Source organism: Salarias fasciatus, chromosome 15 (assembly GCF_902148845.1).
Source record: "Salarias fasciatus chromosome 15, fSalaFa1.1, whole genome shotgun sequence".
Taxonomy (NCBI): domain Eukaryota; kingdom Metazoa; phylum Chordata; class Actinopteri; order Blenniiformes; family Blenniidae; genus Salarias; species Salarias fasciatus.
Window position 1 is genome coordinate 15,131,297 of NC_043759.1, and position 142,055 is coordinate 15,273,351.

Below are 142,055 nucleotides of genomic sequence, written 5' to 3' on the forward strand. Positions count from 1 at the left end.
CAGTGCAGAAACTATGCGGAATTGAAAAAAATAAGATTAGTTGAGGGTGAACTGATTTCACTGTGTTTCTCATAGTCTCCGGCAGGCGTCAGTGTGAAACGTTTTGTTGTTTGAGCTACACTTGAACATCACACGAAGAAGAAACGTCGCTAGTGTAGCCACGGCTAGCTAGCTCATTTGTTGACCACCGGTGTTATGCTAGATTGTTTATAACTGTCAGGACGCTGAGTAAACACCTCGAGAAGACAGCATTGTTTTCGGGTGGCGGTCCACGGGGAGCCGTCAGCGGAGTGTTTGTGGTAAATGCTCGTCGGGGCTGAAACTTGTCGGATGAGTCTCCTGCGTTAGCAGCTGTCGGCCTGTGAGTCCTCGGTGCTCGGGTGATCCGCAGCCCGGCTTCTGCTCTACAAGTGCTCTTCGACCCGCGGCGGGCCCACGGATACAAGGCTTTGGTTACTGTCAGCCTTCTTCCCAAAATGTCACACACGGGACCCCCTCCACGGTGGCGTACCTGTCCCAGAAGAGGACAGCCTGTGGCAGGTGAGTTAAACCATCATTGGTTAGGTTGTGCTCCTGCTCGGAGCTTTGGTGCTAGGGTTAGGGTTAACCTGCTCTGATTGTTTATAACATTTAACTTGATGCTCCCTCTAAATACGTCCGCGGCCACTATTCTAGCTTCCAAACGTGCGGATAAAAGAAGCAGCTCGTCTCGGTTCAGAGAAAAATAAAAATAGCACGTCCGCGTCTACGTAAACATGCAGCGATTCAATACGTGTAAATGAAGCAATAGCTTCTGTGAATTCAGTCAGTGATATTAAGTAATTTAATTTTGTGTTTGAAATTGTGTTTTTCTTCTACAATTTGTAGCATAATCTGATTCACTGTATTTTGATGACTCCGATTCTAGGCGCGAGTTGTTACGATGCTGAAGTTAGCCTCCAATTCGTCACTTGAGGGAAAACTTAAGGGGATCCTAATAGATTTAAGGACACTGTCAGTGAATGTTAATGCTGTAAAATGGGAACATGTTAGATCAACGGATGGAAGAATTTGTGCTTATTGGAATTGATCACAGTATTACAGCCAGCCCTACATTTCAAAATAATTCTTTATTTATTTCGCCCTGAATTAGTCCAACGCGGGCCTAGTGATTAATCTCACGATGGAATAATACATTTAATAGACTACCTGTCATTTTAGAAATTTCATTTAGTTAAATATCCGTGTTCGATTCAATATGAACACATTTCAGTATCATCAACCCTCTTAAAAATGCAGGCTGTTTGTTTTTGTGTTGACAGGTTGACTTACAGGTTTGATTAAACATTTCTTTCAGAGTTAAGAGTCGTACATTGAGTACATTGGTGAGGAACCTCTGCGAGGACACAGCCCTACTTCAGCTTGCTATTTTGGTTGTTTAGGCTATCTTTAGCACTGTGATGTCCTTGAAGAACTTCAATCTACATGCAACTGTTGTTCATTTGTTAACTAATTTAAACCCAATTTTCAAGTAGTTTGAGCTGCACTCGAACTTGAAGAATGATATACCCTAAAAAAGATTGCACAGCTGCAAAAACTATACTTTAGTGTGTTTGAAAACACCCTCTATTCTTTAATTTCATCCTGTAGTCCTGATATAAAATGTCCAAGTGTCATGTGTTTTCACAGTAATGAAGAATAAAAGGAAAACTGCACAGCTGTCACAGAAATAGAAGCTGCTCCACAGATCGGAAGTCATGTGGTGATTAACTGAACCAGCTTTTACATTCCAACTCATAATGAAAAATGTGTGAAATGGATTCAACGTGTACATCAAGCATGTTTAACCCAATTGGCACTGATACTGTATTTGTTGACAATATTAGTGTGAATACGTCATTTAAATCATGATATAATGGATTCCATTATAAATAATGGCCTTCAGTTCCATTACTGATAATTTCTAGGATCCATTCCTTTGACCTTTCAGTGTAACTCTGAATCATCCTGATAAGAGATATTATGCAGTTTTATGCACATGAGGATAGATTATATGTACTTGTTTTCACATGAAAGACTGTCTCAAGTACAGATACATGAAAAAAGCACAAACAGTTTGACTCCACTCCTGTGTAGAGATCTTACGGAGTAGTTTTTAATAAAGTGAGGGCTTTAACTGTGAAACAGTTTGCTTTTCCCTTATTGGCCCAGTCGGAGGCTAACTTCATCAACTCGTTTGTTTGGCTAACTCTTGACCAGAAGCTAACGAGCCGCTGAAGCTCGGCTTTTCGCTTGCTTTGCGTACATGTTGTCGACGTTGGTTTGATTTTCAGTACAGTGTGACCTTGTGAGGGGTGGTTACCGCTTTAAAGGGTTATTGAGAGAAGAGTTTGAGAGGTGGCGAGCCCCTCGATCCGAGCGTCACGTGTCCAAACAAACCGCGGTTACCGCGTGCTCCGAGCCCCGCTCACTCTGCGCTCATTCTCATCATTATATCGTTTTTATTGTCGTTCTTGTCTGGTAAAGGAATGGTTAATGCCTTTGTCTTCAATCAACTTGACTGTTGTAACACTGGTCATTCTGTCAGGCAGCTGATTGAAAACACTGCTGCTCCAGTCCTGACAGAAAGTGGACCACGTCAGTCCTGTCCTCAGGCTTCTTGTCACACACAGAATATATTTCATAATCTTTCTACTGATCAGCAGATCTCTGAATGGTTTCAAGCCAAAATACATCTCAGATCTTCTGTTACCTTAATCTGGATCAATACCTGCTTTCTGTCCCAGAGTCAAAAACCAAACATGCAGAAGATGAGTATTTTTAATGCAGCAAATATTTGGAACAAACTACCAGAAAACGTCAGGATGGCTCCAATTCTTGAGTTCATTTAAAACCGTCCTGAAGATCTTTCTGATTGCTGCTGCCTGTCAGTAAGGATGGGATTTATTTTGAGTTGCACTGTATTCTCTTGCATTTGTAAACTCTCATTCTTAATTTTTGTTCTTTTAATTGTATTAGTATTTTAGATTTCATAATTAAAAAACACTCCAATGGTTTTGCCGCATTTCTTATCACAATGAAGCAGTCTGGTCTAATTGAAAGTGATAAAATTAACCATTTAATAATTAGGAATTTCATGCATTCAAAATTTTATTTAGATCAGCATGAAAACAAAACTTACCTTAAGATAAAAAGAGAATCAGCATTGAAATGGGCTAAGTCAATCCCTGCTATATCTTCTGGGTTTTCTGCATTTAAAACAACAACAAACACACTACTCACCTGGAAGCATACTGACTAAATCTGAAATCCTCTTTGCTTCTCTTTAGACTTTGATTTTGTAAAAATCCTTTTCAGGAACATGGATTTCTGCAGATTCTGCAGATTGCTGCAATCGGCGCTTTAGTTTTAATTCTGTGCTGTGTTTGGGTCCGCAGGCCATGCGTTTTGATTATGATTAATTACTTAAAGGCAAGCTGAAAGAAAGCATTTAGAGAAATAATATAACATTGGAAAGACAATGCAGAATCTAAAAATGTGTAGAGTAATGAAAATAACTAATAACAAATATGTTAAAGCCTGGTTTAACACTTACTATATCCTTACATTTACTGCTGTTGCGATCTCTTATACACATTTTTGTGTATCACACATTTTCATCTAAGTACTATTCGAATATATTTTTCCTTTTTTTTTCATCTTTAGTCTTTAGAAAAACCAAATCTTTCATCATTTTCAGAATTTCAACCCATTAAATTCCAGATTGTCCATGAATATAGTCCATTTAGTGTGTAATAGTTTTATTACTAAAGAAATCTTTCTTTGTTGCTGTTGTAGGTAAATTCCTGCCTATGAAGACAATGTTGGGTTCGCGATACGACGACCAGGTTGCAGAGGAAAACAGATTCCACCCCAGCATGCTGTCCAACTATTTAAAAAGTCTCAAGGTAAGTAACCCAGCACAGGCTGATTCCCCGAAACGTGGGAACCAGTGTCTCACTGCACCGCTTCGTCTCTTCCAAAGGTGAAAATGGGCTTGCTTGTCGATTTGACCAACACTACCCGCTTTTATGACCGCAACGACATCGAAAAAGAAGGGATCAAGTATGTGAAGCTTCAGTGCAAAGGGTATGTGTAAACTCGGGCTGAATGCCTCCGCTCCATGCTGCCAGTGTTCCGGGAAAGACATGTTTGTGATTGTTTGTTTCAGACACGGGGAATGCCCATCGAAGGAAACGACCAGCATGTTCATCAGACTCTGTGAGCATTTCATTGAGAAGAACCCCACTGAATTAATCGGTAAATATTCATTCTGTTGTTCCAGGATGGGAATGTCAAAGGCTGGTTCTGTTAGTGCTGTTTTAATTTATTGAAATTGATAATAGTAGTGTTTGGTGGTTAAAATGAGTTGGCACCGTGTATAATCCACTCTCACTGTTTCTCGCAGCTTTGCCTCTTTTTGTGTGTGTGTGTGGTTTTTTTTTTTAAACTCCCCCACTGTGTTCGCTCCACTCTCAGCCTTTCATGTATCACACTCAGTGTGAATCTTAATGACTGTGAACATCACTGCAAAAGGCACCTGGTGTGCCTCTCATTTGTTTCATAAAACGAGTAGCCTCCGACAGCCCGGGTGTGAGTAGCCTCAAACAGAGGTTCTAATCATTTATTTTTCCCGGAGACCCCGAGATTGCCTCCAAGGTGACGTTTTCCCGACCGTGTTTTTGAGTGAAAAAGCTGAACCTCTGTTGTGTTGCAGATGTTAATTTTACTCGACAGGCATTTTAAATCAATGAAAACGGCTTCAGTTGCAGTGGATAAAACAACAGTGACTGAGTGAAAGTTGCTGTTTGTGCTTCTCACTCTTCTGAATTTAGCAGAACTTCTTTAAAAATCTGTACTCCTACAGCACTGCCATGCATCTCCTGTGTCTACATGCATTGTCTAACTATGCTAACGGTCTATAAACAAATGATCTGAGACGTATAGATGCAGTTTAAACATACATGAACTTGTTTTGGCAGCACTCAGAAAAGGTGAAGCTTAGCGGGGCGAAAAAGAAAAACCTGCAGAAAATGTTTTGATATATTTGGGTAAACTGACTTGTCCAGCAGATGGCAGCATTGCACTATGCATTTTTTTAATATAATTGTAAAAATTAGATTTAGTATATATGTCCTAATGTGATACTGTTTGTGCATAGCATTTAAAAATGATTGCTGCCCTCACTGTAATTATTAAACTTATTTCTTTACAATCTGCAGAAAAGCTTAGGCCACACATAATCCATATTTTGACAACTACAAACGTAATCAAGCCTGCCTATTTTATTTTAAAACTGTTATACATTCTAAATTTCTGTGAAAATTTAAGTGAAATTATGTGAGCTACGTTCCCTCGATAATCCGTCCTCCTCAAGATCACACGGCAGCTCCACGTCAGCAGCCGGAGTTTAAACAGCCCTCCTAAGGCTTGAGTAGAGGGTGCAGTTGGAGATAAGGAGTGAATTTGCACATCTAAACTTGCTTTTTCAAGTGTAGGAGTTTGACATCAGAAACGGCTCTCGTCTCCTAGTGAGCGCTGTGTAGGTGATTTATAGGTGAAGGTACATCAAAAGGCTCCAAGAATAAATAAACTTGATCTTCAGAGGAAAAGTGCATCACTGAATGTGGGCAGAGGTTTTTTTTTTTTTCCACTGTTTTTATGAGGTTGTTCGTTTCCTCGGCTTGACATTAATAGTCAGCGCGACTTTACAAACTCAAGTGAAGTTAATTCTAGTCAGATTTCAAGCTATAAAAACTTGATTGCTCCATCTTAAAAAGCTAAATGGATCAGTAAATTAAGCCTTATGTATTGAACCTTTCTATAGTCAAGTATTGGCTCCCATTATATGCACTTTACTAGTCAGGATTTGAATTGTTTTATTGTTTCTCCTCTGATTTTATTCCTTATGACATTGGTGTCAGTGTTGGCAACTCTTCTGGGGGATTTTGCAACTTATTGACAGGCTGCTTCAGATTTGTTGGCTGCACATTCAAGATGTGAGGAAACTATTTTAGTCAAGAGAACTCATTTTAGAGAATAGTAACAACCAAGACAGTGTTGAAATAAGTTCCACACCAACACAACAATATATGTCTGAGGACTGTGTGAAGAAACCGCAGCATGCACAGAGACAACATGCAAACTCCGTACAGAAAGGCTGTCAACCCTAAAACTGGATATTTGTGAAGTCGAGCTTTGTTCTGCCTGAAGTTTGTTTGAGATGACTGTGGTGTGTGTGTGAAAGGATGGACGTGGTCGCCAACAACACACTTCTGCAGTGTGTGAATGATACTCAGTTTGGTCTGACTGTACAGGAAGGTATTGTCCTCATCACGCCATGTGGTCGTGTTGTTTCACCAAATTCTGACATTACCATTCAACCGCAGATTCAGAACTACAGACTGGGCAACAGTGTCCGTCTCTTGTATTGTCGTTTTGATCGATTTGTTTAGTCTGCATGGATTCAGTTTCCACCTTCTGCTTGAAGAAAAAAAAGCCACTTGATGTGATCTGCTGCTGCTGTAACCCAGCGGCTTCCACGTTTGCGCTGATGGTCATTTACATTTCACCAAGGCTGTGAGAAGTGGCTGGAACAAGCGGTTTTACTTTCCTGTCATCTGAAAAAAGGTCTGACCAATGCCCTCTGATCTCTGACATCAATGATTTATGCTCAGAGAGCTGCCTCTCACAGGAATTTCTCTCTCTGTTTTTTTTTTTTTTTGCAAAGCTCTGTGAACCGTGTGGTTGTGCGTGAAAGAACCTAGATGTATTTTCTGAAATCCTCAGAACTCCCAGTCCTGCACTTAAAATCATGCCCTGCTCAAATTCACCTAAACTATCCTCCTTTCCCGTCCAACACTCGGTTGAAGAGCAGCTCGTCTGAACGTATCGGATCGCCGTTGTTTGTTTGGATGATCAAATATTCATGATGCACGTTTGAACAGAAGTGAGTGGGATTAGCTTGTTGCATGTAGCTTACCAATACGCTTTTTGCACCAGTTGGATTAACATCAGTAAATCCTGATTTTTGGACTGTAATAACATCACACACATTTGTTATTTTGTCTGTGTAGCGACCAGTTGTGAGATTTTTTTTTGTCCTGAAGGCGGCTCAGTGGATTGTTTTCAAGTGGCACGGTTCCTGACGCTGCACTTTCACACTCGCGGCAGCAGGGTGCTCTCTTATACCTCCTCCTGTCGAGATCCGCTCCCAACGACTAACTGCTGCCTGGCTCGTGGGTCCAGTCGCCCGACCATCGCAGCAGAATGTGTGAATGTCATCTCAGCGATGTCCTATCCGGAGCCAGCTGGTGATTAGGCTTTGTTGTCTCCATGGTACACATGTCCAAATTAGGCAGCCGGGCCAGTAAATGTGATCCCTGTCCTCTGACGTTGGTTCATTTCATCTTTGTTAGCGTTGCCAGGCAAAACTCCCCGAGCTGGAGAGGCGTGAGAGCCAAATGCACTTTGATTTAGTGTACTTAAACCCTGCTGTGCGCCCGCAGAAGATTGTATCTCTGTGAAAATGTCAGTTTGTAACAGAATTACATTTTTCGCCACGTCCTATTATGACAAATATTTTCAAGGGCTTGTTTTCCTACAGGGACGCTCGCTTCCCAGATTTCGATTTCAGCCTCACACTTAAGTGCAATTCACGTCAAAACAAAGACGGAGGTTTTCTCTTTGGTGTTTTGTTTCTTCTGTGCCTTCTCCCGTTCGCACTTTACCTCCCCGAATGTTTCATCAATCTCCGGAGCTCCTCTTCATGGAGAAAAATCTGTGTGGTGTCCCTGTTAGTCCTTTGAGGGAACGACTGGGTGCCCCAGCTCAAACCACTCAGCATCTGTACATCTGAAAGCAGGGAGATGTTATTGATGTGAGGAGAGCCGTCTTCAGATAAATTCATTCAAGCCCATGTGGCTGCTGAAATAATGATGACCTGCTCAGAGTTTGCTACTTTAAATTCATTGATTGAGGTTTTGAGCATGGGTAGTCGGGGGTGGGAGGGGGGCATCGCCAAGTTTAATGTCATCCTGCATATTTTAGCCCTCCTGTAAATGATTATTCCTCTCCTTTCTTTTGAAGGTGTTCACTGCACGCACGGCTTCAATCGGACGGGTTTTTTGATCTGTGCGTACCTGGTGGAGAAGATGGACTGGAGGTAAAGACCGACAGGCTCGGTTCACTGGACAGCTTCACTTGCTTACACAAACCTTGCTACACAGTGTGTGGTTCCCCCCCCCCCCCCCCACACACACATACACACACACACACCTCAGCCCCCAGCCAGTCTTTATTATTTCTTAGTTGATAATCGCCTCCTGATCGCCGCTGCACATGAGACTGAGAGCGTGAGAAGCTTCAGAGAATCTTGGTGGTTTCTGGCGACTGAGCTCATCACCCCACGACACAGATGAATAATTCACAGCAGCTGAGCAGGAGGGGCGAGGATGTACGTGTAGTCAGAGGTGGAGCGGCAGTCTGTGGGAGCAGAATCCCTGGAAGCTGCAGACATGGAGGCTGGATGAAACCCTCCCACCACCCACCACTTCCTGCCAATTGAGTATTCTGACAGCGTTCACAGCTGTCTTCTAGCGTCTCATGTATTGCAAAAATAATTTAACTATAAAATTACCAACGCAAGCCTTTTTTTTTTAATGCCTGCTGCCAGAATCAAGTCTTTATGCAGTGAGTCATGATTAGAGCTGCAGCTAATGCTCATAATTGCTTGTTTTAAATCACTTTCAACACAACCAACTGACTTTCTGAAGGAAATATTGACTAAATCACATACCTATTTGCTGTAAATGGGCATCAACCACCAGCCATAACATTATGACAGCTGAGCGGAACATCAATTATTTCCTCATTATTGCCATTTGCATTTCGCTCACAAAATTGTTATGTTAGAAGAAGCAAAAAAGTGCCTTAAAGGTTAGAGTTTGATCTGGATCACATTGTAAGTGCTAGTTACTAATGAAGCATTTGTAGTTTTCAGTCTGCAGAGGGAATTATCTTTCAAAAGCTGTTTAAAGGAAGTCAAAGAGGTGATACAGTGAGAGAGTCATGAGCATCCAAGGCTCACTGATGCATTTAGGGATTGAAGTTTGATCTATTTGGTCTGGTCCCACAGACAAGTTACCGATGAAATTGTCAGAATCTACACTACACCACTGTTTGTTTGTGTATCAGGAAACAAGGTTGAGCGGCACAATATAGTATTGCAATTCAAGTCTGAACCACAAGATGGTGCATTGAGTCATTAAACAATGCATCACCCTTGTATTAATGCAAAAATGACTCATGGCTGCCACACACTGTTGGAGATGACATGATGAGCAAACTCACTGTTTTCATAAAATTGTAAATGGTTGTTAAATGCACACTGAGTGGGTTGCAGGGGCTCAAAAGTTTAAGAAGCTGTTGCGTTAACGCCTTGTTAATGAATTGGTTTTGAATTATAGATCTGAGTCGTGATGTTTCAAAAAGTTGCACAGTTATGTAACAATCTGAACAATGCAAATACCAAAACGAAAAGCAGAAGAAAAACAGTTTTTCAAGAGATTCAACATCACCCAGTTTCTGACAGTGTCGTGGCTAACATTCTACATAGTGAGTTTTTTTAAAAGTGTCACTCGTAAGTTATATCAAAAAATGTTTTATCTTTCTTGTTCTATTTGGCTAAAGTGCTCCTTTCTTTGTAAAAGGACCATTTGTTTCTAGTGCTCACCCCAAAAAGGTTAAAAGCCTCTTTCCATCACGACCGTGAGCGTGCACCCCCGAGCCTCCCATATAAATGCACATTTTAGGACGAGACAGGCCACTTTATTTCTGACCTATTTGAAGCCTGTGCACAAGCCTCTTTCTCTGCAGTGGATTATTTGGCACATTGTCAAACGAAGCTGAGTTTTTTTGCAGCCTGATAAGATGATAGCTTCTTAATAGCAGATATTGCTTTTATCATGAAGGAACACTTGGCTGATTGTATTACTTTCCGTGTTTAATTATTTGTCGAGCCTAGAAAATGGCTGCATCTGACTCACACTTGAAAACACTAAGAATCAGCAGTCACTCACATTTCAAGAACCCAAAGCCATGGAACGGGTTTTCTGCTTTCAAAATAAGTAAAATGTTGCATTTACTCTTTAGCATATTTGATCTCAAGCCGCTTGATGGATGATTGACCACATTTACATTTGAAAAAACTTTAATTTTGATGAAAATATTTTTGGTTTTTATTGCTGGTAAATTCCACTTTAGGAACTTAAAATGAAAAACGTTGTGGCCAGTGGTTGAATAAATAGGAAAACTATTGTTACTATTGGAATATTCCACATTTCCAGAGCATCTCAATAAGTGATATAATAATACGTCGGTGCCCCCCCTCCTCTTTTTTTCTTATCAGCGTGGAGGCAGCTGTGGCGGCTTTTGCCCAGGCCCGTGCCCCAGGGATCTATAAGGGAGACTACCTCAAAGAGCTTTTCCGTCGCTATGGCGACGAGGAGGACGCCCCCCCTGCCCCCGCGCTGCCCGAGTGGTGCTTTGACGACGACGCCGACGGGGAGGTGGATGACGACGGGAACGCGGTCGGCCAGGAGTCCGGCCCCAGCTCCTCCGGGTCAGCGCCCGGCAAGCGGAAGAAGGAGAAACTCAAACTGGTAAGAGTTTTCCGGGGGGGGGGGGGGAAATGGACCGTGAAGTGGAAGAAAAGCCTCGACCCCTCCGTCCTGCTCCACACGACACAGATCTCATGCCGGGCGATGTAGGGTCTCGGGGGGGCCATCCCCTTTATGTCGTGAGACACATATTCAGCTATATATATGAAATAATAATGATCCAATAAATCTGGGGCTCACATTTAAAGAAAATTACACATCATAGCTCCTGGTCTGCCGGCGCAAACGTGATGAAGGTTGCTTTTGTCTTCATTAAAGCTTTCATCAGGGCAGTTTGCTAAAATTGAAAGGTCGTCGTCGGCCGCTTGCAATTCTTCTGAACCCGATACCCTGAGTCGTTACAAGGAGGCGAAACACAAAAGTTACCAACAACATAATAAGCGGTCAGTGTGGATGCAGCGAAAAGCCACACGTTTTGTTTGATTTCCAGGACATGGATGAAAACTTATTTTCATGGGTGTGAAGCGTTTCACCAAATTACAGCAGCACAACACTTGTTTATGACTGTAATTGCACTGAGCGCTCGCTGAAAAGCTAAATCAAGGCAAATCTAATAGTGGAGAATATGATCCAGCAGACAGGTCTGGAGGGACGGTCCAGAGGAGAGGGCAGCCGCTCCTGCAGACTGCATCACTTGACTGTCATTAAGGAAAGCTGTCTCTTGGTTGAGTGGCCCGGCTCTCTCTCAGACTGGTCGGCAGCCAGACAGGTTATTTGCTCGAGTGGTGCTTTCGAATTTTGATGTGGAAAGTCGAGACGCTTTCTTTTGTTCCCTGATGAAACAAAGATCAATCCAGTGATCCTCCAACATGGAGGTCTACTTAAAAAAAAAAAAAAAAAAAAAAAGTGCTTCTCCCTGGAAATGTAAGTGGAAAAGCAACAATTATTTCTTTAGATTACTCAATTTGTTGATTAAGGATGAGATAAAACATCACTTGTGGTTACAAAGACAGTTTTCTGCTGTGCTGCTGGTTTATCTTTTAAAGGCATTGTGTTGTCCACCTTGCTTCAACAGTACACTACAAAATATTTTAACAAAACTTTTTAACAAGGCACTCTGTATTTTTAGACAACCAATTCAGTGTTCTGACTCATCGGTCGAGGCCCTGCGTCATCACACATCCTCCCTTCAAACTGTAACCAAAGAAAATCAAAAATCTGAAAATCTGAAAGCCAGATGGAAGTCAGACTTGAATTTCACTTAAAACTCCTTCGAGCTGTCAGAACTCAGGCCAGCTGAGAGATACGATCTCTTCAGCAGGTCCCGGGCTGACCCCAGGGGTCTCGTCCTGATTGGCCAATATTACAGCAGGAGACAACCACCAAGCTTCCGGAAAAGCTTGACAAAAAATTCCATAAGCATTTCAATTGAAATTTTGGTCATATAATTTTGAAGTTTTTTGTAAAATTTAATCATCAGTGGAGCTGTTTGTTCATGTCTATTAATGTCCTGGTGAATCACTAAAGAGTTAACTTTTCCAGCTGTGCCAGACATACTAAGTAGAGTATGTTTTAAAGAGTTATCTAATGTCACGGTTGCATCAACAGAACTTTTTTGGTTTTTCAAACACAAATAATAATGATTAAAATTTGCTCTGCTACATTTTTTTTTTCTCGTAGCTGTGCTCTTTCTCTTTAGTGGTTCTAAAGAAGATTGTCCCACAGTCTGAAATCACTGGAATAATAAATCTTTTTTTTTTTTTTTTTAAACACTGCTTTAATAGTGTTGTATGAAGGTGAAATCGCTGTAAAAGTTTTCATTCAGCTCTGTGTGCCCTACAGATGCCCCGCACCCCATTTCACAAGGGCTTATTACAAGATAAGTTTTTCCGAATGTGTCTTTTGTAAAGATGAATAATGGTAAAATGGTGTGTTTTTAATGATCCATTTCACAATGTAACATTACAAGGACTTGCCGATTATTCAGACACGAGGTATAAAGGTGGGGCATGTGGTAGCAGTCCAATATTTACCTCCTTTGAGAGCATCTTTTCTCAGGTCTTTCTCTTCCACTGCCTGGCATCTCCATCTCTATTCTTCGTCCGGAATATCCACTGTGTTTCCTCAGCACATGTACAAACCATGCCAACCTGGAAGCGCTCTAGTTTTATCCCTGAACTTCTCAGCCTTGGCCATCCCTCTGATCTCTTCTTGGTGTTTACTAGGTCCAGCTCAGCCTCCTGCCTCTCAGGAAAGTCTCCTGCATGCAAAACTAAACAACACAATGAATCATGCACTCTGATTACTTCATAATTTACTCTTTCTGTATATTTTTCATTAGTTAATTGCACTTTTTCTTGTGAATTTCATGGGATTTATTCTCCTTATCTTGTATATTTCAAAGCTCTTGTTTTGAATTTGCAGATTTAGTGCATACTAGAAACATTAACAGTGGTGAGTAAAGGGACATTCATATGGACAGACGACAATTAGATTGGTGACTCTTAACTATAAAATTACTGAATACCTGGAGAAGATCAACTGGGAGTCATGCCTCTCAGAAGGCCGCCATTGCAGTTATTGTGGATCTACGAGCACAAGTGCAGAGCTTTTTGCTACTGCCGTAAAAATGCCCTCACCACTCACTGTCCCTGCTCTCTGGCGCCCCCACCTGGCCCACTCCAAAGTCTGAAAGCTTCACCTACACCGTAATGTTCCTGGGGATGGCATGCATTACCGTGCCACAGTCTGTGTGCTTATTGAATATTGCATACCACTCATTAGCATGACTCATCTGTGCAGCGAAGGAGGGAAAAAGGTCACGTCAAAAGCAAAAGGCAAGTCACACAGGAAAATGTGTTTAATGAGAAAGTGGCGCTGATGTTGTCAGTGCAAGCACAGAGGTGAAAAGGTAGAGTGAGGGGTCTGTCGAGGCAACTTTCCCATGAGTTTGTGCAACGAAATCTGGATTTATGAGGTGGTTTGTCATAATAATTAGGGTGCGGATGTTTTTGAAAGGGGAACGGTGCAGAGGAAAGCCTGATTTTTAATAATTCTACCTGCCATTCCTGCAGTCCTCAGAGATCCATAAAGCAAAGCAGCAGCTGTTTGGAAAAATATGGCTGGTAGTACAAATGTTTTCTCTTCCGTGTGTAGGTGGCTATGAATCTTTCTTAAAATTCAATTCAACTTCAACCCTGTGCTTTCTCTGGTTTCTCCTCGCAGGGCGCAGTATTTCTCGAAGGCGTCACGGTGAAAGGCGTCACACAGGTCACCACACAGCCCAAGCTAGGCGAGATCCAAAGAATGTGTCAGGAAATGGCCGAGTGGGACAAGTAAGAGCCTCCTTCTGCCTCATCTCCTCATTGCCCTCTGGGAAACTGTGCGTCTGTGTACATGCCTGTAGGTGTGCTGTGCTGTGCTGTGAGTGACTCATTTGTCTTAAATCACCTTTTTTTTTTTTCCCCCCTCCCTTCTTTTTTACACTTTGAGACAGGCGGCAGAGTCAGGAATAGATTTTGCTATTCTTGAGAAACATGCTGCAGCAGTTCTTTTAATGAAAGTGCACGGAGTCAGCTCCACTGCAGTGTCTCGTCACAGCAGAAGGATCCGTTCACGCTACGACCTCCTCCTCCAGCTGTTTAAATAGTTGATTTTGTTACACCGCTGTGCGCTCATACCTGCTCATGTAATGAAATCCTAAAGTTGTTGTTGGTGTCAAACTAAACAGTTTATATATTTTATTTTATTTATTTTTTTGGTGTTGTCTCTATTTGTACCACTTATGATAACATGTTGCCTAACGCACAATTTCTTCACACCAGAGTTGACAAACTTAGTGAGTACGATCTTTTCCATTACCAGAGGTAACACAGCAGTTTCAGACACAGATACATATTGCAATGGTTGTTGGTGCATGCCTATCTTTTTGCCATTTTATTTTATCTTCAGAAGATTCTCATGATAGTTTATTGAGGCACATGATGGATAATAACAGTATAACGCTCTTCAGTTTGTTATTGACAGATGCACGCTCCGAGTTGGCTTTGCAGATGAGCTTCACAGCTTATCGGTGGCTTCACGGCTTTTTTTTTCTTTTTCCCTTCTACCCACAGCATTAAATCAGAAAAATAAAATGCCAGAAATCAGTCAAAACATTTAATGAAAATTGATTCTCCTCTCAGTCTGCAGCAAGTAAATTTCACAGATGGCAGGAACCTTTCCCGTGTTCTAAGAACCGTGACAGGAACTAAAGGTTGTCCAAAGCTGAACTCAGTTGCATGCGCTTGTCGTCACAGGTCTGGGTTCCCTGGTGCGCAGCCTGTGTCCATGGACCGACAAAACCTGCACTTCCTGGAGCAGAATCCATATAAAGTCAGCTGGAAAGCGGACGGTACACGGTGAGTCTCTCATTCGTGATGTTTCTTTACAGCACTTTGCGTCTTTAACTGTACCGATTTCTATCATTTTCCATTCGTTACGCTTCCTTTGAGTTCACCCGTATCGCGTATATTTACCCAGGTGTTAATCTGCTTTTTTTTTTTTTTTGGCTTGTTAATGAGGTCTGAGAGGAAGTACTGACATGACTTGCGTTTCTTATTAGGCTTTAATTATGGCACCTTTCTGTGGCTAATCAACCTGAGTGGTTATTGTGTCGCTGAGGAGATGTGCACTGTGGAGTTGTAAATTAATTTGATTGACAGACCAGCACAGTGTGAGCAGGATAACCAGGTCCAATCTCTGCTGCGTGTAGAATAAGGAGTGCAGCACGGAAGTTTCTTTTCACTCACATTCTGGGCCGAGTGTGTGTGTGTGTGTGTGTGTGTTGTTGTTTTTTTTTCCCTTTTATTTTCTGTTTTTGTTGGCAAAAAAACTATTGCTGAGGGGGCGAAAGGAGTTTTAGTATTCTACTAGTTTTCTGCGTAGTGCCGTCTCTCTCCGGCTGGTGCAAATGCGCAGTGTGCTGGTGAATATTTAATGAGTGCAGTCAATTTCAGAATTTTACATATCGCTGCTTTAATTTCCTGGAAGAGTGTGACTACCAGAGTAGAGATTTGGCCCCAGACCAAGATGCTGCTAATGTGTGTAATTAACTGCCATCATCTGCAAAATGCTGGGGAATGTTGTCTCAAAGTTTTGCTCTTAAATTGGACCAGAGCGTCACACTGAACTCTTCCTGTGGCGCCTCAGGCTCTTGTCCTTCACCCCATTTTCCCTCCGGCTATTCAATTTTTGAAGAGAAGTGATGCTTGATGTCTTGTGTCATGAGCAGCGGATGCAGGGAGGAAGACAGTATGCTCGGTGTGAGTCATCATTCAAGCGCAGGATTAATACTACGAGAAAACCATGTGCTACCTTCTCTCATCTGAAGAGGGAAATTGTCAAGAAGAAACCATCAGCTTTGTTTTAATCTAATGGAAAAACTGCAGCTCAAAGGTATTTCGTTCATCACAGAGTTGGACAGACTGCATGATGAAAATTTGCTTATAATCATCCAAACAAGATCCCCTGATGAAAGAAGTGCGTGATAAAGAGCCTCTCACTCAAAAAAATCTAATCAAAAATCCCCGACATGAAAAGTGTTTCAAGATTCAAACAAAAACGCATGAAAGAATCAAAATATTAATACTTTTACATCAGCTCTTCTCTGTCTATTTATTCGCTGAACAAATCTAAAAACAGGTTTAGGCATTTATCTTTTGATTGTGATTTAGATCAGGTAAGCAACTCGCCACCATACCGTGCACCAGATCTTGACAAATCCAGTTGTGTCTCTGAGAAATGAAGCGTCCCTATTTAAAAGAAAAATCCCCAACTAAAAGCCTGTATTCCATAGGGTGTAAGAGCATTCTTCTGTTAAATCCAAGATCGCATTATGGAGACTTAAGCTCCTTATTTTATTGCACACCAGGGACATGTCTGAGGTAATAACGCCTTTATTTTTACAGCGTCTTTTCAAAACTAAATTTACTAAATGCTTTCATGAAAAAGCAGCAATAACACAGCTTTTGATTTACCGTGTACAGCTGACATGGAAAAAACATATGAACTCCTCACAGGAAGTTCCCAGCCCAGATTTGAACAGAGGATGTTAAACAAATGCTCAAAAAAATGATTGTCCTCCATCTTGCCTGTCAAAACCAGCATAATTTGTTGCATCCCTGCAGCAGTTCTTCAATACACTGCAGTTAGTTTTGAAACAGCGTGGTGGAAAATTAAAGATACATCTTCTGACAAAATCAGCACAGTTTGACAGAACACTTCGTTTAGAAAATGAAAACAAGGTGGTGTGCGGGTTATCTCGGAGAAAAATAGCAGATAATCGTTCCACTGAAGCAATGCACCACCGTAATGAACTGGAGGGTTTTCTTTACTGACCTGTCCAGAATGACAGCTGGTACTCATGGCGCCACCCACACTCAGGCCCGTTTCATATCATATCCTCAGAGACTTGATAACGCAGGTCGACACTACAGTGACCTTGTAAGTTATAGTTGTGTTTAAAAAAAAAAAAAAAAAATCCAAATATCAGTCCAACATGACAAACCAGTCACTGCTTGTGGTTAGACATTGGAAATGTAATTTCCTGGTGGGTGCAGAAAGTCATTGAAAAGCAACAGAGCCAGCATGTGGACGCTTCCGAGTCTGTGTGATTGAATAATTAATTGAAAGTGGCATATTCAAGAGCAGTATGGAGTTCAATCAGTGAGTTCATTTAGTATGTTAAAAAAAAACAAAAAAAAACAGCTGGTAATCATGTGAAGGATGAAGCCGCGCATGTTGTCGTGTATTTCAGTCTGAAAACCTGAGGAAAAATGGATTGTCCGAGACACTGTTCAACGGAACAGAATGCTTTGTTCACAAAGTTGATTAGAGAGGGGGAAAGATATAAAGAGGTGCAGAAAATGTTAATGCTCTTTTAAAATGATCTCCAGTGCTTTTAAAATGAAAAGGAGATCCAGACTGCGGAAAAATCTCCACAAGATCTGTCAGTTTCCAGGATGGTTAAGACTCAGCCACTGATCATCTCCAGGTTGATCAAAAACAGTCGAAGTACCAGAATTTGGTACTTACTGTTTGTGTAAAGTGGGTATGTGCTCATTATATGGACATATAGAGAACTGAAAATAGAACCAACAGATACACTTTGGAAGAAAAGAATGGGGGGAAAAAGCTTTGGCTTTAACTTTTCTCTGAGCCTCGCCAGTTTATTTTTACTTGGTGCTTGTTGTTCTGGTGATCGACAGCTGCTTGCTATTTTTGTAAAACTGTGACATAACCAGTCCCGCCCACAGGATTCATTTACAGTTAAGTGTCACCAGAGATAATTCTAATAGCGAGACACTGATTTTATTTATTTACCTTTAGTGTGATTGAATTGGTGCCCATCATGTGTGGGTGCATGTGAGCTTCACATTCAGACATGAGGGTCTTGATTCCTCCCACTGCCTGCTACTTTTTGATGTGTCTTTTGATGCATTTGTCATATAAAAGATTATAAAAAGCAAATATCGCTTTTTATACAGTGTTCGGAGATTTTATTTGATGTGCCAGTCTGAAATAACTGTGGACTTAATAGCATACTTAATATTGCTGTGTCACTCATAGCATGAAAGCTCCCTATTCTATGTTTATATATACTTTATTGTTAGTTATTTATTATTCCCCCATGAATTTTGCATGCACTCTCTGTGTTTCTGCACGCCAGCGTCGTGTGTGTGTTTGTCTCCTACTTACCGACTTTTATATCCTCTTCAGCATTTCTTCACTTTTAAATAATATACCTGTGCTTATCTGATCATGACCTCAATTTCTGAGGTTGTGCGTCACAGTGTTGTCTTTACGACGCTTCAATCCCTGAAAATAGAAATAATTGTGCGTTTCCTGCTGTGCTAGTAACAATCAGACGCTCAGTTTTCTTACAAGGCCCAAGTTTTGCTCGGTAGGTTTAAACTTGCGAGCCTTTTTTTTTTTTTTCTTCTTCTTCTTCTTCTTGCAGCCGGTGAGGTGTCGGCCTCCTGTTTGGGATTCTGCTGCCGCTCTCTCATTGTTTGCCTCTGACACGCCGAGTGTAGAAGTGTGTCTGACAAAGGCTACAGGAATTTCCAGAGGATGAATGTGGCATTTTTGATCCTCGCACAGCTCCAGCCTCGCCGTGGTCTGCATGCAAGTAATAGCGTTGTGCTCTATTGGGAAAACCTGACAAAGAAAAAAAAAAAAAAAACCTTTATTCTCTCTGTGAGGGACAACTTGTTCTGATGCTGCTTCTCTGATACGACTTCATTGTGCAGAGCTCAAACATGTATCATGAGCATCGAGAATGTGTCACTTTATTTGTAACTTACTTGAGCTTCTGTGTTTGTAGCTTCTGTGTTACCCCGAACAGCCAAAGTTTAATACAAGTTGTGGTTGCTAATGAATTCACACAATGGATATGATAACGGGAGGTGCTTGTAAGAACTAAAGTGTGATAATTGCAGCAAATGTAGGACTTACGGAGTTTGCATGGGATTTCTTAAGGGACTTCCAGTTTCCCCCCAGTCCAAAAACAGAAATTTGACCTTATTTGTCGACTTTTGAGTTTTGTTTTGTGGTATAAAAATGTATTCTCCGGATGTTCTGTGCTTTTACGCGTCTAACATGTTGCCTGTTTTCCATCTCATAGCAGTAGATGTCTCCAGTCATGGAGGAGCTTTTCAGCTTCAAATTGATAGACAGGTGTCACTGAATTAGTCCCGATTGATCCCAATCTGGCTTCTGAATCCGAACATCTGTTGATTGCAGAACCAAATTTTTAATAATGGCACAAGGAGGACTTGCAATAGGTGAGATTTTACTGATAGTGGTGTCACATTAGTCTGTCATAAACTCTGCAAGGAATTTCTGATTAAAGTTCTGCTTTCACAGCCAGGGGCATTTTCATGACATAAAAAGGATTTTTTTCCCCCCCATGCAATTGTGTCTCCTCAAGGTGCTTGGTGAAGATCTCTCCTTGCATATTGCCAGAGGTCCTGCGGTATTATATATTCTTCCTCTCTCTTTAACCTTTCTTTGTCCCTCTGAGGAGGAGACTAGAAGAGTTTCTCATTTTCGTAAGTCATTTTTACTTTTAAATTGACTAATTTCATTTACGATTTCACACAAATGTCCTATTTGTACCGGGAAAGGTGAAGCGGGAAAATTCGCTGATTCCGGACAACTTGGAGTTCTCTGAATGATGTGCACTTCGGCCTGAATAGACGACTCTAGCTGTGCCTTGCAACCTCCGTGTGCGCAATAACAATCCCTACACACTGCCTTGCTCAGTAACACAACAATCATGATGGAGGCAAAGTGCTTATGCAAGCCGATGCGCAGACCTGTCGCCCAGTGAGGGGGGAAAAAAACCTGTCACCACCGCTGCCGCCTCCGCCCTCCCTCTGTCCGCCAGTAGGTTTCTTCTAATGGGCTTTGGAAAGGACGGCTGAGTCAGTGGGTTTGCCAAGAGCTGCGACACAGCCGGAGTTGGCTTTTTAATCATCCTGTCTTCAAACCCTCTGCTAGATTGGTTTGGGCTTCTTAAGAGGAAGAGCAAGGTTCAGTCATATCCCTGGGAATATTCAAACAAACAGCGGTGCTAAACTTGGACGTAATTAGAGAAAATGGCCTCCAGAACTTCTTTGGCTTCCTTAATTTTCTTTAAAGTCGCCTCCTTTCCCCAACTATCACTTCATTTGCTTGTGAAAACAAGTAATCAGTTATTCTGTTTTCTTTCACATGCCAAATTAGGGTGTTCAGTATACCGTTTCTTATTTATTGGTCAGTTGTTTTCACAGCATGCTTGCTTTTCCACGCTCTCCTGATTACTTCATTATATCTATCAACAGACTGCTTGTGTGTTAGCCTACACGAAGTACAGTACTTGGAGTCCATTAAAGTAAAATTATACCATTCCAGATCAATCATTTTCAGTTTGACTGCATGTGATACTGTGTAGCTTTCCCCCTCTTTGATTCCCCGAGATGTAGCACATTGTAATGCACCGTGCGTTTACACTTTTCCATCATCATTAATAACTCTGACCAGAGCTGTCTCTGCAGCCAGGTTTTGGAGCTCATCATAGCACAAAGACTCAAATGGATCAGCAAAAATTTGTCCAACCCTCCGTCAGCAATGAGCAGCGAATCTCTTAGCCTTCTTCACACAAACCTCAATGATGGAAAAAGTCTCAGCCAAACACCAGGATATGTCACATGTACTCTACGATTGATCTTTTTGGTGACTTGTACCGCGGTTATCTGAAAAGAGAAATCATTTGGCCTCTTTGGGTGAAAGAGAGCAGTCCTGCTTGTCGATGCACCGCTAATGATGTGCAAAGCTGTTGGATCTGATCTAAGCCCTCCCCTGGAAGCCGGCCGCTGTCAGTCAACCCGCCGGACGAGACTGGCAGAGCCGACACAATGGCCATCTGTGCTTCATTAGGGCTTAAGTGCTCGGGGAATATGACTCGGGGACAAGAATAAAATCCGTAGCTCACAGCACCCATCAGAGAACAGGGGCGAGCAAAGGAGGAGCGAGGAGGGCCCGACACTTGCGCGCTTGAAAGCGCACATTATATTGAATAATTTCTGAACGGTCATAAGAGCAGCCGGCGGTGTGCGCTCCCCACTGCGGCTTCAGAGAGGAGGGCCGAGATGAATAAGGTGAAGTCGTGTTGAAGAGGAGGACCAGTGGTCGACACACAGAACTAATGGTCTGTCCCAGCTTTCTTCTGAACATACTTGACAGCGTAAGCCATGGCTAACTGGCCAATTAGACAGCAGGGGAGCCACTTCTGCCTCAGCACAGACCTGTTGTCTCCTCACTGCTTGACAAATGTTCTCTGTTGTGACACCCACTCCATCTGTTTGATCTTTGCAGGAAAGTCAGTCCTTTTCTCACATAATAGACATTCTCTCTTTGCATAAAGAAGCCTTCCTGTCTGTGGGAATCATCAGTTTCCTTAAACTGAGCTTTCTGACATTTCCTGTTCACTCTGTAATCCGTTTCAGTCTGCACTGCCTCTGCTTCATTTTTTAATGCTTTCATTGTGTGTCTCACCCTAAAAAAAAAAAAAAAAAAATCTGTGCAGCCACAGCTGGCCTACTCACCCTTCTTTCCTTCCCCTCCCACATCTCTTGTTTTTGCCCCTGCGGTTACAATGAGACTGATATCTAAGGGCTGCTGTTTTTTTTTTATGTTGTTTTTTTTTCTCCATTTAATTTCATTTTTATGTTTTTCCTGTTATAGCTGGAGGGGAATGTGATCAAACCTCTTGCCGTTGAGCACTGCACTGATCCTTTTTAACTGGATCAGTGTTAGGATGGTCAATTTCTTTGTCCAGGGGACTTGAGACGCATTTGTCTATGATGGAAATAATTAGGTGATATCTCGCCTCTCGCTCCACTCCCCACAAAATGAATGGCTTTCGAAATTATTACCAGCTGAGTGTAAAGGGAGTGCCTCAACCTACGCACTCACCCCCGGACATAAACAATGGAAAGAAAGTTATTTTTTCTGCTGTTTTTTTTTTTTTTTTTTATTTTCTCCTCTTCTTATAAATGCTTACCCAGCTATAGTGTTTTACAATAACTATACTTTTTATTTTTTGAAATGATGCTGCCGTGTTTTTCACTGAAAGCCAGATTCTCTTCACATTTTGAGTTATTTTATGCTGTAATAGATCTTGAAAAAGGTGAACATACTAAAAAGGAGTGCCAGCTCATAAAAAATGACTGCTTTCATGTTCCCGAATCCTATCATTGCAAAGCACAGAGAAAATACTGAGTTATTAAAAATGTTACTATAGCAGGGTAGCAGGTTTGATGCATGAAACAGACAAAACCTTAGCACTTTCTAAAACCTTTCAGGAGGAAGCATGGCTGTATACAACATGACCAATAAAGAATTTCACGTGAACTATTGTGTTAATGAGCCTTTGCCAGGTTATTTCCTCTCATTTTGACTTTGGATTAATTTCTTTATTGAGACAATCTTCAGCACATAAAATCGGGAATGAAAACAGAAGTCGGAGTTCTTTTTTCTGCAGTGACACAACTTTGTTTACTTACAGTTGGAGCGAAAGCCGCATTTCTGCGGTGAGCGCTGACTCCTGTCAGCTGTTGTTAAACTCCGTACACACACTCTCTCTCTCTCTCTCTCTCTCTCTCTCTCTCGGCATCTCGCCAAGTTCCCCCCTCTTTGAACCATCTGGTATCGATGGCATATTTATTGCATCTAATCCTTCTGTTGTAATGGTGGAGAGCCGCAGCAGGTATGAGAAATGCACCGCGTTGTCTGCGGGGAAGTCACTAATCTCGGATCCGTCTCTGCCATCCAACACTGATTTAGTGTTGAGATCTGACTTTATACTCCATCAAAGCCTTTCACCCACTTTCTCGGGGTGTGAATTTCTCAATATGCTGAATTTAAAGGATAATTAGCCTCCGTTTTCAGTCGCATTGATTGGGATGCTTAACCTTTCGGAATACAGCAGGACTGCGGTTGCTAATTATGACATTAGTTCATCCTGCTTCGTTCTGCACTCGGCATTTTGTCTTGAAGAGCAGCAGGCAGGCTGCAAAGTGTAATTGAGTTCATGGGAGGTGTATAACGAAGCCACCGGATCGCTAAATATGTACATTTGTCATTAGCATTTTTTAATGGGAAGCGGATACTGTGTGATTCCGCACGCCCTGACAACGCAGCAGGACTTTGCAAAGACGAGCTGCCTTCAGGCTTAATGAAACGACTGGTAAACAAAATGGCTCCATGCTTTAAGTACAAAACTGAGATCTTTGTGAAGGACTCAGAAATCATCTGAGTTGGATATTTAGATAGATACACTTACATTTAGATAGATAGAGATTTACCAGTGTTGTTATTCATAGAAAATTTGTAATGTCTGCTTTGTGTTTCTCAGCACGACTACATGACTCTGGTTTTAATTCTGACATAATTTGTCATGTTTCTGAATGTGAAAGTGTGAATGGAATCACCATCTTGTGCATCAGCGGAGCGGACACTGTCTTAAAGATTAATTGTATCTTCGACTGAATTATTCACACAGTTTCACCCTTTTGTGCCAGCTACTCCTGGATTTAATGTGATTTTGGAGCTGTATATGTCAAAGCCTTTTTTTTATTCTGAGATCATTTCAGATTTCTGTATCTGCCAGTTATTCAATGCTTCTGTGTTTTTAATTATACTGGAAAGGTCATGCACCAGATGTATGGTGCACTGGTGAATCTTGTCAGTGATTGGATATTCTTACTGTGGCAGTGTTGGTCATAATGATCACGACACAAGCTGGAAGCTCAATTTATTTGCTTTCAGGTACTTTTACATTCTTTTAATAAACCATAACTGATACGCATAACAGATAAAGCGTATTTCAAACTGCCGGTGAAAATATCGCCATCGTGATTCTTCTTTATGTTCCTGAGGCTCATCCAATATTTTGAAAACATAAAAAATATGATACCCCCTAAAGTCACAAGGGCTTCGCAACCCCCCCCCCATGAGTCTTTGCCACCATCCGCGGGGATTGGGTCGACCTGGTCAACAGTCACTGCTCTGTGGCACATTTTTAAAAAAATGAATTGTGACTCCAGCCTAAAAACAGAAACTGCAAAAAGCAATCAACATAAGTTGAGAAGATTAAAAAAAAAGAGCTGAGAGAATGCTGAACCTGCCTTGATGTATTGTACACTGTATAGTTGATTCCTCTGCAGAAGATGCAGTTTTCCAAGGTTTTTATGATAAAATTTAGGATTTTGAATCAATCTATTTCAAAAACATGCCAGTACATTGCAAAACACTGAAAAATGTGTACAACACAAAAACCAAAGTGATGATAAAGCCGCTGACTTCCTGATGCTGCTGCTGTGACAATATTTCAGGGGGAAAAAAAGACAACAATGGTGTCTGTGTTGTTGGGGCGTGGCTCATATTTTCAGCTTGTCTTTGGGAATCAACAGACGGGAGGATCAAAGATTTGAGTTGGTTTGATGTCCCTCGTTTTAAAATGCTGCATTGATTGCCAACCCATGAGATCAGGCAATGAACACTATTGCTTCACTGCTTTGTAAGTTGTCAATCAGACGGATATTCTGATATTCTATGTTTTATTGTTTGGTGCATTTGATGTGTTTTCTTGAAGCATGAGAAAGATCAAACTGATGCTTTTTCCTCGCAGGATTTTTTTTTCTCTCTAATTTTGAAAGGAAATCATAAACAAAAGATATGAGCGGAGGGCAAAACACCATTTTTTTTTTCTTGAGACATGCATTTTTATTTTTTAAACTGCAAAATTAGTATTTAGTATGCTGGAAACAAATTAAAACTGTTAGAATATACTTCAATCTGAAATCAGTGCAGACGATTATTTTATTGGAAAAGCATTGCATGATTAGATTTATGCTTCGTGGATCTCAACAGTTAAGGTTTTCGGATGGTGAAAGCGGCGCGGCAGTGTGGCTTGACCAGTGCGAGACACACTTTGACGACCCCAACTAATAAACAAACTGATGTTATTCAAATAACTCATCTTGCTTTAGTTTAATGTAGTCCCAGTCAGGCTGAAACATCCCATTACATGCCTTGTGTTAGGTTAATCTTTTTAAATTGACCAGGTCACGCAGGATGATGGCTTAAAATTATGATTACCTCTCATATGACTTGGATGGCTGTTGTCCAGATGGGGACTCATGTAAGGGTAGATTACCCCGTGAGCGGCAAGAGCTCCCAGTCCATGATTTTTACTTTGTGCAGCTCAAGAAAAATGACTGTGTAAAGTATGAAATGCAACGCACCCTGGTTACTTGAAGCAGACCCCCTTCAGCTGTTGTAATTCTTCAAGCAGAGAAAGAGTAGAATGAGGGTCTGGATGCTTCACGCACCGGCAGCCCTGCGCACCTGTAAGCACGGCGTCGATGGACAGTGGAGTCAAATTAACACCAACTAAATGCTTGTTTGCGACCCATGCTGGGGGAGCTGGCCTATTTTGGCAGCTATTTTAACAGCCTAGCAGTCGCAGCTTTCCAGTGTCAGTCGGGCGTGCTCCAGGATGAAAAAGTAATTTTCCGGCAATATCCTTTCAGTTCCTTTTTTCACCTTTTTCTTTTTTGACATTGAGAACTGGGACACTTGCAGGATATGATGGACGAAACACTCGGGAATTTGTAGTTGTGTCATGTAGTCTAATGTAATAATACCTTAAGAATGTTTTTTTTTTTTTTTTTTTTTTTTTTTTTAACAGTGAAACACAAGAAGTAATATTTTGAAATGAAGAAATCGTAGTGATGACAGAGCATGTATTGTTCAAAACTTATGTGGTAATAACCGGTCTGTTCTGCAACTTTTGTGTTGGTTACACCACTTTAATCAAAGGTTATGCTTGCTGCATTATTTCACTGTTTTCTTACAAATTTTTGAGACTGAAAATGACTTTTTAGTTGTGTGTGTGCGTGTAAGCCTTTATCTCACCTGCAGAAGCTAGTCATGGATTAGTCAAGCTTGGACCAGTGCTGATATTTGCAATTTGAAGATAGTGTAATCTCCTACAAGCCAACAAATAGCATTTGTGTTTCTGCAAGGCAACAATGGACTTGTGTAATAGGAAAAAGACTTTATAATCACTTCGTGGAATAAATTATCACCAACCTGATGTGTTGCAGCGTGGCTGGTATCTGGTAAATTTTCAGTCACTGCTTTTTGAGTGCAGTGATAAGAAGAAGTGGCTGCTTTGGTAATTAGCAGCTACGTGTGCAGTGATCTTTCTCCTTTCCTCAGATACGATAAGAGTTCTTATCCCTTGACTTGTTGTTTCATTTAAATTGAGCCGGCCTCATTTGCACATTGCGGATGTACATTATGCCTTCTTGATGTTTCAGGTTAGCCGAGTACGGTACAAATCTAAAATGTTGTTTGTATCTTGTTATTCACAGATCGCTCAGTTGATTCCCCAATCGAATCCTTTAAGTCAAGTAGTGAAAGAAGTGTATAGTCATCACTGTGTGACTAACTAAACTAATACGAATCCATTCTGGAAAAAATTGGAATAAAATTGTATTTCTGTTTCTGATTAATTATTCATTTGAACAGGCATGTAATTATAAATATTAATATCATATCATATATTCCTATTTTGTCAATATATTGTACAGCAACAATGTTATAAAAATCTAATAAGAAATGTAATTGCTTATTCATCTCAGGTTTCGGCGAGCAGTTTTATATTGTGAATATATCATTTTCTAGAAACCTATTTGTCTGTTGACCTTGAGAAAATTAAAAATTACTCTGTGAAATTATATGGATGAATACAAGCTGAACCTATACACGTGCACGCACATACATACACTTCAAACGCATGTAGTACAGAAGGCTAATTTATGACTTATTCTTCTTTATAAAAATATGTACGAACTCATCTGTACATACACACCAGCAGACTCATACACATTGACAGATCGAAAATAAGTTCCATATATACCTGTTTGTAGCTTAAAGAGGCTGTTCCAGATTTCTATACTGATCTGAAAGGAACTTTTATTTCCTATTTGCCCACTGTCTATGGCACTGGTTTACGAAAATCAGCGTACAGAAGACAACACCTACAACTAAGCGGCGGTGAAAGCCAGCCACCTTATTGCCAGCAGAATTACATTAACATCCACTCTGCAGTTTACTGAATTGAATTACTGAAAACATACACACACTGCAGGTTGCAGAAGTCTTGTCTGAGAAACAGGCTAAAGTCTTTTTTCCCCAGTATATTTGCACAGAACTGAGGCAAAAAGGATGTAAAACTTCCCTTCAAAAAAAAAAAAAAAGGTACATGCATATGTTTTATAATAATATTGGGATCGATTCCATTAAATGTAAATGTTTTCAGAATGAACTTCCACTTCTGGCACTTGCCTAAAACAAAGATGTTGCAGTTAGAGGTTGTTCTGCTATCAACTAAAATTAATTTGGCACTCCTGCTTTAATGTGTGAAGAGGTTGTAATGCCTGACAGCAACCCCAGAGAAAACGCTCAGACTTTTGCAAATGGGAACATTCTTGATGTTCTGGTTGTAGCTGTAGTTCATTAGACATGTTGACTTTGGCGCACTCTATTGCAGAGTAATTATTATTGAGGAGGCGCATGTAACACAGGACTGTGAAAAATCTTCACTTTATCGTTTCTTTTTAACTTTGATGAATTTAGATTTAGACGGAGCCTACTGTGTGAAGTTCCCCCCAAAAATAGTGACATTATGCATTTTAATGGGAACACATCTAAATGTCAGCTGAGCTTTGAACATTTAAAAGCCCGAGGGCACGTTCTCTCATTACTTTGAGATATGGATCCACCCGGAATGGGCCGTTCACCGGTAGGAAGTCTATTTGGCTTGATTCAGTAACGACGGCGTGAGTCTTAAATGCCTGCTCTCTCAAACCGGTTGTTACAAGCGCCCGGCTTAAAGCAGAGGTTGTTGTGATGTCTGTCATTTTACAGAAGGAAAACCGCTAAAGAGCAAATGTAGACGCTTCAACATTTTCGCCCATGTCCTCACTACATTTTCGCTACAGTTGCTCCATTATGACTCCTGAGCACCATCAAGCCTATTGATGCCGCTGTGCTGTATTCAATCACACTGAATAATATATGTTCTTCCCTCTTTCGCAGGTACATGATGCTGATCAATGGAAAGAATGAAGTGTTCATGATCGACAGAGACAACACCATCTTCCACATAGCAAAGCTTGAGTTTCCTTTCCGGAAAGATCCACGCGTCCACTTGGCAAACACGCTACTGGACGGGGTGAGTTATTGCTTCTCCTAATACTGTTTGAATTTAAGTTTTATAACTTTTTTTTTTTTTTTTTTTTTTTTTTCCTGGAGAAGGTCTGAGAAAGTGGGGTTATCGCCGAGGTCTAATATGTGTGGATGTGTAAACATCACTGCCTTTGTACATCCATGAGCCCAATTCTTTAGAATAAGCCCTTGACATTCAATCCACCAGAGGGTGCTGCCCCGAACCAACATCCTGCTCAAATACCAAAAATAATTGAAGTTATTTTGAAAGAGAAGGATAAAGTCAAAGATCACGGTGATGCCAATAGCAAGAGGCAGCACTGAAATTGATATGGGAAAAGAGGCATAATTGGAGGCAAACCTTTTTCCAGATAAGAGGCCTTGTAAATTGGACACTTGTCTTCCAATCAATAATCTAATATTTGAGCAAATAATGGTACTTTCCTTTGAATTGTCATATATTGTGCCACTGTAGCTTTCTTTGCCTGCTTCTCTTCAAGTCGCCCTGTTCCTCCTCTTAAATGCAGTTTCATGCCCACTTCATCTCCAACTCTGTAACATTCCCATCATGCCCCTGCTGCTCAGTCTTGCAGATAATTGACATCAGTTGCCAAACCTCAGGTGAAAGACGAGCAGGTTTCAGGGAAACAGCAGAGCCCACCAAGGACGGCTGACAGAAAAAGCCCCCTGCCTGTCTTCAAGAGACATCTAATGAAATCTTACACAGATTTGAGTCCATATGTGCAGTGTTGTTTTCTTGTAATGGTCTGCGGCGCGCGGCCCGCTCCCCTGGGGTGGCGGCAGAGGTCTATGACTTATTATCAGGTTGAGATTTTCTCTGGCATGTTGGGGCAGTTTTAGGGCACACGATTCCCAGTTTCCCCTAGCAGCAGGTGCACTCGCGCGAGTCATTATCGCGTTCGCGCCCTGAGACGACGACAGGAAGAAAATTGCAGCGTGTCCATGTAGTCAGTAGTTTGATTACACATGTCTGGAAGGGCTCGTGTTTAGCGCTCCAGCTTCACAGATAACCGATGAGCTGGTGGCCGTTCTACTTGTTTTGCTCCTGGTCGCGTTTTTTTTGTCAGGAGTTTTTGCAGTTTATGCAAATCGCCTGTGCGCTTCCTCTCGGCTTAAAAGTCGCTGATTGATGCCGCAAGTTTGATTTCCTCATTCAGGCAGGACACCTAATTGCAGCGTATTAGCCTTCCTTTGAAGGCGAAGCGCGTTAAGATTGCTACCAGGTTTGTTTTGACTGGTGCGCATGTAAGTGTTGATGCTCCTGGCTCTCAGTTCAGAGGCTGTTGCTGTTTATGAATCTCCCTCTGGAAGCAAAGTTGTGTTGTCTGATATGCTTCGTCTTCGCCCCATAGCTGCTGGTCTTTGTCTTCCCGCGCTGCTTTGTACTGCCGTTTTTAATGAGCTTTACATCAACTGAGGTTCCAATTTGAGATGAATGCACAATGCAGATTGAATTTCTGGCGGTTTCCTTTGGTCACGCTAATGTATTCGTCCGCCGCTGTCTGTCCGTGCAACGGTTGAGTGCACCAGATGCATAATGATGGCAGCCTCCCGGAATTACATCAGTTCTCCTCTTCAGCCCGTCCGTCTGCGTGATGCACGCCTCCCGTTCGCATCGCCGTCTCCTCTCCGCCAGCGCGGCTTTGGCAATTTCGTTTTGACGCTTGGCCCTGTTGTCCTGTGAGATGTGAAGCAGAGTCACGTCGGCCAGCGTGGACGCACATTTTTTGGCTTAATTTCATCTACAAGTGCTTATTGTCACATACTGCCAACAGTCATTATGTGGCAAATAATCGCATGGTATTTTTTTTTTTCCTCCATCCAGACAAAGTGAAACGCACAAGTGGAGGTTCGACAAGTCGATGTGTCAGAAAGAAAAATTTCCATTGTAAATTTTTTAAGCAGTTCAAGCTTTGAAGTGTGTGCACGTCAGGATCTCATTAGTCGAATACTTGCTGAAAGAATAGTTTTTGCGTTTCAAGAAATTTACACTGCCTTTCTCACCGCGTGTTTTAAAAGAAAAGAACGCCACAGTCCAGAACAACCTTTTAAACATCAGCTTGGTTTTCTGTAGGAATTAAGCAAATATACTATTTCCTAATTAGTGAGCATTTCATTACATTTTGAAAGTCAAATCCGTCCGTGCTTTCTCCTCTTTTGTAAAATTAAGCTACCTGGGTGCGTCAAGCTATTTCTCCAGCTGAGAACAGCTGCATGCTTCAGCTGCCTCATTTAATGTTGGTGATTAATTGCTAAAGCCGCAATATTCCCATTTAAGCACCTCGAGTAGCCGACACGACTCAAATGACCCACAACACATTGTTTCGTTTTAATCAGGCAGTTCTCATATAAGTATGATTTAATGGATGGCTTGCATACATCGTTGCCTTTGCCTGTGAATAACAATTTCACAGGCAAAGGCAGTACGAAGGGAAGTTTTTGAGTAAATAGCTGGTTCCTTGAGTGACATCTTACCTGTTGTAACTTTGCCTGTCAGTTACAGCGGTAGAGCCGTCTGAGTCGGCTCAATATTTTATGGGGGAAAAAAAAAAAGGTGGGGAAGAATTTCCTAAAGTGGTGGTTCACTCCTAAAGCTTACTTCAGCACCGGGGATGTTTACGCGCTCCGCCTCCGCCCTCATATCATTGCACGTTTTGTTTCAGAGCAGTCGCATGTTGCCGAGTGTCCTGCGCCTCGCCTGCAGCTGACCTCGGCTTCAGCGCTTTGCATAATAGATAGCGGTGCTATTCCTGCTTCATGTCTTCCTTCCGCGGACCCCACCAACAAGACACACCCACCAATTCCTTGTTATCCTCTGCACTGCCTCAGTTTTCCCGCTTCTCTCAGAATATCTTTCCTCTATTACTCATACTTGAGCGTATATCTTTTCTCTAGATATTACTCATACCTTAGGGTCCGATCTGTCTTTATCCATTTCAGACAAGCACTATTCTTGCCTAAGATTGCACATGGTTTCAGTGTATTTATTCTTCGTTTTCCTCTGTTCCTATTCATCCCGTCTTTGAAAGAGTCATCTCCTGACCTCACTCTTGTCTTTATCCCTACAGGAGATGATCATCGACAAGGTGAATGGTCAACCTGTCCCTCGCTATTTGATATACGACATCATCAAATTCAATGTGAGTAGCGTTCGAGAACGTCTTGTCTTTTCTGTGACCTCCCACTCCAAAAAACGTTCCCGGTCACGATGTCAGAGTAAATGAAGAGCACATCGGAGGCAGGTCGTTAATGCGCCGCTCTATCTGCAGCTCCTTCTGCTCTCCGCTTTCCACCGACTGTTAATAAGGCTCAACAAAGGGATTTGTTATTTTTGTGCTTGTAGTCAGCAGTTAAGAGCCGAAGTAATAAGACCAAGGTGTGGATGGAGGGGCCATCAGGGAGAAGTGTGTGAATGTGGAAAGGGATTTGCTTATCCCTCAAACCCGAAAAAATCGAATTCCCCGTTGGTTTCGTACTCTGCCGTGACGTTGCGGTCAGCGGAGCGCCGTTCATCCAGCCTCGGCAGTATTTGCACAGGGGTGATGGAGTTTTGTCACTCTGCATGCTGAAGAGAGGAACACGGCTCTGCCTGACCCCGCCGCCCGTCACGCCTGACCCCAACCGCGACACCGAGGCTGAATGGCGTCTGACGCACGACTGAATATTTATAATGCAACTTTCCTTGCTGTCACTCCTGAAAACTGCTATTGCTGAGCTGCATCGATCTGTTGATGATCACTTCAAAAATAATTAAAAACTAATCCAAACCATCACACAGTCCACTGTTTACTTTAACCCTTTGGTTTCTTCATAGCAAAAAAAGCTTAATCAAAGGAAATTCTATACTGCTGGAAAAATGAGATAACTGCCATAGAAGTGACATTTATTTTCTATTTTTTAATGAGGCGATATTTTGTAGTATTGCTGATAATAGAATAAAAAATGTATTGTTTAGCCTCTTTGCTTTCACAAAGCATCTCCTGTTCCCGATTGAGCCAACTGATTGGTTGTTATGTCTCAAAAACCTGAAAAATGTAGAAACTAAAGTAAACACTCCTAAAGATGACAGTATCTGTTTTCAGATATAGACACAAGCGCAGTAAGTCGTTCTTTGTATGTTTTCTGTGGCACCTATCCTTACAACTGGTATTTGACACAGTTCCCGATAAGGTTCTTGTTATGTAGCATTAGTAACGTTTATCTCACTGCTCAGAATTTTTTTATTGTTTTAACGTGGTCATTTTTCTCGAGAGCAGCCTGATGACATTGCAAGGCTGAATATTACAGTCCTCTGAATTATAAATGAATTCAGTCCTTCAACCAATCCGCGAGCTGCTAATACCGAGCCAAGAGGCACGACGACAAACCAGCCTACAATTTGCCCGCAGCAAGACTCTGCCTTCATCCCTATGAAGAACTTGATGAATACCTTGGGACGAGGGCGAGGTGGGTGAAGGTTGGAGGGCTCCTCCAGCCATTATGCCTTTCTGTCGCCTCCTTTTCCGCATCGATTGGAGCATCACACAAGCAGGAGGCTCAATAGGAACTCCAGTGGCGAGGGGAACGTCTTTTTAAGACGGCGCAGAGGTTAGCTGCTCCACAGGACTCCCACCAAGCCATCAGCGAAGCGCTGCTGTATCGATCCTCGCTGGCCATTATTAGCCCTCCTCCATTGTGTGTGGTGAGCTGCTCCATCCTGAGACAGAGGGAGGAAGTGCAGCAGGAGGGAGAACTCACCACCTGCTTAGTCCATGGCCTAATGTGACGCCCTACTTGTTTGGAAAGTTGGTTGAAGCACAGTGCAGGGATGCTTTCGATTGGAGCGTAACGAGGAGCGTGCCCTCTCGCCAGGTTGGCTGATTTAGGCGTGTGTGTGTGTGTGTGTGTCTCTGAGTGTGAGAGATGAGCCAAGAGATTTGCTGACTTCTGTCGACCAATAACAGGAGTATTTTTGTCTCTCTTAAGACTTGCTGCCGCTTGTCAATCACTGTCAGCTCCCCCACTGTGGGGGAACTGACAAGACAACGACAATTACATGTACGTCCCCATTTTTTTTTTTTTTTTTTTTTTTTAAACATCGTGATAAAGCTGTTATTTGAAGAGAAAAAGTGGAGGTTTGGAACTGACATAGCTGCCTGTGTGCACTGACAGTTTGATTGACCTCATCATCTTTTTACCAATCGTGTTTGAAGTCCAGAATTGGTCAAGAGGATTGCATTAACCAGTGTAACAGCTGAGCAGCCGTGAAGTGCTTCTCACTTCCTCCACAGAAACCTTATCTGTTGTGGACAGAGGTAGACAATGCTATCAGCAGGTGCAGTCGGTGTGTCAGGGAGATGGACTTTCCCACCCAGGACCGTTGGCTGCACTTCGTGATTTCTTTTAAACCAGCCACAGCATCGCAGTGATAACTCGCAGCGGCTCCTCTTGCAGTCGCATCTCACCAGACGTCTGCTTTCATGCCCAGTGCCTTTGAAATTAGTACTCATATAAGGTGTTGGCAGCGGCACCCCGTGTTTCACATGACTTTCTCCCTCAGCAGATGAAGGGAGCTACACATCGGTAGACAAACAGAGCCCTTTTTGGAGGAGTGTTATCAGCCTCCAGCTAGTAATTGCCACTTGTGGTTAACAGCGCCTTCGCCCGCTGACCTCTGATATACTGACTGTAATTTGCAGGTAATTCATTCAATCCATTCTGGTGGGGATTTCATCTGCATTTGGCTGTAATGATAACATCAGTCTTCGACTTCATATTCATGTCGGACATGCAGTGGGACATGTGGACGTTCATCAAGGAAATAAGGCGGTTTTCATGGATATAATTGTACCATCGTGTTGATGAGGTGGTAATAATTCTCATCATTACATGACTGGGAGGCTTAAATATTCAACACAAGGGTGCTGTTAATCCTTTTGAATTTTTAATAGTACAGTTATGTACTCATAACAATGACCATTTATCATTGGTCACAGGTTACCCAAACAATTTATTTCTTTTTTTATGACACATTAATAAAATAAATCTTGTGTACAAATTCAGAATTATACACTTCTGTGGTTGAAGAAAGGCTTTTTTTCCCCCTCTCCCCCAGTTAACTATGTTTTAGCCCTTTAAAAGCTGCTAAAACAAAGTGAGCTGTCGGATAAATGTTACACACATTTTTTTCTTCTCTCTCTCTCTCTCTCTTTGTTCTTTTTAAAACCGTCTGGAAAGTATGCCCAACAAAAGTGACTCACAAAGGAGCGGGAACAGTGCGCTTCAGGGGCTTTTCTCCTATAACTACATCCACTGTCGTCATAAATTTGGCCTACGACCTGCCAGTCTACATTTTTAGACACAGGTAGTCACCCAAAGCCAGAAAGGGAGAGATTCTGACTCCCATCTTAGTGCAAGGCTCAGGTGGAAGATGCTAAAATCAGACTTCAGCAAATCAAAGCTCCACTATGTGTGAGCTTTCTTTTTTTTTTTGTTTCTACTGAGGATACAGATATACACCTTTGGAATGAGAAGAAAAGCTTTTCTCATTCGTGTTACGGATTTTCCTTTGTGGAAAGTGGGAGCTGCTCTTTAATTGATCTGAAGGTGTCATGGAAGTGGCCAAATCAATAAGTGAAAACATATTTGGTAAATCAGTCATTGTGTGAGTATTTTTTAACAATCAGCCAAAAACATTATGACCACATGGAATTCTCCCAGAGGTGGGTGCTGTGCAGTATTAAGACTTTTTACAGGTTTAACAAACGGTTAAAAGGCATCCACCTTCAAATTCACACTACAATCTTTGAAATAAGTTATAATAACAGTTATATAATATAATGTAATAAAATAGTAGGGATAACAAATAACACTCAGAAAGCTTCTATAACAATAATCTGCAGCTCACTTCATGAACTTTATTTTGCACCGACATCTCTTTCCCTCTGAAGGAAACACTTTGTTTTTCTTTTGAAACCAATGCCCAGAGGAGTTGACCGAACACAGCACACACATCATTATCCCTGTGTATTGTGGAAAGCTGTGGATTTACAGAGTCACCTGCATTGCCCACCGGACTACGAGAGCGTTCCTCGGCTCAAAGACAGAGCTGAGCTCGATTGGTGTCTCAGTCGGCTGACGGGCCGGCTCAAACAACGGTGAAACGATGGTGCATTTCCTGTTTTTGTCGAGACAACGCAGCATGTTGTGAGTCCAGAATGTTAATAAACCGTTGTTTCTTTTTATTTGCAAACAACAACTTCTAAACATTATTTATCAAAAGTGGTCTAAAGAAAAAAAAAAACAAGCCGGTTTTGAAATCTCTATACCACAGCCTGTTGTGCAGAGAGAAGCAAGGAAGGAAAAGTGGTGAACTTGTGACAAGGTCACGGACGGCTGAGGCTAATTGATGCACATGGTCCCATGAAGGCTCCGGTTTCCAAGCTTCCAGTCTACAAGGGATCTGCTGCTTGGCGCCTGATACCACAACACACCTTTTGAGTGCCTTACGTAATCCACGATGCTTCCACTCGTCAGAGCCGGTTTGGCAGCAAAAGAGGTACCTAAACAAATAGTAAGCTGGTGCTCACATTGTTATGGTCGATTAATGTATCTCCTTAACCACAAGTCCGGCGGAGTGGATACATTTTGTTGAAAAGCCGCTTTGATTGGGCTTTAAATCACTGCTCTTTTTATCAAGCAGAAAAGCAGAATGTGTTTACAAACACATTCAGGCCAAAACATTTTGAAAGCTCCCATGTTGTTGTTAAGAATATCCCCAAGGAAGCTGCACATTAAGCCTGAGTAGACTGGTCCCTGTGCTGAATTTGTCAGCAGCCTACTGCATAATTTTGTTTATCCCAAATTATCCAAGAAAGCCTCTGCGTTTTGAGCAGTTTCACCAAATCTGTCATTGTTTCTGCTGCTTCCTGAGATCATCCTTGAGCTCCTCCAGCTCTCTGGTGTTTAACATTTCATGCCTCTGTATATATATAGTTTCTTTATGCACTCGGTTTACTTCGCCCATAATGGGGGTTATGTAAGTTTCTCGACCTCTCATGTCACCGAGTTGACTGTGAATTATTAATGAATCCATCTGTGGATTAATTTTGTTCTCCTGTGTTAAATTATGGAGAAACCTCACAGTTCGAACTCTACGGACAAAATCATAATTTGGGGATTTTGAGGAAAAACCAGGGTGAATTTAAGGAGCTGCAGGTGTCTGTAAATCTACAAGTGAGTCATTTTATTTTATGAATTTAAGTACGTTTTCTTTCACGGACTCATAATTTTATAGGTGTTAAACACGTCACTAATCCAAGCAATTTCAGGATTCCCCGTTTTAAATTTCAAGTGTTACACAATGGCCACTAGTAGTATATATTTTGAACACGGCAAGTCATAGCAGTAAGGGAAAGATAGTGATACGGCTAATGATATAATTGAAATAGCTTGAATCGAGTCTTTACACATATAAATTCATGCATCTTTAGCTTGTATACAGCGAATGTGATTCAGATTCAACAACATGAGACTCAACGTGTTTGAAGAGCCAAAAGTCCTGCTGTGAGATGTGTAATTAGTGTCCGAGCAGGTTGAAGCGTACATCTACCTCTGCAGATTATGGTCCTAAAACGATGGAATCCTGGACTCGAACTGGAGCTATTCTTGAGCTACTCTGAGGGGGCAGTGCTTGCCACTACACCACCATGCAGCGCCGCTTTGAAACCATTTCTTTCTTAATTCATCGTTGCTTTGACAAGTTCAATCAATCGTTACTGCCTGTCACAAATGCCAAGTTCCGCTCTGGTGAAACACTGCTGGTGGCCTATTACCATCTGACAGCCATGACAGTGAGGGAATGTGTAGGAGCATAATAAATGACAGCTGGAAGTTGGAGTAAAAAAAAAAAAAAAAAAAAATCAAGTAAAAATGACAAAGTGACTTTGTCAGCATCCTAACCAACCTGCCATACCGCTATTGTTTGGTTATCAGGAATTTGTATCTGCTGTGCTTTCCCGTCGAATCGCGGTGGCCAGCACATGCCTTGAATCATCCACACTTACATCTTGTTCTGTCCTGGTGACACAGCTGACAGATGGTGCCGAATGTGTGGGACATGATACCAGCTGTTGCTCCAAGAGAGTGTAGTACGAGCACTGCAGGCACCAGAAAAGAAAAACAAGCTCGCTCGCTCTCTCTCTCTCTCTCTCTCCGAACTGAACGACAATTTCTCAAACTTCAATTAATCTGTGTCCTTGTTGGATGCTGTTAAAGTGCCCTCCTATAAAGCTGTTAGGGCTGCATTTAAAAAGACAGACAGACTCTAAAACAAAGTCACAGAGACACAGTTGTGCCTTCCTACTTGATTTTATAAAATTGTTACGGGCTACGTTTTGGCAAACACGAGCTGCTTATGCATTCAGCAGACAGCGGACAACATGGGAATGAAGTCACATCAGACCGCCTTTCAGATGCAAAGCCAATATTTACTCTATCTGATTCTCATTTTGAACCACCTACTTCTAAAAAGGATTTAATTAATTTTCAAACAGCCGCCATTCATAGTTGCTTATAACCATGTTATTTATCTTTGCTCACTCAATTAATTTACATTTTAGACCTTCATGAAAGTTATTTAATAATGGAAATTATAAAACAGTAATTGCTTTCCAAAGGCAAAGCTCAGGTTTTAAAGTTATTAAATTCGATGTTTTTTTTTCTTTATTTATCACCAATTTATCGAAAAAAAAATCACTCTGTCTGATTGACTTTGCAGAGTTTAGTTGACTGTTTTCAGCTGAGACTGAAGCTCACAGCTTGTGTTCCAATAAACGCAAGAGAAACTTTATTCACTAACTAGACATATTGAAAGAAATGTATCAGCAATGTTCAAAATGAAAGCAAATCATATATTCATCGTATGCACCATGTCTGCCGCTTTTCATTTAATTAATGATTTGTTAATGCCGTCACATGGACCGATCAAGGCGCACTGAATGTGGACCGTGCAGTGCAATTCATTGAAAGGAAGGTTCTCATCCTCTGCTTTGCTGCATAGTTCAAGGACTGACGTGGCAGTTGAGCTTAGCAATTTTATCCAATCATAAATAATTATCTGCCATGCAATTTCAGCTGGATTTGTTTGTTTTTTTTCTTTTTTCTCCCTGTTCTTCACATCCCCAATAATCCTGCAGAAAGCCCTTGAGGAGAGCGGTGGCCTTTAGTGAACTACCAGAGCAGAATACAAATGGCCCGAAGTCACGCCGTCCCGCTCAAGGCCTCCCGATACAGATCAGACATTATTGATCCACAGCCCACTGGTGGAAGAACAATGACATGTTTCAGCATGTTTTCCTTTTTTTTTTTTTATTATTTCATTTTATTTTCATCTATTATCTTTATTTTTCTAAACACAGGCAATGTGGTGTAGAATAAGTTGAAATAATGGCTAAATTAAGATGGAAAAAATACACGCCACTATAAAAAAAAAAAAAAAAGACACTTCACGCTCGTCCATTCCTGAGTGGTTTCTCAGCAGAACGTCCCGCTCGTATATCCTGGTTTATCTGGTTCAGGGCTGCAGGTTACTGGAGGCGCTCCCTGCTGACTGTGGTCGATGACAGGTAGCCGGGCTATCGCAGCGAAAACACTCAGAGAAAAACAATCGCGTCCACAGATACAGGCAATTTAAGAGTCTCCAGTTAACCTTGAATACGGTTTCGAGCTGTGGGAGGAAACGGGAGTACCTGGAGAAAACCCACAAATGATTGTTTTCGTCATTCTTCTCTGAAACCTTCGCTTCACGTGTGTGAGGATTGGTGTTTTTCTTGCTTTTGTGACAGGAATACATGGGTGTCCTTCATCAGATGCATGTTTTACGTCAATATATTTTACAATGCCCTGCCTGGTATGTCAATTCTTGTCTTTTCAGTTTATGGATTACTATTTTCTCCCTCTTCATGCCAGTACAGAGAACATTTCATGTGTGAACTCGAGTGGAAAATATTTGGACATACATAGCAAGCTTTTCAAATCATGTTCGGTGCTCATCACACGCAGGTGATTTTGGAAATTCAGGATCATTTTTGATCGTGTTAGTCTGTTTTTTGGCAATGAAAAAATGTCAGTTTAGCTGTCAGTTTCTCTTCTTCTGATCACTTGCGAGAAATTGTGAATGTTTGGTTGTTGGCATGCATTTTGTCCATCTGTTTGACCTTTAGAGCTCATGTCGGTGATGAATCCGGGTCGTCACTGTGTTGTTGAGAGGCAGAGACGTATGCAGCGGCGACTGCGAATCGACGGTGCTGTTGCAGGCTTATTGCATCACAAACACCTCTGCACCATTGAACATTTCAATGTGGTCATACCGTCATATTTGTTCAATTTGTGATCTGACTGTTGTAATTATTCACCTGGGCTTTGCGATTAGTAATTAGGAGCAGGGAATCCAGCTTTATTTAAGATTGTTGCACCATGGTCCGCACCATCAGCAGATGAGTTTTGCGGCACCTTTGCTTGGCTTTTGTTGCACTCTCTCATTGATTGACAGCGTTTTATTTATTTATTTATTTATTTTATCTGTGCAGAACAACTGTGTCTGGTCAGTGATGGGTGGAAACTGTTCTCCTGCGCTGTGCAGTTTTTGCTCTTATATTCTCAGGAGCTGAAGTGATGTCAAGGTCTGGTGGTCAAGGTAAACCTGCTCAAGCTTCAGCTGTTATAAAGCTGGAAGGAACAGATTTATGCACTGACATCAGTTATATTGATCTTGTGAGAAGTCTGGTGTGTATAGCACGGGTTTGCTGTGCTATAGATTCATTTTTCATTCAGAAACATGCAGTAACTAGCACAGTAACCCAGTGCTGTGAAAGCATGCCTTTCCCCAAACCGAGCTGCCTTTCTTTTTCTGTTTGGTAGTTTCTGATTAAGGCGGTCATTTTCCCTTCTGTGCAGCCATGTGTGTTTTGATTTTAAACAAGACGTACAGATGCATATTGGCGGCACGTGAAGGCAGAGAAAGCAGCTGCACAAAGTGAAATCTTGCCTGGCGTCTGCAGCGTTTCCATGTGTTTTTTTTCTAGGAGCACACAGTGATTAGAAGCACTGCGAGCCACTTGAAGTGCATATTGGACTGTCTGTGACACACAGGGGGTTTGCAAAAGACGTTTTAACGAGCTGAAGCCTTGCTTGATGCAGTTGTTTTGGTTTTTTTGGGGGGCCTTCCAGCTGTTTGTTGGACTCTGTTCTTTGAGTTTACTAAATTCCTGCAGCAGGATCTTTATGTGCAAGTGCTCACTTCATGCATGTGTCTACTACAATGTGAGTATGTACACATCCCGTTGCAAGTCACTCAAGTTGTTAATGTGAATGGGGGATAGTACTCATTGCTTCCTTTAAAGTTCTGATGGAAAACACAGCAATCAGTAATTAGGAAGGTCGATAAAACCCGTGAAGCCATGTGCCAGACTTTGTCCCCCAGACTGTCAGATGTTAAATTGGCCAGCAATTTTAGCTGAATGCACTTGTGCTTTCGACAGAACACTTTGAGCTTTCGCTTTTTTAAATTTAGAAAATTATTTCCTTTTGTGTTGTCCAAACGTATACAACTGCTGTTGAAGGCGTGAAGAGTCCATGTGCAATACCTGCTATGTTAAGGTGATCATTTAGTTCTTTCTTTCAGCATTGTTGATGTAATAACAGACTGTACAGGACTGCATTATGCTACATTTTGTTCTAAGGTGTTTTTTGTATTCTGGCTTCCCATCTTTTTACGCATTGAACACAAAAATATTGAGGCACCAATTATTAATGATTTATTGAAAATGAGACAAAGGCTGCAAAAACTTTTTTTTAAGTCTTTGTGTACAAATCCATCTGTCCTTAACCTCACAGGTTAGATATGCTGCTTTTTAAATGCAATTATTAATTGATAAATCTGTTGTGTGGATATATTTTATCACCTTTTCTTCATGTGGAAAAGAAAGGAGGAAAAAAATCCTCGATCCTTGCAAGTGTGAAGATTTTCTTCTCCCAGTGTGCGTTCAGGTTATTGGATGATTTTCACTTTGTGTTTCAGGGCCAGCCTGTCGGCCAGTGTGACTTCAACATCCGGCTGCTGTGCATAGAAAAAGAAATCATCTCTCCCCGGATGGAAAAGATGAAGACCGGACAGATCGACAAAACCAAGGAGCCCTTCAGCGTCCGAAACAAGCCTTTCTTCGACATCCACGCGTCACGCAAGGTAACGCAATCAAAAGTGTTCTTTTCCCCCAGCGCGGCCCATATTCCACAACATTTATTTGGCAGATGTGACCCAGTTTTTTTTTATATATGATTTATTTACAAATTTTCAAATAATAACACATACAAACACAAACAAACACCATGATCATGATGCGAGCTTCAACTACGCAGCGCCTAATCTGAGAGCAGATTGTAATGCATCAGTCCCAAGAAAGGTACAAAAATACAAGAACCCAAAAAAGAGAGAAAAAGAAGAAGAAGAAAAGAAAAAAAAAGAATACAAATATATACATATACACACATATACACGCATACATACATACACATACACACATATGTACATATGCCAATACACATGCACACACATATACACATACATACATATATAAAAGAAAAAGTACAAAAATAGTAATAATAAAAAAAAGAAAAGGTGAAAAAAAGAAGTAAAATAAACAAAAAAAAATAAAACATATACAGTAAATTACACAGAAAAAAAAAAAAAAAAAAAGAAAAAAAAAGATATCATTCCATGTGTTCCACGTGCTATCAAAACAAATAGTAAAACTCGGTCAATACGTGATTATGTCTGAATGAGATATAGAGGGTTGCTCAGTCTACAGGGTCAGTATCCAGTTGAAGGGATCTAACATGCTCTATAAATGGTAGCCAAATTTTATTAAAGTTTGAAGTGGGACGATGCAAGGAGTATCTAATTTTTTCCAGTTTCAGAAAGGTTAAGACATCCTTGATCCATTTGGTGTGGGAGGGCGGGTGGGAGCTCTTCCAACACATCAAAATTGCACGTCTTGCAATCAAAGTTAAAAAAGCTATGAAGTCAGCAAAATGAGGGGGCAGTAACTGATCAAAAGGTAAGACCCCAAACAGTCCAACCAGTGGAGAGGGAAGAATTATAACAGATGTGATGGCTGAGAGTGAAGCAAATATAGATTCCCAATAATGGAGTAAAGCTGGGCAGGTCCAAAACATATGTGCAAGACTAGCTGGTCCTGTATGGCATCTATTACAGTTAGGATCAGTACCGGGATATATATGAGCTAGTTTACTTTTAGACCAGTGGGCTCTATGAACTACTTTGCATTGTAAGACTCTGTGACGGGCACAAATGGAGGAAGTATGAACACGTTTCAGCGCTAATTGCCAGACTTCAATGCTTATTTCTATACTCAGATCTTCGGACCACTGAGAGCGTAGTTTATCATAAGCTGAAGGTTTGTATTCAAAGAGAGTATTATACAACTTGGAAATTGTACCCTTGTGAACAGGATTAATATCAAAAAGAATGTCAATCAGAGTATTTGTAGGGGCAGCAGGAAAACCAGGAAAATTACTACGGACAAAGTTTCGGGCTTGCAGATATTTAAAAAAGTCAGTTCTTGGTAGGTTAAATGTGCAAGCTAACTGGTCAAATGAGGCAAAGGTTCCATTAATGTAGAGATGCTTAATAGAGACGATCCCATGGTCCACCCAGGATGCGAAAGATTGATCCAAAACGGAAGGAGAAAACAAGGGGTTGGCATGTAGGGGGGTTAGGAGGGGCAATGCTTGAAGTCCAAGGTGACGCCTAGCCTGGGTCCAGATCTTGAGACTGTTTTTTACTACCATATTGTTGGTGTAGGCTATTGGCTGAGCTGAGAGGGGAAGACACAAGAGTGACAACAGGGATGATGAATCACACGAAGATCGTTCAATCTGAAACCACGGTGGGGGCCGGTTCTTTCCATTAGCCCAGAATAATAATGTTCGGATGTTCGTAGCCCAGTAATACAATAAGAAATTTGGCAGGGCTAAACCTCCAGAATCTTTATTTTGTTGTAGAATATGCTTTTTAATTCTGGGGGTTTGTTTATTCCATATAAACTGAGAAATCAGGCTATCTAGTGATTGGAAGAAAGTTTTTGGAATGAAAACTGGTATACACTGGAAGAGATATAGAAATTTGGGGAGAACATTCATCTTGACACAGTTTATCCTGCCAGCAAGAGAGAGAGGAAGAAGAGACCAACGTTGGAGATCTTGATTGACTTGAGTCAGCAAAGGAGCAAAGTTACATTTAAACATATCTGAGAAGTTCTTTGTAACACAGATACCAAGGTATTTAATTTTTTCTGGAGACACCTTAAATGGTAGTTTTGAAATGGGATAGGATAAAGCCAAATCATTAACAGGTAAAAGTTCGCTTTTATGGAAATTTAATTTATACCCTGAAATCTTTCCGAATCTCTTCAGTAAAACTAACAGCAAGGGGATAGAATTCTCAGGGTCAGAGATAAATAATAAAAGATCATCAGCATACAGGGCCAGCCTATGTTCAATACCCCCTCTTGAAATCCCATATATTTGACTGGTTCTAAGTGCTATCGCCAGAGGTTCAATTGCAATTGCAAATAAAAGCGGAGAAAGAGGACAACCCTGCCGGGTGCCACGATTAAGGGGGAAGTAGCTAGAAAAATCATTGTTTGTACGTACACAAGCAAGAGGAGATGAATATAACAACTTAATCCATGATATAAAGTGGTTACCAAACCCAAACTTCTTCAATGTATAGAATAAATAGGACCACTCAACTCGGTCAAAGGCCTTTTCGGCATCCATTGAGATAACCATCTCAGGCATGTTAGAAGATGAGGATGAATATAATATGTCAAAAAGCCTTCTGATATTGTTGAAAGAGTGTCTATCCTTAATAAACCCTGTTTGATCTGTAGAAATTATTTTGGTTAGGACCTTCTCTAAGCGCTTTGCTAGTACCTTAGCTAATAACTTTATATCTGCACCGAGCAGAGAAATGGGGCGATAGTTGCTGCATTGGAGAGGATCTTTGTCCTTTTTTAAAATTAAAGTAATAATGGCCTGTCGTACTGTTGGGGGGAGTGTACCAGCAAGTAGTGACTCATTAAACATATCTAATAAAAGTGGAGACAGTTTATCAGCGAATGTCTGAAAAAATTCAACAGGGAAACCGTCCGGACCCGGGCTTTTACCATTCTGCATTGTTTTTAAGGCATTTTTGATTTCTTCGACTGTCAATGGTTCATCTAATTGGGCAGAAGTGACAGAGTCGATGGTAGGAATATTCAGTTCTGTGAAAAAGTTTATGTAATCTATTTTCTCCGATGAACTCTCAGATGTATATAATGAAGCATAAAAGTTTTTAAACTCATCATTGATGCATTGTGGATTTAAGGTTGTACCCACTGTAGAATCTATTTGACTGATGTATGAGGATGAAGCAGATTGACGGATTTGGTGGGCAAGTACTTTACTAGGCTTATCGCCAGACTCATAAAATTTATAGCGGGATTTTAACAGTAGCTTTGATGTTTCACATGATGCCAAAACATCAAACTCAGACCTTTTTATAAGCAATTCGTTGATGAGATTTGCATCACGCGACTCTGTACATTTAATCTGCAATTCTGACAGTTCATTGAGGAGACTAGCTCTTTTTTCAATGATAATCCTCCTCTGGTAGGCAGAGTACGAAATTATTTCTCCACGTAGGAAGGCTTTGCATGTTTCCCAAATTATTGATGCAGAGATATCTGAATTAAGATTAGTAGTGGTAAAAAGATCAATGCGACTGTTAATTGTTTTAATGAAATCCGGATCATTAAGTAAGAGTGGATTAAGACGCCAAGGTAAGCGAGATAAGGATCGGCCAGGTAAAGAAATATCTAAGATTACGGCTGCATGGTCTGAAATTACAATAGGAGTATAGGTGCATGATCTAACAGAGGATAATAATGTGTTATCTATAAGGAAAAAATCTATACGGGAGAAAGATCTGTGTACAGGAGAAAAAAAAGAGAACTGTCTGGAAGTAGGATTAAAAAAGCGCCAGACATCAGAAACTGCATATTGATCCATAAACAGCTGGATAGTTTTAGAAGATTTAGACAGAGTAGCGGGCCTATTAGATGATCGGTCAATTGATGGATCTAAACAGCAGTTGAAGTCCCCGCCCAAAATGAGCCGACTAGAATTCAAATCAGGGAGAGAGATAAATAACTTCTTGAAAAAATCTTCATTGTCCCAGTTTGGACCATATACATTTGCCAATGTCAAGTTATTGCCACAAATTTTACCAGTTACGATAATAAAGCGCCCATTGGGATCTGAAATAATTTGGGATACAGAGAAGGGTACTGACTTATGAATAAGAATTGCAGCCCCTCTAGCTTTACTTGAAAATGACGAGTGGAAGAGCTGGCCCACCCACCCTCTACGAAGTTTTGAGTGATCAGAGGGTTTAAGATGTGTCTCCTGCAGGAAAGCGATTCTAGTGTTTAAATGTTTTAGATGGTTGATAACGTTACAACATTTAGCAGTTGAATTTAAACCTTTCACATTCCAACTAATGAATCTTAATGCACCACTAGGTGCAGTAGTAAGGTTAGAGCTTAACATGAAGAAATACTTTGAGATCAAGGTTAGAGCTTAACATGAAGAGATACTTTGAGAACTAAGTGAGTACTCCATTCTGTGCCTGCCCCAGCGGCTGGCAACCCTTATATAGTGACTGATAGTATAAGAGCAACACAGAACGCATATTGCCGAGTTCAAAATGGTAAAAATGGAAATGAAAAAGCACATGGGTAACAAAGTAGATGACCTGAATAGAAAAAAAAGACAAAAAAAAAACAAAGCAAACAAAAAACAAAACAGTGCACTTAAAGAGAAAGAAAAAAGAAACACAAAAAAACACAAAAATAACAATACACCCCAAATCAACCCCTTAGCTACTACTAAGAACCCCAGTAGTAGACACTCTGATACACTGATCAGCATCTCTTATTGCTTCCTTACTCCTATTGCTCCTTCACCACTACCATGAAAAAAAGGAAAAAAAAAAAAAAAAAAAAAACCCCCATTAGGAGCCATAAATCAACCTCTTAAACTAACTAAGATGAGTTATGAAGAATTAAGTATCTGGCATTAACGGAATCACTCAGGTTAATAAACTAATCTCAAGACGTCAAACCTTTGCAGTTACCTACCAAACATAAAAAGAGAAAGAAAAAAAAAGTGGAGAGAGATAAAACTTGGTAGGAAGAAGAAAAGAGAAAAAAAAACAAAAACATCAAACAGACTAAAAGGAAAAAAAAAAAAAAAAAAGGAGAGTCAATAATCTAATCGTCTGCTGTATCTATTAATAGATATACATACTTAAGAAGAAAAGAAAAAAAAATTCTTATGATCTCCAACTTGCCAACAGTCATTCAGACTAAATTAATTAAAATTAATTTTAGGCTTCAAAAAGCACTGAAGTGGAGAAAGATAGAGAATCGAATGACGCATTATTGAAATAAAAGATAAACAGGTTTGGACGTTTTAGCACAGCAAACAGGGAGAGATAAAACAGAGATATAAATGCTGCAAAGACAGTAAAGAACATAGACGAGTGCTTACGAGTTCTTGATCAAGTCCTGCACAAACTTGTCAGCTTCTGTAGCCGACCGGAGCCACTTGATGTCCCCGCTGGGCAGCTTGATGTGAAGTTTGGCAGGATACAGGAGAGAAGGCTTGTATCCGCGCTTGTACAGCTCAGACATGCAGCTCTTATATTCTGACCTCTGTTTTAACACGTCGGGGCAGTAATCCTCATAGAAGCGGATCTTGTGGTCTTTGTACACCAGGTCGCTCCGCTTGCGGGCCTCGCGTATCACCAGGTCTTTCACTTTGAAGCGGTGGAAACGCAGGATGACAGGTCGTGGTCTCTCCCCTGCTGCGGGTTTTGGTGCGAGGGACCGATGCGCTCGATCCAGTTCAGGAGGAGAGGGAAGTATGTCCTTGCCAAGGACATCGACGAGAAGCTGAGAGAAGAACTCGGATGGACGCGGGCCCTCAATTGATTCAGGTAGACCAATAATCCGGAGGTTCAGACGTCTGCTGCGTCCCTCCAAGTCCGCTAATTTAGCTTTGGATGTTTCGTTGTCTTTTTTCAAGGCTGCACAAGCGTCCTCGAGTTCTCTGATACGTGCATCGGTCTCAGCAGCACTGGTTTCCAGGGTGGTGATGCGTTGCCCGTGATCCTTAACCATGCTGTGAATGCTGTCCAGCGATGTTGCCAGGGATTCAAACGATAACTTGAACTCCGCCGACAACGCCTCTCTGTGTTCGTTTAGCAGTGAGCTAATGTCCGCCATGGTTATGTTAGCGGGAGGTGAAGACACGGAATCCAAGTTTTTTTCCGACGGTTTTCCCTTAGGCATTTTCAAATGGATCTGCAGTAAGCACTAACGATTTACTAATGCCAGCACTTATCCGTTAAAGTAACGAGGTTTTAAATGGAAATGAAAGAGCGGTTGTGGGAGCGAGCCAGACGCGCGTCTACTACTCCGCCCACGTCATACCGGAAGCCCAGATGTGACCCAGTTTGAGGCCATTCCCGCTTCCCACATGAAGACATGTTAAAACAGGTGGCCTACATTTCCTGCATATTGTATGTTCAGAAGCGTTTTGGAGGTCGGTGCGGTGGCGTCCCAGTTCCATCCCTGGAAGCAGTTTTTCCAGGGGAACTGTTCTTCGTGGGTAAATTGGTCTCCAGTGATGGACCCAGAGCATGAGCAGCCTCTCCTGGAAAGCTCAGTGTTGAGTAGAAACACATTGTGAAGTCAGGCCTGAGGGAGGAGCTCAGGGATGATCTTTTGACTTGAACACACTGGGAATGGTGGAGCTCAGCCTTGATCTCAGGCTTACAGCACACTGTTGAGACTGGACATTGTTCTGAGAGATGATGAGAAGACATTTCCCCAAATTTCATGGATTACAGCTCCTTGAGTTGCTATAACCCTTCACTGACTGAATTTTATTTTCAATTGTTAAAGAAATGAAGTTGTTGTGCTGTTAATTCCAAGTAGATATCAGCTGGAGATTGTTAATTGGTATATAGTATAAATGAGGTTATTGTGCAAATTAAAATGATTTAAAGAAGCTTAATTATTATAATTGGATATTCTCTTATTGCCATCACTTCACTTTTGGTAGTTCAAGGGGAAACACATAGTGATACTCAAGTTACCAAATATATTCACTTACCCAATAAAGGAATAAAAGCAGAAGCACTTTGAGGTGAATTTATTACACTATAGGCGTTCAGGCTGTGAAGGATGTTAAAGTTAATATGCTCAACAATAGTAAGAACACACTGAGACTCTTATTCAGTGTATTTCTTTGGGACTGTTTGTTTGCAGCTTTAATATGATGAATAATATATCTTGTCTGGGGATATTTGACTGTTCAGTCTGAAAACAGCAGCGCTTTTCTCCTGTGAGCAGCTCTTCAGCCCTTGTGCCCTCCGATCAGGTCCGTGGGAGGTCAGCAGACAATTAATTTGATGTTCTGCTTGGACCCAGATCAGTCGCAGATCTTGGAGCTACATTTTAAACGGATGATCAAAGCCTAAAGAGGGGTTAAAGTTTCAGGCATTTCTTGATTTTTTTTTTTTTTTTTTTTTTCCTTTTTCTTTTTTTTTTTTTTTTGGGCCGCATTCTCGCCTTCATGCCAACACTCATTCTCAGTTTTTGTCCTGTGTGAAATTCTTTGGGTGAATCATTTCATTATTTCACTTACCCCTGATCTAACCCTGTGCTGTCCACGTTTCTAAGAGCCTCTATGAGGGTTCACTCTGACGAGCTTTGGGGTTCACGGGGATGGAAATGCTCTTGAAATGAAGTCACTGAGGCTGTGTCTGCTCTCTGACTGCCCTATTGTGTTGTTCAGTCCCCATCTGCTCCCTGTACAGTCATATCTCTGTTGTATGGGACATTTAAAGAAGGAAACTGGAATCTGTCTCATTAATTCATTGCAGCACAGCCCGCCACTTCTCCACACAACATGCAGAAATCCCTTTTTAGCGATATCTCTGTTGCAGGCCGCAGTTGTATGATGGCTTTTGTCCGGAGCATTGCTGCTGTTTCTCATCTTGGACACTCACACATTCATGCCGCCATTTCCTCGCCAATTTGGACCATTTATTCTGTTTGCTTCCTCCACTTGTCCAATTATGTTACAAAGACTTCTTTTTCTAATGCAGAATTTGGACACTGGGACAATGCAGATAATGCTTTGGGGGGGGGGGGGGGGTTTCCCTCCCTCCCTCCCTCCCTCCCTCCCTCCCTCTTCTGTGCTAGGAATGGATTTGACTGACTAAAAAAGGACATTTGTATTGAAAGTCTCAGAAATATCAAGACTCTGAGTGGTGCAAATTTCCTCTAACATGATTTGTTGTGTATTTAATTTGGCCATCTAGATTATTTTCCCTTTCTGAGGTGGATTTCTTAAAACAAAAAGTGTCTGGTTTGTACACAGTGCACGCATTTGTACAATACTTGATTGCAAAAGAAGAGAAAAGATGGCATTGTTGGGAAATCTGTGAGGCTGCACAATATAACAGCTGTTATCTCATAAAGTTTGGCTGGTGCCGAACACAAAACCATGTATTCCACGCGACGCAGTTGTAATTAAATCCGAGGATATGAGAGGCATCAACACTACCAAAACACAAAGTAATAAACAATTTAATCACAGTTTGGGAAATGTGGCTGGCCAGTTTTCTATTGAAGGACATAAACCAACACATTCAGTTGCATGTTTGTTTGGAAATGTTTTCATGCTTTTGTTCCTTCCATCCCTAACTCTTTTATTTTCATTTTGTTCACTAAATTCCAAACACTAACCTGCGCATGACAATTGCTTCGATTTCGATTTGTGTATACTTTATTCACTGTATCAGATTGGGCATCCACATTATGCGCTGCATGTTCCCTGTTTGCGATAAACAAGCCTTCCATCAAGTATCTCGGCCGTCAGTCAGGAAGTTAATTAGTCTGTTCTCTCCATGTTGTAACACTTGTCCAATAATTTTAATATGATTTTCTTGGTGGTTGATGCAGCATGAAAAGATGTGCACAGCATTCTTGAAACGCATAAATGAAATTTCTCTCCACTGGTAATGGATACTGGTAAATTGGAGTGTGTGCGCGTGTGTGTTTTGTGGAATTACAAATCGAGTCAAGACCAGGATTTTTGCTCATTTTCTTGCCTGCTGGAGTCAGACGTTGTAGTAATTTTCTTCATGAGATCATCTCACGAGGAGGAAGTTTGTATTCCTTCGAGGATTGCCAAAATAAGTTTCCCAGTTTTAGGCAACATATCTTTTATATTGTTCAACTTTTTTGCTGCGTCTTTCCCTTATTAAACCAGGCTGTGCTCACACGTGTTCGAGCACAATAATTATGCAAGTATCTGAATAGCAGGTAATCAATGTGAGCTTTTCTGGATTTTTCATTTAGCTTTTTTGAAAGGAAATGCCAAAACCTTTGAGTCACAATAATTTCCGGTTTTCTAACACTAGTCAGTAGAGTGCAGTTTGGATTTGGGTTCTACACAGCAAAACCTTTTCAGTAAATGACTTGACAAATAATATAAGAAATTACTTTTATTTCCAGTCTGGGTTGCTAGTTTTGATAATTTAAGCAAATCAGCCTGAAGAATTCGATAGACACAGAGATAAAAATTTAATTCTTTACTCGAATGTGAGAGAGCAGTTTGAATCCCACCTGTCAGGAGAGCATCAAGCTTAAAAAACTAGCCAAGCCTGTGGTGTACGTTGCATTGATTTCTTTGTCTAATGCATGTGTCAAACTGCATTCCTGGAGGGCCACAACAACCCTGCATCAACACAGCTGATTGTAATGATGCTCGTTATCAGGCTTTCTGCTGGACTTGCCCATTAATCTTCATGGGATTCAGGTGTGTTGAAGCAGGGAGACATGGGAAAACATGCAGGGCTGCGGCCCTCCAGGACTGGAGTTTGACACCCCAATGCATACTATTTATCCAAATATTCACAGACACTTTCATCTAACTTCAATGACTGCACATAAACGTACAACTCAATTACCGTACAGTGGGCTTGAAGAGTCACAGTCTGTTCAGAAAAGCCACACATTGGTAGAACTCAGTCATTGAACAGTCATCACACTTTGGTAATGTTGAAATAAATGGAAATTAGATGGAATACATTTGTCTTTGCCCTTCACATAATATCTGATATTGTCTTCAGTGAAATGAATAATTGATCTTATTATAAGCTTGATATCTCCGCCTCTCCCCAGGACGTGAAGCAGCTCCTGCCAGGAGTCCAGGTAGTGATCAGGAGGGGCGAGAAAAAGTTTGGTGAAAGAATAATCTGTCTTGTTTCCTCTAGAGCTCGTCCTCAGATAACTTTTTTCGAGTGTGATTGAATTTTGATAGAGACCTGAAAAGTTATGTTCTCTATTTTCCAAGATTGCTTTCTTTTTGTGGAGCCCAAACTTAATCACAGCAGATAGGAATAAAGTTTAGTTTATGTACTCAACATGAAATACACAATGTAATTGATTTTTTTTTCCCCCTCAGAGGAACGTAAATCCTGAAATGAGGCACATTTTTGGGCCAGTGTACTATAAAATAGCAGTTATTGTTGTGTGATAAGGCTCACACTTTGTTAGATAAGCATTAGTTCATCTTGCCCAGATGGCAACATTCCTGCTGTGCTCAAAGATTTAAATTCCATTTTCTCCTTCTTCTTCTTCTTCTTCTTCTTTTTTTTCTTCCTTTGTCTGTTTTAAGCACCACTTCATTAATTGACTTGACCTCAGATCAGGAAAGATGCAGAAAGTTCAAACCTTTCCCGTCTGCTGGCCGTACTCTTGAATAATTCTCGGCTCCATTATAAATACTGTTTTAGACGCATTGGCCAAAGACTGCATTTGAATAATTGAGCTACTCGGAGTTCTCCTGAGAGAGGCTGTATTCTAAAATCTCGTAGTTTCTTTCTTTTATTTGTTAGATTGTATGTTCTTTTATATAATTTTGTTGGGGTTAGCCTTTTCCTGTCCAAACTTCAGTGGGACAGAACAGATGTACTATAATGCATTCTAGCTCCAAATCAAGGCAAACTACAATGTAAAAACTTGACATTACAGTTCATTTACATTCTCAGTTTTCACATTGAAGCTGACCTGTCTTGTAGATTTTTTCAAATAGCAGAAAATGCACTACTCCCCCCCCCCCCACTGAAGTGCACAAATTGTAATGTCATTATGTTAGAGAGGTGATGTTTCCCCCTTGGAGGATTTATCTATTTATCAGCATAAGCTTCTTGTTTCTGCTATTTGTCAGCTCAGCACGACTTTTGCTCAATTCGCAACGTGATCGCCTTGCTCTTTGGTTGTTTCTATTGACTGTTGCGGTTGCATTATAACGACGTTTTGATTATGTGATGTAGCTGGGTCACCCTTTACCCCGTCAGCTATTCATTCGTCGATCGGACTACGACTCACCAACAACTCTCGAAGGTATATACCAGCAAGCTGCTCCCCATGCTAATTAAGCATTCTCTCAGTAATTCTGCACCCCTCAGTGGGGTTAATTTATTGGGTTGTCTGTCAGTGTTGAAGCCAACCTGTTGAAAACCTCACTGCTACACCGCATCGACTGCATTCATGAAGCCGACCGGCGACAAACTGCTACACATTTATTTTCCAATAAAGCCATATCCAAGCAACCAAGCAGAGAAGACGTTTCTGAATAAGGCACAACCTACACTGAATAGCCATTTGAAAAAGTGAAACCTTGAGCGTTACACAGCAGCTGTGCCGAGCTGCAGGAAGGTCTGTTTAATTACTCCGGTCAAAGTAAATGTTCAGGTGAAAGCCTTGAAAGTGGCGAGAAGTCTCTCTCTTGTTTCCTGACTGGTAGAGGTGGGTTGATATTGGTGAGGCACAAAAAAAAAAACCTCCCGAGCAGCGTGTCTCATTAGCCGAGGCTTGTCAGTCTGCCGGCTCCCCGTTGCCCACTGACCTCGCGCCTCTGTCAGCTGTCGACTCCTTCGCTGTCAGCGCTGGTGGAGCAAGAGTCCAGGTCTTAGTCCTCTTCTTCTGTCTTTTTTTTTTTTGTTCAACTTTTTGTGAATATAAACTATAAGCACACTGTGATTGCACTAGTGCGGCACAAACAAAAATACAGTTTCATTAACATCTAGACAGGGCTTGGGGTTGTTTTTGTGGCGCCACAGTGCTGTTTCAAGCCTGTAGTTGAATAATGGCTTAACTAGTGGAGTGAAATGTGTGTTACTGACCTTTTAAACTGATTTTGTTTGTTTCTAATTAACAGCTCAGCTGCAAGTCCCTTCTAGTTACTGCGAGAACGGAATTCATCAGCTTGCACCTCTGGCCTCAGAAATACACGCTTTCCTTCAAGCCGCACTGAAAACATTCATCGTCTCGTTCCCCTGCTGCTGCGGCACCCACTCACAGAGGGGAAACATGTTAACTGTTGTATAAGGGCTTGTGCTGCTTGGAAGAACACGCAACTCGGACTCGATGAATAATCTTTGTTTACCTCAGTTGCTTTGAGATTTTTTAGTTTCCTTCCAACCCTCCAAGACATTATGCAACGACTGATGCAGTCTGATACAGTAAAGGTCAGATTCACCGGAGAGACGCGGCTCAGCTGAATAGGTGGTGTTATCGAGCTCAGCGGATCGTTTTATTAGTTTGGCCTTCCTTCTCCAGCCGTACCCTCTAGGCTCAGAGTTGTTGCACTCGCAGAGAGAAACAAGTGTCTTGTGGGACAGGAAAACGTTGGACTGCATGGCATGGGAAAGAATAGTGTGATAATTTCCCCGTTATTGATCAATATTAATATTTACCTTGATATATAATTCAGTAATGATTACAGTTTGAAAAGTATCCTGATAATGTCTGTCATCTGAAGAAACCAAAAGATTCATGAAATTAGGACAGTTTATTAACATAAAATATCTAGTAGATTATACTGTAATATTACTATACTGTATGGTGTGAAGTACAACGCTGTGAAAATGAAAAAAAAAGGTTTCTAGTTATAGGTGCTACAACCCAAAACAAAAAGTGAACAAACAAGTCCAAACCAAGGCCCCAAGACCTTTAAATACTGTCAAATAAAATTAAAAATGAGCAAAAATAATTTTGTTTTTGACAACAGGAGTTCTCCATCACCGCTTTCACTCATTTTTCACAGTTTTCTTTCCGTCCACTGCACGCTCTGCTGCCCTCCTCACCTTGACACACTCACTTCAGCACAAGTTAACCTTGCAGTGAAAAACTGGCGTGCACTGCGACGCGTATCGTCCGTGCCGCTGACCACCGGCAGCGGGCAGAGTCTTCAGCCCCCCTGTAAAAATGTCCCCCCCCCCCCACCCCTTCTGAAACATTGTTCATTTTGTTTTGACTCTGTGCAATTTTACGCTGCGTCTGCTGATGCTATGTTCATCATCTGTCTTGTTCTGACTGGACGCACTGTGTTTTAATCTTTTTTTCCCACCGTGGGAAGGAGATCGCGAACTAGCTTGCCAGGTGTTAGCCACTCGTGTCAATCAGCTGTTGGTCAGCGGTGTTGACTAATAAGCATCTGTCAGATTTTTGACTGTGAAATGACCATATTATTGTTGTCGACTCGCTTTTTTTTTTTTTGCAATGACGTTTCGTCATTTTATCATGCAGCCTGAGGACAACAGGTGTCTCTTTAGAGGTTCCCTCCACATGCTGTTCTTCACCATGCCTCTCATCCACCTCATCCATCCTCATGACATCTTCAGCTCTCTACAAGATGTCTCCATCAGATAACCAGCACAGTATATCTCATATATCTATTTTCCAATTCTTTAATGATTTTTGTTTACCGTGAAAAATCAAGGTTCTTAGTTCTTTTTGTCCAAGGAAATAGATTGTATATGAATGTAGCCATTGTTGGTGGCTGCTGTGTTTTCAATAAGCTTAGAAATGGCATGTAGGCCTGAAGCAGAAACTGTGCATTTCCCATGGCAGCTGTTGGCCGGCTGTAAGCTGAGAGGTGACATTATCGGAGACATACCATCAGCTGCGGTGACACCCCGGGGACTGGTAAACATCACACTGTGTATTTGTGCAATATGTTTTTCTCTCTGTTTCTGTGAGTTAAGAAGCTTTAGCGTTCACCTGCTTGCTGTGTTTTTTTCCCTCAGCAAAACTCATGAAACTCTCTTTAGAAAATTGTATTTTTTTTTTATTTATTTATTTTTTTTTTACCTTTTCGTATGCTAGAGGATTAGCCATTTAGTAGAACAACGTTGGATTAACTTGAAGTGGAAAAAATATCATCCTTGAAAGGCCGAACTCTCAAGCTGATATAAATGTTTAATATAAAAACTGCAGTCCAAACTCAAAATAACTCATTTTCAAACATAGCGGCAATTTTGGGTCAACCACAAATGCATGTTTTTAGACTTTGGGAGGAAACTTTAGTGACGGGAGGAAAAAACAAAATGCTCACACAGGGAGAACATGTAAATTCCACACCCCTACCTGATTTTATTTATTTGGAACCATTGTGGAAAAGTAGTGACTTCAAGCCAGCTTACATTTTCTGTGTCCTTTTGTTTAAATAGGATTGACTTTAACTACCTGAACGCATTACTAAAAGCTCCTCCAAAGCTCCACTGTCGGTGATTTGGTAAGCGCCTGGTTAAATATACGATCTCGACTGAATGAAAACTGACCTTTGCTGAAGCTTAGTGCTTATTGTTTCAGAGGAGACGTTTCAGTTATGATACCTAAGTTCAAAACAAATCTTTTCCAGTGTTTCCTCTCTTCATTCATGGAACATAAGACTGTTTCTGGTCATTTAGTTTGTTTTCAGGCCGCATCAGTTTGTTCACAGTGAGCCAAAGCAACTGTTAAATACATATTGTGCTCCGACTTTCAAAGGTAGCGCTGCAGGCTTTAGCAGCGCTGTTCAAACTTCAACTCACTGTTTTCATAATCTCTGTTGACATATCATGCTTTATTCAAAAGTGGACGTTTTTCTGGTATTCATATTAATACATCATTTTCAATTCACTTTTTTTTTTCCATGTTATCCCAACAACATGAACTCTGCAGTGGCTTTTCACAGAATAGACGACAGAGAAGGAGATCAATCACAGCACATCAGTTGCACATGAGCAAGTATAACAGTGGAAAGAAAATATTGAGCATCATTTAACAGGAAGAGACACTTTGAGCAGACTCAGAAGTTGCGCCTTTCTGTTTACACCACTGGGGGTTAGGAGATCTCCAACTCTGACCCTTGGATCTGAATATTCACCGGTGTGCACACACAGATGTGTGTGTAGTAAGTGCTTCCAAACACTTCTGTGTAAAGTAGGACATTTATCATCTTGCACCCGTACTTGGGATTGTGTGTAAATATCAGCACATCTCTGACTATACCTGCACACATCTAGTAGTAGAATTGTGAAACTACAGCTAGAAAGCATTGACACTGTCACAGCAAGTACTCATCTATCCAGGTTATGTTCTCCGTTTCTTTTAATTATAAATGCTCATTTATGAATTTAATCTAGTTAGAGACCATTGCATTAGTGGCTTTTTGAGTAAATTATTTTAAAATCTCACTGTCTAACGCATAAATTCCATAGTTGCATTCTGGCCTTGCTCTGTTTTCTCTCCAGTGTGCCAGTGCTGTGCTCTATTGTAATGCTAAGGGGAAAGTTTTCACTCAGCCACAGCTAAATATTGACTGATCTTGATAAGTGAGCTCCTCCTGTGTTCAGACACACATCCAGGCCTCTTACCTGTCAGACATCTCACCCTGGCCCAGCATTGATGCTCAGGACAGCCGCCGTCTCCTCTCCTACTGGCAGCTGGAGCCCGATGAAGGGCTGCCTCCTGGCCGGTGCCTCTTCATACCGGCTCTGTCTGCCGTCTCCATCTGAATGTGGCTGAGTGTGTCTGAGTGTGTGGGCTGCGCGCAGCACCGCCGTGTGTTTGTGGTAGCCCTTTTATCTGTCGTCTCCTGGAGACGGCGCTCCGACGTGTCGAACTTGCAGCGGCGGCGCTCCAGCACAGACGTGGACTGGCTGAAGTCCCAGCTCTCCACCGTGATAACTTAATCCGGTTTGCTCTCCGTTGCCCTGAGTGCCGTCGGTGCTCTTCAAACAGTTCTATTTCTGGTTTTCACTTGCAGCTTCTTTTCTTTGTTTTTGACTCGCATTACCATATTGGCCTAGATATATGATGAGCCTGTTGTTGGTAATGTGTTTAACTAGTGATAATGAGATACAGAGGCATACAAAGACACATGGGCTTAAATGGGACGTTTTCTATTTGCATACACTGTTAAATATCGTCCATAAATTTTTCAGCTTAATAATGCAGGTCTCTTAAATTGCACCATCTATGGCCCCTCTTGTGCTGCCTTTCTGCCTGCTCCACTTCCACAGTGCATTATCCTCACTGCCTTTCAAAGCATTTATTTACCATTTAACAGCCTTTTAACAGGCCAGCACAAGATGCGCTTTTAGCTGACGCGTTGTCCTCTCGGTAAAATCACTAATTCACAGTTCACTGTGTGCACCTGGCGTTTGACTGGCTCATCAGCTTTTGGCATATCGCATCCTACACCAGCCTCTTCCTCTGTTTTCTGAAGCTCTGAGGCCGCTTGTTGTGCAGAACTCAGCATATTAGTTGGAACTACATGTTAGACCCCAAGTGGATGGCCAACCCATTATTTCACTGCTGTTTTCAGGCAGAAAAGCTTGTCCTGTTTTTGGACCAATAGAAGTGCATGATTTTGATTCGTGATTGAATTTCAAGTTAATTTGACTTTTTACAATAAAACCCAATCACTACAATGCTATTTAAATTCTTATGCAACACAGTATCGAGGGAGCTCTTTCCTCAAATCCTAATTATACTTTACTTCCTGAATTCTCGGTTTTCGTTCAGCGTTGATATATTTTTCTTGCTAATGGGATTCACTTCACCACAGGTTCACTGTAAAACAGAATTCAATTTCATGCTGTGAACTTCTCATCATCTTGGCCTGCCCCAGTCTCATGTCGCCCCATACTGATTTAATCCTTCAAATGTTAATGTCTCCGTTCATCTTCTCCCTGTCACTCCAAATGATGGTGTGAAATTTCATCTCGGCCGTGTTCATAAAAGAAAGGTTCAATATCCATCAAAACTCAATACTTTGAAGACGTTGAAATGCTCCAGACTGCGTAACCCAGTTTGACTCCACACCTGCCAGTGGCTTAGCAGCCCCGTCTGTGCACTCTGATGAGAGTTTTTCATTTCATAGTTATCCACATACAGGATTCAGAAGCCCATTCGCATTAGGGTTGAAAGGAGCCTCCAGCAACAGCCCAGTGGTCTGACCAGAATATCAATCCATCCTTTCTACCTTTGAATCAGACACTGCACCTCGGTTTCCTTAGTGAGAGTACAAAGGCTCACTGAGAGGAAAGTGTGTACCGTCATCCCAGGTGTGCTGCAGAGGAGATGATGATACTGCAGAGAAAATGAGCCGTGGCTTTACTAATGTTGATAAAATGATCATGCTTCCACGTCTCTTTAATGCTGCTAAAGTGGAGGAATGCTCGTAGTTTTAAAAGCATGTTCAGGATACATTTCTCCACATTAACAACGTAATAGTGACAGAGCTCATTATCTTTCTGGAATGAAATCACTGGTTTTAATGACGTTTCAATATTAATACCAAACATTTTTCTTTTGCCTGAGCAGAGTCAATCTGGCACATTTATGTATTTGCAGTGAAGCATATTCATCTCACAGCTTTTGCGATAATATGTCTCAGGGATATTTACATTGATGAATAAAGATTCAAACCTCTTTACCTTCAGTTTAACCTTAGACGTGGCCCCATTCATTGAAACAATTTGCTTTCTGCATTGTTTTGCATTCCACGTGAGCAACTGTTATTGAGCCCATGCAATCTATTATGGTCCAGCACGCTACAAAATGGACATTCAAAGTCAAGTTCAAGTTCAAAGCTATAAATTAGCCATCTGGGGACTTTGTGGGAGAATACTCAACATAATCTGGAAATCAAAATGCAAAGCAGCCATTTGGTGATGCTAACTAGACAAGGCAGCTTGATTTCACTTTGATAAAAGAAAATGTATAAATTATTTATTACACCTATGTTTGAAAACCCAAATTTGCATTGATTTCCCACGTTTTGTACTTCCTTTAATGTCCCACTCTAAAATAGGGCCTGCAGCTCAGTTCAGGTTTGGCATGGCCGTATAAATGAAAATTTAATGCTAAATAATAAACCCAAAAAGTATGAGCTGCGTATTAAGATGGTCGTATTCTTGAATTGTTTGCGCCTCCTATACCAGGTTATCAGATCAACAGGACCATTACATCATATCCAGTCACAAGTCTCATCTCTACAAATGAATGTGTATCGATTAAAAAGACCCTGCAGGCAGTGGGACATGATTTGATATTGAAAACATTATGTGCACAATGGTTATTGTTTGTAGTATTAACAAGCAGTGTTTGCTCAATGGCTGCCTGCAGGTAAAACAGCCTGTGTAGTGAGCAAACGAAGCTGAGACCATTGCTAAACCAGTAGCTTGTTTTAAAATGATTTTTTTTTAATGTAACGTTGACTTGTTTGAAATGTTTTTGGGATTTTTGTTGTTACAAGTTTGGAAGGTTTGTGAATGCAGGTTGGTGAAATCGAGTCCAGAAAATTCCAGCCTTTTCATGTTTGTAGAATAAATAGGCTCATGAAACAAGTCGAGACACTAGCTGTGTTTTTGTCATCACCTTTTTTTTTTTTTTTTTCTGATAAAGTGATCCGCCTTCTTGGATCCGATCATGGTTTTAATGTGATTGGCCAAATCTTAACCAAATGGATATATTCATTTGGTGGATTTTAATTAGATTTCTGTTTACTTAAATGTAGTCCTTGTAACTGCAGCTAATGATCATTAGTTGCATCTCCAGAGCCGCAAAACTCCGCACACATCTAAGGTCAAAGACAATGCCAAGACTCATTACTTATGTTTATTTTTTTAGAATCTTATGAATGAACTTTTATTAGTTTATATTTTTGCTTGTTTGTCATTAATTGCAGTTGCATCTGTTCTTTATGCTATTTGAGTCTGATTTGTTTTGAAAAATAAGCAATGTGATATTTTCCTGTTGGCTTTGCTGATGGGGAAAAATGGCATTTCCATGCGAAATTGAGATTACAATCTGAATAGGAGAGAGGATGAATGACATATTTGAAACAGCCTCAGTGTTGTCAGGCAATCGGCACAGCAGATATCATTCATCATCGTGTCTTTTCTGAAATGAGCCCAAACATGACACACTGGAGGAGAAAATGCCTTGACTTCTATCACTCCGACATGGCTGTCTCCTGGGTAAAGACGCTGCCTGGCACGTTAGCGGTTCATTTGTTTCCCTGAGCGCTTCCGTTGTCCCATATCTGCCCTGGAGTCTGCAATGAAAGCTTGATCCTTTAATGGGGCTTCGCTGTTCGCCTCCGCCCACAGAGCTACTGTACCAGCCTCAGCCTTGTGTTTCCCTCCTTTAAAGAGGTTTACCATAAAAGCAGGGCCGCTGCCCCCCCTCCCTGCATTATCACTCCAAGGAACTTCCTTGCTGTAGGAGGATGTGTGAGTGGAAGTCTTTCTGCTCGTCTTCTCCATCCAAGGTTCACTGTGCTCGCCGAAGGTGGTGGGTGGGTGGGTGTGCTAAGATGGCAAGAGAACTGAAATGGAACTCCCAGATCTTGCCGCCTACACACCGTTCCCTCATAAAGGCATCAGTTCTTTTTAGTCTGGCTATCTGCCTTCTCCATGTCAGCATGGTTGTCAAGCTTTGTGTGATCTGCTGTGACTGATTCATCATTCCGCGGAGCACCGATGTTGCTCTGCTTTCTTTGCAGATACAGCAGGGAGGGAGCCGCTTTCTAAAATGTATGCCACACTCCTCTGGGGTCTAATGACTCCACTTACCGACTTCACTGCGTCTTAAAAATAGTCATGTTTAGCAACAGAGCAATTTTGGGGAAAGCGTGAAATCATCCAGCGGTATAACAAACGCAGAGTATTTCACTGTGAAGTGTCCACTCGAGCTGGAAAACCGGCGCCGTCAACAGTTTTAAACACGATATGAATGATTCATGTTTATGATCAAGACCAGAGAGAGAGAAGCCTCAACCGCGGTGTAAAGTTCCGCCAGTAATAAAACAGCATTTAAAAGTGCATTTCAGATAGTTGGTGGTGTAACAGATTGCAGCTTATCTGTGCATAATCACAGCTTATTAGCAGAGTTTAACAAGTTGAAGTTCAAGCCTTTATCATTTCGATGATAAGTTGGCAATAAAGGCACAGCAGATGTGTGAACCGGGCAAGTTTAAAAGGAGCTGTCAGAGATGAAAAAGTGGTTATATAAGCAGTCCACCGGTGGAATATACATCCATATTTATCTCAAGAATTTGGATCTGTACCTGCATGGAATGATGGCTGCTTGCTACCGCTGGCGCTGTTCGCCTGGCAGCGTTTACCCTGAGCCGATGAACATAACATAACTCATCGAGACATGCTTCCAGTTAACCTTTCTGAAGCCAAAGGCTGCCAGGTAGTTGATGGGATGTGTTGCACCTAAGCACACAGTGCTAAATGTTGATGTTTCTGTGAATGCTTCCCTTTTTTTTTTTTTTTTTTGAGTTAGTCTACTCCTCTTTGTTGGATTTCCCAGGAATGTCCTTTACATTAATCAATGAACTAGTTGAAAAAAATTGTGTGAGTTAAGCATCCGTAGTTGTATTTATCTGTTCATAACCATATCATAAGTCTTCGCTTCGACAGGCTACAATATTCTCGTAGGTGATATTTTTCAGATCTTACTAAATGATGATTAGACTGCAGCTAATTAAAGTAAATCACTGGTATGATTTTTTTTCTTAATTGGCTTTTTGAGAAGAAAAGATCATGAAAAGCACTTACAATTTTGTAAGACCTTCTGGACATGGCATGTATAATATTTATTTCTGCCAACAACCCCTCAAAGCATATAAACTTTATTTAAAACACTGCAGTCTCTGCTTCTAATTAGTGCTGTAGCAGATGTCAAAATGACTTTGCAGCATAAATGCATGTAGCTCCTTTGGGATAAGGAATGATGGAAATGTGCAAGACATCCCCCAGATCTGTGTTGTATTTTACCTAAATTTGTTAATATTGATATTATAGCCCATTCATTTGGAGTGTGGGTTTACTACATGTATTCCTTTGCACAAAATATGATCCGATGAACCTCAAAGCTGAATCTGATCACTTCAAAGAGAATTTTCTGCAAGAAACTTGTCATCATCGACCACTGAGCATCTAGAGCAGAACTGCAAAATAGCCGCAAAATACTTGAGTCAGAGGCTTCTTTCACAGCAGGATCACTCTCACTTTCTCTATCTTGTAACAATCCAGTGTTTTTTTGTGTCTGTGTGTGTGCAGTCCACAAGTACTGCATTTAGCACAAATCAAGTTATGTCACATTCTCCGCTTTCTTGTATTTGTGATCGAGGTTGTGATTTGGTTTGTCTCCGAGCAGAGCTGAGACGCACGATGACAATTTGTCATCTCCGGCACAATTAATGTGTCTCGGCTCGTCTTGGATGTGACAATCGTCGATACTCCTCATATGAGCCGAACACTTCACAATCTCCTCGTCAATAGGCTCTTTTCCAGTATCGACGCCACTTATTGAAAGGTCTGAGTCGGACAGTAAGTGTGTGTGGGTTTGCAAGCATTGTTAATTAAAATTTTAATATTTCATTCAGTGGTGCGTTGTGACAGGAGACTGCTTTGAATATGTTATTGAAAAAAGGCACTTTGGCCAATATTATTGTTCCACCTTTTAGTACCTTCCTGCATTAGTTTCTGCTTTTGTCCATGTTAATGGTGTGGGTATGATACCTGATATGCACTTCGGCTCGCTAATGCATTCCCTCTATCGTATTGATCAGGGTCATTTCCCGGTCTCCTGAACGTATCGAGCCTTTCAGTGAATATACAGAATATCAAAAAGATCAGTCATCAAGTTTTCAACATAAAGAGTTGTGTAACTGCATATTTGCAAAGCCCCTGTGACTCATCCTCCACCCAGACTGTGACTAAAATATCTTTCTTTAAATGAATAATTTATGATTTTGTAACCTTCATGTTGCGATTTTTGGTATCACTCAAAATTCACTACATCATATGTTATTTTTCTCAAGGATTAAACCAAAAACAGCGGTGGTTGTGCTGTAATGTTCATGTTTGGGGTTTGTATCAGTTTACTGATTCATACTCTTGACGAATAGCAGTGTCTTCTTTACTTTCCACTGATTTCTAATTGCATAGACATATCAACAGCAATGAAGTATTCATTATTCTGAGACCCTGTTTTGCTTTTGAGTGGTACAGTTAAATTGCTTATAAAAGCAGAGGAAGCAGGCCTAGTTTGGACAGCGGTTCCAGAAATTGTTCTCTTGGCCAAGCTGAGCAATTGTCGGAAGTTTGGTGCGGTTGACTGCGTCTTCCAGTAGGGATGCACTCTGAATGCAGCCACTGTTCCTGTAATGTCACTTAATGTCATTGCGCCTGCTCAAGTGTGTGGCTGCTGCCAAAACAACCAGGCGAGGGTTTACCATGCAGCAGTTTTCCTCTTTTGTTTTTGTAGATGTTCACCGACATGAGAGCAGCTCAATGTAAGCAGTATTTGTTTACATCCAGAAACACATTAGTGAGACTGGGTCATATTGAAAATGGGAAGTTCATTGTTTATTGTTCAACCTGCTGACCTGGACAGAGAGCCACGCCTCTTTACAAAAACCTCTATTCAGAAAACCTCTTAATTGTTCTGCTTTTGTAGTTTACATTAAAAAAATGTTGAAAACATTTTGCATGTCCCTTTATCCAGTTTTGTGCACTCCCAAGTTTTTGTGATATTGTTCTCAGTCTTCTGAGTTTGATTATAGTGGCTGTTCAGACGTCTCTATGCACCTCTGAAATGCTCGCATTAAATCTTATCCAGCGCAGTCTTATATTCGGTTGGCCAGTTAACAGTGTATATTACAACAATGCATTTGATACTTTCTTTTTTTATATTGATTTCTTCCTTTTCCCAGCAGTAGCAGTAGAGGGCATGTCTTCATGGCAGCGTAGTATTGAAATGTTGTTGCTCCAGACTGGTAATCTTTCTCAGTGGGCACAACATAAACATCACATTTAGGTTCATACACAGTTTTATTTTCACGAAAGGTTGAGTTTCCGTCTGACTGCAGTTTCATCTAACGTTTTAAGATTGCATTTGGGGGTGGAGGGGGGGATTTGGAAGACTTTCTTTTCAGTTCCTTTAGTTTTTCAAATATCACTGAAGATGAAGGACTCGGCTAACCCTGGCAGGCGTATTCACATTGTCTCTGCCTCGTCTGGCACACAAAAGCTTGAGCCTTGATGTTCATGCTTGACTGCACTGACTTTTTTCTTTCTTTCTGTCTTTCTTTTTTTTTTTTGGGTGGGGGACATTGTAAACAGTTAAAAGTTCTGGTTGTGTTCACCCAGTTATAGAACCGTGTGGTTCCTGTCTTCGTGATGAAAATCCAGAACATAATGAACCAGGAAGATTACACTGTGGAGATAGTACAGAGTGTGCAAGGGGATATTTGAAATTAAAGCGAAAAAGGGTTTTCTCAGTCTGTGTAGTGATGACAAGAATTATTCATCATATTCATTTCATCAGAAGAATTGAAATATCAGACATCCTCAAATCTGCTCAGAAATCCAGAAACCCAATTTTTAAAACTTGTTAAGTACACAAATGGATTATTTTTTTGTGCAGAATTGCAAACTAATCCCTACAGAGTCTCAGACTGGCAAATCAGATGAAAGCTGGTGAATATTTGGCATAGATGATTTTTTTTTCAGATTTGCAGAATGGTGTGTCCTTTTCCATGAAAGCAGAGATTTTACCTTCCATCTATCGCCTGCTCCGGTTCCACCTGCTCCTCCTTGTGAAACATGTCTTCATAACTCAGTATTTATTCAGCGCTGAATAATCTGTTTTAGAAGCTTCAGCGGATGTAGTTGGATGAAAGTCTTTAGAGCCTGTGATTCAGATGTAACAAGTTATAGAAGTTTGGACAGCATTTCCTTTTTCGAAGATATAGGTTCTCATTTAAAGGCTTCACGTCTCAGAAAGTTGATTTACACCAGTTGAAAAATTGGTACTTGACTTTTTGGGTGCATTGGTTTTAGTTATGAGGCAGATTTGTGTTGGCCAGCTTACGGTTTTACCCAGTTACTATGGTGGACAGACAAATATTAAATATTTAGATTTCCTGATTAGCAACACTGCTGAAGTCATTAACAAAAAAAAAAAAAAAAAAAATCCTGTCACAGAAGAGCAGTCATGGATATTTCTAAGCATCCAGAATGAGAAGTTTGGCATATTTTCAGTCACATTGCAAAGCCTGAATACCTTCATGCAGCAGGCGTTAGGTCAGATGTCTCAAGGGAAAAAATAGATGATGTCCTTCAGAGTAACAAGAAGCCATTAAGGCAGCATTTCTTCTGTTGTAACGCCAGACGCCGTGAATAGTCTCCGAGCAGCAGAAATGCTAATTGTTGACTTGAGCGTCTCCAGCACCAACCACCCCTCAAGAAAGTCGGCTCATTTGCCTCGTGTCTGCTGATTAGCCTTCATGTGGTGTGATAATTATCTGTGAAGGCTGTCTTGTTCGATTGATAAATAAGATACACACCTAATTTATTTAGCTCCAGTGTGTCGAAATAAGACTGGTCGTAATTATCAAGTCACGTTCTGTTCTGTCATATCGTCATGTTCAGCCTCATCAGTCTGTAGTCTGGCTGTTTTTAGAGAGACGGTTTCGAAAGCGATGAAGAAAGGCACTCGTAAATCTGGAGATTTCTCCCATCTGTTTCCCTGTGCAAACAGTTCACTCAGCTTTATTTAATAGAACCCCGGCTTCAGTTCCTGTGGCGGCTGATGTGCTTCTCGATGTAGAAAATGTGCCTTTACTGTGCAGAAGCTCCGCCGCGTCCCCCGGGCAGTCCCTCCTCCAGTATACCGCAGAACTCTCCTCCATCAACAGCTGCGCTGGCTGTTGCTAATGGAAGAGATGAAATACTTTCTTTCCAGTCATTAGGAACGTAATGATTTGTTGCTATTCTCGTCTCCTACCTGGTCTGTCAAGTTAAACATATTGATCTCTCAGTCATGCGTTATCAATCAGATAGATTGGAGCTCAGTTTCAAGTCTGTGTGGATGAAAACAATGTATAACACTTGGCTTTATAGTAATGCTGGATTTTTTCGCGCTTCGGCTTGCAGTTTTGTTAAAACCCATTACTTCCCGTGTTTTCGGGGTGTATGCAGGTGCCGGCAGGTTGTTTTCCTCATCAATCAATGCCAAATCATGTGTTTTCAGCACAAAATGTGAGTCTCGGCTTGTCATTTATCAGTGCCGCTCGACTGAAAATGCGTCGTGTTTCTGTGTTGTGCAGCTCCTGGAAGGCAGCTTCACGTCCCAGGTCAGCCACGAAGTGGATGGACTCATCTTTCAACCATGTGGGGTAAGTCTCCATCTACCTTTGACAATCATGTGATCTGTCAGGTCCGCAGTGTTTTTTTTTCCCCCCCCTGCCGAGCAGTTACGTAAGGTATGAGGCGTCTTACCGCCACCCCCCTGCCGTTTGTCACAGTCTGTACCTGTCTTGACCTCTGTTACTGCAAAGAAAATCACACACTTAAACACTGCTTCTCTGTAAGACGCTGCACAGTCATTCAGACACATAGCAGTCAGGGTTATGATTGAAATGGCCTCAGTGTTGGAGGAGTGGAAAATCTCTTTTATCTGTGACAGTCATACTATTTCAGCTTTTAACCTTTTTTTTCTGTCTGTGTTGGACTCGAAGGATCAGTGAAATGTATACGACATAACCTGGGTAATGTTACTGCAGAGAAATGTCCTTTTAAAGTTTTTAGTTCTTTTTTTTTTTTTTTTTTTTGGCATATTTTCTTCTTGTCATGTTATTTTTTATGTATCTGAATCTGTCACCAGGCTTTTACTATTGAACACATGAAGAAGCTGCTTTAACTTTTTCTTGTGCTGGCTCTCTCCAAATACACTGATGCACAGTCCAGCCGAGGCCATTGGGTGGTCGTGCTTTTATTTATTTTCGCAGTTCTATAATGGTAAATAACAATGAAGTTTGTTTTTATGCCACTAAATGGAAAACAGCAAAAGGAAAAAAAAAAAACAAAAAAAAAAAAAAAAAACAAAGGCTCACACAGACCATAAAAAGGCGTCCACTTATAGCTTCAGATATTAAAGCAGTACTTTTTAGAGTGTGGCCTCCAGCATGAAATGAAACAGTTATAAAACTCACCTTTCCAAAATGAACTTCTGTGCAAAGCACCATCTTAATTCCTTCATTTCTTTTCTTTTCAGTGCTTTAAAGGCCCTGATTTTACTCTTGTGTGCACTTGATGTTTAGTTGTTGTTTTTTTTTTTGAAGATGTAATTGCTGCAGATTTTGGCTGAATTAAATCCAGCTCTTTTGTGTGGCAGAGAACCAGGCCTTCCTGGCTAACACAGATAATTGCTGTTAATGCATGTTTTTCACCTGCACACCTGGTTCCCTTTTGTTTTGGCCCCGGAAATGCCGGACTTCTCTCCTGCCAAAGGTAAACAGTCCGCGGCGCATATAAGCGCTTATCTGGCTGCAGCCCAATCACAGATGTTAAATCAGGCACTTTGACTCCTGACAGCGGACCCGCTGGTTCTGTTTGCTCCCTCGCTCATGTTTTTGCCCTCTATCAGTGATGATTACCGCGATTTCTGCTGCCCTTTTAACTAATGTAGCTAATTTCCAGTGGTTAGACTCAAGCAGCTGAGAGGCTGTTCATGGAGGTTTCCCTGATGCCGGTTCCACGTGGAAGTTATGATCCCATAACCATAGCTGCATTGCAGTCATTGCAATGATGCTGATTTACAGCAGAGCAACAGTTGCAGGTTTTTTCCTAACATATTTCATTGACTCATACAGCTTGAGATGCGGCTTGTCCAGCTTGATAAAATATTAAAATACAGATGTCATATTATTACTCAATAATATATTACTCATTCATTTCGATTCAAGTGTTTTTTTTCCCCCCAAGTCTATGATGGAGACGCTTTTTACCACCAGTTTCTCAAACCCATCATGCTAATTTTTCCTGCATACTCTGTTATTTTCACTCTCCAGTTAGACACCACTTAATAATTGGAAATGGAAAATTTCAAACCCAGAGTCAAACACTATATTGAAAAAAAATGTTTTGAGGAGAAATAAACTGAATAAATAGAAATAAATGTGTCATTTTAAATTAAAAGCATCACATTAGTGCACTCACGAGAAGGAAGACATGTTTTTCCGAAGCAGGGGAGAAGTGTAGCAGCATCATCCATTTCAGTGTTTCGTTGTCTCTATAAACTCGATGATTGTCATCAATTTACCGGGTACAATTTGTAAGAATTACTGAAAATGGTCAATTTTAAGGTTTAAATAGTCCTGCACAAATTCACTCTATTCATAGGTTTATGGGAAATGAAGAACAACAGTGGAAAAAAAAGGTGATCAGTTTGATTTGTTTGATGTTAGTTCATCACACATTGATATGTAGCAGAATTATTGAAAAAATAAGGGAATTTGCTCAGTATAAAACAGATATTCATCCATTCATTTATTCATTTTCGATTCCACTTTGTCCTTTTCAGGGTCGTGGGTTGCTGGAGCCAAAAACAAAGTTATTTGTTAACATTTAAGTGAGGTATGCAGTGCTTTTCATGTTCACATGGTGGTGGTACGTTGTAAAGGAGACATTTTGACACTTGTCGTTCGACATAGCTGTCCTTTTAGAATCAAAAGAACAAGTAAAACTGATTTTAAAGTGATCTCATGTTCTTATTTGGCCCCAAATTCAGCAGCACAACAGATTCGGTGTGCTTCTTCCCTGTGTTGTTTACTTCGATTTGAGACGTAATTATCACCTGAGCATAACTGTGGTTTTAGCCAGCAGGTAGCAATGGTTTTTCATTTGGGGAAGGAAAAAAAAAAAAGAAAAAAGGGAGCTGTCGGTGAGATCTGACGGGGGACGAGTTTACACAGCTGCACTCTCTCTCCTCCACGGGCCAAGCAGAGCCAATCTGCATTTCCAAGCAGACGTCTCTCTGAGGCCGCCTAATTGATCCGTCACTGTCTCGATAAGTTTCACAACATAAATGTCTTATTTTGGCAGGTGCCTGCGATCCCTGCAGTTCTGCTTTGGCTGGTGCTCACTGTCATCCAGTTTTCTGTTATGTATGCATTTGGATTTTGATTTTTTCTGTGTTTGAATCACCTTCTTTTTTTCGTGCGCAAGCTGGAGTACAAACCAGAATTAAGTTTGATATTTCCACAGCCAATTTGTAATGTGCAAATCAGAGGGGGAAAACGAAGATGTGTGTTTTGGTAAGCAGGAATTATTTATGCAAAAATAGGATATAATCATTGGTTTCCTTTTTAGCAGCTCATTATTTATACGGCGCCCGAGAGCGTATTTGGAGGAGGCTGTTAAATTTCTACATTATGCACGATTCTAACCAGAAAATGGGTTTTGAACTGGAGCGGCGTGGCAGCTGCTTGTGATGCAGACCATCATTGATTTGAGGTCATATTGTCCTCTGTTCCCTGGGCGACTTTGATAGATCGTGAATAAGTGAGCCAAAAAAAAGGTGCTGAAAGCACTCGGATGTCAGGACGTCTGAGCATTTATCGAACCCGTGGAGGAAATAGCAACATCTTTTGCATCCTAGCTGCGGATTAGTGAATCTCTTTTAACTGGAGTTCGTGAGTTGTTTTTGCAGCTGTGTGTTGCGGAATTTAAATGATCACTGTTCAAACAAACAACAAGAGAATAAGCTCCTGTGATGTGCAAGTACTTCATTTATTTAAAAAAAGACATCTGCACATAATCCTCTGATAGAATGTGTGTCATCAAACAGTCGAGACGGAAACGTCTCTTGAATTAAATGACGACTGGAGTGGGAATCAACTGGTTGTACGCAATGAAAACAGCTTCTTGAAACGAGGAGGAGTTGCCCCACAATATGTTGGAGTTGGGCTGCCTTTGTGGACCCGGACCTCTTTTCAGTTTTCACCAGAGGAATGTTGCTAAAAATGGGCATTTTCCTTCTTTTCCTCATAACATAATATTGAAGGAGGCGTTTGTTTTTCCCTCATCTGCACTACTGCAAATTATTGGGCCAAAAGCTCCATTTAAAGGATGCTACGAGTACAAAATGCAGCAGCTTCCCATGGCAGTGGAGTGTTATCACTGAAGTCATTGTTTTTTTTTTGTTTTTTGTTTTTTTACAAATTTGTCAAGTGCTTTGTTGTTTTGTTTTTTGGCTCCTTTGTATTTAATTCTCACCTTCGAGTTGAGTCCTTACGCAGACCTGCACAACTACTTTCAGATGAGTTCATTTCTTTATACACCTCTGCAAAAATGTTTCGATTTCTAGGTATCCCATTAAGCTGTCCGTGCTCACTTTTAATTTGCGTTTCAGTCACAGTTCATTGAGTAGTGTTTGTCAACATTTATTTATTCCACTGATGGAAGAAAATTTCTTTAAAATCTGAAGGTCAGCCGCTGCCTCTTGTCTGCACGCCCACTCAAACAAAAGAGCTGGTTCTCTGAAGGCGGGAACGTCCAATTTGACGAAATAATAATGCAGATCGCGAGTCGCCTAATTTCAAATAGCAAATACAACCATTTCTACCCTACTCTTTCCGTTATGCAGTCAGATATTTCATCTGTTTAGTATATCCGAGCTAAAGAAATTGTGTCAATAGGTCAACATAAAATAGAACGTTTAGCATGGGTGAAAATGTCAAATCTCTCTGGGAATAGCCACAGTTACAATCGAGCTTGGTTATGGCATGGAGACAGGCACAGCACATCACACATCTGCTCATTTCTGCAGCAGTTTGGAAGTTAATCTCCAGCAGCGTTATCCGGCTCTGTAGGAGAAATCGTGGTAAAAGCGCCAATGTAATCATTCTTAGTTTCATTTAAGAAAAAGCAAGAGAGACTTTTGTGGAGGAAATCTCGCAGCATTTTTAAGCTTGTGTGTGCGGTCTAAAAGGAAAACTTCTAATGTGGAAGGCGATAAAGTGATGCATGGTTCAACAGCAAATGAAACTCAGAGCAGGGTCGTAAATCGCAATGAAATACTGAAGATATGCTCCAGGAAGATATTAAATATTTAAGGAAAGGCATCCGGATATATACGGAGCATTAGATAAAGGGAGAATGTAGAAGAAGTTGTTGCATTTTCACCTTTCTTTTTAAGTTGAGGAAACTTTGGTTTTAGCGGACAAAGTGTATATTTACAGTTCTTTATGCCAGTTTTGACTTCAGCTAAAAGGAAGTCAGTTGCCCCAAACGCACAGTAAACATACTATAAAATTCAGCAATGAATTAATGGAGTCGTCCCAAATGCACATATTTTTAAGCTGTAGCCTTTGTTACTGTAATTTTGATTTACACAGAGGTTTTGGTTACAAAATCCATTCCAATAAAAATGATGTGTGAAATGGAACTGTGAAAATCATGCATTGATTTTCAATTGTCGTAAACACAGGTTTCATTCACATTCATAGCCAGTCTGTAACACATCAAATGTCGACCGTAAGACATTTCATCACTTTGTTGGAAAAAATATATTTCTTCTTCATTTTGATAACAACAAAACATCTCGCTTGATGTAAACCATATTGTTCTAACATATATGTGTTATTCTTTAGAAGTGAGTACTCCACATGTCATCTCAACACCTGACCTCTTACTTTAAATAAGAGTTTTTCTGATGGATGCAGTATGTGTTCTGAAATATACAAAATCTTAACAGGATGCTGTCTGCTTGGTTTCATACGTTGCTCTCAATCCTCTGTGCACTTTTTAAAATTGCTACTTTTTTTGCAGACGTGCAAACTGTCCATGGCATAGACAGATGCTAGATATGAAACCATGGCCCGATAGTTCAAAAGGTCTCTCTCTTTTTAGTTGAAAGGACAAGGCGACATTAGTTTCAGGGTTGGGCTTAGTGTTTGTATTTTTGATTCATCTGACCATTGAGTAGTTTGCCATTCATATGGTTGAAAGTCTTGCTTCCTTTTGTTCCACCGGTCAACGTCCTTGAGTATGAACAGAAAACATGTTAGCAATGACCCAACTCAATTAGAAATTATTGTTTATTACTTTGTCTTTGCCTCCCTTCATGTTTTGCCTTTAGTGATTCACTTAAGTATCAGTTATTATTGCCTCATGCATAAAATAGCTGAAGTAAATTTGTTTGTCTAAGCTTGGAGAGCTTGGAGATCTCAGAAGGTCAGCCGTAGGACCTTAAGACTTTTACCCTGAACTGTGATTTCATGCATACTGAGCTAATGTCAACACATCTTTTTTGAAATAGGGATATCGTTGTCCTGTCATTTGGATGCTTTTTGCACTGGTTTGATGACATTCTTCTACTGTGGTGCATTCAAACTCTCAAGTTTGTAGGAAGCTCTTCTTCATTGGCAGGTTCCACTTTTCTCCAGAGGTTTGTAGTTGCATTGAGGTCAGGAGTCATTTCTGAGTACAGTTTAGAAAAGTTCATGTTTTTCTTTCCAGCCACCTTTTTGTGCAATTTAATGTGTGCTCTGGGTCATTGTCCTGCAGGAAGACCCACGACTTTGACCTTTAACATGGTTTTCAGAGGCTGTGATTCACACTTTCTCTCACATTTTCCAACCTTTATTTATTTGATTAGTTCTTTGAAACATTTATTGCCTCAAATTCCAAAAAGCATCCCAGCAGCCCGAGTCCACGATAGAAACTCCTGGATGCTTTAAGGTAGCCAAACTTTTCTTTCTTACTGATGTTGTGTATTCTCAAAGCAAATTCAGGTTTTTGCAAACACATGGAATGCACACACGGCAACTTTCATTTTGTACATTTATACAGTGTTGTGCGGTCATAATGTTGGATCAATGACCCCAGAATGGACAATTGAATGTTCCCTGTTGTATTGCTACTGTGTTGGGACCTGTCTAAATGCTGGAATTTTTCTGAGAGACTTTAAGAACAAAAGAGATGTTTTTCAAATGTTTTTTTTTTTTATTTCTTGATTTTTGTAGTTTGCACGGTGTCTATAGAGGAGGAGAGATGAAATAAAATTGGAAAAAGACCTCTGTATGATGCGTGGCCATTAGTTTGGACCGGTGTAGCTACAAATATTCTCCTTGGCTTTGCATTGTGTGGTGTAGACCAGGGGCCCCATGTCCCTACTGAACATGACTTTCGTAAAAAAAAACATCCACATATATGAATCTGTGCGTACGCATGAATCCAAGCATATTTCCTTGATACATCTCAAAGTGAAATCAAGCACATATGTTGAAGTATCCAACCTCTTCCTGTCCATGCCACCATTTAAATATACACATCAACTGAAATTGTCCCAAATTATTACTATTGTGTGCTTTTTTTTTTTTGCAATTAATGTATCTTTTTAAAGCTTTGCGTGTATTTGCATAGTGGAGGACATTTATGCATGATTCATATTCCAGTCTGTGTGATGAGCAAATCTTATCTCATTTTGCAATGCGATTCGAGATACAACAAATCATTCAGTCTTAGTAAATGTGTTGGTAGCTATTGTATTGTGTTTGTATGTTTTAAGAGTGGTAAATATTTAGGTAGCTACACAGGTCTATTATGGAGAAGATAAGCATTTCTGATTATTTCACAATGGAGGTAATTATTTGGTGGATATTTAGAGAAGTAGAGATTTTGGCACATTTAGGCAGGCAGTGGGTATGGACAGTGTTGAAGTAATTAAGTTGCTATGCATGAAGCAAGATAAGACCATATTGAGGTTGGTAATTAAGTTCTTTGTTTGTTTGATTTATGTGACGATCATTTGAGGTGACAGTTATGAATTATGCTGTTTGCTTGGGTTTTTCAGTTCACCAAATTAAAACTTTCTTTGCTGTTTTGTATTAACTTTGGACATTCAGCTGCTCATAACAAATTAGTTCCTTTGCATTTGTATTTATTGTAATGTGAATCATCTGTCTCATGAGCGTGATAATAATTCTGACGCGTATCATACTATAACAGGTAATTGCCTCTGTGTGGTTATTTGCATCTCAAAGTGCTGCTATGCCTACTTGAAGTGACTGTCGAGTGTCAGGTTGTCCTTTTTTTCCCCCTTCACATGTTTACAAAGGTTGAATTAAGATGAATGGGTCAAAAGAGGATCACTGCCATTACATCATATTCATAATTAATGAGCGGAGACAAACACTCTGAAGAAGTTATGTAACATTATTTGCTGCAGTTACCCGTTTGTGAGAGGGGAAAAAAACAACACGCCGTGACAAAGAGAGCACTGCTGTTTGATCTGTACCTAGTGCCTCCAGGTACTGTGAGTATAGAGGGGGAATAAATGGCATTCTGCGGTGTAAAATTCCCTTTAATCTTTAAGACAGGACACAGGGTTTTGCCTCTGTACGGGACTTCTGATCTGTGGGGAGTTTCATGCTTGGCCATCTTACGTCTTATGAAATGTTACCTCACAAGTACATTACTGATCAATGGAAGGCATTTTCACAGCAGTTCAGATTCTTTTCAGATCAGCGCCAAAACCTATAGCTTTGTATTGTTTTGTTTCTTTTTTCTTTCTTTTTTTTTAAGTCATTGATTTTGTTCTGCTCTGCGCCAGCAGAGCAATGTTAATCTCTTCTTGTGTGAATGGGATTAGGGCGGTCTCGGGGTTAATCTCAGCAGGTTCTTGCTACTGTGAATGTCCATTAATATTAGCCTTCCACCACAGCAGCCCGGAGTCTCCGGCTGTGTTATCTCACCCAGCACACGCTGTCTTTGGAACATGTCTCCTTTGTTTAGAGAATATCGGACAGATTTTGAATTCATTTCAGAGCCATTACCACAGTTGGCAGAATTACTTCTGGGAGGACTCCAGATGGTGATCTCTGTGCAGCAAGGACTCAGAAAATGTATATTTTTTGAACATAATTTCCGATTGGAATGCAGTGAAGTTGAAGCTTGTGAATCTTACTGTGAGAGATTTTCTGAGACAGATAGTTGGGTAACATCATTGGCTTGTGTTTTATGTGTCTCATAAATCAGTCCAATCATTTTCAGTAGCCTCAGCTATTCTTCACTTTATCTGTGTGTCAGTGTATATCAAGATATCAAGATTTACTTCTTAGGTTTTTTTGTCCTTGTACTTCTTCACAATGTTTATCCCACAACTGTTTTTTTTTTTTTGTTTTATGCCATTGCACCATTTTGTACATTGACACAAAATACACACACACACACACACACACACACACACACACACACACACACACACACACACACACACACAGTCAATTTGACTTTCAAAGTGCGGGCCAAAGTGTCTGAGCTGTAACAGAGGGAGCTTTTCCCCGGGGAACAGTCTTTTGTCTGTAATCCGCAGCACACTTAAGCATTAAGTCTGACTTGGGAAAAAAAAAGCTGTTCTTGAAATGAGACTTTGAAGGAAAAAAAAATACTATAATGAAAAGACTTGGAGCAATCCCTCCAGCTAGTCTTTCTTTCTCCTATAGAATTAGACATCCTGCATTTATAACTTTTTTATTTCTAATAAATATTTTGATATAGATTGTTACCATCAAGAGTTTTGAAGGCAAACATGCAGTGAAGAGGATTATTGTGTTGCACATGTGGCCTGAATGTGGTTCATTATGTGTATTTGTGCCAAACAATGACAGAATAAATCTTTTCAAAGCAGAAAATGCTCTTGAATTGATTGTGTGTGAAATCCTTGTTTTATTTATGAGTGGATTCTTACTAGTCAAAACATTTCAAACTCCATTCGGAGGAAAGTACAATATTTGAGTATTCACGTCAATGGCAATTGCTTGAGAAAATTTTATTCATGACGACTTTTCTCTAAACACCGTGTAGTTTCGAACTTTTGAAAATGAGTGACACTGTGAATAGGATATTGGTAATTCTTTGACTTCGGTCAGGTTTGGAAAGAAGAAGAATTGTTCAGTCATTCTGTTCAGAATCTTATTTGTTTTGTTATTTGTTTGTTTGTTTGTTTGTTTGTTATTATTGCAGTTCAGAAGTTGAAATAGGTTTTCCTGAGTCTTTGTTATGAGTTCGTCTTTATTTCGTATGAATTACACAGCCAAGGGTTAACAAAGTAGTTTAATTTTTGGCTTGTCCAAATCCTCTTGTGCTGTTTTAATTGTGGTTACACTGTGTGAAATGTCCCTCAAAGGTTTTGCATATATTCAGCATCCAGTTGACCAATCGGTGTCGTCTCTCACCCTCTTCAAGAACCTCCTGTGTGTTTTCTCCAGGTTCCCCGTAAGTCTGGCTGATGTGAGAATTATATAATTCTTTGTATGTTTCATTGTGGGTCTTGATTTTCCCATATTGTGTTGTGTGTGATGACTGGGTTTCAGTGGTGACTGATGAATAAATTTGCTCATTGATAATATGTCTAATTTGTCAAGCAGTTGTGAAAGTGACAGTTGGAGTTCTGGATTAAAAGTCACTGTTATGTAACAAATAAAGCTTGGTCTGTCTGATACCTCATCTGTCTGGGACATTGTGAAATAGAATCCAATGTCAGAAAACAGCAGATCATTTCACATCAAAGATCATCGTGGTACAACCAGACTTTGGAGAAACACGTGAATGCTTTGCAAAGATCATGGTATTCTCAGGAGAGAAAAAAACTTATACAAATATCTATAAATATCAAATAAAATTTCAGCTAAACACAATTTGGAAGTGCTGGAGTTGTGAGCCATTCACTCATTTATGAATTCATTGCATCCCTCCTAAAACAACCACACTATTTACCCCGTTTTATTGAGCTGATAATGCAGTCATTTCTCACAAAGATACAAATGTGTGCATTCACAAGTGAGCAGCATTGGACCAAAGTGTATCAACACGCCTCGTTTTAAGACCATGACCATCGCAGCAGCACAGCATCAGTGTCATAAAATGTATTTCTGCAATATTGTTTCCTTCAGTTCCTCCCTTCATATTTCCAATTAAATGTGATACAAAGCCTTACCACAATATAAATTCTGTCTATAAAAAACAGATTTAAGAGGCTCATATTAATTGAAATTTTTGCCTGTTGGATTTTTTTTTTTTTTTTTTCAGTGTTTCCATCAACATAAACCAACGAGAAGTAGAATTGTGCCCTGAATTAACTGAAGCTGTTTACTCTGCATTCTTTTTTATGTGTGTGCTACGTCCTGCTCTAACTGCATGGGGGAGTTTAGGATTTCTTCACAGTTTAGCTTTCTTTCATTTTCAGAAAATTACAAAAGGGCATCTCTGTTCCACCAGTCTGTCCTGCCGACTGTAACAGTCTGATCGATGACGTAAAGAAAGGGCGGGGCCACTCAGGTTTCCCCTCCCCACCCAAGTAATGGACACATGTATGGAAAAAAATATTGACAAAATGCATCAAATTTATCTTGCGATCGGAGCACTATCGACTATTGGCAATCAGTCAGGAATCAAAAGTTTTATAGGAGACATCTATTCAGTTTTATTTTTATAATCCCAAATGCAGCATAGTTGTTCCTCTGTACTTGTCCAGAGGAAATCCAACAATCCCACATGAGTGACGGTGGAAAGGTGAGGGGTCGAGGCATAGAAAGAGAGAAAGGATAAGACAGACAGATTGGTGAGAGGGATTCAGACCGTGGTTGGGGTCGGGGTTATTCAGTATATGTAGAAGCTTTTACTATGTGGAAGTTGGATACGTTCTTATCTCAAGATCTGCAGCCATCGGACTTTTAACACTTTACACCATTTTTCTTCCCCTTTATTCAATTAGTCTTTTTTTCACATTGACATTACTGTTACTGAAACGAACGCCAGTTGCAAATTGCACTTACTCTTGTTATGATGAACCCATATTTTCTCCAATTCTTCAACATCTCACTCAATATCTGTATGTTGAACTGATGTATCAATTATCATGCCAGAGGAAAAACAATCAAACACATTTTTTGATACTTTGTTCAATGAAGAAACGGTTGCAAAATTTGTTGTTTTGCCATCAACTTCAATTGTTTTTGTTTTTTGTGGTGTTCAGCAAATTTATGCCTAAATGATGCTTGGCTGAGTTTCATCTGTTGCTGTGAAATTTTAATCTGCACGCAGAGTCTAATATTCAGGCCGGATTTTCTTGGAGAAAAATTCTCCGGTTGAGGTCACCAGCTCTAAACTCCTTTAGCGCATGTATAAACGGATTAGTAGATCAATATGAACCTTTAAGTGTATGTATTTAAAAAAAATAAATAAATAGTATCACCTCCTGACCTTTCATTGTCTGCCGGGAGCATGACTCTGTTGTGGAAAGAGCAGTGGTCCATAAATGTTAGTGCTCAGCTTTCATGTTTTTTATCTTTCTCTCAACACTTTGACGTACAGTGGAATTGATAGGGCTCCATTTATTCCAGTGAAAATATAGATTGCACTAGATCAAATGCAGCCTTCTATTTCTGGACTATGAAAGGGCAGCAAATCTCTCGTCTGCGGCCGTTCAATAACTTGTCACATTGTTTGCCGTTCTCTGCCTGGATTCTCATATGTGCCGTCCCTGCCCATCAGGTCATTTATTTATTTCACTGTATTGAGGGTGTATGTTGTGATGATCCCTGCCTTACTGCTACAAGCTTGTTTCTTAACTGCATTGCAGCTTCCTCGCAGTAGCGTCCTCAAGAGTTTCTGTGATAACCTGTCACAGTGCTGCAAGGAGAAATATTGCATCCCAGTTGCTGTAATGGTTTCCTCTCAGTCTCCTCAATCACGATCTCAGGTTTCTTCGGGCGCTGTAATGGCGCATTCATGCCTGACCAAACATTGCAGTTACATTTTTTTTAATGTTGTGGTTTACTTCCCTTATATTTGAATAGTTGGAAGAAAAAAAAAGAAGAACAGAAATGTAGGTCTCAGTTTTTTAGATGGCGTTCTGTTTTGTTTTTGTCACTAAAAAAGTTTCGGTGGAGTTGTAAAACCTGCATCGTCAGCTGAGTGGAGTTTGCACAGTAATGATGCTCGTGCCGCCTGCAGTCACTTCCTGCTGAGATTTTTGAAACTCGCTGTTTTTGAATACTTATTCATGAGTCTTAAATAAGAAATAAGGAGACAGGAAATAAGGTGCATTTGAGGCAGAGGAAGGAATCAGTTACTAACAAGACGATGGTGTTGGCTTATTGTAGTTTTTTTTTTTTTTAATTCTTTTTATGCCACTATTACTATGTACATTTCTATGTGATTTTTTTTGGTTTCTTTCTTCTCTTCAGACACATAAATGGAAGTTATTTTAACAGTTATGCAATTTGTTTGCAGTCAGTTCAAACTGTCGCAGTGAGGCAATTATGCATTTACTGCGACACATGAAGAAAAATAGCTATTTACACAGCGCCTTTTCACAGACCGAGTCGCGAAATGCTTTAAAACAATTTTTAAAACGACTAAAAAGAGTGAGTGGGAGGTAAGACAAGACACAGCAGCAAGGGGAAACAATGATGTACAGTGTGACAGCTCACTAAAAACAAAAGATGTAGGTCACCCAAAACTCTGCTGCTCTGCAGAATCAGCCAGCTGTAAGAGAAGCAGGCAGCAATCCTGAAGTTTACTGCTGGCTGTAAGGCAAAAGTACAAGGTTGATCAATTCAGTGTGGCTTACAGGCTCTTGAACAATGCAGCATTTGGGGAGCTCAGCGGAGACTTTTGCTTCGAGTGTCTGTCAATCAGCTCGGCCTGCAGTGAGAAGCGGTGGTCTGTGGTCATAAGTGCCATGTGGGCTCTTCAGTCGATCCATCGATCTGTCTTCTGTTCCCCTTTATCTACGAGGAGTTACACTCATCCTATGAGTTTCCACGGTGGCGAGTATACACATTCAATTACATTCACACCTACAGGCTAATGTCACATCAAAGGACCAATTAACCTTACATGTAAACTCCACATAGAAAGTCCCCCACGCCCAGAGTCGAATTAAGCATATTCCTACGAGGTGGGAGAGAACTCACCACTGCTTTAACATGCACCTTTGGCTTTTCAGCTGATATTTTTAAATAATGTATGTGCTCACTGACTAAAAAAAGCTATGTACAATGTGGAAAATGTAATTCTTCAAAATAATACGTTCCATGTGACTTACCTGTGTTGGCTCCCGAGACTAAAACACTTTGTGAAATTGGCTGCACTTTCTGTCTCTCGGAGCTTTAACTGTTACCTCTAGTCCCAGTGGTCCAAAGCTCCACTTCAGGGGTTGAAGAGCTTCTGGCATACGCTCAGTTTCTATGGTCACAGAAAGTGAATACATTAGGCATTAGCAGGAGGAAATGACAGAGGTTTGATATTCTTCCATCAGCAGCCGTGATAGTCAAGGTAAAGAGGTTTGTTGACATTTTTGGCATGGTTACTGTAATAGTCCAACAACAGAGACGAGACCACACACAGTGCATATTGATCCATCTAATATGTACTTTTTAAGGAAAAAAGCATTCCATAGCCACTCCTCTGTGCTCTCAGTTTTTCTCCTCCCCGCCCAGCAGTGGCAGCATGTACGTTTACGACCCAGCAGAAGGCAATTTACATGCAATAGTACATCATTAAATGAAAATGAATTTGATGGATGAGAGATGTGTTCTGAATGCAAGGTTCAGAGCTGAAGGTCTGTTTTGCACTTGAATAATAAGCACTCATTTTGTTCTGTGCATCCATTTATTGACAAGAGTAACAATGGTAATAAAGGCGTAAGTGCAACAGGCAGCGCCTTTTCATTTAGAAACGAATTCGAAGGTTGCCTGTTTATTTCACCCACCGTGTGATTGGGCCGTCACAGGTTTGTTGTTGCTATGGTTCTGCTGGCATGAAATCATTTTAAGCAAATATCGCTTTAGTTAATGATGTTTGCAGACATATTTGGGCACAGAGTTTGGTACAAGCCTCAGTAGATACAGACACACAAAACACGCAAGTGTTTCTTGTTTTACTCTCAAGTTAGTGCCACATTTCTTTGTTTTCCTCAGCTCATTGATGAAGTAATTGTCAGGGACTTAAATCATCAGAGGCAAATGTGTATTTCATCTCTCATTAGAGCTGCATTAGTGGGATAAGTCGTTTTGTTATGGAGTTTTCCTCTTTTTGACGCCTGAACAGCAAAGCATAGCTAACTGCACTCAAGAATGTTCCTTTGCACACCCACGTTTTCAGAAGAAAAGATGTACTCAGTCGAGGTTCTTCAAAAGAGGCATGCCCTCTTTTCCTGCCGTCTGGATAACTACGGTGAATAGCCTCTGCTGTCTGTGCCGCTTTCGAAAGCACAGGAAGGCCACCTCCCACATCAACAGCTCCGTGGCGGGCAAAGCTGAAGGACACCGAACACTCCCGTTTCCTTTCACTTTACTGCAAATATGACAAAGTCAGTATGGCCCCGACTCACTTTATCAGATTGAACTTTAGCAAGTTTTCTTTCAGTAAACAAATTTTGTTAATGGTACCCACATAGCTGACAGAGAAAGAGCATGTGGTTCGTGTAAAACCACAGGGCAAGCCACTTCCTCTGCTATCCAAGTAGGATTAGAGTAGTTATTAAAAGCATTTTCTTACCTCTGTTGATATCTACCTTTTTCTTCTGCTGTCATATTTTGACAGTAGGGTTTCAAACTCATAAATTTGCCTGTAAATGAAGAAACCTTACACAAAAACAATCTCTTGACCAATAATGGAAAATCTACTAATAATGGAATTATTTTGTCATTTCAAATGTAATACAGATAGTAATGTAGTAACATCAAATAGTATAATATATTTGAGCCATTACCCTCATAACATTTTCTCAATACATGATTACAATGAGGAGTATCACTTCAAAATTGCTTCAAAATGTCATGACTATTGTAATAATGCACAAATAGAACTGTATTTCTTGTTGAAAGTTTTGGGCAGTTTTCTCAAGCAATGATTCAATTCTATTGTATTTATGTCACAGTCATGTCAAGATACTAAATTAATTAAATGGAAACATTTGAAGCCAAACCTGAAAAGTGGAGACTGCGCCTGCTTCCCTAACTGAAACTGGGAGGAACCTGATAGTTTGAAACAGAGTTTTAGGCAGAATTGTGGCCTCAGTATTTCCATAAATGTTTAGCACCTGTAAATGAAAGTTTCGCATAATTTCAAACCTCTGGTGTGGAGCTCTGATTCCACTTCGATACTGTGGAAATCCAGCCTATCAATTGCGAAGGGGGCTGATTCCTGGAGCCATGTGTCTGTGCTTGTCGCTCCTGCTGCGTGACGTATATGTTCCAATATATAGATATTTTTTGAAGCTTTGGGCAAGCTGTCCAAACGACGGGCGGACAGCTGTGGTTTGAAAGCTCTGCCTCAATTTCTACTTTTAGAAAACCACTTAGCGTTCTGCTGAGTTACGATGGAACTAACATATCTTTGAGATGGAGTGTTTTTGCGAAGACATCTTGCTCTTTATAAAGGACACATACAATGCAGCTCTCTTTCATCTATAACTGTACATACATCTATAACAATCTATAACAATCTTATTTTATGGTCAAGTATTTGGGTTTATTACATTATTTGCTGCTATGAGGTCCTTAAAAAAGATACTTTAAATATTCTTTGCATTAATAAAGGTGTAATTCAGACTTTTTTTAAATGATCTATTTATAAAAGCAACGGCCACGTTCCGATGTCTAATAATAGGCCACAGAGTGTTTTTTCATATGTGACAAAGACAGTCAAAGTTCTTGGAGCAGGGCCAAGGAACTCGGCAAGCATGTCTAAACACTTTTATTTTTCCTGCAAAAGTGTATATTTTTCTGTCATAAAGAAGCTGTAACTTTAGGCAGTAGCTCCAAACTTTGACACGGCTCACAATGTGGGTTGTTGGATCACAAAAAAAAAAAAAAACAGTTTCAAGGGAGACTGGACTGGATTTTGAATTGATGTAAAACTATTTGGAAAATATGTGTAATGCTTCTGCGATTTTAAAACCCTGGCAGTTTACCGAACTGAAACACCAGACTTTGTAAAATGAATGTGGAGGAGTAGGGTTGCTTTGATTGTTATCTTTTTTTTTTTTTTTTTTTTTTTCATTTTGTTTGTTGTCTCTCTCTCATTTTTTTTTTTTTCTTTCCTCTTTTTTTTCTGGACCTGGGATTTTAAAGATGTCTTCTCCTGGAGTGCTGCTGCAGGGGCACATGTGGGAGGAGCCAGAAACTCCGTGTTGCATGGTGTGCTGTGACAGCGCAGGTTCTCCTGAGGAATCCTGTCTGTTCTCCACACATTTCCATGAATTCGACTTCTGTTACCGGGCAACCTGACAGTGACAGAAACTGGTCATCTGTTCCCGCCTCCACACGTCATGCCTTTACATTTCTCATGTTTCAGTGCACTTGATTCACGTCCTTCTAAATGTCAGGGTTACATAACTAATCAAGGCAATGGAGGGGAGCATGTTGTTGTCGTGCGTCACATGTTGCTGTGCAGTAATAGGCAGTACTCATTTTTTCTTTAAAAAGTGTCTCAAATTCCACCCACCCCCACCCACAATCATTTGTTGAAATTATATTTACATATCTATTCTTGTGCTGCTGTTGATGAGAAATTTTCCACTTATAATTAAATTATTTCAGACTTGGAGAACTTGCTGATTACATTCTCTTTTTTTTTTTTTTTGTCAGATGCTTGTTTACGTTTCCTGAAATTCCTAATACCAAGAGACAGATTTTTAACCCAAGGTCAATTAATTTTCTGCTCTCCTAATTCGTTCTAAAGCTAAGAGCTTTTAACTCAGTAACTGTCACAAAATTCAACACAGCTTACAAATTATTCACTCATTAATTCTTCACTGGCTCATGATACTGCAGTGTCACTGCATGAGACACTTGACAGACAGATAGACGGACTTAATAGTTTTCATAATAAAACGACAATATATGATGGAAGTGTGACAGAGACGAGTTGAAATAATGAACTAAGCTTGACAGTTGCAGGCTGCAAATAAAGTCTGAGCTTCGCGTTCAAAATGACAGGCTTTATTTGTGCATATTTGAGGTAATATTTCTTGTCTGTGGATCCCAACTCTTTTCTTTAATTTATTTGAAACTCATCAGAAAGAAAGTACAGGATTGAGATAAACTTTGGTTGACTGGAGAGTTAGAATTTGGAGTGACTGTGTCAGTTTTACTCTTGAAATTTTGCAGCCTTGCCCTTGTTTTCATTTTTATCTTCATCTGCCTTGTGTGTGTTTGTATATGTAAATATTTGGGTGTCATACAAGTGAAAAGTCAGTTTGTTGTATGTATTTTAAGATTTCAAGCAATTTTTATTTCATTCTTTTTAATTATGGGGAAAAAAAACTCTGAATCTCAAAGTGTTATACGTTTTGTAATAGCAGCTGTGTTTCCTGAGAGGCCATGATTATTGGAGTTAAAATTTAAAAGAACCGTTTTGTATGCACACACACAGATACACACACCCTAATAAATCTTGCAGGTGATAATGTTTTGGTCGATGGCTTGTGTGTCCCTGCAGAGATACAAGGCTGGGAGGTGTGACGACATCCTGAAGTGGAAGCCCCCCAACCTGAACTCTGTGGACTTTCGTCTTAAGATCACCAAAGTCGGAGGAGAGGGGTAAGTCGCTGTTGCCAGGGAGACGCTCTGCCTGACGAATCCAATAGCACCTATCATTTTGTGACACACTGGAGCACACCGAGACAACCGCGTGTGCACACGTACATTACATTCTGTGTGTCAGTGTCAAAAGCATTCTTTGAATCTTAAAGCCATGTAGAATTTCTTTGACGTTAATCTTTCTTCAGCCTTTTTGTTTCCCCAATTGGATGCAGGTGCTTTCACATCTAAAATGTGCAAAAGTTCATTTCTTCTTCATTCCTTCTTGCTCATATAGTTGTGTCTGCAGTGCTGCCAGCGGTTTCTTCTGTGGTTTATAAGCTTTGTTCTCTCTCTCTCTGCATCTCTCTCTCTCTGCATCTCTCTCTCTCTCTCTCTCTCTCTCTCTCTCTCTCTCTCTCTCTCTCTCTCTCTCTCTCTCTCTCTCTCTCTCTCTCTCTCTCTCTCTCTCTCTCTCAATTTATGTTTATAATCTCTCACATCATCAATTATTCAGATCCACCAATGCACATTCTCATCCTGGTAAACAGTACAACTCCGCAGGATCCAACTGCACTAGAAAAGACAAGTAAATGCTAATGGGTGATTAGGAGCCGTGGATTGTTTGTGGGCTGCTTGGTGGGAACTGTGATGGTTATTTCAAGTTCACTTTGGTGGTCCAGTGCATGTCTGTGCGGAGTTTGCAAATTCTTACTGAGCGTGTGCGTGCTTCGACTTCTTCTAGTAGAGACGTGCAGCAAAGAAATCTATATTAGGGCAGTTAATTTATAGTAATTTCCCAAGTGTGTGCTGGCGCTGTGATTGATTGGCAAACCAATCGTCTCTTACGCTTTTCACAGATTAGCTTTGCTATGTTACACATGTAAATCGTGGCAAACGGACCACTGTGTTCTGAGCGGACATGTCTTTGCTGCTGCCTCCTACCTGTTTTGTGCGCCGACCTTGCGTCTCCAAAATGATTTCTCTGCTCTGTTGAGCTCCGACCTTGTTTTCCCACAGCAGCCTCTCTGCTGTGCGCTCACCTTGAGTTTCTTCTGCAGCCTGTCACCTCTGTTGTGCTCTGACCCTGTGTCCTGGCCACTGTCTCTCTTGCTCTGGACCAACTTTGCGTCTCCGCCTCTCAGCTCTCTTGCGCACTGACCTTCTGTCTCCGCTGCTGCTTCTCGATGCACTGACCCTTTATTCCGAAACAAAGGCAAACGCAGTGTGTTCGCAAGGCTGCTTTGTCATTACAACTAAAACCAAATAGAGGGCATGTTCAGTTGCTCTTTTTCACACTTTATAAGTGATAATATTCCCATGAGCACTTTTGTATCTTTACTTTGAGGATGTTTATAAGCCGACTATAGCTTTTGTACCAGATTGAAGCTGTGCAAAGCAATGGTAAAGGCTCTCCATGTGGGCAGATAGTAGTTTGTGTTGTTCTGCTCCCCACTTCTGTCGCTCCGTTTTTTTCCTACAGTTCAGTCAATGCCTGGTCGAAGTTGTTGTGGGCTCCCTCGCCGTTCAGCCTTTTGTCCTCCGCGAGCCAGCCGACCTCAGTGACTGTCCCAGCTTTGTAGCCATAAGCCCGCCACTATTCACCATCAACAGACAGACCACGGCAGCAGGGCACAGACACTCATTCTACTCCAAAGCCAGCCAGCAGGCCAGCTAGTCAGCTTCTTGACTCCTCCCTGTGCGTGGGCGAACACAGACGATTATTGTTGCCATTTGAGAATGTTCTGATACCTCCCCAGAAGATGAATTCTGCTGGCAGAGCAGCTCTCACCAGTCTTCACTCAGCCTGCGTGTAGGTTTTCAAATGTCTTCTCAGTTACCGTCTGAGAAGGAGAGAGAGGGGGGGGAGGGGGACGGACGGACGGATGGACATGTAAGGAGGTAACAACTGTTTATTCATCAGCCCACACAATCAATCCTTGAGCACATCTTTGTGTACCACTGAGACATCCAGCCTTGCTCGTGTTATTGCCTTCTCCGAGGCAAGCACCGAGGCAGACGGTGATTATTGTGTGGCAGCAACAGTGGAGAGATGTGAAAATGAAGCAGTTGCAGCGACTATGCCAACGCCCCTCCTGAAAGTGGAACCAAACAGTCATAAGTATTGTATAGATGACCTGGATTACAGATAATTTGAGCCGGTATTTTCTCTATAGACGGCCTGAGTAATGGTCATGTCATCATTCATTAGCTATATGATGATTTTGAAAGCGTGGAACGACAGAGCGATCTCATCCGATCAGCTCTCTTTAGACCAGTTCCCATGGCTCTGCTGCTCTTCTCCATAAACTCCAGTGTGAGTACAGCATCGCTCTTTATATTTCAAATGCAAATGATCCCCGGTCAGACTTTCCAAACCCCTGAGACACAGTGCTTCTCTATGCAAACTATCATACAGACTCTGGATGATGGGTTTCATTTCAGTACAGATCACAGATGTAGAAATTGTTTCGAGATGCAGCAGAGAATAATTTGAGACTTTTTTTTTCTTTCTTTTTGCTGAAATTTGGATCTGAGATCAACACAAGCATAGTAGATTATAGGCAAAAATATCTGAAGCCTCTGTTTGGACTCTGAAGCCTGTTAATGGACTTCTTTGTTTGGACACAAGGACTCTGAAGTTGACGCCATATTGACCAGGCTGTCTTCAGCTGTCATTTTATTTATTGGACACACACACAATATTGACTCTTGTTTTTATTTATTTATTCATTTATTTATTTATTTATTTATTTATTTTTCGGTATGGTGGTGTATTCCACACTTGAATTTTTATATTTTTTTATCACCTTTAGTTATTTTGTCATCTTTCATTTTTCAGCTTTGAAGAAAACTGCAGTTCTGAATTAACTTTCCACACCTCACTATAACAATAACAAAACATTTTGATTTTCAAGTTGATTTGTGCATTTCATACCTGTCCTGCAATTTTCCGGAGGGGAAAAGAAACATTGATTTTTAAGAAAACGTTCTCAAAAAGGACCGAAAAGTGCATTTTGAGGGATTTCTTTCAGCTTGTCTATCACCCATGCTTCACCGTCTTACATGAAATAATTAAGTCCCGGCATTTGAGATTCGTTTATGATGTACCTCACTCTTTTTCATTGTAGTTTCTGTAGCTTGTAGCATAAAAACACCCATACCAAGATTCTGATGACTTTATGTTGGGCTTAAATATGTGAGAATGGTTTTGAGGAGAATACATTTGTGAGAGGTTAATGTACCTTTGAGGTAAAGACAGATAAACCTCCACCTTATCCTGCTGTGCACCTCTGAAGCCAACGTATTCCTGGAAATGGACGGTGTTGTTTTGCACGAGTGAGATCATTTGTAACCAGAATGTGGAGGACTGGAGCTGCAGAGCTGAAGTGTTGAGATCCTGCAAACACCTAGAAATGAACCCAGTCAGGATGACGCACACAACCCTTTGAATCACCTCATATAATTAAAAATCAAATATCTTAGAAATGAATCACTTAAGCAAACATTAGTGTGATCATAACTAATAAAATCAAACATTTCTTTGCCAGAGTGAGGAATGGGTACCGAGCCCCGGGGCGAAATCTTCAAATACAGGGGGATCAATAAACTCTGATGGAAATGATTCTTTTAAGGGTACTTCAGAGCAGTGGTCCCCAACCTTTTCTGTACCGTGGACCGGTCTTCAGCAACATAGTTTTTCCACAGATCGCCAGGACCGTGTATAAAAATGCCTTAACAAGGGCTTTACTATGCATGAAAAACAAACAGCATTTTACAGCAATAAAACACAATGCAGACTAGCGGAAAATTAAATATGCTCTTTCAAAGTAGGGCTGTTTGGTTGATGTCTGTGCTCTCTGAGTGCTTTTTGAGTTTTGAAAAATATTCTTGTAAAACAGATGCACCGATAAAAATACTAAAAAAAAAAATAAAATACTGTCAACATGCTGAATCGATAAGCTGTATATATATGTATATATATATATATATATAAGTGGTACCGATCAACTCTTAATGACACCCATCCCTGGCCAGAGCCTGTTTTTCCATTGATTAACCTGATATATTTTTCCTTCACGTATGGGTAACAGTCATGTTTCACCTGGAATTTCTCCTCATGTGTGCTAATTTCAATATCAGTTCCATACTGTTATTTTCTTTGGCTGCAGTGTCTGATGCCTGTTGGTGAATTGTGAGTTTAATTTATCGTGTTTTTTTAGAGTCATTAAGACTTGAAAGTGTTTGCTGAAGCCCACTTAGGTTGTGGATCAAGGTGCGGTGAGTCAGCACCATGAAACACAGTTGTGACATCTTTTATTGCCTTGTGACCATCCAATTTATAATCCAAACCAAGTCGTAAATGTTTTGGGGTTTTTTTTGTTTTGTTGTGTTTTTCACTTGGCTCTTGGTGCTTCTGACATTTTCATTATCGGCTTTATACAACTCCCTGTTCCAGCTGACTATGGGCAAAGGCAGGACACAGACAAACACTCACACACATTCATCCCTATGGGCAGCTTAGAGATGCCAGTTAACCTCAGATGGAGGTTGTTTGACTGCGATCGCTCCTCAATACTAAGAGAAAAGTGTGACATGGCCTGGAAGAATGAACAAAGTCTGGACTTGAACCAGGACTCTCAGGTTATTAACCACTAGACAGGCATGGCTCTTTGTCATTCCCTTCCCGTACCTAATTTCTTCTCTCTTTTTCATTGTCATGTGAAATATTACTCGGGTGGCAGGTGATATAGTTCTGTTGGCGTGCTGTTCTCACATTTCACTGCATCGTGATTTTTACAGCGCTGCCCGCCTTTGTCCTTTATCTAAAATATCTCTATATTTGAGTTTCTTGCCAATCTTTTTTTAGCCTATCTAACTGGCTGTGGGGAAAATTGATGTAGCAGGTGCATCTCATTAAATGCAAATATCTTTCAAAAGTTTCTTCAGTGTTTTTCACACTAACAGAATTCTATCATTTTCATGTATTTTTTTTTTAATTGTCTTAATGACATAGGCTATAATTAAAGATAAAACTCTTAATGTATTTCAGTTTACCAGTAATAAATTCAATTCAGTTTTATTTATATAGTGCCAAGTTCAACATAGTCGTTTCTAGGCTGCTTTTTATACATCTAACTATTAAAATAAATTGAATCAATCTCAGCTATTGTGGCTTCTTTTATGCTCCAGTTCCACCTGCTCCTCCCATAGCATGCTGTCCTCAATACCAACTAAAAGCCTATATGAGATGCAGGATTTTAAAACATTTCGATGAGCTTCTAAGCAACTATGTCCAGCAACTGTAGCTGCGCCCACCCCTCCTCTAGATCGATGGAGTCCCTGTTTATTCTGCACTCAATCAGGTGTTTGTGAATCTCATGCAGTCAAGCCACAGATATCAGACAGCCCTAACCTTTCAGATGTGTTTCCAGGAAATAAAATTATTTGCATATACTGCTTCTGGAGGCTTCGTTGTTTGAGTGACATTGTGGGGAAAAATAAGCTTTTCCATTGTATTCAGAATGTTTGTGGTGCATCAGCATGCCCCCGGTGTTCTGAGTGGGTTTATTTTAAAGTCACAATAAGAGCAATTTTGCTCTCTCAAAGTTGCCACAAAAGAGATGTTTGCAGGCCGATGATGAGGATGGAATTGTTGACACGAGGCCTTGGCAGTGGACAGTGCCCATCACTACATGGCTATTTGGCTCTCCTAATGTCTGCTGCCGCTTCCTTCCTGCTCGTGCTAGCTATCATTACACAGGGGGCGGTAGGAGTTGATGCGAGCGCAGTCTCCAATTTCAGCTCCAGCTGAAACGAGCCGCATCAGATTCCAAAGCTGCACTGTTGTTTAGCCATCAGTCCGACTCAGCCGAGCCCCCTCCCTTCTTCCCTATTATTTCCGTTCTAAAAATGGCGTACTGATATGAAGGGAGTGTTAGTGCTTGTATATTTATTTTGTATCACATGTGGGGTGCGTGAAAAAACAAGATGCACATGGAGATGTTTTGATGGAGGGTGGGAAGGGAACAGAGTGTGATTGAGACATCTGTTGGCAATCTCTGGGGAAACAGGTTCATGGAATGAAAGAGATGCTGAATCTGTGAGGTTAACAAAGAGCTCTGGCACGGAGGACGTACAAAATAATTTCCATGGCTGCATGATCAATTGCTCGTGCCCGCGCCATAGATTTCTCTGTAAGTTTAGAAACATCACGCTGTGCAGCGAGACAGAAGGGCTCTAAGAGGTGCAATCTCACTTCTCCGCCGCTCTGTTACTAGCTAGAAAAAGTGGAAAATGGAAGCAGCGTAGTGATTTCTTTGCAGCGCCGTTACCAATCAGATACTCTTGTGTTGAGAGTTTGCGGCTGAGGGTGTTAACCGTGATCTTTTTGTCTTTGCAGGCTGCTAACGCAGACTGTCGGCTTGCTCTACGTCGGAAGCTATGACAGGCCCTTTGCAACGATGAAGGTGAGAAAAGAAATGTGTTGCTTTGTCGAGTTCTTCCTCGTGCGAGGAGCTCAGAGCCCCGCCCTCTTCTCCTCTTTTCCTGTGCTTCACTTTAATTTGACACTGTTCTCAATACTGTTGAAATGCAACAAAGTTTCCCAACATGAATTGAAAGGTAACTCAAGAGCTTTAATCTATTATTATGATCGTCATTAAAATCCTTGTTCTTCAGTCATTTTGACTTTCAACAGTATCTTGTTTATTCTTTTTCTAATATTATATGTTCATGAAGGAATTTCTTGTATTTTCTGATAAGTTTCACCATATTTTAGTAAGAAACCTTTCATTTATCAAATATTTTTATTTATTTATTTTTACATTTAGAGCAATGCCCATCAGTGCTTTTTCAAATCATTCCCATCATATTTGGTTATTTTAGTTTCATTTACGGTAGGTAGAACTATTAATCGATTAAATCTGAAATCCTTTTCATTAAACTTCTGGACCATTTTTTTTTCTGTGGGTCACAGGAGCCAATCCCAACTCACTGCAAAATGATGGACTTGATTAAATTTTTAATCGGCACAAATGTTTTCTGAGTTATTAAAACCTTTATAAATGTCCTCTCGAAACCGAAATGGCTTTTACTCTAATGTAGCCAACCAATCCAATATATTTTTGATTTGATTTCTGCACTTCAAAAGCTGTTACATGCTCTTCTGTTGTGTCTCGATTATCTTCTATTCATCCAGCAAAATTTTCTCTCTTTGAATTACCTTTTTTGTCACGTACCATTTCGTTCGAACTTTCTGTGACTGTTCAACTCTTCAAGGTAGCAGATGCCATCTCAGCCCCTTTAAATCTGCAAACTTCAGATGATGAAAGACCAGAAGAATATGATTTGTTGGTCTCTTTTAGTCGAAACAATGTGCACTTCAATAGGATTCAAAAGGCAGGTGTGTGCTACTTTAGAGGATTTATTCCCCCTTTCTGTTAAAGCAGAGAAACTACTGCTGCTGTTGTCTCGAGGTTTTAAATGAGCTTTCAGAATGGGGCCGTGCCATTTCAAAGCTGAATGCTCTCTGCGCACGTTGCAGATGGGGAGCATTGAGTTATTTGAGTCCACACTGATTGGCTCGATTAAAAAAGTAACTACGATGCCCAAATACTCTATTAGTCTCTTGTGTTCCTCACAAGCTCACAGATTAAAATCCTTCTTTTCTAACTTTTTTTTTTTTTTTTTTTTTTTTTTTTTGCATACCATCTGCCTCTGTAGTAATTATTGCTTTGTGAATTATTCCCTCCAAGTTTATTCAGAGTTGCCTCATTGTGTCGGTCAAGTAATGTGCTGGAGGTGGGACGGCGAGGCGCCTGTCAGCTACACTTAAAGAGTCAGATTGAGTTCATACATTTGCATATTGTCTGTTTGAATTCACGCAGTGTGAGATCACATCATTAAACCTTTGACCTGCAGCATCACAGACTCGGTCGAGTGTACTCCACTGTGACCAGCATCTCATCTCCATTTCGGCATAATGCGAATTCTCTGGTGTGAATGAGAGAACTGTTGTACACTTGTTCGACGATTTCTACATTTATAGAGAGTTCTGTATTGCCATTGTGCTGTGTGGATATTTCCCCGTGTTGGCTAAATGAGTTGGAGCATGTGTATCAGTCACAGTCATGGTGCAGACACACACTTAAATGAGTGTTTCTTTTCCCTCTGGTGCTGTTACTGTTGTGCCAGATTCCCATGTATCAGCCCTGGGCTCCCAAACTGAGCACGTAGCTTCTCTGTTTGGTCTCCGAGCTTCTCCTGGGGAGGCAAAGCAAAAGCTGCAGCCTCGGGGTCATCCCCTGTCAGCTTTGATGGTGCTAGTTTTGTTGTGAGATGTGCTTTGCAGTCAGTGCAGGCGGCGAGTGTGCTAAAAATGGTAATTACATGCAAGTGCAGGACGTGATGTGTTGTGTTTTTGACCAGAGCATCGTTCCTGAAAAATCCAACACCTCTAACGCAGCCTAATGCAGCGTGTGTGCGTGCGAGCGTGTGGGGTTGTTTGGGGGTATGGTGTTTGCTGTGCACCATCACACACACAGTTTTGTCGTTCATTGCTTTGCACGTGGGCATGCATGATTTCAGGGTGCCGATGAGATGCCATTTGAAGCACGGCCACCGGCTCACTGATGGAAATACATTTGCCTGCAGGAGAAGAAAGTCAAACCAACTTTCTCTGTAATTAAGGGGGGAAAAAAACTTAGCAGCCTTTATGAAAGCCTGTTTTATTGGAGCAATTTTTCCAATTTAGCTCTGGATTGTTGGAAATTCTTAAGTGTTTTCCCTTCAAGGAACAAAAAAAAAAAAAAAAAAATATGATAGGAAGAGTGTGTGATGACTTGTCAGCTCAGCCTTTTGAGACGAGTGAATGTTGTTGACAGAGAGGCTGCATAAAACAGTTTTGTCCCGAATGGACTTGATGAACATTAACTGGACTTTTATGATAGATTGAATGGTATATACTGAATACTTAGTGTTTCTTTTATGTGGATGATTCAGTTGTTTGTTTTAGTTTCCTGTGTGTTGTGAGGAAAGTCTAATATGCCATATATTTAAAGGATGGATTTATTTATTTAGTTGTTCCAAACACGAGATAGATACTTTTCACCACTTTTAAAGCAATTTGCATGCAAACTGAAAATCTGATTGTTTTCCAGTGTCTGGAATTATCCTAATATTCAAATGGTTACGTAAATGGCACAATTCAGTTTTTTTTTTAAATCTCATTATGACAAATTGCATGAAAACGCAGAGTTGGATTTCATGTTAAACGAATTAAAATCACATCCCAGACAACACGTGACTTAGACTGTAGGTGTCGCCATGTTCAAGACCACACATTTTCAAAATGATATCAACTCTCGCGTTACAGCATTTGTACATGCTCCAAATTAGTATCTGATCGTATGAATCCATTAAAAACTTTTCCATCCAGTCGTTCATATCCACAGCTGCAGAACGCCACCGGGCCAACCTAACCAAACACTTTCCCCATTAAATCCACTGTCAATACTGTGAAAACATTGTATTGCCAAAAGGTTTCTTTTTGCGTTACAACTCATTAAATTCAGGTGTTGCAATAACTTCCATGGCCACTCGTGTATAAAATCATGCTCCAAAAATTTGAGGAAGAATGGGCGTCCGTCAGGAGCTCAGTGAATTCCATCATGGTACAGTGATTGGATACCACCGGTGTGGTCGGTCCAGCCGTGAGGTTTCCTTGCTCCTAAATATTCCACAATGGGCAAAATATTCAGCAGACGCTGAGGTGCAGAAGTCGTCAACTTTCTTGCAGACTACAATAGCTGCATACCTTCAAGATTCAAGTGATCTTCAGATTAGCTCCAGTGTGAAGAGCTTCATGGAGGGCTTGCATGGCAGAGCAGCTTCATTAAAGCGCCTGATGCAGTGGTGTAAAGCACACCGCCACTGGGCTGTCGATCAGTGGAGACGTGTTCCCTGGAGGGACAAGTCCGGCTTGTATATTAATCTGATGGTTGAGCCTTGGTTGCCAGGAGAACAGTATTTTTCTGACATCATTATCCAGTGTACAGCTTGGTAGAGGGGGGGTTATAGTGTGGGGTGGTTTTTTGGGAGTTGGAATCGGCCTTTAAAGTTCCAGTGAGAGGATCTCTGAAAATGTTAGATTACCAAGACATTTTGGAGAATTTTATGCTCAAAACTTTGTGGGAATAGTTTGAAGATAGCCTGACATAGACTGATGTCCTGCATGTTGTAGCTCTCTCCCTGCTTCAGCACACCTCAATCTAACGTCAACATCATCATACAGCTTGTAAGAAAGCCAAGTAATGGATGTAAACACATCAGATCTAATTGCAATAGTCTGTTTACTCCCAGTTACTAGAATTTTATGGCCATGCAAGCAGATTTAATGACAAACAACATTCGACTTCAGGTTTACCAGTCTTACCTGCTCGTATTTCCTCCTGAAGCCCACTCTAATGTTATAAAGTGTTTTTCATGTATGCAAAAGTATCAAAGCTCCCTCCAAGCTAGAACTTTTAAAATGTGTTTATCTGCTGTTTTGGTAATGTTGACTAAAGGCTGAAAGGCATCCAGGGTTTAGCAGTCATGCAGTTCTCCTGCCTTAATGTTAAAATGCTCCTCAGTATACGCTTTAGCAGTGTGTGTGTGTGTGTGTGTGTGTGTGTGTGTGTGTGTGTGTGTGTGTGTGTGTGTGTGTGTGTGTGTGTGTGTGTGTGTGTGTGTGTGTGTGTGTGTGTGTGTGTGTGTGTCTCAGCTCTTCTTTTTTTTCTTCTGCTGAAGAGATCTGCAGTTATTCGTCTCAGTACGTTGCGTTAGCAGCGGAGTTAGTGACGACTGCCATAAGAATAAAGTGAGAGCTTTCTTTTAAACGCACTAGTAGTTTTCCCACTCTCGTGTTTTCCCTTATGTCACTTGTGATTGGACCTATTTGTTTGTTTGTTTGAAAATGCAAATGTTTCACAAACTGGGCCTGACTTTCAATTAATAGTTGGTTTTCTTGCAGCTTGTAAAACAGCCAAACGACTCATCCCGATCTCCTCACACTTTTGTTACATGATGTAAATCCAAGCTGCCTGGACTCAAATTTGAAATGACAAGAGGCTTTTTGCACAACAAAGGGTGACAAACAAATCTCCCAAAAATGTTAAGAGCCACAGTTCCACTTCAGACACAAATACATTTGCATTAATCATTCCGCTGGAAGGTTTAGAGAGATTTACTCAAACTGAAATATTTTTAATTAAAAAACAAGAATTCATTACACAGACCAAGGCGCAGGGTGAAACCCAGGGCGCATAGATACTCCACTGCAGGGCTAATACAAAGAGTGACAGCCAGACTCTCGCACTAATGGCTTCGGGCACTTTGGAATCACCAGTTCACTCAAACACATTTTCCAGGTTGTGAGAGGACAGTGGAGTATCGAGATCAGCGGGCTCCCGATCCAAATATCTGGGGATTTTTTAGAAATAGTCATTATGAAAACAATTTTAAGGAAGAATTCAATTTGCATAAGATAAAAACTCATTAATAGAGTGGATTCTTTCATTAAAGGCATTCCGAAGTCTAAAATGTTTCAGGTTTGAGGTGATGCCTTACAGTTGAATTTTTCTTTTTGTTGTGGGGGAGAAAAAGGCTGATTTATTTGAGGTTTAGTAGCTTTAATAGGTACTTACTCTTCATTTATTCCTCATTCAGTTTTATGGCCTCATGACGTCTGTTCCAGAACTGTACGTGGCCCATGCATCCTGCTCATTAATCATAAATAATCTGAATGAGGCCTGACAGATGTGGCCACCAGAGACGCAGATAAGAGCAGCGCTCTGTCAGAGACTGTTGGCTTTGATGAAGCCATGAGGGTCTCCCAGCGCGGACTTCACCTGCTGGGCACTGAAAAGCCCGTGACTGTCTTTCCCATAATGCTTTTCCTCAATTTGGGCAGCTCCATAAAGGTAGCTGAGCTCAGGTTTAATGAGGACGAACATCTTTCCCTCTTTAATCGGCGGGGAGATTTTATCATTCCAGTGTTTTGGAGAGATGTTTCTCCTTTCTTTTCTTCCTCACAGGTTTTTGTCTCTTATATGGAATGTGGGATTAAAAACCACAAATACTGTCAGAGTAATTGAAAGCGCCACCCACAGAAAACCAAAGAAAACACTTGCTCGTGCCACACAACAAAACAAACTAATCCGTTGGAAGTTTAGAAAGTTAAATGTGACTCTGTGGGCTGTGCGGTGGTTGTCTTCGAAAGTCTCGTCAGATTTGACAGTGTGCTGTCCGCCTGCTGTCCCCCTCATTTTTCTCTTCCGTCCATCAGTCCTCTACTCCCGCTTTATCAGAGTTAGGGAGGCAATTGTGAGCCACTCGCAGCAGACTTTGGGCCAAAAGCAGGGGTCATTTACCAGTTACAAGGTCACTGTAGAGGGCCAGACAACCACCCACACACTGAAGGTGCTCTCACACATACTGGTGTTAACTCAAATTTAATCTGGTGTATGTTAATTGTCACAGCTGGAGTTCACACCTATCGGTCTGGCCCAAATGCCACACCAACTGGCATCACTTTTTTCATACATGGTGACATGAAGGTCACCATGTGGCGACCAGTAAGGGAAAGAAAGCTCTGGAAAAGAATTGGGAGATTATACCGATGAAGTACATGCTTATGTGATTAGCTCCCAGAAAATCCTGCAATGGAAGCTCATCATACTAGTAGAGCCTTTTTGGTTCTGATTTCAGAAGAAGGCATGTCTGCTGTTGTTGCACAACCTGCTCGATTTCACCCCAGTAGTGCAACTGCAGCCGCAACATCCACCCCCAGTCCAGTGTAGCTGTTGCTGTAAACTCTTTCAGTCTGTCTGTGCAAGAAAGGTTTAAGGGTCAAATGTGCTCGGTGTCAGAAGCACAGACGGACAGAGTCGCCTGTCCATCTTCTGCGTTCACGGCGTGCTTAAGTTGAGACGTTTCCAGGAAGCCTGCACAGAATTTGCAAACGAAGTAATACCACTGATGGCCTCTGGGGGCATTGCTGTGCAGTATAAATCATGTGTGACTAGCTAAAGAACCGAGGAGACGACTAAATGATTGCTATGAAAACTGTACTTATTTGTATGTGGATACAAGCATACTCTGTATTTGATATCAGGATGCTGAAGTGTCGGACGACTTGTGTGAACAGTTTAGAAATGTCTTCATTAGCGAATCTGAAAATGGAATTTCACCAAGTATCCATCCAGAACAAATATTGAAGACTACAGGAGACATGAATATTTATTCTAGCAGTTTCGAGCCCATTTCATAAATATTTAGTTTACAAATGAAACCAATAATGTGCACTGCCTTCTACTAAACTTATTACTCAGCATGTGTTCTAACTTGGTAATGTTTCAAACACATGTACTTATATAAAGGAAGCATATTGGGCCTTTGGTACCTGCAGCTTGTCCACGCATGCTCAGAAAACTTCACACAAACAGACCCCCAGACCAGACTTGAACTGAAATCTTCCCTGATTTTCTTCAGTTACACTTTTCTTTAAGAAAATAATAATTGTATCCAGTAGTAAAAGCCAAACCTGGCATGAGAGGGAAAAAAAAAAACATACTCATCAGAGAAAAGACTTCACTGTTATTTATTCAGTCTTTGAGGAGTCGATCACTTGTTGAAGTCCCTCTGGTTTGATTGTCGCAGATATTGAAGCATCATTTACCTGTAATGTGTGATTACAGTGAACATCCTGCTGCAGAGCTCAGAGAAATATTCTAACTTTGCTTTTCTCGCTGTTGGCTGAGTCATCTGCCTGAGTTATGTATATTTTCGTCAGAGCTATTTGGCAGACAGCTTCTGTTCTTAGTCTGAAAGCATATTAAAGATTGAACATCACTTTTGATCTGGCCCATAAGTGATGTTCTTCTTTCCAAGGCCGTGTTTGTTCGTGTTCAGGCTTTTGCATCTTATATTCTCTCTCCCCCACTTATATATTCTTTCATCTTGTTTCTCGTTATTAAAATGGGCCGGAGTGCTGTTCCTCCGCCGACCTCCGGGCCGGCTCTGATTAAGTCGAGAATGAAACAAAGGCAGCGTCAGTCAGAAGAACTGCGACAGAGAGGAAAAAACACAGCTATGCAAGGAAATTACAAACTTTGAATGTTTATTCATCTTTGCTGTCATCTCTAGACCATATCCTGTAATATAGTGTTGCACGCTGTCCTCGTGCAACTGTCCACCAGGATTTCGGTGTTTGGTTTTGGATTAGATTAAATGTCTGAGCACATGCTGTCGAAGGGCCAGATGTTATAGGATGAGTTTGGTCCAATATTTTCTAAATTAACATGAAGAGTCTGAGCTCAGTGTGCGGTAACTCTGTCTGGGATGTGATTAAAGTAAAGCTTTAGCTTTTTTTTTTGTTCATGTACACGAGACTCTTCAACACAAAGCAATCCAGCCGTGGCAGACGTTCACCAGCCGCTGTTTGATTTTCTTTTAATCAAGCTCATCTGCAGGTTTGTTCTTGTCACTTGTTGTGCTCAAATGTGAGGATGTTATCAAGCTGTGTGGTTAAACGGCGTTCAGTCTCATAATAAAACGAGCAGAAAGAGTTGCCGTTGAAAGCTGGAAAGTCACAACATGAGTTTCTGAAACCACAAAAACAAATTAGCCTCATTACAGAAGACATTTTAACAAGTCGGAAGGAAAGAAGTACAATAAATAACACACAAGGAGCTTTGTCAGATGTGAAGACCGTTGTAGTGTTATGGTCTGCCTACTGTTGCTCACGTTCCACAAATGCAAAGAATCGAGAGCAATTCTATCTTTTAATTAATTAATGTCATCTCAATGAAAAATACATGATCATCATGATATAATGAAGTTATCTGAATCAGTATGAAGCTGCATCCGCTGAGACACGTTTATGTCAGGAGGCATGTTTTTTTTTCCATGTACACTACCACCATGTTTTACCACGTGCTAACTCTCAAGTGTGTTTTCTTCTCATCTATCAAATTTTATATGATGGCCTTTCTTGTTTCCCCACTCCTCCTGTGTTGAAACAAAGTTGCTACAAATGCACCGTCAACACCACGGCTCCATTTGAGGGTTTTTTTCCATTTGCGAGGCAGGACCCAATCTTCAACTGGGTTCTTTAATTTCTTTGTTTGGAGTCTCCCCACCCTCACTGTCCACACCCAACACAAGCATCACAGCGAGGAGGCTCATTTCAATTAACTGGAAATCCAAAGCACCATCCACACACAGTCTCTGGATTAAAGATGTTTTGCATTTCCTCAAGAGAAAATTTAACTTTTTTAGCTAACTTTTGAGCTAATCTAAAGGATGAAGCTTATTTCCTACTCAAGCTTGTTTGGCACACTCATGCCATGCGGCACCTGTGTGTTCCAGTGTGGACAGGACAACAGTGCACTTATATATACCGAAGATCTAATGCTGTCCTGCTGTGGGTTGATTCATCCACCTATTAACTTCAATTTTATATGTTTCTGTTTAAAAGTCCTGCTTTATTTTTTCTTGTTTTAGTTTAAATTAAACCCTGTAGATCCTCAGAAACAGAAAATCTAGCTGCCGTTGTTTAGTGGTGCTGTAGTAAAACAGGCTTCTCCTTCATTCTATTTACTCGTGTTTATCGCCTCTCTGTAGTTACTGTACGTCTGAATATGGCAGGATTTGAGCAGAAAGCAGGAACAGGGCGCTCTCCTGCTCGGCCACAGCGCCACACCGGCTGATGGGGAGTTTGATTGCCAGAGTCCTCGATAACCGGTGGCACACGTGTGCTGCCATAATGAGACAGATTTGGACGGATTAAGCACCAAGTGGTGATGGGAAAAATGGCTGCCAACATGTCACCCTTCACCAGCAGGAAGAGATCCAGCCTGCGGCAGCACGTCACGCCGGTCCGTCCAGCCCTGCACAGCTTTCTGGCAGGTTCACCGCGGCGAGATTTAGAAAAGCTTTGAGATTCTGTCGTCGCTTTAGCTCATCTGCTTTATTTTTGCCTGAATAAATGTTTTTCATTGTGCGTTAGGAAGTGATGCAAAGTAAGTAATCTAAATTTGACGATGACTAATCCCCATATGCTCATAAAGGGAGATTATCAAGGTCACAATCTGAAATGCCTTTTCTATATTATCGTTCTTTGGCATGCGTTCCTTGCCTCCCTTTCTGTCTTCCTTCCTTTTCTGACACTTTCTTGCTTCCCGTGTGAAGCCGAGTCCCGCTGTGAGCCCAGATGTCCCACACGCCACGACCACGATCAGCTCGCACTCTGCGTTTCAGCCCGGTGCCAAGCGTCGGTGTCTTCCTGGCACCGGTGATCCGTCTGACCTTCACAGGAGGGTCACGTGTCGACGCCGAGCCCGGGACGTCCACCTCTCCGCCCCCGCCACTTTCGCCCTCAGTGAGATGAAGAGAGCCCCTCGCAGGCGAGCGCTTTTGCCGCCGTATTGTTTGTTGTAATAAGCCGTCGGTTCGCATATGACCGTCTCAGCTGCACTCTTTTTTTTTTTTTTGGGTTTGTTTTCTCCTTCCTTGTTCCCAGCAGCTCCAGGATTTGCATTTTCCAAATCTCGAGAATCCTCGCAGTGAGACTCAGTCCCTCGACAAATAAACAACAGATGCTCAAATGTCTTCTTTGACTCATGCTTGATCTTCAGTATCATGTGCCATTTTCATATACTTTCGGCAGCGCCACAGTGTGTAGAGCCGGTCTTGTTTTCAAAGGCGAGCGTGATGTAATAAGTCAGTGATCCCGTGTAGCTCAGTAGGTGGAGCAGGAACTGTAGCACTGCTTTGTCTCACATTCTGCCTGTTTCTGGAGGCTGACTTCTCAGCATAAATTCTTAGAGAGCACCCCAACTAAGAGAAATGCAATTATATAATTCCTTATATGCTAGGTCTTTAAAAAAAAAAATCAGGAATGTCTTCATCTTTATGTGTATTGTTGCCTGAATCTTCATTAATCACATGGCGTGAATGGATGAGTGCAGCATCAGAACTCCTACAAATTAGAAAAACGGTGTCGAACTAGTAAACCAAGCAGAGGAGTTTTTCCCCTTCATGTCTCCACAGGCCACTAAAGAGCTGAAGCAGTACGACAACAAGATCATCGAGTGCACGTTCGCCAACAACAGCTGGGTGTTCATGAGGCAGCGAGTGGACAAGAGCTTCCCCAACTCCTACGACACGGCCATGGGTGAGACGTCCGCTTGTCTGCCTGCTGCAGTGATTCCATTATCCCGCTCACTCCTCTGTCTGCGTCTCAGCGGATAACAGCCACTCAGTCTTCCATTACTGGCTCGTTTCATCTCCATATTGCTTCGGCCCGCTGCTGTACTGTAGTCTGGGTTTCGTGTTGACCCCCTTCTCATGAGTCCGGCTGTTTCCAAACAGTTTATTTCCTCCGTTTTAATTTTTGATGGTTTTCTTTCTGAAAAGCCAGAGTAGAAGCTATAGAAGCTATTATGTTCTTAGAATCAAAATATTCTTGAGTTAAAAAGGAAAAAAAACTAATAATTTGGTTCAAACGACCACTTCCATGCTAAAACAAAACAGCAAATGAAGTTATCATGAAAACATGACTGAAAGCAAACATTCGGCCACGTCTTCAGAGCCTTAAAGAGGAAAATGAAGAAAGCACAAACAGGAGAAAGCAAAAAAAAAAAAAAAAAAACTAATTTAGCAGAATAATAGATGTTATTTGTGCCGTGCTTAATGTAAATGCAGACTGCACAGTGGAACTCAAAAGTCTAGCTTCAAGCAATAAAAACAAAAGCAGAAGTGGGGGAAACATTAAAGAAATGAAGTGAATTGATGGAAAGCGATGGAAGAGATTGTCCTGAATTATCGAGCTGAGGGACCCGAGGCGAGCCTCGCAGCCCAGATAGCAGAAGCACCTTTTATCTAAAATCTACATCGATGGAGGCGCATTCCTCCCCGGGCCGATAACACCGTGCCCCCCCCCCTCCCCCATCATCAGCATGTTGTTGGTAGCATGGCACGGTCATGAATGTGCCGACGGGGCTGGAAACATAAGAGCAGCTATTTCCAGGAAGCCCCCACCTCCGGGCCCCGGGGGGAGAAAGTCAGGCTCGTCTTCCCAACAGCGTGAAGTGACTCAAAGCCGCAGCTCCCCGAAGATGTCGTTTGTTGAGATGTGCTTTCTCTCTCTCCGAAGCGCGGCTTTGGCATCCGATCCGCTCGGTTGAGTCATGAGTGCATGAGCGCATCAGGTGTGGGCGATCCGAGCTCCGAAAAAATTACCAGGATATTTCAAGGCATTTGTGTGATAATGACATGTTCCGCAAAGTGATTGAAGCGCCGTGTTTCCATCTATTGTTCCTCAAATTGTGTTTTCCGTTTACTAACATATTAAAACCTCAGGTATCTTTTTGTGTTTGCACCGCGACGCACGCTTTGTCTCAGTCAAAAGAGCAGTTTTTGGTAGCATGCCAGACTCACTGATGTTGTTCACATTGTTAACAGCTTTTGGTGCCTATAAGCATAAAAAAAAATAGAAGAATACAGCAAATAAACATGTTACACTTTTGCTCTAAAAGTTGATTTTATCTTTGGATGAGTGACGTGGGTTTGATTCCCAGTTGTTGCTTTCAGGGTAAAACAGATGTGCTGTGAAATTCTTCAATCCCTTTTTATGATTTTTTTTCTTCATCAAAATTAAATGTGACGCTGTTGGTCACTGAGCTTTAGTTTCTTGTTTGAGCCACTCTTCTCTGCCATTGTGTATAGTCTTTTAACTTTTCTCATTTATTTGATAAATTAGTTTGCTTGAATGCGTGTGTCAAAATTGTTTTATGTTTTATTGGAAATACCAAACAAAGGTAAATATTCCTATCTTGGGTGGTCCTGTCGGTGGGTTATATTGACACGATGTACCTGGATGTGTCCTCTTTGTACTCACCCACAGAGACACTAGAATTAATATGCTTTTGATACAAAGGACTGCTGTGTTTATCCAGCTCAGACACGGTTATGAAAACATTGATTATTGGCAGAAAACTGAAGGGTTTCAGGACTGAATTTGATCACTCGGTGTTTTTGCCTTTTAAAAAAACCCGTCCCTGCAGTAACCCGCCTCCTATTGTGTGTGTTTCCCTCCGTCCAGCTGTGTGCAAAAGCATCAAGGAGCCCGTCACAAAAGAAATCCTCCTGGAGTTCGTGGACCGCTGCACTCAGGGGGTCCAGGCACAGAACCGGAAACACCCGCCCGACCCGGACTCCGAGCTCATGCCCCCTCCCCCTCCAAAGAGGCCCAACCGGGCCATCCCGTAGCCTGCAGCCGGGCCGTCTGGACTGCTCCACAGTCGCAGCGTGCATCCACATCACCAGCCCTCCCCTCGCCCCCCCTCCTGACAGAAACCATTTCAAGGCTTTCTTATTCGCAGCACGTGTGCTTTATCAGCCTGTACATGTAAGGACCTGAGAAAAGTGACTGCTTCAGTGTCATTAAAACACCCTGTAGACTTCTTTGTAGCTTTAATTGCTCGTGTTCTTATTAAAATGAAATCATTACACTTAAGGTTATTTTATTTTTGTTCCTATTTATCTTTTTTTTTTTTTTTTTAAATCTGAGCTAATTGGTATTTATCACCGGGAATGTTGCCTTGGCAACAATTAACACTTGACAGACCTTGTTTATGTTCCGTCAACGACGTCCTTAATTTTGTTTGGAAAGGAGTAACCATCATGGAAGCCTGGCCTGCTGTCTTTATGTTGGGGGTGGCGGGGGGGATTCACCTGTACAGCTCCCGATGTTTTCCCGTCTTCAAACCTCCGAGCAGGATGAGAATTCGACCTCAGCGCCGCGCCGCAGCCCATCTGTGTGGACGCTTTGCTTTAAAGGCCACACGGGTGGGCGTGGAGACGACAACGTGATTATACAGTCAGTCCAAACAAACCACAGAGACGCAGGAACAGTGAAGTCAGACCACAGATGGCTGACTTGTGAAAGAAGAACAGGTGAAAACAGCTTCAGAGACATTCAGTGTTTTTTTTTTGAAATAAAAAAAATATTTGCACCTCATTGAAATGATTCTGAGTTACTGGTTTTGGTTGAATATTTACTTTGTGCCTTCATTTTTTTCTGGGTTTGTGTTTGAAGGAGTGTTCATGAGAGTTCAAGGATTGAACAGATTTCACTGAAATCACTGGTTCATCGGGTCTAAAGCACTTTGAAAGGTCATTTACATTCTCCCACTCAGATAAACAGAGATGACTCTTATTTGTGTTTTTGCAAAGTAAAACTTCCATCAATGCTGTGTGTGTTTTCACAGTTTCAGCACATTAGGTCGGAGTAGTTTCAATTAATATTAAAATATCATGGGTAAACATGCAAACTCAGCCTGAGAAGGCCATCCTGGACTCAAACTGGGGATATTTTCACTGTGAGGGAGGGCTTATAGGTCATCAGCTAACAGCGAGCACATCCATCCATGTACAGCTTTACCCAGTGCTGGAGCTCTAGAGCGCCGCTCAGCTGTGCACACCGGAAGACGGAAGGACGGTAACCTGCTCCATGTCAACACTGGAAAACAGAACTATGATCATCTGGATGCATTTATTTTTTTTAAACTTTTCAGATTTTCTCTCCTCTTTCAGAGTGATATTTTACCAACGAAAAGCTCAGAAGTTCCTGCAGCGCTCATTTGTAGATTTGTGCAACTGCAGTGCAACCCCCCCGCTGAGCAGGAGATGTTTGTGTAAAGCTCGTGTGTGTTTTGAGCTCTTAAAATCTCCTTTGCAGTTTGTGCAAATTTGTCGAAACGCACAAAAACATTTTCCTTCTGTTGTACTCTTTAAAGACAGACAGGTGCGTTACGTGTGAAGCAAACGTGACCCGGTTAATTATCGTAAAGCGGCATTAGTAATAAAGTCATAGTCTTATTGAGCTCGTTGACTTCCTGGTGGAAACATCTTGTCACACGTCTTCCTATAGGAGCAAACGAGAGCAGCGTCGGTGACGCGAGTTTGTCTCCACACTGATGCGTTCAGCTGGCAGCTATTTTTAATCCTTTACAGGAAAAGAACAGTGAGGCTTTCATACATGATCCAATTAACCCTTTGAACCGCTTCCATTGTTCACGTATTTCTCGATAACACAGTGAAAACAATCCTTCACCGATATCTCAAACATTAGTTGAGCGTTGATTATGATGTAGACTATAAACCGAAGGGAATACTAGGCGAGACCTTTTTATTTTCATTTATATGCGTGTGATTATCTTGCGTTTGCTCTGTGCTGAAATGAAACTCGTGACAAAGATCCACCGCCGTGATTGTGCCAATCACATCATAGTTCATTTCAACCACAGCAAAAATGCGAAGGGAAACCGTTTAACTGACGGCTCAGACTTCTGGGATTCCTTTATTGTTGCACTGCATTAGTCATCTGTCCTTAACTGAACGTTACTAGAATAAATTTAACTCTTACAATGTGAAGTGAAGATGCATAAAGACACTTAGAGCAGGTACAAGAGAGGAAAAAAGTCAAATGAATTTAAACAGCAGCAGCGTCATAGAAGCAAACTAGAAACCGCCAACGTTGTTTGACTGTGTGCAAACATGGAGGAGGTTCAAGCTTATTGCTGTTTTTGATAGAGCTCTACTGCATTGTAAATCGTTTTATCAAGATGACACTGGAAAGTAAACAAGGAATTGCAGATCCAAAACACCAGAAATGCTCGAATCATCCATTTCATCTAAACACAGTAACAAGGCGCTCAGTCTATCCATCGGGAGCAATTTGGGGTTCAGTGCTTGCTCAAGGACACTTTGACACAAGCAAAGGTGGAAATGAGGAATCGATCCTGCGATATCCGCTCGACCAACCGAACCCCCACACAGTGTACGTTCCCTCCTCCGTTCACCTCGTCACACGGCGACTGCCAGACCTCAGACTGACTGTAACCGTGATGAGCCACTGAATCTGCTGTTTCCAATATGGAAGAAGCACAGAGCCCGGCCTCCACGTCTCCTCTGGCAGGATCAGATCATATCTTGTGCTCGTCACCCTGTGCGATGTTCCCGCGCTCAAACGGCTGCCTGTGACCATTATTCTGCGCGGAGACAGACTGAGGACCATTATATTCCTCTGCAGGGCCGCATTGAGGTGACTGACTGGGATCCGGTCTTGAAGGGACAGGAAGAACGACCTCCTCCTTTTTGATGTTCTCATGAAGCAGAACCGACACGCCCCATCACCGATCTGCCTTTATAACGTCTCAATCTGAGGAAGAAGAAAATGTTTGCATCCTTAAATAATCATTTATACGTGGAGCACCTTTTTCAGAAACAGTTTCCCTTTTTCTTATTGAAGTATTTGAATTCTGTGAAACATAAATCATGCACTGCCGCCGGGTTCCTCTTTACACCGACTCTCACACACATCGTGTTGTCTGACCTCTGACCTCCCTGTGAGCAGCGTAAAGAGGAGGAAGAATCCCAGTGTGATTATTAAACAGGCTCATCACGGCTCCTCTATTTTAATCCCATCGGACACCTTGTTGCCAGGTAACGTTTTTTTTTTTTTCTTCCTCCTTCTTCTTTTTGCTCCTTCACCTGTTGCTAGGTGTGCTTTATCGTCGGCAACATTTTGCCGCCCGCCGTCGTGTTGGCTGAGACGATTTGCACTACGGTTGCGAGCAAAGAGAAATCACGTCTCCGTGTTTTATTGCTTGTTTATTTCCGAGGACGATCTCACAAACGGCGGATGATGCTGCTGAAATGATTCAACAGCCGGCGAGCGTTTCTGCTTCTGTCTGACTAAAAGTTCACATTTCACATGATTGTGCCGTGGAAGTTTGTTTCAAGTGTGTGTGTGTGTGTGTGTGTGTGTGTGTGTGTGTCTCTGGGCCTGCCAGGCAGCGAGTGGGCTTATTTTTAGGCTCCACGCTCAGATTTGCTCTTATTTTAAGACGAGGGTGACGGCGTGCGGTTAGTCATGAAGTGTGCAGAATTTAGATTGGGAGCCGGTGAATTAATCTAAGTCAGTGGAGTATGAAACACAAGTGTTACGAATCATTCTTATGTGTTTGTGTGCGAGTGTGTTGCGCTCCGTATCGCTGCCCGAGGCGACGGTTCTCCTTATAGCAGAGCGGGATGAGCTGTGCTCCCAGGGCTCTCTTCCCCTTTGGCTGCACATGAATGCTGGCGGATTCTCATCAAAGCCTCTCCCGCCTTCTCTCTCCGCCGCCGAGACGCCGCCGCTCTGCTGCAGCAGGTGTAGGGACGCGTTTCTCCCTCGGACTTGAAATTCCGTCCGCTGAACTTCATCCCGTTTGATCGGATATTAACCAGAAACCGGTTTTGTTCCAGGAAACCCTTCGGCTTTAAGGGCTTCTTCTTTGTGCTTGGTTTTTTTCTGGTGAAAGCGCGCCAAAGGCGGAGGCTTGAGGAAAGAGAAAAAAAAAAAAAAAACAAATGAAAGAACAGATCCAGAAGCATCAATAATGGGTTTCCTCTGGGTTTGTTTGTGCCCCAGAGAGGGGGAGGAGGGGGATGTATGGATGTGGAAAGTGTAAACACACTCGATGCCCTTGCATGAGCACAGGTGGTGTGGCCAAGATTACGAGGCTGGCTCTCAGCTCAGGTGTTGGATGCTGCGCGCCGCCGAGCCCCACAACAATATTAAATCAGCAGAGACGACCGGAGGGCCATTATCGCTGCAATATGATCTGCATTTTGAATAATGCATCGGTGTGGTTGCCGCCGCCGCCGCTGCCGCGTTTTGAGGCGCATAACTGTGATGAAAAGTCGACACGCTGTTTGTTTAGACTCCGTTCAGTCTGATTCACCTTGGAAAAGCAAACAATGCTAACATCTGAATACTGCAACAGTTTGTTATAACATTTTTTTTTTAATCAAAATACTGTGGATAATGATGATTAAAGGAGAATCTTCAAGATTACAGTGAAATTGTTCGTGTAGATATTTTTAATTGAGCAATGTTCCATCTTCCATACATCCGTGCTGGCTTTATGCGGCTGTAGATGAAGAGTAGATTATTTAATGTCATTACAGATGAAGAGAGCCACATTAGCTGAGATCAAATCTAAATTAGTGAAATGTCCTTCAAAAAATAAAGAAGTGTTCTTGATAAATTACCAGATGGGAAGGTGCTATATATTTTAACATGTCTATGAAACCGGATGATAATACTCAACCTTTCAAATTATAAGTTTGTCTTGAAGACATAAAAGCCTGGATTAGTCGTAATTTTCTGCTTCTGAACTCCGATAAAGCAAAAGTTTGAGATATTTGTCCCAAAACATTTAAGAGAGAAATAATTTGAACAGATTGTCACTCTGGATGGTGTTCCAGTAACACTGTGAGGAACCTGGACGTTACTTTTAACCCGGACTTCTCCTTTAACTCCCACATTAAACAGATCTATGGAATCTACAGCGGAAGTTCAGACAGGACCGAGCCAGAGAGCTACTGTCGCTTCAGTATTAGCTGCTCTTCCCGTTGGCTTCCCGTGGAATATAGAATATAAAGCTCTTAACAAGCAGGCCAGTCATATCTTAAAGAGCTGTTGATCCCGTACCATCCCAGCAGAACGGCTGCTCACTGGAGGTTCTTAGGTTCTCTAAAAGTAAAGGAAAGACCGAGCTTTCAGCTATCAGGCGCGGCGGATTCAGCCTGCGTTCAGTTTGATGCCACATAAATAAAACTAAATTGAACTGAATTTTCCCTCATTTGACCTCAATACAACATCAAACTGTATTTGTTGTTAAAACTTCTTTGATTTTTCAGCTCTCGTCATTTCAGTTGCGCTCTGTTGAAAAAAAAAAAATCAAAATACGGTGCAGTCGTTAATGATTGCAAAGTTATTTTTAGCTTGTTGAATGGACTAAAATAGCTCCTTTTCTGTGTTTATTCTCTGAGAAATGTGGATGTGGTGCTGCTGGGTGCTCGTTAAAAGAACGCGTGCATACGTCTGTGTCTTCATCTCATCTTATCTCAGCTGTACATCTTCATCCTGTCTTCACTGTGTTAGTCTGAAGTGTCTCTTTGGTTATCGAGCCTTTTCTAAGCATGCTTACGTCACGTCTTCGAAGAGGAGCCTGCTGGGATTCCTTTCGAATTTCCACCTAACAGTCATTTTCTCACAGAGTTCTTGGTGTCCTGATCTGCTTCGAATCCATGAGACTGTCTGGTGTCAAATTAAAATCACTGAATCTGAAGGAGTTCAGAAAGAGAAAATGTGATCATTTCTGCTCAAATCTGGAAAAAACAATATTTGAAAGCAGTAAATAACTGGTTCCACACAGGGCAGGGAAAACCATGCTAGAAAAAGACAATTGTTATATTTTTAATCATAGCTTCAGTGCATTTGAAAATACTACATTAATCCACCAGAACAAGTTTGACGGCCTCACTAATATTCAGTGCTTTGCTTTGCTGCTCTGACCCAGTCGCTGCACCATCACACTTTGACCCTTTTCAAAACTCGCTCAGATTCTTAAACTTGCTTGTTTTTCTGCTTGATTATCTTCAGTCTTGAGGACAAAATGTTCATCTGCTGTTTTTCCCGATTATTGCGTCAACAGATGATCATTTCTGTTGAGTTTGGTGGTCAGAGGTCATAATGTTACGGCTGGGAATCGGACACAGCTAACAATGCGGTGAAAAATTGCTTCAGTTTGGGTTCTTTAATGGATCTGCAGAAGTCCGAGAAGGACACTGTTGGTGGTTATTTCTGCTCTGATGTTGAGAAAGAGCAGCACGAACTCCAGTGATCCCCAAAGTCAGGATTGTGAATCAGGTCCTCATCTGACTGATTTTAATAACAAGCCCCGATAATGAAGTCAGACAGTCCTGACCTGATTACCCCGCTGAAATTAGAAATTTAATTGCATAAATTTTTCAGCTGCTGGAGTCGAGCCGGCTTGGCGGCGCAGATCTATCACTGGCAGATTCTCCCGCTCCTAAACTCTTCTGCCGCTCGCTGCCACGTGGCAACAAATGGCCGCCGTTTTCTTGGCGCGGGCGGGGATTTTAGCCGCTGCGCCGGTCGGCCGTCTCCATCAGGGGCGGCTGTCGGGAGGTTCAGAGAGCGGGTGCCAATGCGGTGTCACTGATCAGCTTTCTAATGATTAATAATCATCAGCCAATATTACACTATTGGTCGCTACAACTGGGTTTTAAAAGGAAGAATGACGCTGAGCGAGTCGATACAGTTTTGAGCTGCTTTTCAAGATGTTAGATGGGATTTCAGAGATTTTTCCAGAGAACACAATAGCAGAATTGTCACCATTTTATAGCAAATAAATTAATAAATGAAATCTAAACTTTTCAACAACTTGATTCCTCCTCACAATTATCAGCGTTTTTTATTATTTCAGACATGTGAGAACACACAGACACACATATATACATATACATAAATATTCATACATATCTGTATGTAAACCCCTTATAGATAATCTTTAGAAAGAATTACATTGATTTTTTTTAATGAAAATATTTTATATAAAATATTTATATCTGAGCATTTCCACACCTATACATAAACTTGTACATCAGTCACATATCTGCTCAAGCAGTGTAAAAAGTGCTACTGTATATAGGTGATCTTACCTGAAAATTTGAAATTGAAATAATAGAGAATTTAATTGAGTAAGTTCAGAGAGTTAAGTTCATTTTTACAATTAAGCTTAATTTAAAGTTTGAGGACAGAGGTTGCAATTTCAGCTTAACATTTTTCTCAGTTTTCTGACTTTTATTAAATGTGTTTTATATGTTTTATGGACAATTAATTCTCTACATTAAAGGTCTAATACACGATTTTCTCGAAAAGACGAAGCCCCACGTCTGTTACTCACTTTTTGAACAACGCGCATGCGCCAGACCATCCGCCCGGCTCTCCTGCTTCTCCCAGGAAACGCGGAAGTGTACGAGCGCGATCTCCTCTTCTCCGGCGTGCACGGCTCTGTTTACAGTTTCTGCGATCCGCCTCGCTCATAAATAAAGCTTTTTTTCCGAAACAGTTACAGTTTCATTATGTCAGACTCGCCATCGGTAAGTACTAGCTCAGAAGCTCACCGGCTACATAAACACTCTGAATGCGCATGCGCAAAAGGGAGAAGCTGATTGGGCGCAAGCACGTAGAACCGCCTTACGAAAGCAGCTCGTCAGAATGATTGACAAACGGACCCCCCAATTATTTAGGTGATCCACCCGGAAATCAAAATGTTGTATTACACCTTTAAATATATCCATAAAACCATTTGTTTCAAGGAGCAAGGAGAAAAAAACCTATGACGTCCATGTTCCTCCAGACATTTCCGGAAATAGAACAGTCAAATACCATCAGGAATTAATCTGCTGTTTGGTTGTTTGACTGCACTCTTTTCCTGGGTTATTGCTGTGGCGGGGCGTGGCCGTCTCTCTGGCTCGTGGGGAGCTTCTGGGGGAGATTTGATTGGAATCACCTGAGTGTGATTGATTGCTCGCCCCTCCCTCTCTCATGGCCAGCAGAGGTTTAAGGGGAACCAAGGAGGCTCTCCAGGCACTATGCTTTTTGCTTTTGCATTTTGATTTCAATAAACTCTGAGCAGGCTGGGACCCTCCCGGTTGCAGAACCCACAGACAGATAAGAGAGAGCACATTTTCACCGTCTTTTCAATGTGTCGCACCGACAAGTGAACAGTGAAATGTGTGGAGCCCTCCTTTATACTTTCCTGCGCCTGCATCGTTTACTCCTCAGCGACTCCATTAAAAACCCCAGTGACAGGATGCGGAGTTGTACAGAAAATAAGTAGCCAGCATCGCCTGCATCTACACTGAAAAGGTCAGGCCGCTTTTTTCTTTTAATTGAATTTCCACTTTATTTTCCTCCTCGAACGTCTCCAGCCTCGGTAACATGCAGCACAGCTCCATCAGCGCGCCAACATTTCCTCTAATCAAAACCAAATCACTTACCCACTAAGTTTTCTGCGCTTGCACCAACTTTGAATTTTTTTTTTCCCCCCTCTTTCTCCCCCCCGTCAGCCACTGTGAAGTAAAAGCCCAGAAAATTAAAGAATGAGATGAGAATCTTGTTTTTTGCCTTCACTCCATTAACTTTTCTGCGTGTTAGAATGTCAGCGCCGAGGCGGGAGGTGCGGACGCGTTCAGCCGCCGGGTGTAATTTTCTTTTTGTTCGGTGACTGGCATTTTCCACATCATCCAGTCATTACGAGTGACCGCAGGTCGGCGTCGGAGCTTTTAAAGGTGACGACGGAAACCCAGAAGGGGAGCTTGATTTCTGCTGTTTCATGGCGCCCTTCAGCTCGGCGGATGATACGACAGTCCGGACGGTGTCCTTTTGCATGATCTGCCTTTCTGTTACAACAGGATTGGTCTGTTTTTCTTTCTGAGTTAGTTAGTTAGAGCATCAATTGGTGAAACATCATGTTTCCATGACGACCGGAGCTCTGAGACGGCCACGCTCACCTGGGTCAAGGTCAAGGTGACTGAAGTGAATTTATTATACAGGAGTAGCAGAGGACACTCAGGCAGACTTTTAAAGGGACAGGACGAGTGCAAAGGAGGACTTAAAGACTGTCAGCCTGTGAAGTGCTTTAGGACTGCAGAGACATTTTAAAGCTGCGCTTTTGATGTCAAATCCACATAATTTATGTGGCCTGAAATATCTAACAAGAAACAGAGGACTGCAATAAAAATATATATTCATAAAGTAACAAAATTGACAAAAAAAAGGTACGACTGATCCACAGGTTGTTCTTCTAATATTTAAATATTTTTTACAGTAAAACAACATGAATAAACTTTGGGAATTACACAATATTTATTCTGTGACTCTGATATTTTTTAAAGAGATTCTGCCAAACAAAATTCTGTTGTATTCTTAGACACTGGCAGTAAAGCTTCTTCTTCACCGCAGCGCCGCCGGAGTGATTTCTCTTGGAGTTTGCATGTTTTTCCTGCTTCTCAGAGAGTTTTTTTTGACCCCATAGTCTTCCTCAAACAACCCGAGTTGATTAATTTATGTCAGTAAACTGTCCACAGGTGGTCAGTTGATGGATTGCGTTCATCGCTGCAGCGTCTCTTCCTCCGCCAGTTTGAGGTGGGAGTCGTGTGTCTTTAATCATTCTCAGTATTCTGCATAAAAAAACAACAGCAAACAAATAGGTAAATAGGGAAATCATTGTCTGAGGCGAAGGATGGAGTAACGCTGGAGAGACAGGGTGTCCACCGCTGTAATGACTTTCCTCTTTTGTAATCAGCATCTAGAGAACACGGAGCCAAGCAAAGGCCTTTCTGTGGGACTTCGATCAGCTGCCAGCTTCACCAACAGGAGTGCAATGTTCCTCAGCTGATATCGCCTCTGAAATAAAACACGGGGAAACAAAGAGGGAACTTGTTCATCCAGCGTTCTGCCTCTGTTCCATTTGCAATTCCATTTGTCCAAAAAGTTCCTTTTTGGTCTGATGTGACCTTGTGGCTTGTGGCGAACGGCAAATGAGATTTCTCATTGCTTTCTTCCTGTTAGTCTTCCATAAAGCAGAGACTTGTGGAGTGCGTGACTGATCGTTGTCCTGTGGACAGATTCTCTCCCTGATCGCCAAGAACTGAAGTCACATAAATCCTTTAGTAAGGCACTTTTTAGGACGTACCAAAGATTCAGCAGATCCCCAGATACAAACTTTGCATTTGAATGAGCAAATTCTAGCAGGGTGGCGGGAGAGCCCTGTGGTAGTAAATATGCCGGCTCTCAGATGGAAAGCCGGTTTTCTGAGTGAAATGATACACCGGGGCATCTGTTTGCAAACTATATTTCAAAAATGAGAGATCGTTAATCTCATACAGGTCCTGGTCAAAGCGTTGGGAGGCAGAGGTTCGAATCCCATTCTCTCTTCACCCTCATCGTCATCTCTTTATTCCCTTCAACGATGCCCCCCAAAGCCTGGAATGGCCCCCCGGCTCGTCCACTGCTCCTTTAGGGTGGTGTTCGATGGAGAAGACAATATTTCACAGTACCGCCGCGCACGCTTGAGCAGTAAAGGGACGTCTGTCCTTCTTGCAGGGCTATTAAAACAGGCAGGCTGACGAATGGAGCCCAGAGGAGACCGACTCGGAAGATCAAGGCTTCTATGTTATCTCCACTCAAAGTCCTGGTCGCTCCGCCTCCAGCGGCTCCGGCCTCTCTGTACAATTTTTGACAATGCTGGTCTAAATTTGCTGGAGTGATCTTTTGAACACCAAGTTTTTATTTTTTCGTTATTTCAGACAGTTACAGAAAAAAGAAGACTAGACTACTTTCAAGTTGAGGTGACACACTTGACGGAGCGTTTCCTTTTGTTCCAGGAACACCAGATGATTCAGTCTCCGCTGTCGGCGTGGAGAGTCGGGCATACTTTAGCGCAGTGCGAGAACAGTTTCCTCCATCTTGAACAAAGGCACCAAAATGGTTTCTTTCTTTTCCCTGGAGGAGACGCTCTCATGCTCTCGCTTTCTCTCTCAGTTTGAGTTCAAAGGGGAAAGTTCTTCACAATCAGACTTTCAGACACGCGCGGCGCTGAGGAGTGGTGACAATGCTTCTTTCACAGAGATGATGCTCCTCCGCTGCATCTTTGTCGTCTCCGTGCCGCATAACACCCCTCCACGAATCTCCACGCTGCTTTTTCTCACGATTTCAGCAGGCTTGATAAATCCCAGCAGGTAAAGACAGTCACCAGTCCGTCACAGGAGGCAGACTCCTGAACACTGCTGAACGAAATTAATCTTAATAAACAAAAAAATCATAATCCTCAGCTGTTTTATTTAAGAAAAAAATTGCAAAACCTGTCAGTATAGTATTATTTAACACTCTTAATTCAGCTTCATTTGACCTAATTGTAAAAATCCTTGTTTAATTCAAACCTTTTCATGGTTGTTCTTTTATCATCGTCTCGTATTTGCTGTTGTTCTTTACGGCTTTGTCTTCTGGTCACTTGTTTTAGACTCTGAGTGCTTTAACTCGTATTAACCTCCATGAAATATGCAGAGCAGCTGAGGTTTGAACGGTTGTGTTTGTCTCCCACAGTCGGCTGGGCTCGGCTCCAGCTCCACTTAGATAGAGTGGCTATTGAAAACGGACTGAAGGAGGTGTTTGGTTATTATTCTATTGATTTTGCACTTCAGGCTGATGATTTTTTTTTCCCTAAAGCTGGGCCTTTGTCAAGGTTTTCTTGATATTTCAAAGATGCTTGAAATTCAATTTTGAGATGTCTGAATTGCGTGAGCATTTCTTTTTTTAAATCCCCTTGCTTTCTAACTTTTGGTTTCAAAATGTTATTTCAAGCACTTTTTTTTCCAGATATACCTTGAACCGTTTTTTTCCCCCCTGTTTTTATACTTCAAATCTCGCTGACAGAACAGTTTTTGGTAAAGTTAAAATTGGTTTTTCCCACTTAGAGAAAGTGACTGTAACTCACAGCCATTACAGCACCAGACCCCTGAAAGTTTTCTAAGAAAGTCCAAGACTTTTAAATCACTGTAAACACACTTGTATGTCATTTATGTGAGATAAAATATATTTGAAATGGTCATGCTGACCACTATCACACACATTTATCCATGAATAGTTTGAAAACTCTTTAAACTGGAGAAAGTGTGCACGTTGAAGGGAAGAGAGAGAAATGCAAAAGTAACCAGATATGACCACTGACCTCGTAAAGGGCTGAATCTAATCTGGAACCTTATTTCTGGGATGATCCCAGGTGTCTGAGCGATAGTGTATCAGTCTGTCATCAGCTCCTCCAGGCTGCTGAGGGACTCAGATTGGACTTCACACATTTCATAGATAAGGAAGAACGTTAATCCAAGAGGTCTTTCTTTATCTAGATGGCAGGTGCTTTTTGGGAGTGTGTGTGTGTGTGTGTGTGTGTGTATGTTACTGACATTTGCAATTTCTGGAAACATCAAAACTATTCTCAAAAGTCGCCAGTGAATCCCTTTGAAGACTGATGTTCTCTTTTGTGTTCTGAATTACCCATAGGTGTGCAGAATTTTCTTATTTAAGAAATGAATAAATTAAATAGATTAGAACAATTTTTTTTATTCAAGGTTCATCTTTGACGTCCCTCATCACGTTGCCGCTCTTTGACACTCAACCAAGCTCTTCATACTTTGAACAGCAGAAGAGTTTTTTTTTTTTTTTTTTTTTTTTTTAACTAACGGTGAAGATAATGGATGGAGCAGCTGGGACTCAGTTGGTGGAGCTGATTCTTTTCCAGTTCAGAGTTATGTGTTCTTCTAAGTGCCAAAGCGTCCTTGAGTGAGATGAGACTACACGGCAGCCATCGGTGTTTGTGTGAATGTTGTTTAGCTCAAGTATGCACTCGAATTATGAGTATTGATCCGGTTTATCCTCTTTAAAACTTTGAAATAGTAATTAAAAGTATTTAGCACTTTGCAGTGAAGCTGAGATGTTATTAATAACTGCTGAACTCAGTATTATTATGTACGACTCGTGATCTTTGGGGTCCAGACCGATTAAGAAAGGCTCAACAGGAGAATGAACTGGCTGATTAGATTCAACTTTTATCTACATATTCAACTCTGCAGCTCTTCCCACAAATTAATGTTCTTTTTCAGATGTGCAAACATTTAAAAGAATAATCAATCTTTCCAAACAGAGAAAGATCTATGGCCAAGAAACACCATTACAATCTGCCGAAGATACATTTGCTTCTTTCTTTGCGTTTTAATTTCCAGAATATTTACCGTGAAACACTATCTCTCTTCGACCAGGTCTCACAGATCTTGAGATGATCAGATTCAAAGAGGCAGTGAAGTGGTTTAGAGATGAGTAAATTGGATTTGGAGGAGGTGGGGGAGGAGAGATGGGCAGCTTTTGTTATGGCAAAAGTAATTTCTCATGTGTTATAGCTGCAGGACCATGTGCTGCTGCTGCAGCTGCTGTGTGAGAAATGATGGAGACAAAAAGCAAATGTCCTTGTTTTGTTGAACTGAACCTTTGGTTTCAGACTTTTCCTTGGCAGAGGGTTGCGGTAGAGACAGAAGGCGCAGTCTCATGCATCCCATTGCTTTATTACGCTCAGAACATCAGCAGCGGTGAGAGGAGTGTTGGTTGTTTGTTCATAGAGGAGCAGTAAAGGAAATGGACTCGATAAAGGCTCGGCGAGGCAGTCTGAATTTCTAATCACCTCGCTGTCTTCGGAGAATCTCTCAAGTCTCCCATTCCCCCCGTGACGCAGCGCTCACTGCCGTCCGGAGACAAAACACTCATGAACTATCTTTACATTGTTGATGTGGCTCTCCTGCCCTCGCCGCTCACTCTGACTCCTCGCCAGCTCCCTTTACATCCCCTTTAATGAAAGCAGCCCCGCCCCTCCTCCCCCCCCACCCATCTCCAACCACAGTCTACTCACCAGCTGGCGGATGCAGAGCTGTCTCAGTCATTACCTCCATGCACAATAAAAGCCCACAGAAAGAAAAAAAAAAAAAAAGCCCCATAATAAAGCAGTTCATCCCACTCCGTTCAGGATAATTGAGCTCAGTCCTGCAGCGTTCAGTGGAAATCTCACCGTTCACCTGAGTGACGTCGCCTCACGACCAGGAGATGGTCTGCACATCAATAAAGCTGCAATTTAAGGGACGATTAAAAGGGAAAATCAAGCCACGGGGATGGATTCGCTTTTTTTTTTTTCTCTGAGATTGAAACGTCTCATGCAGCATTACAGTGAACAGCTGTTTGCTTTAGCATCAAGCTTCATGTCTCTCCAGAATAACGCTCATCAAACCACGACTTTTATCAATGCTTCATGTTAAGTGGCTCACAAAATAACATTTCATTTGTTCCTATTGTCCAGTAGAAGAAACTTCAATCCCATGTTTGATTGTAGTCATCAGTGTTTTGTGGATATCAAAAACTACCTGATGCAGAAATCATCAGCTCTGTCATTGGACCTATTGTATTTTTTAATTGTTGACAGAATTAATATGACTTCAAGACTTTTTTAATTCATTTTTTAGGTATTCCGTTAAAGAGAAAGATGAGTGAATAGTGGCTCAATCAAATCCTTTATTACTAGAAAATCTGACTATATAATAACTCCCCTGTACATGTATTTAGGGCTGCTCTGTGGAGAAAAAAAATAAGTTTTGTCTTCACATCTGGTCATTTTTCATGTTTGCCTTTAAATGAAAATGTTCATTATTCTAATTGGTTGAAAACAGTGAGGTTACACTGCTGTGTTCACCGAATTGACACTTCTACAGAGCTCTTTTCTTAATTAATGAAATGTTTTGGTGAAACAGTGTTTTTATAAGTCTGCGCTTCTATGATTAAACACTCAGAAAACTTGGAAAAGCAAAATATAAAAACTTAATTCACTAGAAAGTAAAAATATTTTTCCATGGTTTTCTGTATGCCAGGATATGGACTGTATGTATTACACAGAACACGATGAAGTTAAAATAAAATACAATGAGATGACCTGTGAAAGATGTGAAAGTTTTCAGAAACGTCATTTGAAAACTCCTCATCCATAAGACTATAGACCAGATATTGACAACTGGCAGCCAGCAGAATAAACTCAATAAAACACTGGTTTCATGGGTTGAACGATGCTCTTTGTAAGCACGTGAACCAGATATCAGTTCAAACGATTCCAAATTACTATTGAATTCATTTCAAGGTGAAAATGTTGAACGCCTCCATTTTGATTAAAATTATGAATATACAATTAGTATTTCTCATAAATCGTGATGGAGGTCGACACAGTTTGGCCCTCTGGAAATGCAACAAGGTTGAAAGTTTGTGCGGCACAGCGATCAAACACCTTTTGTCGTTCACTCAGTGAAGAAAATAATACTGGAAATAAAAGGTTTCTGCTCAGTCATTGTTTAATTATGTGGCTTTTTTCTAATCAGAAGGAACATATTCGATCTGAAGCTAAAAAAGTATCTGAAAGTGATTATTCTCAACTGGTTTTCTGTAAGTGGTTCTGCATGAATTTAGAATTCTGCAGCATAATTTGTGTGTAACAAAGTAAGTTATTTAAGACCTACTAGATGAGTTGGTGGATGTGTGAAAATTAATGTGCAGCCACTTTCAGTGTTTTTTTTTTTTTTTTTTTTTTTTTGAGCAGTGTGCTTATGGTCAAATATGATATTAAAACATTAAAGCACAAGTGTTGATGTCCTTCCAAAAGGTTATGTGCATTGTTTGTGCATTGTTTTGATTTCTGCAAATTCTTCACAAGTAACTCCGTCAGCCTGTGTTTTAGTTATTCAATCTCAGTGGTGGAAAATGTACTTTATTCTTTAATTAAAAACAAATAGACATACTAGAGATTTTTCTAACTTTTTATCTATCATGCCATTTTAAGACATCGCATACCTGGATACCTGGATCCTCAGTTTGCACGTCTCAGTTCACTATCCGACCACAACCTCCAACAAAAGTCCGTAGGATGCCCTCAGTCATATCTTCATGCAGGCGCAGTAGCCCGTCCTCTGGAGTGTCGATACTTATTGAAAGATCGTTGTATTCTTACTCTCTGTTCCTTCTCTCCACTCTTTTTTTTTTTTTTTTTTGGTTTGCTTGCCTTTTCACTTGTTGGTTTCTTTCACTCTCTGTCTGTTCTACTGTCTTTCTGTCCCCCTGTCAGGTCCAGCAATATCCCGTAGTATCAGTATTCAACATAAATCAAGTAAGAAACCGTGTTATCAAGAGGAGCTTTATACTTATAAGCTCCTCTTGGAAGAGCAAATCTGTCAGGCACATAACAGCAGTCAGACCTCCATTCTGCTTCTGCCATGCTGGAAAGGACAGGTTGAAAAAAAAAACAGAAAAGAAGTGGTATGAGAAATTTCCCTTGATACATTGCGTCCACTGACAAGATGGAAGAGCAGAGCCGGAAGGATACGAGTAAATGTAAGTAATTTATTATATTATTACGATTAACAGTCATGTTTTATAAGATTTGCAATCATTTGCTTCTCCACATAAATCTTAGACTTGTTTTGAATCGTTGGTTATATTTTGACATCGCTTGTTAGAAGGCGTTAGGGAAAAGGTCGTCTCAGCCAGTGAGCGGCTGGGGATGATGACGTAGCGGGAGTGGAGTGGCGTCTCCCTTCATAGGTGTTTGTTCTCACCCTTAAAACATCGGGCCAAAGGGAAGGGCTTAGGGAAACAGTTGGGATTGGCCCTAAACTGCTATAGATATAACTTTATTGCACACAATATAAATAATAGAAGATTTTAAAAATGATTAAAAACCTGAATAATATTGAAACAAAAGTGATGGAGAATAAAATAGGATGAACATAAATGCAATACCAGACTGATCAGCCCTGAAGAACACTGTTTGTAATGCAGTGCTTATCAACAGCTTCATCATTAGCAGTGACCCACGTCGGGATTCAACTGGTCTTTATAGATATAACAATGAATTTACCTGAAAACTTTTTAGTCTTGAAACAGGAAACATTAAGGGCTCTATTTTGGTAGACCAGGCGCAAGCGTGGCGCGCCTGCTTTGCTCTGCTCTGCGACAGGCTTGCACTACCTCAAAGGGGTGTGTCCAGGGCATTTTGCAATTTTTGTGAACAGGGTAGTCTGAGGCAGAGCAGCACATCCTCTCCTCCATCTAATACTCACATTTAGGGATAGAGCTGTGCAGCCAGGTGGTTGGTCCTCTTCTGTGTTACCTGCTGACATGCAGTTCAGTCTCTCTCCTCCGTGATATCAGAGAGGCGTCCACAGTGTAAGACTGTAGCAAGAATACATTAGCCCTCGGGAAACCTGCCTGTGAGGTTTTGGTGAAGTGTGCACACTGTGCCTGTCAGGCAAATTATCAGTAGACCGGGCGCACTCCACCTGCACCAGAATAGACGTGGTTCCAGCTGGTGCGCACCTTGCTCCAAGCGTTTTGGCATGAAATTGTCACTGGACCAAGCTGATTCTGTCGACACCTCCCCCTGGTGTGCCGCCACACCCATCTTGACAACGAGCGGAGTGGAGCGGTAAGCCAAAATATCACCTGCACCTATCGGAATTACCACTGCGCGGCCGGCGCCACCCTTCGCCACTCTGCGCTCCATCACAAAAATAAAGTCCAAATTCTCCACAACCCTGATACAAGCTGAAAAATTCATCATCTTCTGCATCTTCGTTATGGATCTCTGTCACTGTCTGCAGCTTTCTTACTTACACCATAGCTCTAAAAAGTCGTGAGACAGCTAGATGGGGAAAAAAGAAATCAACACCAAGGGGGAAGATCAAGGTATCCAGCAGCTTGCAAAATAATTAGGGAAAGTCACATCTACAAGCACGACAGCAATTTGGAAAAAGAATTTAAATAAGTAATTACAATGAAATGAAAATAGTAGAGGCAGAGCAGGCAGCGAATATTGCACATGATGATGTTAGGGGTTATCATATCGTCTAATAGCATGGGGGATGAAGGATCTCTTAAATAATATGATGAGCCTGTTTGAGGAGAAAGTAAAGATACTTCCATTCACCTCTGAGAAGTGAAAATAAAGAAGCAACACTTAGTTGCTGAGAACTTGTATTTAATCCTGTATTCTGTGGTTGTGAATATCTTATTGTTAGCTTTAGAGTTAAAGTGAAATGTTGAGAGGTGACATGTAATAATCAATAGCATAATAACTACCGCTGACATGATGATATTAATGGTTTCATTTTGAAGGAATGCAGATTTATGTATGAATTATTACATCTTGAAAGGAATTTTTAGATCCTACTGTAATCATACAATAACTTATTACATTTGGTGACTTTATTACTTTAAAAAAAGACCAAAATCATAAAATTATTGGCAGGGATTATGTTATTGGCCATTATTACATAATTAAATATTATCTGATGAAGAGTTAACAGCCCCTTCAACAAAGGATTGCTTATAAAATATTTGACAAAGACATTTGTTGCTGTGTAAACACACAAATATCTGGACCGGCTGCACTAATCAACAGGCTTAATTCTCATCTCACTTCTTAAAAGGTCGCTGACTTTGTGTGTTGGCGCTCCACTTCCATTAGGACCAATTCTACAGAGTAATACTGGGCTCTAATCCACAGACTTTGCAGTTTCACAGAGATTTACTATTTCCTATGTATAATCTCTCCTGGAAGGACTTCAAGTTAATGTTTTCTTGAACAAAAGCCATTAGCTGGATATCTGACATTTATTTATGTGAAAGCGTTGCTCGTAATTACAATGTGCCGGCGTTTCAAAAGCGCTGCGGCTGATTATTTCTCCACGCAAACTCATTTTTTTCATCCAAGAATTGTGCTAATGTGTTTCTGCTTGCTACTTAAAAATACTCTGTCAAGCCATCACAACACCATTATCGCGCACATGAGCCTGCAGCCAGAGCAAACGAACGCACGAGGAGATGTACAGAAATGTGAAAGTGCAAAACTAATGAGTCGCGTCTGGCGGTGCGATGCTAGCGCGGCAAAAGTGAGTCGGGGAAGATTTGTGTGAGCATCAAACCCTGTAATCAGATCAATTTGAAGAGCAATGACAGATCAGGTTGTGAGCTCTCAACTTTAAACAGGCATCATTTATTCTGGGGTACACTCGGTTTTTTTCTTCATGGAGGTTTTAAGGGTACAAGACCTGCATTTTTGAGTTTCATAGGAAAGTCAAAGTGGCCATTTAGTTTTTTCCCCTGTCGTCTAAATCCATCTATGTCAAAGATTAATGATCTGAAAGACTGATTTTTGTGCTGCCACACACCTTAAAATGAATTTCTGACGAGTACTGCACTTTGGCCATCAGTATTTGCTGTCATGTACACAGGATATTGAACGTATTTGCAATCTGCATTCCAGATCGCACCAAATAATCAGAGGAGTTTATGCAAACAAATTATGCAATTATCTAATTCACTGTGTGATTTACAAGATCTGTGCATGTTTGCGTTGTTTATGATTTTTATGCATTTAAAAGTCACAGATCTGCTCGGCGTTCAGCAAAGATGCTGCTGTGATTGAGGTGAGAGACATTTCCTCTGCAGGCTCCCCGGCACTTTTATTTGCTGACCTTGTTATAAGATGTTTTGTGCCTGATCAGTGATCTTTAGGAACGTGGATTCTGTGGTTTGTGACGTATTCCTGGGTGCAGCTGTCATTTACACCGCTGTACTTTCTGTGCTGCAAATTACAAATTGTCCATCTTTATGTGTCTGTGGAGTCTCTTGTGACTTTTCTCTTTGAATATAATCTACATATCTGTTTACACGTTAGTGGAAATGTCAGAGACTATGAAAGGATTTCATCCAGTCCCGAGAGTCAGAAGTACGCTGATTAAAAACACTTTTATATTTTCTGCTCTCTTTTACTAATGCCCTGTTTTTTCATCAAATAAAGTTTTACACCAACAGTGTGGAGGCTAACAAGCGTCCAGATGACCAAAAAATAGACTTATGGAGATGTTTTGTCAATTGTCAGCATGCCTGGACAAGCCTTTGTCGTGGGGTTATTTCTGTATTTTCAAAGTTGTGCTCACAGCAGTGGTGCAGGCCGCTGTGGTGGAGCTTGTTTTTTTTAGTGGGTAGTATAAAACTAAATCTAGTGTTCACTCGTACTTAGGAGTTAATTTTCTGCGACAATCCTAAAAACGGTGGAAAAGCGACTTTTTGTCTAATTGTGGAGTGAATCAGTGTGACTCTAACTTCCACTTCAGCCTGAGAAAACGCTTCTTCCCTGAGGCAAAGTCATTGCCATTCTCCCATGCAGTCTGTTCCACTGCTGTTTGACATTTCAGTCTCCACATCAACCATATGGCGGCATTAGGATACAAAAATCACCAAGCCTATTAAGATGTTCGGTCTGAAGACCAGAAGTCATGTCCATCCATCATGTGAATGCTGAGATTTCAGAGTACATTCAAATCTCTTTTTTTTACTTCACACAATAGAGAAAATACAGAGTTTTCAATGTTCGTCATCAGCGTGCTTCCAAAATAATCACAGTGTTGCAGTTTAAGAAACTTCATGAAAAATACAAAATGATTTCTTTCACAGTTGACTTTCAACGTGAAAATTTATCGATGAATAACCACAGCATTTTCATTTCGCTGCTGCCTTCAGGAGTTCAACCACTTCTTCCATCTCAGCCTGAAAAATCCCATAATGAACAATTTTTTTCATTCTACCCTTCCTTCTTTTTGGCTTTCATTTGTGTCTTTTCAAAAATCCTGCAGGACAAAGGCATTCTGATTTCTTCTGCTGCAAGAGCGTTCAGGTAAACATGGCAAAAGTATATACTCTGGCAAATCGCTTTTTATTCATGTATGATGTTCACCTCAGGTGGGGTAATTTCCTGAGAGGGCGGCATGAAAACAGAGCCATAACCTCGACTGAATCCAGCTGAACAAGACTCACATCCTGTCAAAAAACAGCAGTTTTCATAGTTTGGATCTACTGTTATTGATCTGAGTCAGTCAGAATCTTGTGTTTTTCTTGGTGATTTAAATTGTAATTCTTCAGGAGAGCAAAGATAAATGAGTCGGTAATGAAGGAGACATGAAAAAAAAAAAACAAACCTTGCCTTATCTATGTGTTTTTAATAGTTCAGACAACAAATTCAGATAAATAAACACAGCATGTGTTAGCAGGGACAATTTATTTGTTTTTTTTTTTTCTTGCTGTTTAGCTCCAACAAAAAACATTTAGCATCGCCTCACTAGAAGCGTGATGAAGCTAAAAACAATCCTGACAGTAATGCATCTCCTTCGCTGTTGCTGTTAGAGTCCTCCTCTAATTATTTCTGCTTGCTCAGCTCTTATTTGGATACATGGCTTTTCTGGAGTCAATTACAGGCTTGCACAGCTCAAAGCGAGAGGCAATTTCACCAAAATCCTCGCTGCACTTCCTGGCTGTGACTTCAGAAAGCCCTCTTAATGTAGCAGCTGAAGTGTTGCAGGTTGCCCGTACGACTGTCACCGCGGGGATCCTTCTGATTTCCATGAGATCCGCCTCCACTCAGCTTCCAGCTCGCACTAATGACATGACTTTGTGTCATCGGCGAGATATTCGATACCCGAGAAGGAGGCATTTAGAGCAGGGAAACTCCAAGCTTCATTTAGTCGACAGTATATTCGCAGCAGTAGCTGGTGTGGGGTTTTTTTTTTTTCTTTTTTTTTTTTCTACTTGCTGCTTGTAGCGTCTCACACTTTCCAGAAGCACTTAGACAGAGTGACTGATGGGAAACCCAAAACACACAACAGCATCTAATTCTGTAATTTCCTCCAAAAGCAGAAAGCAGGGGGGAAAAAAACGAGTTCTTTATCCTGCTGTTGAATAGTTTAAACTATGATTCACCGAGAACAAATAAAACGACGCGCAATTATTGTCATATATGCCTTTCGACGCTTTTCAAAAATCTATGCATCCTATAAAATCGCCCTCTTTCTGGGCCGCGATGCATGAAAGAAAATAGATGTTGGAAATTGCACCCAAGCTGCTATTTGTAATTACGCATTTTTGAAATCCAAGAGCAGAAAATTGAGTTAGGATTTTAGTGTGAGGGGGTGTTTGTAATTGATATAATAGAGCAAAGGGAAAAGGCTTTGAAATGAGAGCCTTGGCGAGGCTTTGTGCGGCAGCGGCGCAGCCGCTTTGTCTGTATGAGCTGAGGCAATACAAAGCGCCCATGATCCCAGTTACAGCGTTATTTTGTGAGGACGTAAAAAGATGAATTCCCTGACAATATTGCCCACACCTTCACTTCAAAGCGTGGCCTCTCGCTCGGTATTAACAGGCTGCGCGTTGTTCTGGTTTCGTAACGGACGGCATTAATAGACGTGTCCTTGTGTTGGAACATGTCAGTATTGCCACCTTCCTAACGCAACATAAAATCCTTGAAATGAAAACTTTTTAGAGCCAGTCTGTGTTTTCTCTCTAGTGAAATGAAAATGGTATTTCATAAAAAGACAAACGATGAGTGTTTTTCCAAAACATCTATAGGAATGGTCACGAGGGTTCATGATCATGTTCCTCCCCTTCATCCTCGACCCCACCTCCTCTTTCTGTGACACCGTGTTTGTGTCCTTCTTCATTACAGCCATAAATCTTCACTGAGGTCTCGCGGATCTCAGCATCTTCGTCTGTTTCACCTCCAGCTAAGCGTCCTGTCTCTCAGATAGTCTCTGTCTCCAAGCCACTCAGGACTGCCTTGTAAACTTTCCTTTTCACGCCTGCTGCTCCTTCTGTCATCAGTCAGCCCTGAAACTCGGCTCCACCCACCCCATCCTGCCAGCACCCTCCTCCTCGCCTTCTTTTGTCCACTGGATGGTGTCCAACCATGATGGATGGTTGACACCCTGATAATTGATCTCAGCCACCATCTCTCCCTCTACTATCCATGTAATCTCACTTTCTTTGCCTCTTCATTTAAACACCTGTATTCTGTCTCTATCCTCTCATGTCCAGTGCAAACCTCCACCTCTCCAGGTTGTTTTTCCACCTATTCGACTCTATTTTCACCACAGCTTACAATATTATATCATATTATGATGGTGTTGATGTTATTCACTTGTTTTGACATTGTTAATGCATGAGGGGCTTTATTTAGTCCATATTTTATCAGTTTGACAGCCTTTGCTGTCTTTGCAGAGTTTAAATGCTTTAATTTGAATTTTACGGGCGTTTCCTTAAAGGTTTAATTTATGGTGGTGATAATTTAATTGAAATTATTTATTTTGCATTATTAATGCAAAAGTGGCCTCTTGGTTTTAATTTCTTCATTATGCTTCAAATAGAAATAAAGAAAACACCCTTTGTGTTTGTGCAAATGAAACTATTCTTCAAACTAATTTTTCCACAAATTTAAAATTTCAAGTTTAAATTGTATGGAAGTAGAAATGCCAACACTACTTTCTATAAAATAACTGCATTAGAATAGTTGGTAAGTCTAAATCCGAGCGTTTACGTGGGACTTTTTAATTCCTCTATAAATCCGAATAAAGCCTAATTCCGCTCTAAAATGACCATGTAAACGCCTCAAAACTGTATTCAGAATGAAGTTTAAATCCGAATAGACCGGCGGGTTTATTTTCCTTTGGAAGCAGAATTATATGCGAAGTAGGTGCAACTTCATTCTGGTCGTTCTGCACATGCTTCGTTGTGATGATGCAATATTCCAAGATGGCGGCCCGCGGTCCGCGTTTCGACTCGTACGGACATGATTTATTTCACGGCGGTTTTAGAAGAATTATATGTAATAAAACGAGCGGACCAACGGGCACTTACAACACAGACATTTTCAAAGCTGTAGCGTCAAAGCAGATCGAGAAAGAAAAACGAGAAAAACGCTGTTTACTTCCTGGAGACGTCAGTGCATCACGGCCCCTGTCCAATCAGAACGCTCTGCAGACCCCGGTGTGAGAGAGGATTTAATCCTTCCTTTTATCCCATGTAGGCACAAAGCTCATGACTATAATTCTGAATTACTGAATTCAGAATAAACTAGCTCCGAATTTTAAACACCGTGTAACCACACTCAGTGACTTCTTGCTGTGAAGGTGTTGTCTTCATCTGTACCCAGAACTGAGATCAGGACCCTCAACTGGACACGGTGGTGCAGAAGATGAATGTATGGAAGACTTTACCTCAGAATGGAGCTCAAGGGAAAGCCAAATCATGAATAAGTGATAAGTGAGATCAATAGGGGCTCATGGATAAGTGATGAAACGGTTAAACGAACAAATACGATGAGAACATCGAAGCAGAATATCTTTAGAAATCAAACCCAAAATAACACACCAACTCAAATGAAAACACACAGTAAATGATTATTACTCTAAAACTTCCTCTGGCCAACTGTCTGCTGGCACACTCGGTACTGCTTGGTGTCTTTGTCCAGTAATGATGAGCTGAGTGTTTGCAGAAGTGACCGCACAGTCCAGAAAACACACCATGGGAAGGCCAGCCTGGTGAACACAGCACACACACACACACACACACACACACACACACACACACACACACAGTCTGAGTGGCCACAACAATGCTATAATGTGCAACAAGAGTGTCAGAGGTGGAGGTGTTATATTATGAATAGCAATGAAAATGACTGCAGACAGAAAAGAAGACTTAAACTCAACAAACTGAGGACTAAACCCCCATTTTTATTCATATTATTAGTAGAACACTGGTCATGATAGTTCAGTCCTTCAGTAGCAATCTTTCTCAAGACGAGCAGCACTCTATGTGCAGGGTGCCCTTTCAGATGCACAATTACCTTTTGATATTGGAAGAGTTGAATCCAAGCTGTCCCGCTGCACTGTCGTCTCTCAGCGTTCACCTCATAAATCCGGCTAAATCCAGTAAAAAAAACCCAAAAAAAACAACAACAAAAAAACAACTCATCATCATGACCAACGTCACATTCAGAATAACTCACTCCCCCACACTCAGCATCATAGGAACTTGAATGAAAGAGCCGTCACACACCATGCCTGCACAAAAATCAATGACACCAAGCACCCCCTCAATACACATTTCACATTACTACCATCTGGTCGTCGCCACAGATCTCTGAGATGGAGGAGGGCAGGCGTTGGCTGAGGCTTTGTTCCTTCTGCCGTTGCATTTCTGAACAGGCTACCTCATTAGACCTCGTGTCAACCCATCATTTATGCTTTATTTTGTATGAATTATGACTCGCAATTATTTAAATGATTTTCCAGAAGATTCGGCTCGAGATTTACAATCAGGGATTTATTCTATATCCTCTTCCATATTAGATTGTAGCCGCCCACACAGAGAGGGCCAAAAAATTACAGTGAAGCCAAACAACGGCACACTCACCCGATTGAAAGAAACACAGAAAAGCAGGAAACTTTAAAATTAAAGCAATAGACAGCTTTCAGATGTTTCAATGATGATTTTTTTATATGTTCAAATTTAATGCTGTGGGAGTCGGCAGTCAGAGGTGGCTGGATATAACTGAGATGCTTTGCTTTCACTTGGGAGTATTATATATAACTGGCTTGATATGCATACATGGCATATTTATTGTCACACCAACCATCATTTTTTCAAGATTCTAATGAGCTTTACATGAGTATTGAAGTAATCCAGTGTTTTTTAATCATTATATGACAATGATTGTTCCCAACTTTTGCAGCTTATATGTATATAGTTTTTATAAATGGCCTGTTTTGTGGTTGGTGGACAGTATTTCGTAGTGTGTGAAGCCATATGTCAAGTGCTATCTAATTATTTGGCCAAATCTGGTGTAAATAATGTAACTTAACTCACCTTGTTGCCGCATGACGTAGAATTTTGCAGTGGTGTTGACTTCAGTTCAGGACAATAAATACAATTAAGAAGCCTGACTATGCTTTTGTGTAATTTTATTTATTTATTTTTTTATCTTTCTTGAGCAGAAGACGCATTCCTTAAGACACATCTTGTGACGAGGAGCAAGTATTAGACACTGCTTGAAGACTCTCGGGTCAAAAAGACTTTGATCACAGGTGTACATATGCAGTTAAATGGACTTTAATTGCAGAACATATTTTTGCTGCTTCAGCAGGGTCAAAGCACTGCACAGTGTTAGTCACATTCGTTCATTAACACACACACACACTCACACACTCAAGCACAAATAAATGGCGGTAACTTTACATCTGAATTGTAGATTCACTACACAATATTTATAGCGCTACGCCTTTACACACCAAGAAATTCAAAAAACCCATTAGGCGCAGCCCCTCTTTGGAAAAACAAACTTTTCTTAATTGCAACTACAAGAGTATTGACCTGTTTACTTAAATTTGGAAGTAATCAAAGGAGGAAAAAAAGGCTCACACATGAAGGGATGGGGTGACGGTCGATCAGGGAAAGACAGCAGATGAGCATGGAGAAACTCCAGGAGCTGCAGCTCAGGGAGGAGAAGCTTTTTGTTGATGAGGCGTGTCGCGGCTACATCTTTCCTCCCCCCCCCGGAGTTCTGTAGAGAAGTGGGCGAAGGATGAGAGGGAAAAGAAGCAGTACCTCTGCCTACCTAAGTATTTTGTGAAGAATTTTCCTCACTTATGTTGTACTACAGGAAAATACATTTTTCAGTGTAGACAGTTTTCACCGCTAAGACTCAGATCAAAACACAAAATCCAGCCTCTAACAATAAAACGGCTTGAACATTGCCGACGCCTTATCTCAGCTAGACAGCGCTTTAGATAACAAATGCCTCAGAGCTGCTTTAGTCTAACTTAAACCCCAAATCTGCATTTGGAGCACGAAGCCACCTGTTTGGACACAGTCTCAGTTTCACTGTTTCACTAATTTACTATTCTGAAACATTTCATTTTCACTCATTACAACAAGGAGTAATTGTTTTTGTAAGACGTTTAAAAGAGTCTGAGATGCGATGCAGAAGGATTTACAGAATTACTTGTTCGCAAAAAAGCTGCTTTAGCTTCTTTTTTAGGTTAGACTGAAAAATCATCCAGGAAGAGCAAAATCTCAGCCCTGGCTGTGAGTGTAGAGATCTAACCACTGCTCCATGATGCTATTGTGCAGCACTAAAGCCCATAAGAAACTCGTGTAAAGCAAGCTGTTGGAACATCAGATCAGCATGCTGAAGCTTTGGAAAGCTGAAAAAAACATTTATATGGTTACAGAGAAGATGAGATGTACAACAGGTTTTCAGTCTGAAGGTCATTTTGGTTCATTCATCTGCAAGCAAACAAGTTTTCTCATTACATTTCAATAGTTCAACCTGAAGCGCTGGTAACAAGTTGTGCTCGCTAAATTGTTTGTTGTCTCTGATTGATTTCTGCCTCAATCTGTCTGTATTTTTTGCTCCCCACTGCCTGATTAAATGTTTTCTAAATCAACATAATTGTGCCCGAGTCATTAGCATCATTTCCATCAATGTTTAAACGCTAAATATTTAACTAACCCTGCTGCAGGAGAGAAGCAACTTGTCAATTTTAAACACCTTTGAGCCGCTCCAGCAATGTTTTGGATGGCAGAATTGGTCTGTCAACCTAAAAGCAACGGCAAGAAGTGGAGACTTTCACCAACTGCTCCTCAACGCCCAGACAGCAAAATCATGATCCATTAAAACTTAAAAGCTGCGTCTTTAAGATGTCCTGCTATTTCTTTCTTTTTGACATTATTGTTCTAAAACCTGACAAGTGAACACATTCAACTTTTCACTACTTGTCGGCTCAGCCAGCGCTCTGCGAAATAGTGTCAACCCTCCTCCTCCTCTGTGGTGAGGAAGAGGAAAAAAAAGTGCCCACACTGTGACAGCCTAGAGTGTGTGTGTGTGTGTGTGTGTGTGTGTGTGTGTGCGTACACACTCACAAGTTTTCTAAAAGATGTAAATAGCACAGGAGGGAGATGACAGTCCTTTCTCCCCTCCTCCAGCGTGTCCATCAGTCACGCCCTCAGCTCTCTCTCCACCCCCAGCCTGTGTGCATCACTCAACCCAGAATACACGCTGCACAGCAAACCCTCGAGTGCACGTGTCCACGCTACTGTCTTTCTGTGACAACATCTTCAAATTACCTGTGAGATCTAGTTTTTATAATGATTCTTGCGCATCGGTCTCTTAAAGTGTCATTTTTCTGTGCATTTGGTGCAACTTCAACCTCGCTGTATGGTTTCTACGACCTGTAAAATCTGATTCTGTACTATAAATATACTTGCCAAGGTCCCTGTTGTTGTCGAAGACAGATCCACAGAGGGAGAGAGAGAGAGAGAGAGAGAGAGAGAGAGAGAGAGAGAGAGAGAGAGAGAGAGAGAGAGAGAGAGAGAGAGAGAGAGAGAGAGAGAGAGAGATTATATCAGTTCAGTTTAACTCAGTGAATTATTGGCTGTCAGTGAAAAGTCTTTCAAATCCGATTCAGGCGAGATGAAGATGAAGTCCGTCCCATTGTTTCTTTGCTCATTAGTTTATCTGCTTCACAAAACAATGGAGATCTGCAGATTAACAAGGAAGCAGAATGTTGGGCTGTGTTCATATTCTCTGCTAAATTCATTGTTTAGGGATGTACCGTGGCAAAAAAATAATCCTTCCTCATCTCATCTTGTTTCTGTACTGAGCGTTTTCACTGCATGTAAGATACGACAGAAGGAATCTCTGGATTCTTGGTTCACTGTGCAGTTTATTTCCTGTTGGCATTGGCTGCATAAATACATGACATACATAATATATTATTATTGTGTGAAGCAAGATTTACTTTTGCACTTAAGAGAACTACTTATCAAGTCTTTTTGGTTGCTTACGTCTAGTTACATCTAGACCTTTGTAACTTAACAGCATCAACAGGCATCAGTGCAGTGGCTCTTTAAAGTTAACTGAGGACAGCAGCTTTGGACCGTTTTCATCTGGATTTCCTCTCGCAGGAACCTTGATGTCCCAGATGTGTTCTAGATTCCAGAAACTTCTTTTTGGAAAACTTAACAGTTTCCCTCAGGACCTTTTTTATGTGTAATAAACTCAGAAATATAACAAGATAATTTCTTTGTTTATCAGCTATTCATTTCAAAATGTTTTTCAATCAATATCTAATTTATTTTTCTTTTTTAGCTTGCTAATGGCTTCCTCGATTCTCAGCTGTTCATCCATGTGTTATCTGCAGGGCCCGAAAACCCATTTGCTCAACTCGTATTTAGATTTTGCTTTATTGCGTTTTATTATTGTGATGGTTGCCGCTGCAGCAGCTTGAGTTCTCCCTGAAGAATAATTAAAGCTCCTCTCTATCTTATCTTTATCTTCATTTCAACAGAGAAAAATGTAATTTTAATGTGTGTGTGGATGGCTGAAATGCAATCATACTACATAAATCATATCGAGACATAGTGGAGATGTGAGGTGAATTCTAATGACAGGAAAAGGAAACCTACCTGATTCTAAACCTTTAACTTTCCTGTGAAGCATTATTTTGTTGTATTCATCCATTGTTTGGGTGAAAATTAAGAATAAAAGATGGAGAGTTTTTCTCGTTCAGAAATGCTGAATTAAAAGCAAAAGTTGGGCTTCTGGAATGTAGTGATATTAATGCACAGTGAACATGACTCAGCAGGACTTATCGACCTCAATTTGACCCCGCAAAAAGCTTTCCAAGCAACAAGGAGTATTTATTTGCGTTTATTCCAGGACTTTGTCTTATGATAGTGTTATCAGGAAATATTCAACAGAGTTTAAAAACATTACATCAAAACAGAAGCTGGTATTTTTCGACAAACCCCCCCTCTTCTGCTGAATTAGTTTCATCACAGGGGAACAAAATCTGTTTTCAGAGGTTGAAGCATGAAGGACAAAACACATCAGCACCATGTCTTTCAAAAACTCCAGAGAGAGCAGGACTGACAACTCTCACATGTCGGAAGCAAGCCACACATTTTAGTTGACACTTGACTTGTTAAAGAATTCATATTTAAAGATTTTCTTGTTAACAGCTGTTACATAAGAAATCCCCCGTGTGGTTTCTTCACATATCACTTTCTGATAATATGAAAAGTGATCAAAGGTTCTAACAGGAAGATGTTTACACTCAAACCCCGTTTGGATTGATTCACATTCCTGCTGCCTTTTTTTTTTTTTTTTTTTTTTTTTTTTGTCTTCACCACCTCCCACGCTGTTCAAGCCAACTGATCTTCAATTTTTGACGTCATTGGTTTTAAGTCCAATTATTTTCTCGCCCAAATGTTTCCAAGGCCAATCATTCTCTTGCTTTTGATCTTCAATAATCATCTTAAAATGTGCATTCTGGTTTTTTGAAAGCCGTTGAGTGCGACCTTCCTCCTCCACCTCTGCTTCCTCCTCCTCCTCCTCCTCCTCCTCCTCAAAATTCTCTTCTCTCACAGTCTTCGCAACCAGGAGCCCAGTTTGTAAACAAACCTATCTACCACCAGAATATATGAGAATTTTGACAGTCAATTTAAGACTAACTACAGCTCTTCACTTATTTTTTTAAGATAGGATATTAGCTGCCAATTGTCGATTTCTGATTTATTTTCTGACTCCACCAAAAGTAATCATTAAACTGTCCTGAAAGAAACTTAACCTTAAAGATGACGGCATTACCTGTGTTGACTGTCCTAAGAGACACCAATAAAAAGCAGCAGGTTAATTTGTGCAGCAAAACACACAAGTAGATTATATGAAATAGAAAAAAAGGCCACAATACAACAAAGTGCAAACACGCAATTAAAACAAACACATCTGAATACAGTGCAATCCATTCATTTGGTTGAAAAAACAGAACATTAAGATTCTTTGATTGATTTTTAATTGAAAGCACTGAGAGCTTCTGCATACCTGCAGTCTTCTGAGATATTTCTTTATATTCCAGATGTAAAAAAAAAGAAAAAAAAGAAAAGAAAAAAAAAAGAAGCTTCTTCATTTTTACTTCAGACCTTGGAGACCCAAAGCGGTCATTTCATCTTAAACCACAATAATTTCTCTCCAAAGCAACAACGCTGCCGTCCCCAAAGCCCCTCTGTCACTGAGCTGCGACTACTCGCCTCGCAGGAGGCACAAATATATGTGAATTAGGGACAATTTTCTCCTGTAATCACACCGAATGGGTACTTTGTGAATGTCACACGGACTACTGGCGAGTCAAAATTTGCCTGGAGCAATCCCCAGTCCAGCAATCATTTGGGTGCGTATTAATCCATCTTCTTAACGGCTTCATCCAACTCGGGGTGGGAGATAATCGCAGAAGAGTCCAACACAGAAAAACACAATCACACACTGTCACATTTGTACTTATGTGCAACAAATGATCGATTGAATTCAAACATGCTTTTTGGTCTGTGGGAGAAAACTGAAGCAGCCAGAGAATGGGAAATGGAGTAAACAAAACACAGAAAGCTAGCTGAAGACCATGAGGCTTATTTCTCATTTCATAAGAAGTTATATGAGGATTTTTTTAATGCTCGAAATTCATGCAAAACATTACAACTGACACAAGGAGATTACTCACACTCGTAAATGTTGGGGATGGTTTATTCCTCCACAAACTGTTTCAGGCTTAAATAGAATAAATCCTTAAAGTTTTGCAGTGCTTGTCAAAGAGGAAGACTTCCAGCCAACATAAAACCTGAACATACCTGAATGCGTTGCAATAAATATTCAAAGGTCTAGGTTAGTTCTGTTTTGCTGTTTTACCTCGGTGGTTTGCATAGAAAGATGTACGTGAAAAGGAAAAGCTCAATGCCACCCAAACTCTCCCACCATTGAATCGTGAATAAAAGCTACAGCATGCAGAAAAATTCAAAAGAAAAGAAACTCCACCGCAAACAAGTCTATTACTCTGCAATTCCGTCATAAACATTCACTCTGTTTGCCCATAGTGATTGCGGAGCAGAGTGAGAACAGCTGGTGAACTGAAACTTTGGAGAGAAACACAAACTGTTTCCTGACAGCAGCGACAGAGCTCCGCGCACACAATCCTGGCAAATATCAGCAGGCTCTCTGCATTTTGGAGGATCAAACCTTCTAAATTATCTGTTACCATTTTGAGGCTGTCAAGGAGCAGCCATTACTCGGTTTTTGTGTGTTTATAATGATCATTTAGATAGTATAAACATAAAATCTCTGCAGAAAAGACATATCTGGATTCTCTTGTTAGCTGCCAAGACCTTATGGCAAGCAAAGACACAACTCTGATGCCCTCCAACACTTCTAGCTGCAGGCTAATGTGTACTTTTGTCCTCACTGAGCAGGATATCAGATGTATTAATGTTTGGTACATCAGGGTTACTCCTGCAGCAACTCATCCCCAGCAGGGTGCACATAACATGACTCACAACGGTTTAATAGTAGCCGATCTTTACTGACAGAGGATAACAGAGAATAAGAGGAAGTGCTAACTTGAAAGGATAAGAAAAAAAAATAAACTCTACAACACATCGACATGTTCTTCAGTTATTCCTCTGCTGAGGTTTCTAACATCGCCTTTTTACAAAGTAATTTAGAATCCATCTGCTGGTGGAACGAGTCATGGCCAGGCCACGAGCAGGACGGCAGATCGAGCCCTAATCCCTCTCCTCTCACACCCATCCACAATTACCACTTGGCGAAGGTTTTACTAAAAATACACGTGGTGACGGTGCAGGAGCTTCCTCTGAAAATGTGCTGCTTGAAGGAGGTGATGAAGCTCACCTGTGCCTCATCGGGGCGCGGCGCCTCCGTCACCTCTGCCACAGCAGCATGGGTGAGAAAAGGGAGGAGCCGGGGAGGACAGGGAGGATAAGTGCATGGAAAGGAGACACAGAGGCATGCTGGGAGAGCAGCAAGAGAAGGACTGTGGGTCTGAAGACCGGCTGAGCACAAGGCAGACTGGGCGTGTTGAAATAAAATAAACTCATCACCTATGTTAGAAATAAAACTGTTTATATTTCAGGCCTGGTACAGTAATGATGCTTAATTACAATCATAATCATCTAGAGTTTAGATTCTAAACATATCTACTTACTCTGCATCTATAAATTCCTCCATACCTGATTTACCTGCTGGAGCTTTTCAGGGTGAACTGTGTACATAACACCTTTGAAGCTAACACACTCACATGTAATCACTCACAATTTCGAGGAAATCAAATTCTCCCATTAACAAACTTCTTTTGGATTAGAGAAAGCAGAATCGCCAACATAAAAACAATGTTTCCTATAAGAAATTTAAGATTAAAGCTGAAAATTAGCTAATCCTAGTATGGCATGACTGCAGAAATAAAGGTCCTCAAAGGTGTACGGATTACAGAACGCTCATACTCAAGCACTGTTTTAAAAGAATACTCCGAAGATTTTGAACCCACGCCCTATCCCTATCAATTACAAAGTGATGTAAGCTCATAAATACCTTTCTTGTGTCTGTGCGTCCAGTGACTGGGTCCCAGCTGTTTGCATCGTAGTTAGCTTAGCTCAACTGCTGGAGGTGAAGAGGAGACAGAGCCGGACTGACGAAAGTGGACAAAATACTCCTTCCAGTGGTCCAGGGGACGGCGTATTAGCACGTGAAGTAAATCCAAATGGTTATAAAACATTTTAAAAGACGTGTTTTCTTTTCAATCCGTTAAAATAACGTTTTGATCCACACAGATCTGCACAAGCATAGTGCTCCGCGGAAGGATATACCGGCGCACAGCGGCTGAGTCTATGCTTCTACTGCTGTGCTCTGGTATATCCTTTCGCGGAGCACTGTCAAGTTTTGATAAAAAAAAGCAATATTAAAGTTTTTTTCAAGTGAAAATTCGAAGTACACTAATACATGAACACTCAGAGGACTTTTTATTCACTTTATCTGATTGATTTCAGCTAATCTATTTGGCAAATTTGCATAATCATTTGGAAGTTTTAACTCCTTCAGATAAGACAGGGGAGGTTCTAACATAATGCAATCTTGATTGGAGATAAAGGTAAGTTGTTGAGTTGATTATAATATAAATTGATCGGGAGGTCAGGGGCCAGTCAGAGAAAGTCTTTCCACAACTTGTGGTCTTTATTGTTCTGGCTGGCGTCCCTTGGTTCAAACAGAGCTGTAAATGTGATGTAGCACCTTTTATTGGCTGTGAGGCCTGGAGGTCAGGCGTGCTTTCCAGCTCGCAGTGTGTGTGGCAGCAGTTGGGGTGTCAGAAGCGGGGGGGGGGGGGGGGGGGGGTGGGGGGGGGGTGGGGGGGGGGGGTGGGCTGGGTGTAAACTGGACAACAGTGTGAATGACTGCAGCCCCATGGCGCCCACACCTTAACCGCCATCAGCTCTCCACAACCGCATCCATCCGTCGGGGTGGGGGGCGGCTGCATATTCAGCCGCGCGGTGTGTGGAAAAGACCGGCATCTCCTCTGAGGGGTTGCCATGACGCCCCGAGCCACGGTTCAGATAACAGATGTTACCCGCTTCAACTCATTTTTCTCTTTTTTTCCCTTTGTTCTTCTCACAACTCCTCTGTCAAGGAGCTGTAATGCACGGCTTGTGCGCCGCTCAGTAACACTTGTCTGATCACGATGTGCAGGGGCTGGAATACATACGCCCACTTCTGAGCCTTGTTGTGCCACAGAGTAGGCATCCATGCACCTCCTGGATGTCCCTGGGATAATTGGCACAGAACATCTTGTTACTGCCCCCCTCCCTTTTTTTTTTTTTTTGGTGCAGCGCTGTCTGATATGAAGCATTTTCCTATTGCAGGGAAATGAAAGAAGAAGAAGAAAAAGAAGAAGAAAAAAAAATCACCCTGATGATGTTCTCTTGTTTTGTCTGCGTTCAACCTTGGCTGTGTCATGTGACTCGTCATTTCAGTCCTCAGCAGTTGTCATGCCAACAGTATATCTAAAGCAGCGGAGTTGTGGAGCGGAGGGATGATGGGATGCACCGCAGAAGGCCAGGTACGGCGCACGCAGCGGGTTAGAGGGTGCGCTCCGGTTTGGCTGGCAACGTGATCGCGGCGCATTTCTCTCTTGTTTTCTTCTCCGTTACATAACAGCATTCAAAAGCCTCCACTCTTCAGCTTCTCAATTAAGGGTGCAGGTTCACTATTTAAATCCACCATATGCACAAATTATTAATATATTTTTTCAATTATTTATCATTTTGATTTTAATAACAAAGTTTGTTACAAATGCAAAACATTAAAAGAGGTAAAATGTAGAAATGTATAAGTTTGAACAGTAAATGAAGTTTCAGAAATACCAAACATACGGTATAACAGTTGTGACATTACATCTGATTTGTGGCATATATGAGCTGCTCTGGGGTTTATTTTGTTTCTGTCACTTGCTTTGTCCAAGTGTGAAAGTTTTCAACATTTTCTTAACAAAGTGAAAAAGAAAAATAACTAAATGAAAGAAACCATTTGTACCGTCGCTGTTGTCGGAGGGAACAGAAGGTCCCACACTGCTGATGAATTCATTCTGTCACCAAAAAAATTACTGGATTTATTAATAAATGCAAGAAAATTATGAATGTTTTAGTTCCCCTCTCCCTTTGGCATAGTGATGCAGTGGTTATTGCTCCGGCCTCACATTGAGAAATACCTGGTTCAAGTCTGAAAGAAGGTCTTTCTCTGTGGAGTTTGCATATTCTCACCGTCCGTTGATTTTCTCTGGGTCATCCAGTTTCCTCCTACAGGCCAAAACTATGCAGTTTCTGAAGTTTATTTCTCTGTGATGACCTGTCCCGGCTACAGCCTCACTCAAAATAATTTATGCTTTGGTAATTTCCAGATTAGATTCCGGCAATTCCCTTTAATCTGATATCAGAAATTGTTTCATGTAAAATTCTGCTGCAGAAGAAGAACTGACCACAACACGCCTGCCATTTCTGCACTCCGCTGGCTTCTTGTGAGCTTCAGGAATGATTTTAACATTTTATTTCTCATTTTTAAATCCCTGTGGTGTCAGGCTCCCCAAAATTTATGACGCCCTTTAGGGCTTTATGAGCCTGTTTGCTGCCTGAGATCCTCAGATTGTTTTCTTTCAGCACAGGGTTTGCTGTTCATGCTCCTCTGATGTGGAACTACCTACCTTCAAACCTCACTCTGCCAAAAACAGTTTCTTCTTTCAAATCTTTTCTTAAAGCTCATTTTTATCAAACGGCTTTTATTAATTGATGTATTTTTTTTTTATCTTTACATTTAAGCCCCTTCACATGATTTCTGATTCTGTGTTTTATTGATTTAAACACATTCGTAACCATGGCTTTGAAAAGTGCTGTAAAAATTAAAGGAATTATTGGCCTGCTTTGCCCGGTAATGGCTCCCTGTGAACCCCGGACTGGATAAAGTGGGACAGAAGATGGATGAAACTCAGACTACACATCAGTGCTTTTATCTGCTTTCATCCCTCATTTAAATCCTTTAGTTTCTCTCCCCTCAACAATATAAGATGTAGATAATGAGAGTGTAATGGCGCCATGTAAAATGATCCGGGGTGGTACATGATATTTCAATGAAATCAACTGTATTTCAAAAGATTCTGAACATTCTTCCATTCTGTTTCATTTCATTTGCAGTTTCCATAGTTTAAGGGGATCCCAGCTGACTACAGGTGAAGGGAGAATCACACAAATTCACATAAACACAAAACTTCAAACACACAAACCCTTCATAAACACTAGGAGAACATGCAAACCCCTTCACTCAAAGGCCTGACTATTCATCCTGCCTAAATATCTTTTCTGCAGAAAAACATTTTCTCTGGGGAAGAAGTTGTTGACATTTGTTCATTATTTCACTCTGAATGACTTTTCATTTTGTTTGTCACTGAAAACGTCTGAGATCCAGGTTTAATCTCAGAGGTAATCCATCAACACAGAGATTACACCCGCCGTGAAAAGCATTTACACACATATTACGAATGTTATTATTTCTTCACTCAACCGAGCTTCTGAGACGCCAGATCCTGAATCACGACGAATTATAATTTATGGTTAGAGGTCTCCAGATATTACATTTTTATAGCACTTAGTTTTGTTGTTACAAAATGAACAAATTTCATTCACATGCAGACGTTGCTGTCACGAGCGCTAAGATTTAATGAGTCGTTGCCTCAGGCGCTCGCCGTCCAAACGGGACACACCGTCCTCCAGTGTGTCCCAGGCCGGCGCAGAGGTCTCTTCCCCGTCCGTCTAACCCGCAGCTCCTCCTAACAGGAGACACCCGGGGGGCG

General features: G+C 41.1%; 1 protein-coding gene across 1 annotated transcript; it reads left to right on the forward strand.

Moving 5' to 3' along the window:
* Positions 1 to 476: 476 nt before the first annotated feature.
* rngtt (RNA guanylyltransferase and 5'-phosphatase) lies at positions 477 to 105,409 on the forward strand. The gene is made up of 16 exons (XM_030109501.1): positions 477 to 540; positions 3,817 to 3,926; positions 4,004 to 4,107; positions 4,190 to 4,278; positions 8,107 to 8,182; positions 10,427 to 10,679; positions 13,863 to 13,972; positions 14,936 to 15,037; positions 28,332 to 28,467; positions 31,550 to 31,621; positions 41,539 to 41,703; positions 67,128 to 67,196; positions 85,315 to 85,415; positions 91,798 to 91,864; positions 102,489 to 102,612; positions 104,542 to 105,409. Exons 1-16 carry the CDS (start codon positions 477 to 479, stop codon positions 104,706 to 104,708), a joined length of 1,809 nt encoding a protein of 602 aa, XP_029965361.1. The 3' UTR covers positions 104,709 to 105,409.
* Positions 105,410 to 142,055: the final 36,646 nt, after the last annotated feature.

Bases quoted from the DNA above. Each gene is read 5' to 3' on its own strand.
- rngtt (XM_030109501.1), top strand. From the start codon at position 477: ATGTCACACACGGGACCCCCTCCACGGTGGCGTACCTGTCCCAGAAGA. The intron at 4,108-4,189 runs GTATGTGTAAAC...TGTTTGTTTCAG, and splicing joins GTGAAGCTTCAGTGCAAAGG to ACACGGGGAATGCCCATCGA. The intron at 8,183-10,426 runs GTAAAGACCGAC...TTTTCTTATCAG, and splicing joins GTGGAGAAGATGGACTGGAG to CGTGGAGGCAGCTGTGGCGG.